At 41.2% G+C, this 121896-nt stretch overlaps 6 protein-coding genes across 14 annotated transcripts; 4 read left to right on the top strand and 2 right to left on the bottom strand.

The window, feature by feature from the left end:
* Positions 1–2881: 2881 nt before the first annotated feature.
* On the top strand, positions 2882–29671 carry prickle1b (prickle homolog 1b). 3 transcript variants are annotated; one of them, XM_026326597.1, is made up of 9 exons: positions 2882–3096; positions 21430–21528; positions 21613–21810; positions 22513–22626; positions 24148–24285; positions 25996–26199; positions 26323–26509; positions 26675–27667; positions 27764–29671. In XM_026326597.1, the coding sequence occupies exons 2-9, from the start codon at positions 21523–21525 to the stop codon at positions 28729–28731; spliced, it is 2808 nt and encodes a 935-aa protein (XP_026182382.1). In that variant the 5' UTR covers positions 2882–3096; positions 21430–21522; the 3' UTR covers positions 28732–29671. The 3 variants fall into 3 exon arrangements, with proteins under 3 accessions (XP_026182382.1, XP_026182383.1, XP_026182381.1); XM_026326598.1 differs by lacking the exon at positions 21430–21528; XM_026326596.1 differs by lacking the exons at positions 2882–3096; positions 21430–21528 and adding an exon at positions 17691–17817.
* A 190-nt stretch (positions 29672–29861) lies between these two features.
* Positions 29862–44676, bottom strand: pphln1 (periphilin 1). 5 transcript variants are annotated; one of them, XM_026326600.1, is made up of 12 exons: positions 44604–44675; positions 44022–44173; positions 42635–42699; positions 42167–42382; positions 41312–41373; positions 40577–40696; positions 39915–40087; positions 39709–39795; positions 39341–39376; positions 38545–38600; positions 35258–35395; positions 29862–30727 (listed from the first exon to the last, which is right to left on the bottom strand). In XM_026326600.1, coding segments are annotated over exons 2-12 (1251 nt in total). In that variant the 5' UTR covers positions 44023–44173; positions 44604–44675; the 3' UTR covers positions 29862–30430. The 5 variants fall into 5 exon arrangements, with proteins under 5 accessions (XP_026182385.1, XP_026182384.1, XP_026182386.1 ...); XM_026326599.1 differs by having other exon boundaries at positions 39909–40087; positions 44604–44674; XM_026326601.1 differs by having other exon boundaries at positions 29862–30703; positions 39909–40087; positions 44604–44673.
* Positions 44670–47282, top strand: zcrb1 (zinc finger CCHC-type and RNA binding motif 1). Its single transcript, XM_026326604.2, has 8 exons — positions 44670–44824; positions 44966–45066; positions 45180–45208; positions 45352–45463; positions 45577–45684; positions 46052–46161; positions 46618–46690; positions 46936–47282. The coding sequence occupies exons 2-8, from the start codon at positions 44983–44985 to the stop codon at positions 47080–47082; spliced, it is 663 nt and encodes a 220-aa protein (XP_026182389.1). The 5' UTR covers positions 44670–44824; positions 44966–44982; the 3' UTR covers positions 47083–47282.
* Positions 47283–47824: 542 nt separating this feature from the next.
* yaf2 (YY1 associated factor 2) lies at positions 47825–60847 on the top strand. Its single transcript, XM_026327429.1, has 4 exons — positions 47825–48043; positions 48477–48602; positions 57934–58089; positions 58346–60847. The coding sequence occupies exons 1-4, from the start codon at positions 48018–48020 to the stop codon at positions 58596–58598; spliced, it is 561 nt and encodes a 186-aa protein (XP_026183214.1). The 5' UTR covers positions 47825–48017; the 3' UTR covers positions 58599–60847.
* Positions 60848–61751: 904 nt separating this feature from the next.
* Positions 61752–68637, top strand: gxylt1b (glucoside xylosyltransferase 1b). The gene is made up of 7 exons (XM_026326291.1): positions 61752–62020; positions 62417–62627; positions 62773–62904; positions 63251–63502; positions 63702–63825; positions 64078–64250; positions 67432–68637. The coding sequence occupies exons 1-7, from the start codon at positions 61818–61820 to the stop codon at positions 67591–67593; spliced, it is 1257 nt and encodes a 418-aa protein (XP_026182076.1). The 5' UTR covers positions 61752–61817; the 3' UTR covers positions 67594–68637.
* Positions 68638–90039: 21402 nt separating this feature from the next.
* Positions 90040–118962, bottom strand: pdzrn4 (PDZ domain containing ring finger 4). 3 transcript variants are annotated; one of them, XM_026326868.1, is made up of 10 exons: positions 118836–118962; positions 118456–118690; positions 101699–101970; positions 100586–100688; positions 96885–96983; positions 95186–95248; positions 93056–93157; positions 92744–92860; positions 91440–92504; positions 90040–91342 (listed from the first exon to the last, which is right to left on the bottom strand). In XM_026326868.1, exons 2-10 carry the CDS (start codon positions 118522–118524, stop codon positions 90779–90781), a joined length of 2454 nt encoding a protein of 817 aa, XP_026182653.1. In that variant the 5' UTR covers positions 118525–118690; positions 118836–118962; the 3' UTR covers positions 90040–90778. The 3 variants fall into 3 exon arrangements, with proteins under 3 accessions (XP_026182653.1, XP_026182656.1, XP_026182654.1); XM_026326871.1 differs by having other exon boundaries at positions 118456–118683; positions 118836–118906; XM_026326869.1 differs by having other exon boundaries at positions 118456–118892.
* Between the last annotated feature and the right edge of the window lie 2934 nt (positions 118963–121896).

Genomic DNA, 121896 nt, shown 5'->3' with positions numbered 1-121896 from the left:
GTATAACGATGAGCAATAAAAAGGTAATATCTGATTTATGTTCTGAGGTTTTTATGTGACACATCTCATTTTTGTCTGTCTTTTTTTTTTTGGTTTTGATTTATTAAAAATGTTCTTTTGCTTTTATCCCGAGTTTAGTTTTTTAGCAAGGCAGAAAAATGAAGTTATGTGGAGTAGCCAATGCAGAGAATGGTTCGCACTGTATTTACTGTCTGTGAGGCGTTACTGGAGCATTATGAAGCACAGTGCAGATTCCCACAGCTTGATTGACAGTTTTCCTTTAGGCCAAATCTGGAAGCATTTACCTCATTCTTACAAAGGGGGTTGGAGGTTTGGGAGCTGGGTTATACAGGGTCAGAGAAAGAAGGGGCCCGTGAGTCATGACCAGTAGAGGAAACATTTTTGTGCATATTGCTTGATGATCCTAAACTACTTTACCAGCTAGTTAAAGTTTCAGTTCAATCTTGAAATCATACACCATATTTTTAGTTTGACTTTCACTGCTGTCAAATATAATACCGTTTTAATAAAATTTCAATTCATCACCAAGCACAAACAGAAGTCCAACCAATATGACGAATATTTGGGAAAACCGAGCAGGACACTCCACGACAGATGATCCCAGTGTGGTTCAGATAAGACGCCTTTCCAACAACGAGATACGCTGATAGGAAGATAACCTCTCCATGCTGCGGTTTGCCTTTCATTGCTCATGACATCCAAGCTGCCATCACAAAGTGCGCAGTCCCACATCAGTGTGGATTGTTTTCAAAGCAGTGTTCCATAAAGAAAAGAGAAGATGAGGAGAAAGGACAGAGATAAAAGACACGTTCGGAGATGTACAACGTGCCGTGCTCGGTTCTGACACTTTCATTAACTGTGCTGTGTTTCCACACACAACAAGATGACAGGGGCAGAATTTATTGACCCAGAGGCCTCTTGTGTGCTCTCCACATCGTACTGATCCTCGCTTCCTCTCTGGCTGCGTGTGCAGGCCTATAGGCTTACCCTTTACACCCCTCTCCCTCTATGTGCGCCTGCTGTAAATAGGCTTTATGTTACAGATGATGCGAGCACAAAGAGACGAGGCCAAGCACAGAGAGCAGCTCTATCCTGGGTCGAAGCGAGGGGAACAGGTGGAAAGAGAGCAACCAGGACACCTAAGATGATTGGATTTCCCCTTAAAAGGTTCGGTAGCTGTGTGTGTGTTGTAGGTGTGCAGCTGCATGTGTGAGTGTGCGATATGATGCAAAACGGGGGAACTCTTTACATCTGTAATCCTAACCTTCAACTTCAGTGGTGATCTATGTATGGAAGCCTATTGTACTGCCAACATACAACATAGGTCCCTTCTGGATAAGCCAGAAGACTACAGTGTGAAATGTAAATGTAGGTTGTAAATCAGGCTGTCAGCAGGGTGAACAAGGGCATCTATGGGTCCCTCGCTGTGTGGGCTGGCAGGCAGGGACAATAAGCCATACTGTTTGACCTGCTCTGCCTGTCCCACTGCCAGGTTCGCAGACACTCCCCTGACTCCCCTGCTGAAACTGAAAACTCAGTCCAAACACTCCGCTCCATAAATCTGGGATCTTGTACTTTTGAAACTATTTATTATTAGACACTTAAACATCCCTGTGTCCAAAAAGAGTTAGATTTTTTGACAACCATGAATTAAATCATCGAAGAGTTTAATTTATGTTCACAAGAATAACTTCCCTCCTTAAACTATCACATTGGCCTCATGATAGGTCATCAGCTGGCTTCTGATTGGTTCCTCCCATGATCACTGTCATTGTGTGGCCCCATTCTTTAAAATCTGATTTCTATTACTTTAACTAATGCTCTTACTAAATATGGTGGGTTTATTCTTAAATAAATCACTGGTTCTCACTCACTTCTGGTGATGCTGCCATGTGTCCCTGGAAATCAGCAACAAAACAAACCATTTACAACCAATTACAGTTTAACCAAGCTCAACATAGACATTATTTTTTCTTGAGCTCACTTTTGACCAATGTGCTTTCTGTCCAAATCTCTATTCTTCAAAAGAGCGAGACAAACCTATTTTAAAACCTTCATTTATCCAGAGAAGCATCTGGCACAGCCTACACAGTCCCACATGTATTTGCCATAGAAATGCTACAGTTGATCACTGCTGGGTTAACATCAGTAGCCGCTGATGACGACAGCAGCAGCAGAACCTCTGACATATGCTCACTTGTATATTGAATAATGCCCCATTGAGTCTGCAAGCAAAGGAAGCCACACTGGATTATTGAAATACTCGGACATACGTGGTTTCATATGCCTGGCGGTGCTTGGACTAACACACTGAACAGCCCATCACAACCCCACACATCATGGAGTGTCAGTGTTGAGTTTCAGAAGACACGTGTGCAGCACATGCATAGAGTCTATGACGGTCTATCTGACTCAATGTACTTTTACACAGTGATATTCTTATTAATTTGTGACACTCGGGTTCCTCTTGTGTATAATTCATAAAGAAGAGGTAGAACCCAGGAGATCTTTATGACATAATCCTTGCTGTAGATTCCTATGTGCATTTGATGGCTTTATGGTAGTCACTAATGAGTTTACAGTGACCTTATCAGACTTTATGGTATTTCCTAACACACACACTCCAATGAAAGTCTCATCTCATTTTTAGAAGATAAACTATTTATACTTGCGTCCAAAAGATATCCATAAAATGTATCGTAATGGCGTGAAGGTATACAGTAGGCCGCCGTCTGTAAGTGATAAGGAGAGGGAGGCCCGTGTTTGTGCAGGATGGAGAGAGGAGGAGGGAGCTTCGTGTTTAAGCCAATAGACGCAGAGAGAGCCAATGTCATTTGTCGACGCTTTAACTTGATGCCAGAGCTGCGCGGCGCTCAGCCCTGGTGAGCGTCCCTTCTTCGCCTGTCTCTCTTTTCACAACCATGCTCTGAAAGACTACATCCACTGAGCTGACACAGTCTGGACACAGTTGTGCTTGTCGGCCGCAATCAGCCCGGATGCCTCCACAGTCGTGATTGAATTTTGATAAAGGGAATATTCGACCCGGACACCGGACTAAGTTGTTGCCTCTTAGAGGTGAGTATCACGTTTTAAGTTGAGAACTATTAGTTCAGCTTTCCAAATGTTAAAAAGACGCTCGTTAATGCGTTAAAGTAGGGATTTGTGGTCATGAAAAAACTGAAGAGCCTAGAGGCTTGTTTGTTTTCTTTTTTTTATGAATCGTGTACCGGCAAAGATGGAAGTGATTTGTCTCTCCATTACTTCATAGTCCGACACACCAAACTAAGAAGAAAGATTCGCTGAAGCTCCTCAGGGACACAATTTCTCTGAAGAGGGAGAGTGGGTGGGGGGTGGGGGGGTGAATCTGTGGCTGAGTCAAGGGGCTTTTAGCTTGGAAAGTGTGTGCGCGTAAAGACGCACCTAATGGAGGGTCGCATTTTGGGTTCCAGATGTGTGGACTCAGCTGTTGCTTGTCACTCAGGTGGTCTCTGTCTCGCTCTCACTGTTTTCTGCGTTTTTCCTCTCCTTACAGCTCACTTAGTTTTCTCTCAAACTCTTCACAATCACATCAGCGTTGACAGACCACAGCCCACATCCACAGCAACATTACAAAGTGCGGCCACATCAGCCACACTGAACAATTAACCAAGAAAAGCGCTGTCTCGTATTAAATCACAAATAAGACTTGAAACTACCTATAAAACAGGTGTAAAGAAACGTAACTTCAGTCTCTTTCAGTGCGGTCAAACTGTTCTATGATTTTCTAGTTTGATTTTCTTTATGTAAGTCGCCTTGGCTGGAGATACAGACTACAGTTTCCACCAAAGTACTTGTACAAAAATGCATTAAAACGCATAAAGAAAACCTTTAAACCCTGAATATGAATCCTATAGTGACGTGTTAAGTTGGACCTTTTCTTGCAGTGTGATCTGTACTGAAGCCAGTGGTGGCACCTAGTGGTAGGAGACATTCGTGAAGGTGCTGCAGCAGCCTTTTTTTGGATCTGCTTGTTTATTTAAGTGAATACTCCACTGTGGCATTTCCAGGCTCAGATGAATGCCTATTTTCTTAAATCTGATCTGTAGCTTAAGTAAAAAAAAAAAAAAAACTTCTTTTCCTCTGGCAGTGCTCTCAGTGTAACAAGGTCTTCATACAGGGTTGGTCAGTGGATAGGAAATTACAAACTGACCTGTAGTTAACTGATCCAGGATCTGAGAAGCGAAGATCAGGTGACTGAGGTGTAGTCCGCCTCTGTGGGAGGCAAGTCAGCCAGACTATTCTATACTTTGCTGGGGGTATACTCAGTAATGCTAGGCCTTTGTTAATGAGTATGTATCTCTGTGTGTGTGTGTGTGTGTGTGTGTGTGTGCGCGCGCGCACGAGTCCTTGCTTGTGTGTGGTACTGGTTGCAAGTGCTCATAAACCTGGATGTCTATCTACTGTGTGTGTGTGTGTGTGTGTGTGAGATAGGTGTTTTGGCTCAGGAGTTAAGCTGCTGTTAATTAGTCACCCATTTGGACCACATGGAAGAGTCAAGTCAGGCACTAGCACAAATGATCAGTACGTTTGGCGTGACTACTGATTGCTGTAGATATAACGCTGATTCTGTGCTTTTAAAAGACGCTGAAATGAGTCTGACTAAATATTTCCACATTCTGGGCTTCTGCATGGCTGTAAACTAAATCTGTAGCTGCAGCCAGGAGCTGCTTAGCTGAGGGAAACTGTTGGCTCTGCTCAATATTTGCAAAGTTCACTAATTAACACATTATATTTTCATTTTATCTACACAAGTCTGGAGTCTTGCCATCACCATCACTCTCACAATTGCCAGGCCGCCAGCAGAGATTCTAGGGAGTCACTGCACTCCGCCAAGAAATAGTCTGACACGTAACCAACCATAAAACTAAGAACAATCGATTTTACAATTTGGTTTTTGTACAAATGAAACAAGATAGAACATGTTAGTAAGTGAGCTTTAGATGTGCTGGAAGGCAGATTTCGTTACCCATGGACAGAGCAAGGCTTGGGGTATCCATGTTTCCAGTCTTTAGCTATAGAAAGCTTGACCGTGCAGCTGGTGCATTATTTGTGTCCAGTGTTTCCCACTGCTAAGAAAATATTTCAGATTTAGTGTCCAACCATAACATCAGTCTCAGTCCTGTCATCTAACTCTCATCAACAAATCAAATAAGATATCCCAAACGTGAACACGGTTTAAGACATTTGCATGTCTAACGGTGAAGTCTGATAGAAGGGTCTTGTTAGCTGTATGAGAGCCAGGGTCCAAGGGTTGACTTTGTTTAAACAAGTCAAAGTGAGAAAAATGTTCTAGCTGGGGACGATGTCAATCAGAGGGGAGGATGTGAAGCAGATCTTGAGGAGCTGACCTTTCAGGACTGGACATGTAGCGTCATATGAGTTGATAACGTTTTGAATGTCCTGTCGACTTTTTGTTTATGCACGATTTCTAAATGGACAGACTCATATTTCAGAGTGGTATTTTTAGAAACATGAGGTCCCATCCTACGGATCCTAATTTTCTCACACGAATCCCAGATTCTCATTCTTTAGTGATGGTTTGACTGCCAGAGAGGAAATCCAGCCTGGAGATTGTTTTGATATTGTTGGACACTCTCCTGGAAAACCTTTTTGCTAAGCGACCAAGGGTGTTCTGGCTTTAGAGGCACTGGCTCCCTTAAACACCTCATCTGATCACGACAGCAAAACTGCTTTAAGGGCTCAAGATGTTCCATGTTTCACATGGTTTTATTCAAAACTAAAGAGAGAATAAAGGAGATTAACAGTAGCTAAAATAACATAAAGACAAAATCTGGATCTTTTAATGGATGGTAGTCTAAGTTGGGCTTTTTGACTGTCCTCAATAATGAACACAGTGTTTTAGAGCAGTTTCTGGCATTTACAGTGTGTACTATTATAAAGCCAAACTAATGGTGTATATCTTTAAGATGGTTTTATGCTGAACGACTCTAGTTCAGGGAGGTTGTGCAGCATTCACAGTTTTCTTATGTCCCAGTGTTTGAGTTGGAGCAGAGATTGGCATTAGATTAAATAAATGGAACCAATAAGAAACATAAACATGAATGTGAAGTGTGTGTGTGTGTGTGTGAGAGAGAGAGAGAGAGAGAGAGAGAGAGAGAGAGAGAGAGAGAGAGAGAGAGAGAGAGAGAGAGAGACCTCCACCTATTAGTAAGTCAACACTGTCTGTGCACCTCTGTCAGCCTAATAGCTTAGACCAGCATGTGTACACACAGGCAAGTTTGTGCTGTTATACTGGAATTAGTCGACTGTGGGGTTGTGTAAATCATTCCAAACCAGCACGCGCACACATGCACACACGCACACACACACACACACACACACACACACACACACACACACACACAGAGCAAGGTATGCACACACACATTCTTGCCAAGCAGCTATCCCTTGTAGTTGTATGTGAAGGGCAATCACTGAACAGAAGAAACACAAGAGTGAACAATGAAAACAAGACATTTCTTGGAAGAAGAGAAATAAAAAGAAGTCTCAAGGCAATGATCTGAATCTTATAAGGGAACCACCCATTAAGAGTAATTTGCAACATTACTACTTGTGTGGAGGGGAATTAGAAGAAAAAGTGCAGGAACTTACTTGTATTAATCATAAAGTCAAGTAAAAACTAACAAACATTCTCTGATTACAGCTTCTCAAGTGCCAAGGAGTTAATGCTTTTTCAGTGGGGTTTGGACTAGTTTGGGCAAAACAAGAGTGTCTAAATTAAACTCAATTAAAAGTGTCAGGGTTTGGAGCAAGTCTGATGGTGTTTTGCAGTAGCCATAAAGTGCTAAAGGGAGGGGTGATGCGGTGTATAACTGTATGTCTGGGGGGGGGGGGCTGCGATGACAGTCCCTGATCTATGAACACTAATCATGATCCTTGTGCTCAGTGAGTGGTTTCAGAGAAAACCCTGCAGGTCACATTGGCCCCACAAGCCTGGTATTATGGTCAGCTTGTGGAGAGGAAAAGTAATCCAGGGTTTAGACGAATATCAGAGCTGTTTAATGGACTCTGAGAGGGAGTTGCTCTCGTTTCTGTGTTAAAACTTGCAGCGGAGCCGAAGTGAAGTTGCCCACAGCACTTGCTAAGCGATGTAAAACTGAAGCGTTGTTGAGAGTTCCTGGCTTGTGCCTCCGAGTGAGAGTCGATTTGGCACCACCTTAATTACCTATACACACAGCTCTATTTGATGATGATTAAAGCCACTCACACACAGATACACACACCTGCCCAGACACTGCCAGTCGCCAGCCACAGTAGTTATAGAGACATTAAAGGTGATGATTATTAAATGATAATAATTAAAAGGCTTTAAAGCTCAAGTAAAGGTAAACAGTATAGATAGAAGCGCAGTCTTACATATAGGAACACAACATTTCTGCACAGCAACCACATAATTATTCCCAGTCAAATGACCACCCTGAGGCAGAACACAAATAATAGCTTTCAGTTTTGTTTTTCATTGGGAAAAACATGAAAGGTCTCCATAACAAATCCTGGTTTGTTTCCTAAGTCCAACTCTGGTGATCATGTTTCACACTGTGATGTTTGGTTATTTCATATAATAGCTTCAGTTGAAGGACTGTCCTTTCTAATTCTTTAAGATAGTGTAACAAATGCCTCACCACTACAGCAAACACATGTTAACATGTTGGTTTACCTGGACTAATGGATATGTTCAAAAAGGAGTCCTGTTCCATTAAAAAAACAAATTTGCAATTGTGTGCAAAGAATACATTTTGAAAAATGTCTTAAAATGTAATAATCTGCTTGAGAAGATGAGAAAACATGATTTAGCTTCTATTTTCCTCCTTAAATTAGTCTCTTGTGGTCTCAAGTGTTGGACACTGTGTTCCTGAGGTTGATGTCTAATCAGAGACAGTCTGCCTCCCTCCGACCCTCCCTGCTTTTTTTACCATTCCACCTCTCTTTCAATATGCATGAAGTCTCACATGGCACAAGATGTTCTAATGAATCAAAGTCTGTTTTTTCCATGAACTAATCATTGTCAGTCTCCTTTGAAAAAAACAAACGAAACAAAAGCAGATGAAGTAGAAATTTTTTTTTTTTAACCTATATTACAAAAATAAGTTGCACAATTTTAGAAACGAACCTGTATGATGGAATATATATTTAACATCTAGGTGAACCTTTGGTGTTGGGTGGTCGTCTGTCTCTGCAGAGGTCTGGGGGGGACATGCCCTATCTGTTACTGCATCTCAATGTGGCCTCACACTATCCCAGAGGAATACCAGTCTCTTAATTCATCCAGAAGGGAAATAGCTCAATGCAATCTGATGCCACCCGGAGTCAGGAAATCGCCTGTTGTGATAAATACTGTGTAAGTGAGGGTGGGGAAGATTACAGGATTTTCACCAAATTTGCCAAAAGCTGCACATTTGCTTTTGTATGAGCACCTACAGGAGTCTTGTTTTCAGTGTGAAATGGTAAAATTTTGAAATATCAAAATCTAAAAATCAAATGAAATGGGTCAATATCAGTGACGAACCTAGACAGTTGTCACCCGACTGTAGTTCCTCACACCTCTATGAAGTGCTTTAGCATCTTGTTAGCCCATTGTTTTGGTTTCACAGCTCACAACTTTACTTTCTGGTTTATTCTCACAGCTGTCATGGTACAATTTTCAACAAAAAGAGAATTAAACTCTCGTACCTGCCACCTGCCCAGTACCAAACAGCAGACGGACAACATTAGCACCTAACAAGCTAAATGTTTTTTAGCTTCCAACAAGCTCAATATTTTCTTACGAACTGGTGGAAACCAAAAACTGAGCTAAAAAGAGAGTTAATATTGGACTTACAATTGCCAAGTGGCCAAAACCATAAATTAATGCTAATGCAGTTCAGTAATGAATAGTGGTGTAAATAAGAAAATGTACCATCCTTCACATTTCTGAAATGGTGATAATATGTAAGTGTAGTTTTCAGTGTTTCTTCCTGCTGGCTGCAATCTCATTACAAGAGAAGAACATAAGGATGTAGCACCTGCTTGGGGCTTTCCCAGTGCAAAAGCAACACAAATAGTGATTTGACTGTTTTCTCGGTTTTGGTGCTGTGAAATCTTTTATTTTCCCGCCGGTAAAAGGGAGCTTAAATTTCCACTTGCATTAATGAGATAGTAAATAAATGTCTATTGTGTTTACACTAATGACCTCGAAAACCAGACAGTAAACTGGGGGCTAAAGCGTTCATTATCCCTAACCAGCCACCCGTGAAATCCAACATGTGCAGGATTGTTTGCACATGTACATACATACATATATATATATATATGTATATATATATATATATATATATGTATGTATATATTCATATGTTTTTATTTATCCAATACTTTGCGTGAGTCTCAGAGCGTTCCCTTCATAGAAGGCCCTTAGGAATATCCCTCAGGGCATTTTAGACATCTGGTTGGAGATGGACAGCTTATATATTCAATTAATATGTCCAGTTAAGCCCCTGGGAACCGCTGCTGTGCACATCATTACAACCTTCCTCTGGCTTCGCCTGTAACTGCTGAAACCCTATTGTTTGCTTCAGAGGGGTACAAATATGCTGTATATCCTTTTATACTACTTCCTCCCAGGTTCGTCTCCCATCTGTTACAGATTAGTCTTCAGTGTGTTTAGAGAGTGGAGGCTGTCGCCGAGCAGGACTGATAGTAAACCCAGAAGGTTTTAGTCAGAACTGTCAGGTAGGTCCATATTAACAGAGAGGCCAAATGAGGATATGGCTGGCTGAGAAAAAAAAAAAAAACGCTAGGAGAAATAGACAGTGAGGGGGTAAGACAGGCCCCAAAATTACACAAACAGTTTGTCTGTTTACCCGTGAACCTCAGGTCTGCTACTCAAGGGTCAGTGTGGAATGCCTGGCCACAGTCAACCACAGTCCCTGGGAGAGGAGGGAGACCAACTCCCCGCAAAACAGCCAGTCTTGCCACTTTACCTGTGATAGTGAGTTTATTTGAGCACAGGACTCAAAGCAACTTTCATATGACACATAACCTCGATATCTGTCGCCCTCATGGCATCCAAACCCGCCACCAAAATGTTACCGTTGCCGTGCTGAGCTAATATCACTCAGCTGTTTTGCTATCTGTCTTCAAAATCTCCCTCTGAATCACTGGCTTGGTAACCCATTTAAAGCTAAACAAAAAAGCACCTAGGGAATGTGCTGTGAAACTAAAGGCTATATGGTTTCACACACACACCCTTCTCCGACACTATACTGCCTTGAGAACTGTGCCAGCCCATGTAGGCCACACTGCAGCCTGAGTGTGACAAAGTGCCTGGGGCTGTGAACTTGGTCAGACTCGCCGTTCCCAGCTCTTGTTGCGTTTCCAGCGCTAAATTATGGGAAAGTGAGGGTGCTGGTTGTGTAATACACAGCCTATTTATATGTGTGTATGTGTATAAGTGTGTGTATGTCTGTTCCGCTTGACTGATGTGCCATCCCTCTAGGATCCTGTCATTAAGCCTCTGTGTACACAACCCCAATCCCTGGCCTACATCTATCTCTTATACAAAACTCATGGGGGATTCGTGCGCATACACACACAAACACACATAACCACAAACATCTTTGCCACATTAAATGTGATGCAATGCTTTTGCTTGTCTTGCATTATATGTCATCATATTTAGCTGTTTTTTGCATTCTCTTTTGTGCGTGTATATTTTTTATGGATTTGTTTTCCATAGGCAACGTTAAAATGTATTTAGATTGGCACAGCTCATTAAAATCCCAGACTTATCTGTTTCTTTTGGCCAAAACTTGCAACACACTATAAATCAGTCAGATAGATACCTAGACTGATAGAGGGACGTCATGTAACGGCAGTAAGAATGCCTCATCATGCTTCATTCACTCAAAGTTTCAGCCCAGTAGAAATAATTGAATACCATTCAAGTGATGCACAACTGCATTTATACTCTTGACTTTTTTTTTATTTTTATCATCGGTTGCCCACTCACCTCTGTTTCAGTTATAAATATCTGTCTGTTCTTTCTCTTCTTTGGAGGATCATCTTAAACTGCACTTTGTGGTGTATGAGGCAATTTGATCGCAGTAGCCTGGGGCTTTTTATTAAGATGCTTTAAACACACACACTCCTTTCACAATGGCCGTTACAGTGACCTCTGGCTTTTATTAAAGAAGGAATGCATCACTTAACAATATTAAATTAGTGCTGGATGGGATGCACAAGTCTCTCTTTTGTCTCCCTTCTCTCTCTCACACACATACACACACACAGCACTATAACAATATATTTTTTTTATGATTTCCTAGTAGGTATTATAGGTTTCTGAAGCTGTTCCTCACTTATATCCCAGATACTCATGAAAGCAGTAAGAATCTATCAAAGTTTTGTCCTGGTATTATTTAGGAATTCTAACATTGTGATGCACTGAGAGTGATTCAGTTAATGTAGCTGTTTATGTTATATTATGGACCAATACAGGCTTCAATCCTATCAACATCATTTGTTTTGTGGACACTGAGGCAGATGCTAATCATCTCTGCATTCAAGAATTACAAGTGCAGGAGTTTTTGTACAACTGCGACTATATCAGGCATAATTAAGAGCATTACTTGATATCTTGAGGTCTTTGTTAGCATTATTTTAAAATGGAGAGGAATACATTTCATCATCTACTATGAGTTGTTTTTCCACAGAGGATATATAACTACCTTCACAGTCTGATGAAACAGTTTATATCCAAGAGGATACTTTGGCTTGGCAAGACATTATAGCCTACAGGGACATCAAGGACTTGCATGCAGTCAGATTCAGGTAATGACATGTATAAAGTAATTTAAACGAGGTGAACTCTGCCAAATCACGAAAAACAATAGCAATAATGAAGCTTATTTGTTGACACGTCAGGAAGAAGCTTCTGTTCAGTTTTTGACAACCCCATTTAGCCCTGAAATAATAACAGACTGCAATTAGCCTGTGAGCTGTGAAGGGATTTAAAGAAAATCCACTTGAATGTCTGAATAACTGGCCACATATGCAGGAACATCAACAGAATAAAACAAGGATTGACAGGTACACATGTACAGTAGCTGCACTGAACCAGTATTTATTTCTATTCTGGAATAATGTATCCAAACTCATCTACTGTAGAAGACAATGAAGGGAACATTTAATAGCAGCTGTGGGCTATTTGGAGATGACTAAAGTCAGCACTAGTTTCCAAACCCAAAACAAACCCCGGTAACTTTATTATAATCACCAACACTAAGGACACGAGCATACAAAGGTCCATGTCTAGTCTTAAGATACATGTGTAAAAGAAAGATGCCATCTACAGCTAAACCCCACTAGGTCTGTCACATTGATTAAATTTGACTTCTGCCATACTACATCCTGTGAGCATGTGTAAGCACAGCAGTGCTTCGTGGTCAATGCTAACATCAGCAGGCTTACATGCTCATAATGAAAAATGTTAACATGATATTTAGGAGGTTTTTATACCCCTGTCTGGGGGGGACAGGACGGTTCTCAAACCAAAGTCTGGATTCCAAATTGTAGATGAAGTGAAATTACTTTTACTCCCAAAGTGTAAAATTATAAAAAATAAACTCAAGAAATGGAACTCAGGGTGAACACTGGCCAAACTAACAAATATAGTTCCTCAGAAAGTGCTGACTAATCTCTAGGGGGATACAAACAAAGAGACATTTACTCAACCTAACTCCCCAGAGTGAAGAAAACTGGGAGAAAACAGTACAAAAGAAATGGCAGTTTGCCCGACAGCTTCAGTACTATTAACAAAATTTACAAAAACATACTCTTGGCTACATGGACACCTGGACCAACAATCTTAAGACTAACACACAGAAATCTCTACAAAGCAGTTTGGAGGCCAAGAACAGAAAACATGTGATGGTGTCAGAAAGCTGCCTTTGGGAAACAGGCCCTAAAAGCCAGGATGTTGTCGTTGGCCAATCAGATGGGGACATTCCCCAGGAATCAAGTCAGTCAAAACAAGACACCTGTATTTTCATTCAAAGATCCTCACCTTAACAGACCATTCACTCTCAATCGAAAATAGTCACAACAAACAGAAAATCTAGAACATACAGCAACATAAGCAGAATTAGAATACATACTATCATTGACTAATTAGCACCTTGAGATGCTGTTATTTATTTTGCAAGCATTTGGGAAAAAACCAAAATATATAAGCTATTTTGATCTGATAGGGACGCTAGAAGAAAAGTCAGGAGAATCCCCAAAATCAGTCCACTATGTGAGAACAATGAATGTTGGTACAATTTTTCAGCAATCCATCCAGTATTTAAGATATTTCACAAGAAAAGTACAGATTTTGACCTGCTGGTGGTGCTAGATGTAAAGTCAGAAGAGTCAGCAGGATTCATCCTCTGGGCAACACAACTGTCTGTACAAAATTCTACTGCAATCCATTCAATAGACCAAATTGGTGGACTGACCAGCTAGCACTGCAATCCCTAAATAAATCAGCATCATGTAAATGGTATAAATAGGGCTCTGGACAAGAAGAATCTAAACTGAAGCTTTCCATCTTAATCCCTACCAAAGCTCCCATCCTATTTACTTGACATTTCCTGCATTTTATAGCACATTTATTGCAGCTCCTATTGTCCCAGAGGTGTGTAGGTGACACCTGTGGGTGAATGACAAATCTCAGCACAGGGTTTTATGACAAGAAACTTAAATCACCCTTGGCCTCGGAGTGTCAGGGAACATTAACACTCAACTGGCGACACCACTCCACAGCACTTTCAGGGACCTGAAATACAGCAGCAAGTCAAGCTGGTGGGTCTTGTTAGCGAGGGCTAAAGATCCATTTCCTGGTGTGAAAGGCTGCTGAGAGGCGTCTGTCAGCGTGAATGGGGCTGAATGGGGCTGAATGGGGTTGAATGCTGGAATCACAATGGATGTGAATTGAGATGTAGCTCTCAGGTCCTTTTGTGAAGCAGATTTGTGTGTTAACTGGTTTGTTGGCCAGTGTATGTGGGGCACTGCTGATTAAAATAAAAACCAGATACAGTAGTAGTGTGTGTGTGTTGGTTTGGGTATATTAGTAACAAATTCATTCATATGGCACTGGGCCTTAGAGATGACCAGAAAGATCACTCTTCATTATCATCAAATCAAGTTTACCTTTAAAAGTTCCAACTGCCCAAACAGTCAGGGCTTGCCAGTTTGCATTCAACAGTGATATTTGTTGTTTTAAGACCTTTTCCAGTGTTATTCTTGTAGCTGTTGGCTGAATGTCTTGCTCAAGGCAACAGTAGGCTTCAAATTAAATGTTCACCAGATCATCCAATAGCCTGATCCCCTCCACTCACACATTTTTGACATGAGAATCTGGGGGGATCTGCATCTGACAATTTTTGTGACTTTGGGAAACCAGCAACTAGCACAGCCACTTCTAACAGTGATGGGCCTGGTGTTTTTTCAATTGTTCATGCTAGATCTTGTGTTCACAAGTCAAGTGCAACACCATTATTTCCCATGAGAAAGACTGTCCGAACGTGTGCAGGCCATGAATTATATGAACATTGAGAGAAAGTAATAACTGTTCTGAAAAGATAATAACTTGCATTCAGTGCTACACAGGTATTAATCTTCTGTGGGAGAGCTGTTTGCACAATCGTATACTTCATCGTGTATTTGCACTTTATGCTACTTTAATATCAGGAATGGTCTACATGCACTGTTTGACTTGGGCTTTTATGACAAATTGTCCTGCAGCAAGCTGAGACAAGTCATTGTCCTTGATTTCTGTTTTCAACAACCAGAAGTGACGTGTGCCTTGATATTTGCATTTTAAGGGATCACTTTGCCTCCTGGGGATGAAACAAAGAGCTGGAACTAGAATCCAGGTGTGAATGGCTTATAAATTAAAATGAAGCACAACTTTCCCAGAAAAGAGCATGTCCGCTCAGCACAAAAGGTGAAGAAAAGGCCAAATTGCCAGTTGAGTTCTGTTTCAATAGATGGGTGAAATGTTCAGCCAAGAATGAGCAAGTGTGCCGAGTCAGTGTGTAATCCAGTCTCGGGCTTGGATTTCATGTGTAGTAAAGTCTATTAGATCTTGTCTGAATCCTAAAGTGTTTGCCAAGGAACGAAAACATAGAAGGTCCTTTCAGAGATTTGATGACACAGATTCTGTCTAAATGACTTGTTACTTTACTGAGTTTAAGGATAGTTTGGGCCATTAAGACCTTCTTATTTCATAGTGGATATCAGCCAAAGGTCCTTCCATGTTACGTTCTGTCAAAAAACTACTTGTCTCGACTGATATAAGCACTTGCCATTTTTCAACATTAACAATGTCAGCTTTCGAGCTATTGGTGAAACTGTGCATCAAAAGGGTCAAAGTTCACTGCATAAACCCACCATTAGTTAGTCTCTACTCATCAGCCTCAGACACGTGAATGAGGTCAGGGTATCATCCATTCAGAACATGACCAGTGGCTTTGCAGCATGCTGATACATGATGTCTTTGCCTTTTAAAGGCTAAGCTCCAAGAAAAAAATCCTCTTTAGAATCGCATCAGGTTCTTATGTTATGTAGAAGGCAACATGGTGCTTCTTTTTATTTTTGGAGCAGAAAGCTTTGGTTTTAGGTATTAGAACCCCTTAAAACCTTTTATCCATTATCTTGTTTGGCTTTCAGTTGTAGATGAACTGAGACCTACAACACTAACAATAAGACATTTTAGAAGTTTTTTGCTCTATCGCATTCTCTCCTCTCTTCTGAGCAGAGGAGACAGCAAGGTCAACTGTCCCCTTGTGTTTTCTAAAGAACCATGGTTTTCTGGCTGCAAGCCCAGGCCCAGTCTGAAAGGCTGATATCTGCCTATTGTCTGGAATCAAGCCACTCAACCTCGGACCTGTCCTGTATTAGCACCAATGCATTCCTCGCCCACTAAATGTCTGCCTTAGTTATCTGAATTAAGTACTTGTCTTTCACAAAAAAATACACATTTTCCACTCTACCCATCTACCTGAAATAAGCTTTCCGAAGCTGTCGAAATGTATATCCTGATAAATATCTCAGGAAACTCAATGCACATCTTTGAGGGTTAAACACAAAGTGGCTTTTGCAGACCAGTGCCAAGACCCCTGGAAAATTTGAGAGCTTTTCTGAAAGGTTTTACCCTCTGGACTGCCAAGCTTCTCTCTCTTTCAATTTCAAATATGCGCTGGTATGCCAGGAAAGAAAGCCGTGTTGGCAAAGCACATAGACAGCCCTATCTGTATGCTCACTGAGAATCTCTCGCTCTATCTCGCTCCTCTGAGCTGGCTAGATAACACAGTCATTTCTCATTTGTAACAGGTAATTTGGCATGTGACAAACAGCTCAGTTGCCCTCTATGCAAGTCACTCTGTGAGGTTGTCAGGGGAGAGGGAGTCTTTGTCTGCCAGACAATTGAGTAAACTCATTTGTCATTTTAGACGCTTTAAAATTAAGCCATTGCTGCTTTTCAGTCTTCCACAATGAGGGATGGTTCAGAGCTAGTCCAAATAAATCACATCAAACTTCAAAAAATGCACTTTTTTCACATGTTATAAGAACTAAAACAGGTGCCAGCTTTTTCTCATAGTGGATAACTTATATTGTAGTTCTGCTGGAGTGTCAGCAGTTTCTTCAAGCAAATGTTAGTGTGACCGGCTGAAGTCACAAACGGATTAAAGAATGAGCTTACAAAAGAAATGTTGAAACCCATTTTCTCATAGTCTGTCCATAGCTGAAGTGCAAGATGAGGAGAGGGGACCCCTCACTCAATCACTTGTATAGGAAGGGGGGCGGTGCAGGAGGGAGACGGAGCCACTGTGTGGGAATGAGGGTTCATTTTCATCAAGTAAGATGTAAATACTCCCATTTACAGCTCTAGTTTAAAAAACACTTTGTTGCGATTTAATCAGCAGCTGAGAACAAGTTAATTTGACATTATTAGAGCAAATGACATGAGATCTTATCAGACAGGATGCCTCTAGAAACAACGTGACAGTGAGTGTTTAGTCATGTGCATTTTAAATAAAAACTGAAATGCAATCGATCATAGTACGACAGAAATGTTGAGGGAGAGAGAGCGAAGGAGAGAATAAGACAGGCTAAAAGAGCTGTGAGAGTAGAGTGGACATGTCGTCCGGCTCTCAGGAATCCTGCTGCCAAGTTGGGGGGTGGGGTGGAGGGCTTGGTGTCACTGTGGTGGAGGAAGGGGTGAGATAGAGATAGAAGGGGGTTGTTGACTCTGAAGTGTGTGTGTGTGTGTGTGTGTATATGTGTGTAAGTGATAGAAATGCAGTGGCAGGCAATTTGCTCTGGAGGGGGGGGATGAGGGAGGGGCAGACAAGGCTTGGTCATCCCAAGAGTGCATTCTCACACACACACACACTCACAGGGATCAGAGGCTCTCCAGATAGAGACATCACCTCTCTGCTGTCCCTTTTTTTGGACCTCAAAAATGTGGGATTGCTAAACGAGTTGCTCCCTAGCAGCATAGTCTTTCAGACTGTGCTCACCGCAGCTAACTTGAAAAAGGTTGAAAGGTTGGGGGAATTCTTCCTGACGGAGTTGGATCTGGATCTGATTAGAGCGTGGATCCGCACAGCCTGATACTGCAGAAATGTAGCCCGAGCTGGAGCTCTGTGTGATCGGTGGGCTGGAGAAGAGCTTGTTTTGTTGGAGGAGGAAAACGAGATGCTTTACCTCGGGGTAAGAGAAAAACATACTAGTACACCTTAAACGAGTAAACCTACAAATGAAGGAGGATTCTGTAGAATGAAAGGCACCTTTGTAGCTCTGCTATGAAAAATGTTTACATCTAAATTCTGTCAGATCTCTTGATGACAAGGCGTGCAATGGATTGTGGGAGATTTTCTTGGCTGAAAGTGTTGAAAAAGAGCTGAAGAGAAGCTTAGCTTTTGATTAAATTGAGACGTGATCTCTTACGAGTGCACAACTCTATTCATGATTTATGGTTAGTTCTTACATGTTGCATTTGTGTGAAGTGATTGTGTGTGTGTGTGTGTGTGTGTGTGTGTCGGTGGGCTCACTCCAGCTGTGTTAAGTCTTACATGACACCCACTTGGCCTTAAAATAACACTCCTCACCAGTCACAAAGCAGTGACCTTGGCCTTTGGACTCAGCATTTAATGTTTTTTTCTAAAGTAAATCCCAGGACATTTCGGGTCCAGCATTAGACTGTATATCAAGATGGACGACTCTTCACCATGTCCTGCCACTGCCGCTATATGAAAACCAGCTGTCAATCATAATACATTTTTCATTATTTACATGATTAAATAATTAACTAAAATCACATTTATATAAATGACTGGCACACAAATCACTAATATCTACCTAAAATTGGGGAAAAAATTTAATTTGGACTTTGAATTTGTAGTTTGGCTAATGTCCCCATGTTGGCTAATGCTAACATGGAGGGGGCGTGGGCTTCTGACTTATACTGCAACCAGGGGATGATCTACTTGTAGTTTCTTCACTTCATGTGTCTTTAGGTCTACACTGTAATGTTTCAACAAATACTCAATATTTCCAAACCTGTCCTTCAAGTTAACTGCAGGTAACTAAAGCTGTAACTAATATGCCAATTTTAAATAAATGTAATACACTTTGGCACAATCTGTGACAGGCATACATCTCAGTAAATGAGGAAGTATCCCTTAAGCTCACCTGGGGTTGTGTTGCTTTGAAAATAACACTTGTTTGATTAGCTAATTCCTTGGTGAAGGAGAGTCTCTCTAAAGTGTCAGTTAGGCAGGGGAGGGTTAACCGTTAGTGGACTACATCTCGCCCGTGTTTACACAGACCCAATGTTGTGCCTCTTTAAATAAGTTTCCCTCCTTAGCCCCCTCCCTCTCAGCCTGTCATGGCTCCACTGCAGCTGAGATTTAGAGGAGGAATAGGTGGACATACTGTTTTTTATTTTGACAAAGACAGCCATTGTGTTATTGCCAAGAGGTGACATGGTGAAATGTGAGTTGCTGTGTATGTTGGCTCAGGAATCCGCAGTTACCTTTTCCCTGTAACTTGTGGGATGAGAGGCAGGAGGGCTGAAGGACAGAGGAGGAAAGACAGAAAGAGCTGATTGACAGCCATGCTCAACATTCATTGCTTTTAGCTTGTTTTAAGGGGGATATGTTGCTTTATATTCATATATGAGAGTAAACTGAATGTTTTGGGTTTTGGGACTGTTGGTTGAGATAAATATATATCACCATCAGCCCCCAGAGTTTTTTTGATAAATTGATTATCTGAAAATGCATTAAAAACATTAATTGCTGTTCACGCATTTAGACATTTGAAATAAGGTTTTAAAAAAATGACTTTTTTGCTAATACTGAACATTTATACAAACAAACCATCACCTGATTATATGAGATAGTTTGTAAATGCACTGCTGTTTATGATTTTGGTGATGCTGCAGTTTTTACCATCACATTTCGCATGTGTCCATTAATAGATGCCATGAATAAGTTATGCTGTGAACCATACCTGCAGCTAAAACAGAATTAATGATCCTTTATTCCTAAACTGTGATCTGCAGAAACTCATACAAACAACCATAGTGCCACTGATGTTGGGGCACAAAACAATCTTTGGGATTAAAAAAAAGACTTCATCTAATTGCTCTACTTACTAGTCTTAACTAGGTTAGATGAGATAAAGCAGAACAGGTAAGGAGAAGCTTGAGTGATAACATTATCTCTCCTACCATAAATCTGACAGATTAGTCACTAAAGAACAAAGCAACACTCAAAGACCCCTCTGTCTTGTAATAAAACCTTTGGTTTGACTTTTAACAACAGCACTTCTAATCTGTAAATTCTGTGTTTTTAAGCCCTGGGCTCTATTCAACTGTATGCAAATAGTCCCCTTTTCCTGCAACTGGGGTGTTTGACTACATGGTTAGGTGTGGGCAGCCTTATGGATGAGTGGAGAAAACAGAATCGACACTAATAGGATCGGGCTGATTTTCTTGCATTTTTCCAAAAGAAAGTTTTATATTTATATTACCTTTTTCTTGCTAATCAAATTTAAAAAGTGGTTGAAATTCAGGGTTCAGCTGAGCAATATAGGGGGAGGGTGTTACAGGGTAGGGTCCAAACCAAATATTAATAACCCTGTAGATGGTCTTGCTAATTTAAAAAGTCAAACACCACCTCAGTAACTTTTGTACAGATCCTAGCAACTGGCCATCACCTGACATAAGAATTGGTCTAAATGAATTTCACAGACTGCTCTACGGCCATAGTTAGTGGACATAGTGTTTGGTCAATAGAAGCCATCAAGGCCTTAATGTCCATGATAGTGCTGCTTTTGTGCAAAACATAAAATCTGCATACAGTTTCAAAGGTCCTGCATGAAGTTGCTGACTGTTTTTACCCAAACAAGGTCTATTGTGAGGCCAAATTTGCATGTCAAAAAGGCAGGGCTGAGTAGGAAGAATCACAAGCTTTTTCAACACCTTGATACCAAAGCGGTGTTATCAGGCTCGGGGGGGGCTCTGAATAACATGGCTGCTAGATAAGAGGGCTGCTGCTGAAAGCCTGAGACACACAACAACAAGACGGATGATTCCCTTTTCATGCAACAGTCCAACTGTTATCAGCTCGTAAAGCTGGAAAAAAAGCAGTTTGTAACGCTGCTGAAAGTAGATTCAGTTCTGAGTGGGCAAATGCAGTGTCTTTAGGGCTATCAGCTTTTTTGTCTTATTTTTTTTAATGCAATAATGATTTCCTGCACATAGCTATAAATCATGGTCTGAGGATGCGTTAGCCTGCTTGCACATTTCACAATCTTCAGCACTTTTTGTAACACAATGGATAAAAGCACCAGATGTCCGCTAAGTAACAGCTGCACTACAATTCTCCTTTAAAAGAAGTATCTATTAAATACACCCAGTATGAGATGAATGCAATAAGGCCTGCATGAGTCATGTGTGGTTTTTGAATAAGTGCACTGTAATAGGATATTCCATTATATATCACCCTAAGTTTGTTTTAAGTTCCCATTGAAGGCGGACAAGTTTTATTTTGGTCATTTTATCAAGCATGATTTTGGAATGGATAAACAAAGGAAGCATGACATGCTTTACTAATGGGTTGGAAAATAACAATTTTTCTTGTGTCTGACACTAAAAAGAGTCTGTTTAGAATTGGTAAAGATGATAGTGGTGGTCTTGTTTTTACAGAAACTCTATTCTCCTCCTTTGTTTTTTTTTCTAGCTGATTTGTTAAACTGGGAGCAAAAGAATTGTCTTGTTGAGAAACATCTGAAATTAAAACTAAGAATTATTTTCAGGGCTAAGTGGGAAAAAAGTTTCAGCTCAGCAGTAATCCTATCGGTGACAAGAACTGAAAAGGTGAAAGCCACAGGCTTTGGGCATAGATAAGTATGAAGGTAAACAGAAGAGGGGTATGGAAATAAATTGATGAAAGGTAGGCTCTGTAAATATGATTCCTAAATTCTCCCATGTTTTTCCAGCGGCCGTGTATGATGAATCTGGAGCGCGGTGAGAGAGGGGAGCGCCCTCCCCCTCGAGGCCCAGAGATGGAGGCTCGTACTGGTGGAAAGATGGGAAAGGTATCAGTGGGCTTCCAGAGGAGCTCCACCTCAGATGATGACTCTGGCTGCGCACTGGAGGAGTACGCCTGGGTGCCACCGGGACTCAGGCCTGAGCAGGTAGGGCAACAGCCTCTTACACTGTGCCTTAAACTTACTTTGACTATTTGAATACACTACAACTTATTGTTTTCTACTCGCTTTTATTTTCTAGCATGTACCCATAATTAAACTGCTGCCATCCTAGCGGATTAATAGTGCCACATGCCCAAGCCCAACATCTGGCTTTGGATTTCTTCTCCTCATTTATTAGTGTGTATTTAAGATTCACATGTTTATCTAATCACAGAAATGACTGTTTGGGGTCTAGCATATCTTCTAATATAGTTTCTTGGAAGTGAACATTGACAAACCAAATTTTGTCCGTGTTTCCCTTTCCCCTGTCAGACAGGATTAGTCTAGGTAAACATTAACATTTCCAGTCTGTTGCTGTCTCTTGTGTGTGGACAGATTTCACGCTTTGGACTGGATAGAGATGGACATATTTGCCCCAGAATGGCCCAAAATAAGTGCAGCAGTCATTCTCCACTAATATCTCCACTCCTGCTCTTTCCCCTCCCTTCCCTCCTCCTCTTGGCTGTAAGGTCTCAGTCGTTTATATAGTCTAAATGACCATACCATAAAACAACAATATAAAGTCTTTTTATCTTAGTTTGTAGTATTGTAGTATGGCACTCTGTTGTCTTTCCTCCTGTAATTAGCGCACAAAACAAACCTCTCAGTGGACGGACAAGATAACATTTAAGATTCATTCATCCGCAGGTCCAGATGTATTTCTCCTGTCTACCAGAGGACAAGGTGCCATATGTCAACAGCCCCGGGGAGAAGCACAGGATCCGACAACTCCTCTACCAGCTGCCACCTCATGACAACGAGGTAGAGCTCATGACAGACAGTGACAGAGTGTGTGACAACAGGGAAGGGGTCAGTTTATGGCAAAAAGTGCAGCAAGAGTTGCTGCTTCTTTTCCAGATGTGAAAAAAAGTCAATTCTGTGTAACTCTCATGCTGATCAATAGAATAAGCCTCCAGACACCAACTGCAAATAGTGTAGAGAAAAATACAGCTAGAGCTAATCAAAGAGACTCAAAACCTGATTAAAACTTATATTTAATATCAATCATCGATGTACTGCTGAGTGGGCCCGCTGGACACAGGCCTGGGGGCCCATGAGGTTAGGAGACACACAGACACGAAAAACAACAATAAATACAGTAGATGCAGAGTGATTAAAACAGACCCAAATGACCAAAGACTCAAAACAACCACAAAGAGGCCCAACAATACTACAAAGAGATGCTAAATGGCCGCGCATTAGTGCAGAATGATGAGAAACAGAACTGAAACAGGAAACTAGCCTCGATGGCAACAAATGACAATAATTATAAATCTTTATGCAACAGTGGCACATAAAACTAATAAACCGACTACTGTCAACACCTAGTCAGCTGTGTTAGGTAACATTAGTTACAGGTACACAAAACAAAGTTGAAAGAAGAGTAGTTTTGAAATCTCTCAGATCATATTAGCAATAAGAAACGACACTGATTGAACTAAAGTTAAAACCAGCAGCTGAGTAAAGCCTCGACAAGCTTCCCAGTTAAACTACAACAATGGCCACATTCCCCCAACCCTCCTGTGACAGTAAAGCACATGCCAGCATCTTCTGTATAATAGCTTTATGGTGCGTAAACCAGCACTCCTTTCACATCTGTGTTAATAGAGTTTACATTAGGATATATGGTGGAGGGGTTATCACCAAAGTGGAGAGGCAGGGGGGCTATTGTCTGACAGAAGTTGTCTCTGTATACACACATGGAAGTTACACAATAAATCCACCCAACATACACATACACGCAGTGTTTGACTGAGAGGTTTTATGGTGTTTGTCAGCAGACCTGGTGGTTGAGGAAGCAAACTGCCAGAGGATTCCTTGCGTAACTGTGGTTAGGAGGGAGAAATGCTGTGTGTGTGTGTGAGAGAGAGAAAGGGAGACAGTGAATGTGTGCATGTGTGTGTTTGAGCTCACACGGCAGCATCATTTACTGTTGTTTAGAGACCAACTGAGCTGGTTGTTAGGTTAGTCTTGGTCTTTTATCTGGAGCCTTTATCACCATCTCTAAACACAGAGGAAGAGTTTGTATTATCGCTCACGCCATCTTTTCAACGCAGCCTTGAGGGGGATTAGCTTTAATTCAACCCTTTTACTGCCATATATGGGCTGTGTGCGATTCATTTCCTCAAAGTTGCATGCAAAAGATGAAAGCTGAACCATCAGCAGTAATGGCTGGATGTTCTTAAATGCTATTTTGCTTTCTGCTCTGCACTGGCTTCCCCATGTAGCCATAAATTGACTTCTTCGTTCTTTTGTTTTGTCAACTCCATTTTTTTTTTCCAGGTGCGTTATTGCCACACACTCACAGAGGAGGAAAAGAGGGAGCTGCACATGTTCAGCGCCCAGAGGAAGAGGGAGGCACTGGGGAGAGGAACACCCAAGATCCTGCCCCGAGCTTTGCAACACACCCGCTGTGAAAATGTAAGTTCCACACACAGATACACACATACCTATACACACACACTTGATTAACTTATTGAGCATATAGCCATAACCGGGAAACTAACTGGTGGCTCTTTGATATATCACAAGCCGCTAACACCACTGTTCCACTGCAACGCATGACAGCCCAAGGCACAATCCTGATTGGCTAATGTGACAATTTTAATCACAGACATCAATTTCCTCAAAAGGGAAAGAGCAGAAGACGGGAAACTGGGAGGCAAATGCTCAAACGAGTGGAGAGGCCAGTTCCTCGTGCGGAGCTCTGCCAATTTCCTACCACCAATCTATCTCAACATGACAGACTGAAAAAAGCCCAGGTTAACAAGCGACTCTTGCCTAGAGTTTTAAAATGATCTTTTTTCCAAATAAAACACAGTATGTGGCAGAAGGTTCTACATCTGCTGGTACAATTACATTAAGCACAGTCTAGTACATGCAGCTGGTTTCAGGGCTTTCTATGGAAATGGGCAGCCAGGTTTCTGTTTTTTGAATTGTATATTATATTTATGGACTTTTGAGATGCCTATGACAACATTGAATTCATAATATCTGACCTGTGTTTGTTACTGATGTAGTTATGGTGTTTTAAACAAAGCAGACAGTGGATTTCAAATTGTCCTTGATCACATTTCAGAAAGACTTCCTTCCAGTGCAATAAGTATAAATATTAGTGTTAATGCGGCTTCTGGTGAATTCAGCCCTAACTACTGTGTAAAAAACATCATGTGCTTGGCATCCAGGAAGAGCAGGCCAGCAACCCCCCCGACAGGCAGATGAAGTCTGTCACCACTCAAACACAGATGCTAACACAGGGATGCAAGGTCACACTGCGCTTTTAATCTAAAACCACTCATATACAACACCTACACATGTGCACGTACATTATCTCATGCAAACATTCTGCACATGCTCAAGTATTAAATATATCATGGAGAAGTGGGCAATCACTCACACATATGTACAATTTAATGTTCACACACACTTTGTCAGGCTCTAGTTTCCCAGGGACTTCCAGAGACACAAAATCTATGTGTCCAAGGCCCCAGTCTGTCCACCCCAGTGATAATGGCTAACAGCTGGGCACGCTACCCCATAGTTGCCTATGGGTGTCTCATTGCTCTGCTAGATTTTAAAAAAAGACTCGCAATTACATGTTCAGACATGGTTTGACGATCTCTGTGGAGCCATACAATATTTCGACATAGGACCAAAGCCAGTGTGCATTCTGTTAAAGCTTACTTGACAGAAACGCTGCCCAATTCCTCAGCAACGCCCAGTGAATAATTAACTTATACTGTATACCAACAAGAGAGAACATGTTAAGTATTGTGTATTTGTAATGTAGTTTTGCTAAAAGGGTTAGATTATGCATTAATATATGTATGAATGTATTTCTGATGTGTTTTGAATGGATCGGATTCCACTTACAGTATGATCACCTGTTGTTTGGCCTTTGTCTTAGTATGAATGCAGATAAAACATTGGCAGATATTTTTTGAACAGCTCTGTCCATAATCTCCTTTGTTTATGTTGCATTCCTCATCTGTCAGTGGCAAGGTTACTGCTGCATGATGAATGTACTGTACCCATTTGAACCCCGCTCTTCATTGTACTCCATAATAAAAAACGACATCACTAAGATGCCTGAAATAGAAATCTCATGTATCACCTGTTTGTGTTTGTCAGTGTGGTGGAGGCATCAACGGAGGGGAGATGGCAATTTTTGCCTCCAGAGCAGGTCCTAACCCCTGCTGGCACCCAGCATGTTTCATGTGTGCTACATGTCAAGAACTGCTAGTGGATCTGATATATTTCTACCAAAATGGCAAGATCCTCTGTGGAAGGCACCATGCTGAGCTTCTCAAACCACGATGCGCTTCTTGTGATGAGGTAAGTGGCAGTAGTAGTAGCATTTCCCGCTGCAGTGTGTGTTTTATAATGAATCATGAGAATGTCAGTACTAAGTCCATAGACTTCCACAAAAATAACCGCTGTATGCATGTATTCCTCCAGATCATCTTTGCAGATGAGTGCACTGAAGCAGAGGGTCGCCACTGGCACATGAAGCACTTTGTTTGTTTCGAGTGTGAAACAATGCTAGGTGGGCAGCGCTACATTATGAAAGATGGCCGGCCCTATTGCTGCGGCTGTTTCGAGTCACTATATGCAGAGTATTGCGAGGCCTGCGGTGAAAACATTGGTAAGTTTGATGCTTGATTCAGATTTGTTACTAATTATTTATTTTTGGGATTAGAATAAAGAACAATTTTCCCTAAGGCCAAACACAAGATTCAGTTAGTGTAATTCAATACCAATCCTATATCTAATATAACACTGCTTCTCTCCTCGTCCCATCCTATCCCAGGTGTTGACCATGCCCAGATGACATATGAGGGTGTACACTGGCATGCCACAGACCAGTGTTTCTGTTGCGCCCAGTGCAAAACATCCTTGCTGGGCTGTCCCTTCCTGCCAAAGCAGGGTCGCATCTATTGTTCAAAGGCCTGCAGTCAGGGAGAGGACATTCATGCCTCTGACTCGTCTGATTCTGCCTTCCAGTCTGCCCGCTCACGTGAATCCCGCCGCAGTGTTCGCATGGGGAAGAGCAGCAGACCTACTGAACAGTGGAGACAGTCACAGCTGTTTAATCCACCTGCCACAGTCCCCTCATTTGAGTACAAGTTGGGAAATGGACAGGATGATGGAGACGCAGATGGCGACATTGATATTGTAGGGCGTAAACTGGCCCGTCTTGGCCTGGAGGAGGAGAGGTTCTGGAGGGAGCGGGAGGAGCAGGATGCCGGGGGAGAGGAGGATCCAGAGGAGTGGGCCCAGCACGAGGACTATATGACTCAGCTTCTGCTCAAATTTGGTGACCGTGGAATGTTACACCAACTTCAGCAGCCACCCCTAAAAGCTCCCAGCACTAGCACTGATATAAACAGAGTAATAAGTGTCTCTGACCCCTGGCTAAAACCTGATACTACATCCACAGGGGTTACTGCCTCCTCTCCTACACCTGCCAGTCCCACCCAGAGCCAGATTTCTAGTCAATCACGAGCCAATAGCCCTGGACTGATGAGCAAGCAGCACATGCCTGAAATGTACTGGGCCCAGTCCCAGGATGGGTTGGGAGACTCAGCCTATGGGAGTCATCCAGGTCCTGCCAGTGCCCGAAAAATCCAAGAGCTGGAATTTGAGCAAGATCATGACCAACCTGGAAAAACAAGGCAGGCATTCTGGCCAGACACCAAACGGTGGTATGAAGATTCTCTGGAGTGTATTGCTGATGAGGTGAGGAAAGTGGAGCAAGGCGTTGGAGACTCCATGGATTCTCTTGCACTCTCGAACATCACTGGTAAGGAAAATAGCGTTTACATAGATTTAATTGATGTGCTTTCTTTTTATATCGAACACATGTTTAAAATGTCTCTCTCCTGCTTACTCTTTTTAGGTGCATCAGTGGATGGCGATAGCAGGGACAGACCTATAGTCTATACTCTCACCATGCAGGATCCCACAGTGGCAGATGACTGTGAGAAAATGAGCAACATGGGAACCTTTAACTCATCTCATCATCACCACAGTACCAACTCTCTAAACCTTAACATGGAGAAGGAAGATGAGGAGAGAGAGGAGGTAGCTTTGGCAACAAGAGGTGGGACATCAAGAGAACTACTCTCTTTGTCCCCACATGTCCCCCAAGGCCTCCCACCTTCTTTTGTCCATGCCCCAGCTTTAAGGAGAAGCAAGTCCCAATCCAGGCCTCCTCAGATGGTCACGTTTTCAGAAGACACTGTGGACAATGGATATAGTGATGGGTTTGAGGTCAGTATTATAAAGCATCCCATGAGCGAGAAGCCACAGCGCAGGGTGTACCGCCCAGATGATATGCGCAGAGAAAGAAGCCGCCCGACAAGTCACCTTGGGCGCAGTAGGCAGTACCACCACCACCACCGTCAAGGCCGGCACCACAGGAGCCGCAAAACCCGCTCAGACAATGCCCTTCACATGGTGCCTTTGGACAAAGCACAGAGACCATACGAGCCACAACAGCAAGGTCTCATCAACCCTCCATGTGGTGCCATGCTTGTACAGCATCCCTCACACAGACTGCCAATGGCCTACTCCCAAACCCGATCTGACTACATGCTTCGGGATGCCATGCAAAACCCACAAGTTGAGCATCTTATGGGTCTTTACAAAGATGAGGATGATTGGTGCTCTACTTGTTCTTCCTCATCATCAGACTCTGAGGAGGAGGGCTATTTCTTGGGCCAGCCAATCCCTCAGCCTCGAGTTGCTGGACGCTACTATGCGGAGGACTACCCAACAAGGGTCACTGCCCTCTCTTCCCAGAGTCATGTCTCACAGACGGGTCGCAGAAAGAGCCACCGCTCTAAAAACTGTATCATCTCTTAACAGAGTGAATTTACATTATAATCTGCACTACGCTAAGCAGTACAGTCAGATTTTCTGATCAAATGATGGTTTACACGGATCAAATCTGCCATTAGGAAGCAGTTTAAAACAAAGCATGTGCACAAACTGCGTCTTATGCCCTAATAGATGGCATCTGCCCACATGTCAAAATGCATATCATATTTCAGCTCAGAAATCTATTCATAGGTAAATATTAAGAAAAGGAAAGATGTGATCTCTGTAACTTATAGTGAGAAAATTATTTTTTTGTGCATTAGCAAATTTGGCCTAGATCCTGGATTTATTTAGAATTCAGTACTAAGGTGTGGACCGGTAACTTTGGAAGCATTTCTTTAGACAGTACAGAGAAAATTACAGTTTGGAAAAGTGGGGACATTAGACTTTTTTTCCTCACTTCAGCATTTTCCATTACATTTTTTTTTAAATGCTAAAACATTTCACAGCAATTTTTGTGTACAGTAAAATGCCTAAACTATTGTACACAGCTGTTGATTATTAAAGTAGAAAATAGAAACTAACCAAATACTTATTTAATGCATAATAGTACAAAAAAAGGAAAATGTATATACTAAGTTAAGATTTTAATACTGGTATTTTTATATCCATTGTTTCAAGATTTGCTTTTTAAGTGTGTGATATAAAAATAGTAGTTGTAATGTTAAACAAGCAGACCTCGTTGATATAAGATAGGAAATGACAAAGAAGGTGCCATTTCATAAACTATGTTCTTCACAGTAAAATGCTACGTTACCTCTGTAACAATGCCTATTATAACATATATTCCATAATGTTCACAACTGGTGTACAAATGGCAGGAACACTCGCATTTTCTATATTCAGCCCAACTGTTCACTATCCTTGCTCTGACATAACCAGCTTTGTGATGTAAAGATGCGTGTAATAAATATTTTTCTCCCAAGTTTTAAGATCTATTGTTTACTAGCAATGCATGTCGCACTGAGACAAACATTTATTTTGGTATTTTAGTATAGTATCCCTCAGTAGCATGATCAAAGTAATACTCAGGTTCTTAAAAGAAGTGGTACCACAAAATCCGACAAAGTCTTGGATTTCTCTGTAAAACCGATTACAGATTACAATAAACATGCTTTGAAAACAGAAACAATGTTTAATACAACCTTCAGAGACACTGAAAAAGAACCGAACTTTCATTTCTAAACAGTACAAACGTATACAATAATGCTGAACTGTTCAAATTTAGCAGCACCAAGTCAATATCTGACTGCTACAAAATAAAAAAAATTACACTGCTGAAAATAAACAAAAACATCTTATCTGGATTCTTATATGGAAAATGTGGTCATTCTGAAGGTCTAATCTCAACAACATAAAAAGTTAAACAATAAACCCATAATAACCATTTTCAATGTGATGCTAGACTAGTAGCTTTTAAATAGAGAAAACAATTTTTTTTTTGCCAACATTTGACTGAAAAACAACTTTTAAGAATATTTCAGATTTAACAACTTTCAACAGAAAACCTGAAGGGAAAATGATCCGTTCACAACTAACACTGTTTACCCCCACATGCAGTGCACCACTGCATCCTTGCTGAGTTACTCTTTAGGTTGCTGTGCTGTGTAACAGCTTCAGTCCAGCAGTGCCCAAGATATCCAATCATGCTCAGTCTCACATTAATGGAGCAGAGGTTGGCGTGTCAGTACGATGAGCTGTGATTGACTCCTGTTTTCGAAAGTTTGTGACTTGCCAGAGATGCAGAGGGTGTGGTTGAGTCACAGAGAGAAGGTTCTGGCTGCCGAACTACCTCGTCCAGCTCGTTGATAAAGTGTTTCAGGTCCTCAAGGCAACGCTCACGGATCTCCCCGAGGTTCTCCCTGAGAGGGACCTGCAGCTGCTTCTCAAGGTTGGGGTCTTTGGCCACTAGCATCTTCACCACCATGCCAAACGTCTCGCAGTCCTGACGGTACACCTGGACATGGGACAGGAATAAAAGCTAAAAATAATTCTTGACGTGCACAAAAAGGTCTTAAGTGAGGACATAAGCTGTTTCCTTCCTGCTCAACCTGTCACCTAGGTGTTAATACTCTAGCGTCATGGAGGCTTAACACTCTGGTGTTAATAGACATCATGTTGCATCAAAAGAAAACCACTTCTCCTCTCAAAAAGAGGTACTTTATATAGGACGGGGTTGTCCAAGAAGCAATAAACCCCACTTTGGTGGTGGTTCTAAGGATTATAACAGGTGTTAAAAGGAGAATGAGTAAGAGGTGTTGAAATCTTGTTAGGGAGCTGCCATTTCACACCGAGCCTCGAATGTCTCATAAAACAATGAAGCGGGCCTGCTGCTTCAACAGAAAATGGTTCGGTTTGCTAAATACCAAAGCAGATCTGTCTGAAACTCACAAGCCTTCGCCTGAGCCGTCATTTCAAATGGAAATAAATACTAGTCAATTCATGTGATAATAATGTTTGCGTGTGTTATTTTACATATTTTGACAAGTACAACTCTAAAAACATTTTGTAGAAACCAAAATAAATCCATGTATTTAAATCCCTGCTGAATACTTTTTCCCTTAATAGCCTTCAAAATGAAGTAGCAGCAATAATAAAGAAACAAACAATAAAACACTTCACAGGAGTAATGGTGCATTCACACACAAGGATCCAAAATAGCTGGTAGTATCTTCTGTGAATGTGAACTTACAAGCTTTTCCCTGAGTGGAAAGTAGGTTTCTGACATATCTGCCATATGTATGTACTGCTAGGTATGTCGGCGTTTTGTTCACACATCATCCTTCATTATGTCCCAGTAACTGGTTAAAAAAAAAAAAAGAATCTTGTAGAGGACTGAGAAGCAGGTGTCTGCGATGATAAACCTTTCCTCCATTTTTGTTTAAAATTCCTTCAGGTAGTGGAGTGGAGCAGCGAACACTTCTGTGCTTCGGTTTACGTTGGAATCGAGATCATCATAACTGGTTCTCACCCGGCTGCTGTTGCACCGCATCTGAGAATATCTGAGTGAGAATTACAGTTTTCCCCTGAATCATAGCTGCGTGTTTTTTGAATCTGACAAGCTCCACGGGGCACACGCATTTTCTCATTCGCAATGAAGCTGTCACATCCCCAGCCCTTTGAATCCCTATGTGCGAACGTACTCTAAGGGGGATTATCAGGAATAAAAACTCCCTCTGAGGGATGACAACGAGTCAACTGATGGACTGCTGCTTTTTATGTTGAGCATCATGTTTAGCTGCCGCAGGCGGACACAAGGGCACTTCCAATGACAAAAGTTGAGCACATGCGCTTGTGTGTGTAAAATTAGGCCAGGCAAGGGCGAGTTTCAGTCATTCATTGGATACCAACAACGGCTTCTGTGCTGCGGGGCATTCTGAGTCGCAGACTTATTTATAGCTTTTCACAATGTTCTAAGAACAGAAAGCATAGTTGGAACAGGGGATAGAGCACAAATGCAGATTGGCTGTCAAACAGAGTCAATGTACTTGAGAGATGGCAGCATTCCAAAATCTGCATTAAAACAAATAAATTTCCACTGTTGTATAAAAAGCTACACAGTTTATCTGCAATAGCGCGCTGCTCAGAAACTTAGGATAGTCCTTTGTTACGTCAAACTAACCAATGGAAAACAAAAGGCAATTTACAGGACACAAACTGTTTCAGGAAAGAGTGCTGATGCAAAACTGGGTGTTTCTTTACATTGCTTAGGTACAATAATTAAGTAGATGTTAGACAACAGCCAAGCTGACAAATCTGTACAACAACAGCAAACCTGTGACAGTCAATGCATTGTCCTTTTAATCTTTCTAATGTCCCGTGGCCTCATTCAACAGCTGATTGAAACTACTATAAAAGAATTTATTTATCAACTTTTCTCAGGAAGTTCCTGAGAAAAGTTGATAGACATAATCAAGAACTTCTATCAATACAAGCAAATGAGTTCTTAGACAACAGTGTGCTGAAAATATACATCCTGTATTCAAACGCACTTCCTGAAATACCTCCCTTGTTATCCAATCAGGAAGGGAAGGACCAGCTCTTGACTTTGGGTGGGGTTGGTCTAGAACTATCGGATTCTAAAAACAGATTCTCCTTTAGACTTTTATAAGCTTTGTTTCTATTTTTGTTTTTTAAACTGCATGCTGATAGTGGCTGAAAGCTATTACATTATGGTGGAAGATTAATTGTGTGAACTTGCCTGGAATCAGAAATGAGAGAAAAAGAATGAAAGACCCAGTTCTGGGATCTCTGTATCTAAAAAAAACTCAGTGAGGCTGGAACTGTCTTGTAGCCAAATACATTGAAGTTCCTCAACAAATGAAATAAAATATCCTTAGTATCACAACCTGGGCTACAAGGGGAAAACATAATACACATTATTCTATCTCATGTCATGTCACTCATTATAATGAGTTAGTTTGTACTACAGCCAAAGTCAACGCTGACAATGAGAACGGGTTCAGGTTGAATTCCATCGGCCTGATTTCAATTAGCTACACAAACACACACAGAGGCACTGGTACAAGGAGGCCCAGCACGATGTCTGGTTGATGATGGAAAGTGCATCTTGGGATCTGTGACAATTTTAGACACAGTTAGTGGGATTTCGGGGAGCTACTGCACTTTTTGTGTCCATGTGTACAGAAGAGATGGCTAGACCTGATTGGGTGTAGAAACCCAAACATCTGGCCAACATGAATGCCTATTGCAAGAGAGACATGTGAAAGTGACTATTCTGTCACAGAGTGAAAAAGAACATCTAACTTAACAGTGTTTAGTTGTGTGTTCTGGGCACTATCTGGAATTAATAGCAGCCACTAGACAAGTGCTTACAAGGATCTCTATTGTGAGCCACTTTGGCAGGTAACCAACTGTCATGTGAAGGCAATTCTCTTGATGTTCACAGATGTCTAAAAGATTTAAATGTTTACCTAAAAGACATTTTCCCCTAGATCTATCCTCAGAAAAATTAAAACAAAAACATTTTTTTTTATCTGGCTATGGCTGACTTCACACACTCTTATAACTAAACCATAGAGCTTGTCGAGCAAGAGAGATTGTTGACTGCTAAGGCATAAAAAAACCTTTATGCAAGTGACCTGGGTATTGCAAAAGCCAAACAGAAAAGGAGTAAGACACTGAAATTGTCAGTAGATTTGTATGGGTATTTAAAAATTGGAAATCCTGGGTAAAAAAAAGTGAAACCTTAAGCTTTGAAACTCAAGGCCTTAATTAAAGACTAGAAAATATGTATGCAATGACAATACTGAAACCTTTCATAACACTTGAAAATATATATGGAGTTCACACAGCTTAAACATTATATAATTTTATATAAAATAAAATATATATATAAAAATAAAATATAATATAATTTTATCTTATGACTAAGCGAAGACAAGGATGAGGAGAAATTAGACTATAAAGCAGGCCAGAAGCTGCAGCGTCAGCAGCAGCCTATAGGCTCTGGCGTGCAGCTCAATGTAAGAGCGCAGTGTGTGCTCCAGGGCAGAGCTGGCTTGAGTTTAATGATCCCAGTAAAGCAGCAGTAGTGCTTACTGGTGCAGGAATGGCCTTTGTTAGATACCTGAGGAGCACTGGAACCTCAAGCCTAGGGTGGTTTAGTTCTGTTAAGCGGTCGACCTCTCAATTTATTGTACAGACAAACCTATACCATGTCTAAGCTGTAGTTTCTGCTTACATTTATATGCTCCTATACCCTAGTGTTTCTGTACCCCTGTGTGTGGGTCTTTATACTGCGTCTCTGCATGTGTGCATTTGGAAAGGTGACTCAATCATAATGAGGGTTTCTATCGGGGAAAAAGAAGTGGAGATTAACAAGAACTAGGAGGAAAATGTTGGTAAATTTTGAAACCAGCTACTTTTCCAGATAATTAACCATCACTTAAACACTGTGTTAAAACTGATATCTAGCTGTTAACAGTGAAAATGGCTGGGAAGTTTAAGGGTTTCCCCACCACTGACTGGTGGATATAAAAGTTAATTTCCTGCCTTGTTACCAACATAATAGGTGGCTGTTCCAGTAATGTTGACCCTCTTAAAAAAAAAAAGGCATGATTCAAAGATATTGAGACCAAGTAGACATTTATAGAAAAGTTGACAAATTAACAATTTCTAATGAAAGGACCATCAATGCAACAATTCTCTGGAATTTTCCAAAAGAGAAAACAGAGAACCACAGAAATGTTGGCTTATATACCTTCTTTTATGCTGCATGAATAACAATATTGAATCCTAGATACTGTATTTGTAAAAAAAAAAAAAAAAAAGTTAGTGCAAGATTTATATGTGAAAAATATGCATCTTAAATAAATTACTGTTAAGATGGAGTGGGGCCAGGGAGTTAATGGGCTGTAAAATGACAAGAAAACGTATGGGTTTCAATAGCTAATCTTATTTTAACACTAAACTATCACTCACTAACTTTTAGCTTTCTCCAGAGGGTCTGTTAAATGTAAATTTAAGATGTCAAGCATTGGGAAAGTACCTTCTCTATCTCTTGGGCTTTGGCTGCGATGGCCAGGGCTCGTCGCTCTTGAAGGTTTTCTGTAGACTTTTGGTTCTCCTCCACAACGGGTGCTACTAGTGGTTCTTCTTTCTCTCCTTCCTGAGGATGGTTCTCCTCCTAAAAACAGAGGAGAAGAAAAACTCAGATTATATTTTAACTCTAAAACTCTGCTTATATTTTGAGGATCCCTAAAAAAATCTGTTTTCATGACAAATGTATAAAAATGTTTTCAGTAAAACCAAAAGGCACTGGCTCCATTAGGGTCCATTTCTGATTAAAGCCAAAACTGAACCTTTTTCTGGACAAAAATCAATACACCAAGATCAGCAACTTATAATCTCTGTCCTGACTGTTTAGGAAATATGTGGCTGATGAGGTATATCAAAGGATAAAGCTCAAATATACTGAGGCACCAGATGAAGCTGAAAAGCCAAAGCCCACTGCAAGTCTAGCCAGATAATTCATGATGAGCCCTCTAACGTGTAGACTGTGAAAGCCAAAAGAAGGAGCAAAGTGGAGAAATGAGGGCAACTTGGTGCACCACTCGGTTTCTTCTGCTCATTTCCTGACACTTTTAGAGTTTGAAGGCCAGGCAGCAGAAATGCCTAGCCATGACTAAAGTCCACCCCTACATTAAAGGAAACAGGCCAAGGAATGAGTCATTAAGTTGCTAAGAAGACTGAGGAAAGAAATTACAGGAGATGATACATCACAAAGCCGAGAGTGGCCAAAAATAAAAAGCACAACTCATAAACATCATCCAATTATTCCTGATTTTATTTCCCTCCCTGAAGAAGTGCTTGGGAGAAGTCCAGTGTGTACACTTGTATGAAAGATTGCATTTGTCAGTTTTCAGCCTTCTTAGCCTCAATGGAAAAATATCTTATATCCTGTGTCTTTCACTTCAACTCACTGGGCACAGCCTCGATGTCATGTTTTACTTCAAATACAAAGCTTGGCAGACATACAGACAGATATATATCAATATGGAGCTATGGAAAATCAATAGAAAGGTTTGGGTAATCTCTGTTCAACATTAAACTAATTTACACATTATATCTCACTTGTCTTAAAAGACTGTTGCTGTCCGTAGAACCATGAACTTAGTTTCATGCTAAAACACACCCTTACTATAAAACAAGACATTTTTGTTGGCGGTGGTGTAGTTTGTCTTATTCCCAGTGATAACTCACTGCTTAGGTTGGAGAAAGGTTTATGGTCATTCCCTCACAATCAAATCATAAAAGGTTTACCATTATATACTGACCAAGCTAAAGGAAAAGTCAGGGATCATCAAAATCTTGAGGATTTACGAACTTGGAAGACATGAATGCCTGTAAACAAAAAAAAAAAAAAAAAAAAATCTCATCCCAACCCATGGAGTAGATGTTGAGACATTTCACAGGACAGGTATTCCCCGTTTACCTCAGTTGATCTTATTTTGGTTGGCTAAAAGTTGCACTGTAACTGACAGGAATTCGTTGCTTTGTATCAGGCTAAAACCTGATGACCTTTTTGCTTTCAGGACATGTTCTCCACCCACTAGGCCACCCTGGCTCGCAGCCAGAGGTAGAGCTGTTCTCTAGGTCTCCCTCTTTAGTCTCTTCTGTCTGGGGAGGCTCCAGAAAGCCTGCATGTGTGTTTGTTGAATCTGCACAGCAGGCAGTGGCTGGGGCCATTAGTGCAAGCTTTACTGGGGGCACAACACAGGCCTTTCATCTTGGCCAAGGTTATAGGTTTGTGCCCCCAGAACAGAGAACAACAATGCACCACAGACTAGATCAAACACAGCAGTAGACACAGCAATGTATGTCTATGTGTGTGCGTGTGTGTGTGGAGGGGTGGGGCACGTAGTTAAACTTTCATCACAGCAGTTGATTGGGTGGTGGTGGGTGGTTCTTACAAAAATGCATATTAGAAGGAAAGAAAAGGACTACACTTGTATTTTGCATCTTGTAATTTGTGATGTACAAAGCATGTGCATGTGTTTAGAGAAATATCAAAGTGCCCACTATGTGAATTAAAAGCATGAATTATTGAAAACATAAACAATGGCAACATGCACATGACCTGGCATATTCTTTAAAAAGACCTAAGGACCGCTAATGATTATATTATAATACTTTATGGGCATTAAGCAGCATTTATAGGCTTTTTTGATGTTATTATTAAAAATGTTATTTATGGCAATTTTGGCTGCTTCGCCTGTGTCAATGACAGTCATTTTAAGCTCTTAGGGAAGTAATTCCAAATGCATTTTAGTTTTTAGATAACTGGCTGGCTGTCTGTAAGTATAAAAATGCCAAAAAGTCAGATTTAGATCTTGGGCTATTTTTTGGTTGAGATATAAGATGCTTTCTGTTGTTAATGTTCAGTGCTTTTTTTGTGTGAGCCCTATGTCACACATCAATTCCTCATAAGCACAAGAGCTGCTACATACACCAGAGCAGTCACATCTACCAAACAGTCATTCATACTCTAAACCAGAAAAAGGAAATGACTGTTCATTGTAAATGGTGTAAACACATCCCACTATGTTCCACAGGGACCTCTCCTGGCTTTGCAGTCAAGATCACATGATAAAGATGTGACTTGAGCTACTAAGTCAGTCTCTTCACTTCTGGGTGGCCATAGCCAGACGCACTACGCCTAATCACATCTGATTCTACGCCTTTCTGCATAAGTGGACCTGGAAGATACCAGCAAAACACGCTATTAGTTGCAAAACATGCAACTTTCATACTCCCTCACAACAGTAAAAGTATTGTGTTAAAAATAAGAGCACTTCAAGGAAGAGCGACTCATACTTTTATCGACACTTGAGCCCCTACACTGCTACAAATCCTTGTGATTGAGGATCTGCTTACCGCACAGGTAAACAAAGCACATGCCTGATTGCTTTTATGCTCCGCGTGAGTGCCACTTTAAAACCCATTAACATACTTCAGTGGAACTAAACACTTATTAGAAGGACAGAATTTAAGAAGTTCCAGATGCATCCTGCTGTATGGTGACAAAGGCGGAGTACATGTTATACCATAAACAGGACAACACCTTACTGAACATTTAGGATTGAATTGGTATATTATTTTGAATCCTAAAACTTTTAGTTGTGACAACTGGCAAAATTGTTGTCACATTTTTGTTCATTCGAGTAAAGTTTTTTTGTTCATTCAAGTACATTTTAAGCACAAAAACATCGATAAGTACCCAGCTCTTGTGAATTAAGTGATAATTAGTTACTCTTCTCATCTGCTTGAGCTCACCTTGTTTGAGGTCGCACTGTGTGGAGAGCCTTCTCTTGACAGGCCAGGAATTTTGTCTAAAGAAACAACAGAGACGAGTTCAACACTTCAAGACAGACTAAGATGTAGATAAAAAGATAGAAGGAGGAATATAACAGAAAAAACACAGCTGTTATGTTTAGGGAAAATAGGTACGTTTTTAATGCTCAATAAAGATGCTGACACTAGATCCCAGAAACAGACGGTCGACCATCAGGCTCCAAACTCCAGCTGATGAATTCATTGTAACACAATAATTTTTTTGACACCACCTGTTCTACAGTTACTCAATTTCACTTTGCTCTTCTGCAAACAGAAACCACTCTAGGCTTTGTAACCAAGTCCTTACAACAAATATGAACTTTGAGCACCTCGTAATGAAACAAAAATACCCCGGAGTGGAAGCTTTGGCTTCAGGAATATCCATCAGACATCCTACACCCTTTCCTTCTTCTTATAGCACACGACCTGGTGGCACCTTTATGAGGCCTGACAAAGTGGCAGACAGAGCAGCGAGGAAGACTGGCTGCAGGACACATTAGAAATGCTCTCTGTCTCTCTCGGGTTACTCAAACTGGGAATCTTTTAAGTTTAACAACCTCTGTATTTTCTCAATCAAATCATCTGCATTGCGATGTCATCTTATATTCAATCATTCCTACCTTAAAACATCTGATGAAAAACCTGGTTGGACCTGACCAAGATTAAAAGTAGAAAACCACTGCCAGATTGCAGTCAGTTTAATGTTTCTAGAGCAACTATACTGAATTGCGCTTACCAGTCATCTTGCTCTGAGAATACGTCTCTTCATATCCTGTAGGAAGACAATGCCATAAGGTCACTGGTTGTGTAGATAACTAGATTTTCTTAACTTGAAGATTTAATATCAGCCTGTAAGACCCAAACAGTGTATGTCCAGTGTCAGTGTAAAATAAATTGAAATAAATAAATAACATGTTTTAGAATTGCTATTTAGCAATTAAAAATACAGTCTGTCTTCTGTCGTACTATTCTTCAACATTCAGTGTGACAGGGGACAAGTGTAGGAAACCAACATGATAAGGATGCAAAGAGACATGTGAGGAACACCAGATCAGTTTATCGTCACCCAGGTCCAAGCTTATTCACATGGTGCCATGTACAGACCTAAAGTGTCATGTCCACTCTGTTGAGGAAAGAGTGCCCCCCAGAGGTGCTCAGAAACACCTGCATGACCCTCTGGACCATCAGTACCTGAAAGGTGAGTCGGGGAGACAGTGAACTAACAAAAGATGTGGTTGTGCTGAGAGGGTTTTAAAAGTGCTTAACACTACACCGGGGGAGGGGAAACTAACAGCTCTACATACTCTTGCCTTGCTGCGGAGGAAATGGCAGGCCCTTGGCTCTGTCTGGTGAGTAACCTCTGCTGCTGACGCTGGAGCCAGAGCGACTGTGGGGCGAGCGGGCCACCTCACGGCGAACAGGAGAACGCTCTCTGAGGGGGGGAAACGGGGGTCCTTTTCTCCTGTAGTGATCTCTATCCTCCCTGGACAAACAGACAGAACATGTGAATTGTCATCATTTCAACAGATGAAAAATCCAAAGTGTTGTGGACAATTAGAAAATTAGCTTCTCTTTTATGTTTAACAAATAGCTACCGTAGCTGCTGGCATTGTTCTACTTCAAACAATGGTAACATATTCCCTGTCCTTTTTCTGCACTGACAGCACAATGCTGCCCTCTAGTATTCTGAAGGCCACTGCACAAAACACACAACTGTGAGTTCCTAGGTTACTGAAGAGACCCACAGTGAGTTACAGCCACAGTCAAATTCAACCATCATAATAATTCACAATGGGTGTGAAATGGGGAAAAAAAAAAAAAAAGAAGAAGAAAAAAAAAAAGAATGAATGACACAAAAAGGCTTCCTCTCTGACTGCACAACTGTGTGGCTGGAAGGAATTAGCAGCATATACTTGGGTGAGAATGGCGCATGAATGCCCTGAGCTGTGATTAAATTTGTATTCATGCATACCCTCTGTCCAGGTTGAGGATGGCCTGCACTAATGTGTCTTCCCCACTCTCTGGGAGAGACCTGGGTGCTGGGTAAATGCCCTGGTTTCGTACGCCATGAGGAGGAGGAGGTGCACGGGCGCTAAGGGGATAAAAACACATGTGGTTCAGCTACAAATTAAGGCACGTTTTGTAACATAATTCCTATTGGCCCACCACAAATTTACCCTGTCAAGGGGGATTTAAAAGGAATACACCTGACATCCTTCAACCTTTCACATTGTTAACACTGAACTTCAACAAATACTACAGAGAATTCAGTTGTGTCACTCTGTTTTATACAGCTAAATACAAGTGAAATCTCATCCAGAGGCCAAGTAACACAAACTCTATTTCTTTTAGCTCTGAGCAGCACATGTGCAACCTGAAAACCTGTTTAACGTCATCAATAACAAAGTAGGTTTCCCACCATGCAAATGCACCAGATTGAGCATTTTACAATATGCCAGCAGACAGAAAATCTCTGAATTAAAATGTTGGGAGTGCCAGAAACATGAACAACTTGAGCAGTCCAAAATGGCTCAGGTGATCATGATTTGTGATCGCTGCTATGCAAACAAACATTTTCAACAGGAATACTTGAAGGGCCTACTCCCGTAGACACACATCCTGAGCTGAACCTGAGCAATTTAACAGAGGAGCAGCAGACATATCCAATTTTCAGTGTAACCGTAGCCTTTGAGAAGAAGCTGTTTACCCAAATTCCAAAGGCCGCCCTGCGTGTGGGTCCTCCCTGGGTACTCGGTAAGGATAATCCTCCTGTGACGTGAAAGTGAAAGTGAAAGTGAAAGTGACTTAACTGGCCAAGTATGGTGACCCATACATATAATTAAGAGTATGTAAATAAAAAAAAGAATTTAAAAAAAAAAAAAAAAAAAAAAAAAAAAAAATCAGTGAAAGTGACTTTGAATTCCCTAAAACACAGATGTACCAGAACATTTGATTTAAAAATGTATCTTTAACTGAACCTAAACCTGCTCCCCTTCAACTTAAATAATGATATCACAGGTTTGATACTGTCAAACAGACTGAAAAGTAAAGACATGTTTGCATGAATTTCAGAAGTTACACAGTGCTGAGAAAATGTCAGAACTAGCCCATCGGCTATATACATAGTCATAAATTCTAAACAAGGAAATGAAAACAGTAAAAGCAAATAAAAAAAAAAAATAGCAACAAAGGCCACCATAATAGAATTTCATATTTGAATAAGTAAATGCATTCAATAGTTTAATAGAAAGGTCTTGATTTTTTTTTTTTTTTTATTTGAACTTTCAACTATAGTGCCTTCAGTTATGTGTGTGTTTACATAAAATATTAGATAACATGGAAAACCAATATGTCGCCAAGGGCACAACTACACACTGATAGTTATATCAATTACTTTCATAGCTTATTTACTATGTAAAAATGTTTAGGAGCCTTGGTGTAAAGTGGTACATTCACTCTGTCAGTAGAATATATTTGAATTTGACTCTTTCTCCAGAGTTAAGAAAGTCTTTGGAGGTTTTGTTTGTATGCACACAAACTACTTAGCACCATGGGTTTTTACCCTCCTAGAAGGCGGAACAGCTCTGCGTTCAGCTGGGAAATGAAGGCTGTCCCCATGGTAGCCTCTCTGTTCTTCATGATAACTGCGTGGGCCACCTCCATTCGGGAAAAAACGGGGACCTCCTTCATATTCGTACCCGCCACGACCATAGTCGTCCTCTGGCCTGCCAAATGGGCCCCTCCTCTCCACAGCTCCTCCTGCTCTAGGGTAGGGACCCTAGAAGAACAGGTGCATTTTATAAACTGACATTTACAACTAAACTTTGTTGTTTTTTTGTTGGGTAACTTTTATTTTCATTTTCATAGCTTTTAGCAACCGTCAGATAAGTCTTTAGCTGATGTAGAAATATCTCAGTAGATTTTTCTCAATTAAGCAAGAGATTATTATGGCAACTGTAATTTGCTATCAAAATTATTTTTGCTCCTGGCAATACAAATAAAAGACTGAAACTTCTTGGCCGACACTCACCGATCTCTCTGTTAAAAAACGTTCATCATATACCTCTCGTATACTCCTGTCTCTCCTGTATGTCACTGTAAAATGCAAATAATGAAAGACACTGTTAGGGATGCAGCAATTAACCGATTTCAAAATTAATTGCACTTTAACACATCACGGTTAATTAATCGTAAAGGCTCCACTACACTGAGTGTTTCTGTTGCATGGAACGGAATTGTTGCAACTTGCACAAAACAAAAAAAAGTCCACCAGTGGTGCACCAGCTTAAAGTGCTATGATTATCAGAGACACAGTCTCCTACACACACTAGATTAACTATGGCAGAGTTACCAAACAGTGAACCTTTATTTCCATCAAAGAAGTGCCTGAAGTTGGCAGTATAGGAGCATTATGGGTACACCGAGTATAACCAGGGCGTCATTGAAAATGACGGATCACCTATTTGCAAAACTTGACGTAAAAAAAAAAAAAAAAAAAAAATTTGCTGCTAAAGGAACCAATACATCAAATTTGCTGCAGCACCTACGTGCCAACTTACTTAATGAAACACTGAGGTTGTACAGAGTTAAATATAAACATGTCACAATCAATGCCATAGGGGTGAGAGTTGGGCTTTCAAACAAAGTGGCATATAACGCTAGTCTATGGAAGACAGAATGTAGTTCTTTCAAGACCTGCAGTGAGCATTTAACATTATATATTGTTGCTTCCACCTGTCTGTGTTGAGTGAATGGCTTTGTAAATTAATATGCCAGGAGTAAAACACTAACATAACAGAAACCTGGTAAACTTCCAGGCAGTAGCAGCTCTACCTGTGTCCAGAAGAAATGTAGAAAGAAAACAGAAACTGAAAACACTAAATAATGTTGTGTTCTATTGCCACTTGTTATTTTCAAAAGGGAAATACTGACAGATGTTTACAAAGCAAATTCACCTTTCTTTAATTCCAGAGGGAGAGGTGGACTTTTTGTTTATCTACAATATTTATGCTGTATTATTTGGTGTTGTTTCTGTTTCCAAAGGCAGCAATAAATAACACTTTAAAACCTAATGAGTGCTCACGTAATTTTATACATTTGCAGTGTTGTGAAATCAATGAATGCATAATAATCGTGAAACCGTCACTGTTCCTCAGAGTATAATCAAAATCTACAATTGTTTGCATCCCTATGTATTGTGCATGTCATTGGACAAGGGTATCTCAACAAAACAATGCCAATTTCTGTATTCACTGGTGGCATCTTTGTTAAAGTGAACACTGATTAATAAATATTCAGTATGATGATAACCTTAGGACTGGTGGTTGTCATCCTCCTATAGCATATACATATTTTCTTATTTATTAAAAACAGTGCTAATCTGATGCAGTGTGAATAAGATATGATTAAACACTTACTTTTAGACTCAAAGGCGTCTATGAACAGTGTGCTATAGAGAAAATATGATCTTCAACACAATCTGTGGGAAGGCGGCGTTGGAAACACCATATAATTGAAATAACCATTTAGAAACCTGTTGTCTTCTTCATCATCATCTTCAGAATTAAGCCTATAAAAGAAACAAAGCATGTTGGAAACCGCACCGGGTTGCCAAGAGGTCAACAAAACAAATGCACGAAAACAGGGCACTGGTAATCATGGGACAGCGTCTGTTTGAACAACAACACTTTAGTCAACATCGTACAGCCATAACAGCACGCAAGCGACCAGTTGTAAGGGATCATTACAACATTTTCTACTACTAACTACTGCAAGTGCATGCAAAACGAACAGCTAGCATTGCTAATTAGCTAGCCTCCATACAGGTTGCAAATATCCGCACGGTTTATTTAGTCTGAGGGCAAGTTAGCTTATCCTTACTGTAACACAAAAATTACATAGAAATATTCACAATGAAACTAAGACTTTATGAACAAACACAGGCTGAATAACGTGTCCTACAGGCAATTTATTCCACACAAAAGTCAAAACAATCTCACCTTCGTCCATGGGTTCGTTAGCCTAGCCTTTCCCGGTAGATGCTACAGGGACAACGGGCTTTTTAATTGGAGGAGGGAAGTGATGACGTCGTCAAACAGCGACGCACAAACATAGCATTTGTGTCGAGTTATTCTTGCTAAAGAGCAGCTACATGTAAATATAATCCAATAGTGGTGTTTTAAAGACATTTGGATACAATTTAACGGTGGGAGCACTGTTGGTAAGTCTTTTGGTTAACGTACTCAGCTGCTGGAAGTAACGCTGAAATACTTAATACTATCTACATTAAAGATGGACTTATCAAACTGGCTAAGTCCCTGGTTATGTATTACACAGATGTAATGATTTGGTTTTCTTACAGTGTCTTGTGCGTCCAATATGAGCGGGGGTTTGGCACCAAGCAAAAGCACCGTGTATGTGTCTAATCTGCCTTTCTCTCTGACCAACAATGACCTACACAAGGTAATCCAGGGTTTATTGGTGATATTATATGCTGTTAGGCATCCTTTTGTTTAACAAAAAAACAAATAAGAGTTAACTTCCCTAGTAAAACAGACCACTTTGTCTCATTTCAGCTGTTCACCAAATATGGAAAAGTTGTAAAGTAAGTAATGACTCTGTCATAATTGATTGAACACATATCCCACAACAATCTACTATAATAATAATAGTAATGAAAGCTTTTTCTGTTATAATATTTATTTCAAGTTTTACAAAGGTATTAATAACTGTCTATGCTTATTTCAGGGTTACAATTGTTAAAGATAAAGTCACTCGCCAGAGTAAAGGGGTGGCATTTGTTCTCTTCCTGGACAGAGAATCAGCCCATAACTGTGCAAGAGCGATAAACAACAAACAGGTGAGCCATTTTCCAATGCAAACTATTAACTATTAACTAATATAACTATTTCACAATGTGTGTCACTGAACATATGGATATTCACTGGTCAGAGTTATGTGTTTGTCCCCCAGTTGTTCGGCAGAACAGTGAAAGCAAGCATTGCCATCGATAATGGCCGAGCAGCTGAGTTTATAAGAAGACGGAACTACACAGATAAGACTAAATGTTACGAATGTGGGGTCAGTAAATTTCTTATTTTTTGTCTTGTTAGACAGTAAAATATTATTTAAATAAGCTGTGGCTTAGAAGGTAGAGCAGGTCAACCATGAACCACAGAGTTGGTGGTTTGATCCTTGGCTTCACTAGTCCACATGTTGCAGTGTCCTTGGACAAGACACTGAACCCCAAGTTGCCCCCTGTGGCTGTTCCATCAGTGTATGAGTGCATGAGCAATTGTGTGAGCAGTGAGTGAACGGACAAAGTGTAAACGCACCTCGAATGCACTTGAGTGTAGAGAAGTGCTATACAAGTATTAGACCATTTACCATTTTCTCTCTGTTCTGAATGAAATACAATCTGTGAATAAATTGTGTTTTAACTGTTAAGGATACAGGTCATCTGAGCTATGCATGCCCGAAAAACGTGCTGGGAGAGAGGGAACCTCCGAAGAAGAAAGAAAAGAAAAAAAAGAAAAAGGCTCAACAACCTGAGCATGTGTAAGCATTCTATAGTTAAATCTGTGAGATATTGCCTAATGTAGGCTCTGCCATTTTTCCATCCATCCATCTATCTTCTGACCCTGGCTTTTTCCTGAAAGCCAGGGTCACGGGGATCTGCTGGAGCCTATCCCAGCTCTCTCTCGGGTGAAAGGCAGAGGTACACCCTGGACAGGTCTCCAGTCCATCACAGGGCCACATAGAGACACACAAAGACAGACAACCTCACACACTCACACTCACACTCACTCCTACGGGCAATTTAGATTCACCAATCAACCTGACATGTATGTTTTTGGACTGTGGGAGGAAACCGGAGTACCCAGAGTAAACCCACGCAAGCACGGGGAGAACGTGCAAACTCCACACAGAAAGGCCGGGTTGCGAACCCACGACCTTCTTGCTGTGAGGCAACAGTGCTAACTACTCACCAATCACTAATTTTTTTCCATATAGCGAAGAAGAAGAAAGTGAAGAAGAAGGAGAGGATCCAGCCTTAGATAGTCTGAGCCAAGCAATAGCTTTTCAGGTGAGTGTACAAATATACTGTGTAAAACAAATTTAAAAAGCATTCACATTTCATTTAAGGTTTTGAATAATATTCACTGATTTAAATTTTGTGAATTTTTGAGTGAAACTTTGTATTATTTTTCTGTTCTTGTAACACAATGTAATATAGAATATAATAACTAGGGGGCATGGAAAACTTTCTGCCCAAATATCAATTTCATTTTCTTTTAGCATTGTCCTGCGTTCTGTTTTTGTACCCTCTAGCAAGCCCGTATCGAGGAAGAGGAGAAACAGAGAAAACGGGCGCCGTCTCAAGAGGATGGTGCACATGCTTCAACATCATTGGGTATTAGAAAACCAAGGATCAAAAAGAATGCATACTTCAGTGATGAGGAGGAGCTCAGTGACTAATAAGAATATATATTTAGGACTTTGACAAATTGTTTGATTAATATGGATTTAGTTTTGTAAGGTGTTTTGTGTTAAAAATGTGCTTCCTTTTACACTGATACAGTTGGATATTTCTTTTATGTACATAGAGCTGAGTTAAAGGATGTGATGTATGTGGCATTTTTTATGTCAGTCAATAAAACAATGTTTCTTAATGAAAAGATAATTGTTAGGTCATTCCAGTATTCACTGATACATCAGGGTAAAGACTACTTGAGAAAAATAAAGTTAACAGCAAAAAACAGTGGTGCAATTTTCGTATGGTAAAAAATCCCAATGGTAGAAGACGAGGATTGCAATTAAAACAGTATGGGCACATGGTCTACTGAACCTTTTTTTGTATTTAAGTGCTGTCAGGAATTCATCCAGCTTTTATGACTAGAAGTGCAAAAACAAAACATTTCTTTCACACTAATAGTAAGATTACTAATTCATTTTGTTACGTAATTTTCTCGATAGACTGTTTTGTGTGCTGCACGTTAGTGTCTATTTGACAATGTTATTCTTTCCTCATCTGAAATCAGCTGAAGTGTTTGATTAAACTGAAAACCCGCGTACATACCGATGTGTGTTATATTTAGGTGATGAACAGCGCGTTCCTGAAACACGTTTGTGGTAATTACCAAATCATATGCATACGTATGACCGCTAATACACAGAAATAGAAGCTACAGCGGGTACGTGAAGGCGTCATAGGTTCATCAAGCGGAATGTCAGCCTCGTAAAGTAACCCAGCCTCTGATTGGCTACCGCGAGTCACGTGACTATTTCCCAAGCGGAGTTTCCACGACAGCTGGAAGCCGAGCGGCACAGGCGCATCGCTTCTTTGCTGAAATCATTGGAAAATAACAAGACTTCTGCTCGTCTCAGCACCTCCACATAGACCTTGGTCTGGCATGGGCGACAAGAGGAGTCCCACAAGGTAACGACCGAGTTAGTGCGTCCTACATATTCCGCCTAGAAGAGGGGAGCGGACATCGGCGAGCGCACGGAAAAAAATGGGTTTTCTCCGCGGTCTGTCTCTCTATCTCTCCCTCCCTCTCCCTCTCTCGCTCTGTCTCTCTCTCTCTCTCTCGCTCTCTCTCTCTCTGCATGTGTATGTGTGTGTGCGCGCGCGCGAGGAATGCGCACGGGTGTTAAAACCTCATCGCCAATTACAGTGTCGGATCACAGCGCGCTTGCAGATGATTTCCTAAATCCTATAGGCTTACCCAGATGTTTGCTATCGATAGCCTTCGTGGATGCGAGCTGAACTCACTCTCCTCCTCTCTCCCCTCGCCACCTTTTCTCTCCTCTCCTACCACCCTATGTTTTTGTTAAATCTTCTTTTTGTTTGTACAATTATTGTTTTAAAGGCCGAAGCGTCAACCGAAGCCCTCCTCCGACGAGGGGTTTTGGGACTGCAGCGTGTGCACGTACAAGAACACGGCAGAGGCTTTTAAGTGCATGATGTGTGATGTCAGGAAGGGGACATCAACAAGGTAAGGCGATGGATATACATTACCTTTGGTGTCTTTGGCATTAGTGAGGGCTCAATGCGGGCGGGGGAGCGGGAGGGTCCCTGGGGACTGGAGGGGCTGGCCCCCACAGCAAACTGAGGAACAGTTTAATCTCGCTCCTACCCCTCCCTCTAAGCAGTTTTTGCATTTATACCATGTGGAACGGATTAATGTAACCCTATATTCTAACCTGATGTGTAATCCTTCCCACTGTGATCATTCTGTATACAGTTCAGACAGTAAATGTAAACAAACATGGTGGATCTTTTCCTGTAGTTGCATTCATTCTCTCTGAAAAGCTTCCCTCAAAGTCAACATGTTGATTTATTAATTGTTCGTCTGAGCAGTGCGTCGGCCTCCACATCCTTGACACCGAGATGCTGACACTGATCACTCGCTCTTTAAGCACAGACATTCATCTTGTTGGCCTGGAGATATTTGTAACAGACGAGCATACAGATACACAGCGTGGAGGTGCACGCGTACGCTCACACCGGGTGTCCTCTGTGCCTGTGGCTGAAATTTCGCCTGACATCAGTGATTGGAAGCAGGAAATGACTTAGGCTGGATTCACACCAACATTTACCCTGTGCTAAGACAACACCAGGGGCTGCATTGCTGGGGGAGTGTTTCATGTAGAGTGAGATAATGAAATACAATCTGGGAAGTCCAGTTGGAGAAACAGATTTAAACCAAAAACACAGCACAGTGGTTTGTACAAGGCACAGACTATATTTTACAAGTCCAGAAAGCTATTATGGTAGAAACAATTTTATCTTGTTGTGAGGATCTCCAGATTAAAAAGCAAAAATACAGGAGTGTGCACTTGCATGTACGTGATTGGTCAGTGCAGCGCCTTGCCGCATGACATCACGTTGCGTTGCAGAAAAAGTTGAGCCAGATCCAGGTTTTTTCCAGCACACCTCTGCATCACTTTGGCTGAGTCTCGCACGGTGCCAGTCACCGCTACGTATACACGTTTCAAGTAAGTGAGAAGGCCTGGGGTTTTTTTCTTTTCCCCTGGGTGGCAGGGGAAAACACAACAAAGGGTGAAAGAGAGGAAGCGTGGCTGTTGTGACATGATCATCCTTTTTAATGCATCACTAATTATCCTCTTCTGCATTAGCTCAACTTTCCCACCAATTTAACTTCAACAGTAACAACAACACATCACTTCAGTTTCGTTACCTTTTCATGATTCTATGCGATGGTGCATACACCTACTGTATATGGCTGTGTGTGTTTTTGTGTGGGAGGGCTAGTTGTGAGAAGAGGTTGTCAGAGCAGCTGCCAGACAGACAGCCGTAGCTCATTACTATGCAACAGCTTAATCAGCCTGCTGTCATCAGGGACACACACACACGCACGTACAGATGCACTCAACATGCAGATTTTACGCACGACTGCATACATATTCGTACACAGACACGTGCACGTGTCCTCAAAGTGCACGGCCGTAAACACACAGTTGCCGCTCACGCAAACAAAGAGCTTGAGCGGCAGACGTGCTGTTGCGATAGGGTCCAGCTTATTGCAATTGAATGCTGATTGTTAAGAGGACACTTCAGTGACTCTGCTGTGCTTCTGTAAAAACAAGCAGCCTCCAGCTTTGCCAAGAAGCTGTCTGAAAATTCACCAAAAGCTTCAACATCCTTTATCTTCCCCATCTGGGCGATTTTTAGGGAAGTTGGCAACGATGCAAGGACCCAGAATTCCTTGCAACACCCCTGACACTCAGCAACAAATTTAGAAAACCGTCTGTGAGAAGGTCTTATTTAATGTTAATAACCACCCCTGTCTTCCCGACGGACAGTGCCGTGGAGCTCTTATGGGAGAAGTGTTATCAAAATATTGCACAAGGCCACACACCCCAACTTTATACAACTATACAAACACAGGCTAATACTGCAGCAAAATGGCCACACAGGTGGTCACAGCTGTTAATGACTGAACACAACAGACAAGTGGGTTTTCTGAGTGAGCAAGCTGAAAGTGCTAAAGGGCAAACGACATCCAGAATATTAATGGAGGGCAAAGCAAGTCCCTCGCTGGTTACTAAACAAGCATGACTTAGCTATTACTGTATAACAAATTAGTGCCTGACACAAGCATGGACGGTCCAGTGGTAAAAGGAAGTGTCCCATATTCTGAAGGTCACAGGTTTGACAGCCAGTGTGGGTTCTGTGGAAGAGGCATAAATCAACTTATCACTAACTTGATCCAAAAAAAAATGTAATTTTTCCTGACAGGGTCTATGTCTTTTCATCAAGTGCCAGGTAATGGATGCTGTAAATGAGAACATTTTAGGATGGAGAAATATTTTAGGAAGAAGTGAGTTTGCATGTAGATAGCCGTCAGCAGATGAAGATAAATGTTTTATGAAGGGAAGGCTTAGCGGATCTGACTGCCTATATCCTGCTGATGTAGAGAGATGATCTACTGCAGGGGCCTGAAGCCGGCGGGCTGATTGAGAGCACGTTGTTGAGCCTGGGAGTTTGACTGGAGACGGGGATACATCAGCAGGATTGGACTCACTCCTCAAAGGAGGTGTAGTGAAGTGGAGGAGAGGGAGACAAACTGACAAAGTGGGCCGACTTTCTACTCGTTTTATCAGCAGCTAGGAAGTCAAATATGAAGACACACAGACACGGAGAGCTGTCTTAGAGGGGCTCTAGGATTGCAACATATCATGCATCCTCATTACCTTAAGAGTTTGCTAAAGAAACGTGTCCATTTTATCTTCCTGCAGCTCTTCGGGCTCAGTCCCAACCTTTAAAAAACCAGCGTGATAGATGAAAGTCACGGTACACTGGTGTGGGCCTTAAAGAGAGGCTGCTTGATAAGTGCAAGGTCACAGATTTTCTTCCTACATCAGCTGAAATATCCAGGCAGTGTCCTTGAGCAAGACACTTTAAGCCTCCCACTGCACCCATTATGATTTGTCCTGGATTAATGTTTTACAATATGACGAAAGATGGGACGTGGTTCAGAGTTAATCCTTAAGATGAAAATGTCATGTGAAGTGGTGCTGACAGACAGCTGTTAAACCCAAAATTAAACATTATCATTAGCAAAATACTACTGGGTGTAATAGAGCAGGGCGTGTGTGTGTGACCTTCTCTGGTGTCCAGGCTCCACCACCTGCATCTGTTCACTGAGCTGAGCTCTGACAAGTCGAGCCCACCAGGGAAACAACATGCGCATGCACTCGGCGTTCAGCAGCTTGTTTGCCAGCATTATGTTTCCACGGGTCGGGAGCAGTGAGCTTGATCATGTTCCTGATAGTTCCCTCTCTCGTTTGCATTTGCCCTCTCCTCACTTTTATCTCTTCTTTGTCTCAGCGATCATGTTTGTTTGCTTTCTGTCTCTCTCTCTCTTTCTCTCTGGGAGTTGAACTTAACCTGGGGCGTCTCTTGGTGACAGATTGACTGATCTGCAGGTTTTGTCAGCTCCACCTAAACAAGCACAAGCCTCTCTGGCTGGGCTGGGAACCTGTCAGCATTTGGCTGTTTAGATGTTGTTTTATCATCCTCCCCACAAGATCGCCCTCACAGTTCACGTGTAGTGCACACCCTCAAAGCTGAGCTGAAGTTGTGCAATCGGTTTAATTGCAGTTGCATGACCCACTGTAAACAAATGCAGCTGTCGAAATTACTCAGCTTAGAATATGAGGTGCAGGAATCCAACATTTTCACTCAAAAAGCCATTTCTATTAAACATTTAGTCCAAATATGTCAGAGAAGTATACACCAATTTGGGCATTTTTGTTTGGAACATGTTTGAACAAATGTAATAATTATTATAAGACTTGATTACTATTTCTATTAGTTAATAATTTCAGTGCTACCTGAACATATTACCAGAAAAAGAAAGTGAGAAATCACATGTAAACAAGATATATGAAATAAAATGCTGTCAGTACAGTGAAGAAGAATAATACTGATGTAGATACTGGCTATCAGATTGTTGCTATTTTTGCATAAACTTTATGAATCCAGCCAGTGATTGGTTTCAGCAGATATCTATTATAAATATGAGATAATGATCAGCCTGCTGGAGCTGACTGATGATGTGACAAGGAGATTGTTAGCTGTGACATAGACGTCTGTCTTTAGAGCCGGGGGTGGATTATAAAATTCGAGGTTAGAATAACTTCTCATGCAAAAAAGGAAAAATTAATTATCTCCTTTTTTTTCCATTCTCTAAGAACACCTGCATCGGTAGAAACTACCATGGAATAGTTAATATACAATACAATGCTGCCTGGGGAAAATGCCTTAATTTGAAATTCATAGTGTAAAGTGTGAATTAGCTGTATTTCCATATTATTCCACTGCCTGTGTATACATTTACACTGACAAGACTACTTGAATAAAGAATTTCCTTTTGGCAGTAGAATCAGTTACCGTAGCCATGCATCTCTGTTAGACATATTATTAGCTTCTTGGTAAGGCTTGTCCTCCCCCACACATTCAAAAGCCCTTTGAAGATTCCATAATCAGAAAAATAACCTGGTTCTGTAGCTGCCAAGCTGTGTAGGCAAAAGCTAATTTAGCAGACGACCACCCCCCCCCAAAATAAAATTTGGCTGCTGTGTTAATGCTATTGTTAATTTCCCAAACTGATTACACAAAATGTGCTACTAACTGGGAGCAACACATGTGACTCTCACCTTAGAGTCATGTGTTTTCACCCACTTAAAGTGCTAACAATGAAAATGCTAGGTTTGTTTTTATTGTTGAGCAACATGAACCTTTCCCCACGGGATACTGTGTGCATTCCTTAGTTTTTAATTTTTTTTTTTTGATTGTACTTGGGGCGTTAGTGATTATGTCAAATGAGATCACTGGAGCAGGCAACAACAGATATATTGACACAAACTGTAGGAACCGGATCTGCATAAGAGAAGAACTGACATTATCACTGCCACAACATTTTAAATCTGTACCTAAGATGACTGACACTAATTGAGTTTATAAACCAGCAGCACGCATGTAAAAATTATTGTATATCACAAATCAGTGTTTTACAATCCTATTTAAATGATTAGATTCTCTAATAAGTCACACAGTGGGCAGTGGTGTGGGTTGCCGGTGTTAGTGCTCATACAGCATACAAACACTGAGCGTACACCGACGGACAATAAAGCTGGCTGTTATCATGTCACTGTGGCTCAAGATTATGGCTGCGTGATAAGCCTGTAATTACTACAGTGACACTGATGCATGACATGCTGCTCTGTGTGTGTGTGTGTGTGTGTGTGTGTGAATGTGCGGGCATTTATGTGAGAAAAGAAAATGTGGTATAGTGTGGCTAACGGGCTGCAGAAGGTGTCATAAACCACAGGACAGGGAGAGCCATCTGTCTCTATCATACACACACACACACTCACACACACACACACACACACACACACACACACACACACATGGTGGTAGCATGTACAGGCAAGGAGAGACATTAATCATCGGGCTGGAGGAGCTCCCAGGAGCAGCCTACAACCTGCTGATAGAAACCCTGACACACATACACCTACACCTGGACTCGGGTTGTTCAACAGGGCATAAAATAAGCTGTTTCACAACGATCTTACAATCATCACAGAACAGTGAGCTGAGATTTGTTTACAGCAGCGCGCTTGAGTGCTTATTTGCAGTCCTTCCACTGTCCTGTGGGATGTTTGCTCATCACACAATGTACTCGACAAATGTTAGCAAGCGGTCCAGACATCTGCAGAGTTCTATGCAGCTGTCTTTTAGAAGTAACACAGGACTCTCAGTTCAATAATTTAAAGAGCTAATGCCTGGGAAAATGGCCAGAGCTGCGCTGTCATGAATTAAACAGCTTTCCAAGCTTTGATAATATTTCAAAATAAAGGACATAATCCAAATGTGTGAAGGCTCCCCCTAAAGACTGAACCTACTGTTCAGAAACGTAACTGCCTCATAATCTGGCCACCTAATGATTCTGTTACATACAAGCATTTACTTTCCAGTTGTGACCCACTCAGAAGCAGTGGTGTCATTTTCTGCTAGCTCTGCCTCATCGTGTGCTTTTATTTTTTTGGGTTCTTGAGCGCAGGCCAGAGGTGGAAGTGTGTGAGGTCAGCGGGTGCATTAGGAGGAGGGAGGAGTGCGAAAGGGCAGAAGAATGAGATAGTGATAACATGATGTGTGTGTGTTCCTAACCTATTTGGGAAAGGGTCAGCCAGAGTTCCCCTTCAAGTGCAGTGTGAGTATGTGTGAGCGATCAGTGGCAGCAGTTGCACTTTCCAGCTTGCAGGACGAGACAAGTTTGCCTTTAGCTTGCAGTTTAATGCAAAAGTCGAATAAAGATTGTGAGCTGGAGAGGGCGAGAGTGACAGTTATGCTTATTTAATGCTCTGCACCTTACTTTGGAAGTGTAGGAATGTTCTTATAAAGCTGATGAGACATGAACAGAGGTGAACAGGAAGAAAAAAGGTTGAAGGAGCAGCTGATGTATAGTCACTCAGTTATCCATTTGAATACATTACACATTTTCCTTCTCACATTCTGTGAATTCAATCCAATAATGAAGAGATTATTATTAATATCCATTGTTTTCTTTACTCTGGCCGACATCCTAATTTCCCTATGTGGGACTCCATTAGCTGCTGTAGAATAGACGGCAGCAGTGGAGCAAATATCGATTAGAACAGCGGCTCCAATACGTAGTATGAATGTCAGAAAGAATAGGCTGTTACATTAGGCACAGAAATTCCTGTTGGAATCAATAGGCACACACGAAACGCAACACACACTGAGACTCCAGATGGAGGCCAACAGCGAAGGCCTAAGTGCTAAGATAATAACCATTTGATTGGGTTAACAAAGGCAGCTCTGTTGAGGCCTGCTGCTTTGCCTCACTGTAATATTAGGTTGTCTGTCTCCTCTTTCACCTCCAGGTTATTGAACTGGCTCTATTAGCGAGATTCTACTTCATTGTAATACATGAGGAGGATAGGATGTACAAAATATGTTTATAGTTGGCTCTCATTGCTCTCAGGCACAGACAGTCTTTTAGTTTTAAATAGAGGATACATACAGTTCTCAGCATTGAGGAGACAGTTCATGTGTTCATTATGTACCGTAAATCAGACAGAAATCGCCACATCCTCAGCTGAACTCATCAAACACAAGCCAAAGGACGCTACGAACAAGGGAGCCAGTCCCCTTGTTTTTTATTTTTTTGTTTTTTTTTTTTTTTTGGGAGCTGCCAACATTTGGCCTCCAGGCAGGACGGTCGGCTGCTTTGTGTGAGCTGCAGTCAGTTCACCACAGCAGACACAGCTTTGTTTCAAAAGGAGGAATGCTGGGGTAAATGACTAGAGCTGGGAACAGAGGACTTTTGAGAGGCCTCTGGCTTTATTCAAAAAGGTGTCAGCAGTTCTGCGCCATCGTGCTGACAAGACAGACACATTAGAGGATCTCTGCATCTCCTCCCTATCAGTTATGTAGGCCAAGAGACCCATTTGCATTTCACTCTAGCCTCGCAAGCAACACTGCATGTTCTGAGAAGGCAGTGATAACTCAGAAAAAAATGACTCTGGGAAAGACTCTTTGAAGATGGGCTCCAATTTAGGTCATCCCAGAATTGTTAAACAAAAGCTTTGCCCTTAGAACAAGAAAGCAGACCATCAGCCCAGGCTTATAGCCACAATATTTCCTCTTAGATAATGACTAAAAGACTCTAAATTAAGCTAAATAGGTCACCAAGGCACAAATGTGGCCCATACTGTGACTCTGCAACACCTGGCCAGGTGGATTACGTTTAGACCAGTACGTTTGTAAAGCAGGGCTTTTTAACTTATATGAATTCCTATAGCACATACTTTATATTTTCTGAGCAGTAGGCTAAATCTCACCTGTCACAAGGTGAGGTGATTCAGGTTAACAGTTAACAGAGATCCCATGTTACAAAGCTGCTAAAACTAGAAAACTGGCTCGTGAAATATGAAAATGGCTTTAAAAGCTCTAATTACAAATATGACAGCTCAACAGGGCTCAGAAAACTAACACCAGGCTCTTCTGCCGTTCTCATCATGCCCTCATACTTCATCTGCTCACTGCTGTGCGTGACTGTGTGTTTGCGCGCATGCATGTTGGCAGTTATGTGCCTGGATACGCCTCGGTGTATGCGTCTTCTGTCGATCGCATGCGTTTTCGTGTGGACCCTGTTCGGACTTGTACGTATGCGTTTGGCTTTTGGTGCAGTGTCTGGATGCCGTGGTTGCCTACTGTAGACGCATTCATACCTACACATAAACATGTCTGTGCGTTTGTGTGTATGCGCGCAAAATCGGGCACTAGATGTGTAGACTCTTTCAACAGATGGCCTTTTCAACACTCTTGCCTCTCGGCTGTGGCTCTTGACAGCCCCAAAACACACACACACACACACACACACACAAATGCACACAGTTGCACAGAAATTTGATCGCAACAGTCATGCAGGCAAACCGTTGCCAGACCAATTACAAAATGCATCATTTTTTAAACAGCAGACACTCCTCGAGGATGAAACTGTGACTGTGAGGAGGAGCATTTAGTTTACCTCGTTCCACTGTGTTATATTTGTGGAACCCATGCATGAAGGTGCATCATTTATTAGACAGTTATTGCCATCAGTGAACACTTTGTCATTACCTGTCAGCACAGGAGACACAGTTTATGGCTGAGTGCACCTTGATGTGGACTTCAAACAGACAGGCACTGCTGAACAGGAGGATTTGATGTTCCGCATTTGGAAAGAATACCAGAGAAACATCTTGGGTATGACCTTTAGTAGATGTGTGACATACTGTACTTTAGGTCACGGCTGACTTCATTTTTCTCCTTTGCAGACAGCATCCTACCATTCTTGTTTTTCTGGCTTACAGGTATCCTTATGTTGTGGAAAAGCAAATATATACTTATATGCTCTGAATTCAGTTCGCTTTGTACACTGTCACATCCTAGTTTTCATCTCATCTATCCCTGTGAGCAGTAAAACAAGCCTGTGCAGGTACACTACGTATCTCACAGCAGACTAAATCCAGACTTTTATTCTGAATGCACTGTGTGTTTTGCCACTTGCTGCCAGTGTTAAGAACACTTCAGCAGCACCATCCTAACCAGCACTGGCAGTGATTATTGGCTCTTGATTATGGTGGTGCACTAGCATGAGGCCATGTGTTCACTGCAATTTTCCCTCTCATTAATCTGCCACACTCTGTCTCTCCCCTTCCTTTCTCCCTCTTTATGTCTTTCTCTTCACCCTCCGATCCTCCTTTCCATTCCTCCCCCCTCGTCAGGAAGCCTCGGCCCGTCTCCCAGCTCGTCTCGCAGCAGCAGGTAACGCAGCAGTTTGTGTTGCCCTCACAGCCCAAAAAGGAGAAGAAAGAGAGGGTGGAGAGGGAGAAGGGCGACAGAGAGCCGGCGCTCAAGAAGAACAGTCAGAAGAAGATGAGGTAAACGAGCTGACACAGGGTTTGGGGATCAACAGGAAGTCAGGGATGCATGAATAAACACCATAGATGCTGGTTATGTTCAAGCTATGTTGATGTTTTGGCATATTTTATAAAATACTTAAAAAGATAGAGGTGAAGAGGGGAGGAAACAAGAAATACATTTCAAAGTAGTGTCAGGAATATGCTCAAAGATTTTAAGCAAATAATCTTAAATAGCTTCTTTTGGCTTCCTATGGCTTTCCCAATTCTCCATCAGGCCGAGATTAAAAAACATCGACAGGAGCAGCGCCCAGCACCTGGAGGTGACAGTTGGAGACCTGACAGTGATCATAACAGACTTTAAGGAGAAGGCCAAGCCCTCGTCCACCTCGGCCACATCTTCCAGTGCCGCGTCGTCGGCCGACCACCACAGCCAGAATGGCTCCAGCTCAGAAAACACAGAGAAGGGGCTTTCCCGCTCCTCTTCACCCCGAGGTGAGGGCAGCTCAGTTAATGGGGAGTCCCACTGAGTCTGCCCCTCAAAACCTCTCTGGCCCTCCACCTACATCTTATCTGCAAGTGCATATGTCACTGGAGGAGCGCCCTGCCTCTATGTTAGAGCTGCACAAAACAGTTTTCGCTTACTTTCTCCCAGATATTTCATTTTAATAGGAACTGTAACCTATTGGTCAGAGAAAGACGTGTCAGCCCATCAGATCTTGTAAATTTGATGATTTGACACAACCACAGCACTGGAATTCTTCATTTTGAAAGCAATACAAAACACCCTTTGTTCCGTCTCGAAGGTTATCATGATCTACATTACAAATAAAATTTTGGACAGTGTGCTCTCAGTTTTTTTTAATCCTCTATGATTTCCTCCAGATGCATCTGTACAACAGTTTTCCTTTTTCTTTATTTTTGTCAAATGAAATGTGCAGCCCCCCCACCCATGAGCTCATCTTCAGCAGCAGCAGGTAGCGTGACCTGTTCTTCCTCTGTAAGGAATTCTCAGCCTCCGTCTGGAATTTTTGCCTACCTGCTATAAACCTGAACCATGTTGTAAACAGTTCCTCAGTGTCCCCTCGCCGAACCTTCAACCTCACAGTCCTCCGCTCCTGATCTTGGTACTCCAAGCATTTAATTTGGGACTGCCTCCGCTGAAGAGTGACTTTTATGATGCAGCATAGCGGATGTACTCCTGTGCTGTTTTTCAATAATGTTTGGAGCAGGGTGTTTAGTTCAGGTGATGCTTGCTACACACAAGCACCTGGCAGATTTTGTGAAAAGCCCACTTTTAAAAGGTGCAGGAATGTATGATGTATATTTTAAAAGGATAATACTGGTGTTGCTTTCAGTTTGTGCCAAAATCCTACAGCAAACTTATTTTACATTATTTCCTGTCAGCACAGCCAAGTTGGAGACACAGTGTCTTGGCTACCATTCATTTTGAACAATATATTAACAACAACCTCCAACATAAACCAGCATTAAATATTTCCATTCTAATCAAATTACTTACTATTAATGTGAAAAGCTGAGCATGTGTGCTTTTAGCTCATTGTTTTGATGAGTATCTGACCTCCACTCAGTCCAACTGTACTATTCACATTCAGCAACTACAAAGAAGCTGTTTGCTTGACTTTAACTGACATGCATGAAGCAGCATAAGTTTCATGTTAGCTAGTAGAGAAAGTCTTTTACCAGCTGAAAGCAACACGGAAATCATTCCCCTTACAAATGTACATCAGTGTTTCAGCTTTGATTTGACATTGTTTTACTTTCTCAAACAAAAGTTCAAGTCGGACTGTTCAGAGCAGAAGATGGTAATGATGTATCTTACACTGGTATTGCCCTTTTTTGCTGTATAAACAGGACTGCACCTGTTTAGTGTCCCAGAGGGAAACCAGAGGGTGCTGATGCTGCTCCGCACCTACAGTGGACCCAGTTTGGATTCAGCACGGCGTTTGTACAACAGACAAAGAGTTTTGATGTTTATGAGCAGTGTAGGTGATATCCTGCGGTGTGATGGACTTGAGAAACTTTCAATTCCTTCATTTTGGCGTAGCAAAGTGGAGGAGCTTTGGACAATACTAAACTCCCAGCAGAACTACTACCGATCAACCTAACTACACAATAACTTATAAAACCTGTAGACTAACTACACAGATAAAATGGATATTTCTAAAATATTGTACTACAATGTTTTGATGTGGTTGTATTATCCATTATAACAGTGTTATTGTCGAGATCTTTATTTTAGCATTTTAGCACACATCCTGAGAACTATCATGGCATGATAATATTATGGTCTGTATATTGTGGGACAGGCTATGTCTCTTAGTTTGTTAGTATGGTTTAATGTATCAGAGACGTATTCTCATAGGTTCACTACACTAGCTGGGACTAGGTGTGTGGGCTTGTGACAACTGCACAGACATTTGTTATTTGGTTGTGGCAAAAATGGGAGACACTTAAATGTGTTAGTGTCACTTGTTATTTGTTCTGTTGGCCATGCTGAGTTGTTTAAAGCTGCGTGAACTTGTTTATTATATGTCTGAATAAGAAAATAACAAAATTCAAACAAAAAAAAAAGTCTTTTTTATGCACTAAATGTTGCTTTGTTAAAACATTTTCTTACACACAGATGTATGCATACACACAGTGAGTTTTTTTTGTTTAGCCTTTTACAGAACAAACTAAATGCTGCTTATCTTCGACAGTGCATTTAGGGAGACTACTGTTTAGTTAAGCAATAAACAAAATGTATTAATAGTTGCATCATACATCTTTGTGGCATAATTATATATGTATACTGTAGTTTTCATCATACGATTTGGTTTGCACACATATTAATTCACTTCCAACTCTTTATGAAAATGCAATTGGAGCTCAGGTCTGTTTGTCTAATGCAGACACAACAAAGGCGGCTGGTCATTTAAAGCCATGAATGGGGCTTTTCATGGGTTTGAAGGTTGCAGCAGACAGCGCCTGAGGAGGAGGGAGAGGGAGGAATCAACTTTACTTATCGCTCCCACCCTTCCCCCATTTAAGGGTCCTGACCTTCTGCTTGTTTTGCATAAACTGACTCAAGATAAAACCAAGATACGACCCGGAAGTGTGCCGATGCCTTCAAAATAAAAGCAAAACAAAAACAAGTAAATACAACAAATTTCTCTTTGACCTTTATAGTAAGACCAATGTAGGTCAGAGGGCCTAAGGGCAATGTATTAACAAACATAACAATATAACATATCATAACAATAAATAGCAGGCTATCATTTAATGAGGAAAATTGTGATCATCTTCTGTGCTCAGCATGAAGAAAATGGAATAAGTTGAGGAAGATTGTGTAAAAAAAAACTTTAAGCTACAGAAGAACTACTAAATCGACCTTAAGGTAAGATATGACATATTTTCCCTCTTGCGTTATTAAATTATAATGGTATTAGTAAGGCAACTTGGCAATATAGCGTGTTTATGAAGAAGCATGTTTAAATAAAAAGAAAAACGACCACAGCATTTTCTCCAAAAATAAATCTTTGTAGTAAAAGTCTTGCAAACGCCTTCAAACGAGCTTTAAAACGCCTGCCATAGGAACAAGTGTGTGGCCCTATTCCTTTTTTAAGCTTTTATTTTATAAACAGCTCCCGGAAGTGTATCGCCATTACGTGTGGCTTCACTGTTATTATTACATGCTAGTTTTTGTGTCATGACTTTAGCTCCGAGTTGTGTTTTCAAACTCCATAATGCGGCGTTACATCCGTGCACTGACGCTGTGCACGGTGTTTGCCGTGTTTTCGGGCCTGTATGTTTACAGTAAGCTCTTGTACTCTGACGGCTCGGGCGGTGGAACCGGGACGAAGAAGGGTTTCATCCCACCGAGAGCGGCCGGAGTCTGGCGGGGGGACGTCGCCAAAACCGGGCCCCAAAACACACACTGGTACAATAGGTAGGACCGGACATTCAGGTCTGCTGCATGAATAATTACATCTCATACGATGACCATGGGTATGGATGTAGTTAGGGATCTACTCCATAAGACACTATGATGTGTAGGAATGTGACGCTGGTCCCCTGCTGGTTTATTGTATGAGACCCCCACTATTCTTGTTTTCAAGGTATTTTACTATGACCCAAGATAATAAAAACAGAGAATTATGGTATTTGCTTATAGATGGACCAGTACAGACATGGTGATAGTCAATGAATTCATGAGAAAAAGGCTTAACTGATGTGAAACCACAGTGTGACCAGTTCTATATTTAACCCATCTATATTTATATAGTTAATAATGTCCTTTTTTCTTATTGTTAACATGTCTGTCTGATTCTGTCTCCTGTCTCAGGTACATCATGCGTCAGTGGGGTCAGGTGGAGGCTGCTGGTGGCGGCGTTCAGAGCAGAGGCGAACCTCCTATGCACTTGGCCGTCGTGGCCTGTGGGGAGAGGCTGGAGGAGACTCTCACCATGATCAAGTCTGCTGTTCTTTTCAGCATCAAACGCCTCAGCCTGCACATCTTCGCTGAAGATCAGCTGCACACAAGTTTCATGGAAGCCGTGAGTAGAAAAAGTTGGTCTGAAAACCCGACCTGGAAATTGCTCACTGCTTTTCATAAATAACCCCCAAGCAAGTGGACTTGGGGCGAACATATCCTATACTTTATGGCCATGTGAGCTTTTTAATGTGTTGTTTTTGTTCCAGTTGGAGTCGTGGCCTGGTTTTATTCGAGCCAGATTCAACTACACAGTTTACTCCATCAGCTTCCCCAGTGAGAATGCAGCCGAGTGGAAGAAACTTTTCAAACCCTGTGCTTCTCAGAGGCTGTTTTTACCTGTAAGCTTCACTCCATCATACAGATCACTGTACAAACACATATGTGCCATTGTGATATTCTCAGTCATTTGTTTTTAGGAAGTCAAGGTCTGGACAAATGTTTGTCAAAAGTGGGGCTGGTAGCTATACGTGTAATTTGCCAGTTTTACAGATAATCAGTTTCACTTTTGGTGTTTTTAATGTCTACATATTAAAATTCATAGACAAATAATTATGTTTTGTCTTTATACATTTATGAGTTTTACAGTGAAACTAGCCTGACCAAAGTTCACTTTGTAAAAACCACTGCAGAACATATCGATGTTATTAATATTCCAAGTGATTTAGTCTTTTTTAATATATGCAGCTGATCCTAAAGGACGTCGACTCAATCGTGTACGTCGACTCAGACATCCTCTTCCTGCAGCCTGTAGACCACTTGTGGGCGTTCCTGTCCCAGTTTAATTCATCTCAGTTGGCCGCCATGGCCCCTGAGCACGAGGAGCCCCGTATTGCCTGGTACAGCCGCTTCGCACGCCACCCCTTCTACGGCAGGACAGGCATCAACTCAGGGGTCATGCTCATGAATATGACGAGGATGAGGAACACTTTCTTTAAGGTAGGGATGAGCGCTGAAGTTTAATAGATCATGTTGGTTGGTTTTGTTGTAGTAGTGTGTTACCTCTATTTGGCCACAAGATGTCCTCCTCATGCCACAGTTGTGCACAAAGGACTCAATTAGATCCTACTGCAATATGAAGCTCCCAACCACTAAAATACATAATAATATTTGACTGCATACTGGTCTGTGTTGACAGAATGACATGACATCAGTGGGGCTGCGTTGGGAGGAGCTGCTGATGCCTCTACTCCAGAAATACAAACTCAACATAACCTGGGGGGACCAGGATCTACTTAATATCATTTTTCACCACAACCCTGGTGAGGAGCACAAGCACTCATATTTACACATAGCAATGAACACACAGTATCTCTGTGTCAATCTATGTGCAACAGATACTCATCTTAAAATAATAATTTTAGCCCCACATTGACAAAGTACAGGAGTATTACTTACTGCTGATGGTCCAACTGTACAAACATCAGCATATCATATTTGTAAGAGTCTGCAAGACGCCGCCCTTGTTGCATTGATTTGTTAATTTGAGTGTTTCTGTGCATTAACACTTCCAGAGTCATTGCTGGAGTTACCTTGCCAGTGGAATTATCGTCCAGATCACTGTATCTATGGCAGTAATTGTGTATCAGCTGAAGAGGACGGGATCTACATATTGCACGGAAACAGGGGGGTTTACCACGATCACAAGCAGCCTGCCTTCAGAGCCGTTTACGAGGCCATAAGAAAGGTGGGCATGGTTTGTCTGTGTTAGTGAAGCTTGGGTACGCCATAAAATGAACTTCCATCAGTTACTTTTCATAATTCATTTCAGCCACCCCAATCACACCCTTTTTATATTCATGGTGGTTGAGACTAAGGACAAAGCAAAGATATGTGTAGTGTTTGTAATAAAATTTTTATAAAATAATCAGAAACATTATACAAAACAAAACAAAACAAAAAAAAAATCAGGTCTTAGTGTCCCACCATTTGAATTTAAGGCTTCAGAAGCTTTATGGCTTAATAATCCACAGCAATTAAAATGCAAAGATATTCACGCTGGAAGCAGAGCAAAAGAAACTTATTATGGCAGTCCATCATGAGCATTTTTGACATCACTTTATTGCATCATCATTTTCTTTTCCTTAGAAGTAGGTGTGTTTCCTTTATGTTTTCCCTTTAAACTGCTCTCTTACCAAAATAGTGACTGAAAGGGGCAATCACACCAGGTTAAATCTCTCTTGGGTGCATGCATTAAATAAGGCTCTCTCAAAGTGTTGTAGTTTGTAGCCTGGTCTAATTTAGTGCATTGTCTGATTGGAGTCGCCCTTTTATAACCTCCGGTGACACACGTGCTCTTCTCCGCTACTAAGTTTCTTTACCCTCCCAGATGAGGTTTTGGATTGGTGGAGACCCTAAAGGCCGCAGACACAAATCTCCACCACTGGCAGAAGGTTTGCGTGAAAGTAATTTCCCCCATGAGGATGTTTATGTGTTGTTTACCAGCAGTGTAATGATATTGACGACAGGAGTGGCATTTACTTAATGAAGCCATCAACGTTCACTGTGTCATTGCTTTCCTATTAACAAAGCATTGAATGTAGATCAGGGCGATGGCTGATCCATAACTTATCCATGGCCTGCAGTTAAGACTATGGCTTTATAAAACAGGATCAATTGTAACAGCAGACATACATGCAGCTATACTGTTTGTGCTGGGACAAGGGAGTATTACCCCCCCCCCACCCCATACAGGGGCTCAGGGCGTGGAGATTTCCCAATAGCCTATGTAGGTATTGATACCTGGTTTGCCAGGAGGACAAAGGCATATAAATTGATTCTGTGTGTGTTTAATCTCTATAGACAGATCATTTCATCTGTATCAGCTTGTTCATCTGCAGCAGAACCTCAGGCTGCTACAGAGTGGATAAATAACAGGACGCTACTGCATTGGCTGCTCTAGAGAAGTGTAAGATTTCAAGTAAACTGGCACAGGAAAGAGGGCATGAAATGCAGACTGACAGTGTGGAAGCCAAAGAGCAAAAACAGCCTATTTTGCACTCAAGTTTTAACTCTCCTCTTTATCTACTATGCACGTTTGCAGTATCGCAACACAAACTCCCACAGAAGGCAGAAAAAACAAGGCTACCACACTAAAGCTCTGAAAGGGTCACACAGGCAGGTATGTTAAAAAGCTTCAGAAAGGCTTAAATAACACAGACAGTCTGGCAAAAGGGAGAATGTTACTCGGAGGTCACATTTATACAGGAGTGATTGCTGATGTGGAGCAGGTGTGCAGTCAGGTGACCAGTCAGGTGAGAGGTCGGAGGCTTGAAACACTGAGGACAGCTAGAGGACTGGTGAGTCACGACAGGATGTGGAACAGGCCCCTTTTTCACAGCAGACATTTTGACTTGTCAGGTTGTCAGTTAATTATTAAGCAAAAATGGCCAAAATAATTAATACATTTTCAGAATTTGTAACGTTCTGTTGATGGGATAATCAATTTACCAGCAGTTTTTGTGCTGCACATCCATGTTAAATTATATATATGGGTTTTTACAGCAGACAATAGTTCTAATGAACTGGCGGTTAATGTAAATGAGTGATTGTTTTCCGAATTGTTGCACAAAGAAATGGGAAGAGAAACAGCAGTGCTCCTCCCTGTCTGTCCGCCCGTCTGCGTCTCAAACAGACCACAGCGGCCTGTCCATCGTAAAGCATCTCCTCCCTCCCGCCGCTGCAGAAGGCCGAGCCCAGGAAGCAGCAGTTAAATTTTACAGCCGACTGTACGTTTAGAGTTGGAGGCAGCACACCAACGGTGCCCCATCAGCCACACAAAATCAATACACCAACTGTAAATGCAACTTTATGACCAGTGGGTATGAGTATGTGTGTGTGTGTGTGTGTGTATGTGAGTGAGTATGTGCTCATAAAAACGCCATTCTCTTTGTGACCCAATATCAGGGACCCCAACCACAAGCAAATGAGCTGGCATAAAAAATGGTAATTCCCCTTTGATTTCCTCTGAGCATTGTAAAGGCTCCTTCATTATTGGGAACTCATGACGTTTCTTCTGTAATCCATGGTTATCACTGGGCGTTAAGCCTGTAGCATAAAACTGATTCCAAAAACTGCTTTTATGTTTTGCCAGGCTTACCAATCAGATTAGATTTGGAGTCCCATCTGAGTTCAGTATGCCTTGCGGATTTAGTTTTTAATTTATCCAGGGAAAGATATCTTCCAAGCCCAAACGCTGCCCAAAGCACTACTTTGCTTACTTACTAAGGGAATCTGGTGATCAGTTCCACTGGAATGGTGTGGAGCTGAGAGCTGTCCTCAGGGGAGTCTTGACAGCAGTTTGGGATTTCACTCTCTCACTTCAAGATTCTACGGCTACTCCGACTGCCTTTTCTGTCTCATATGTAAGATCAGTACATTTAAATTCATCATAAATTCTTCTTCTTTTTTTTTTTAACCACAATGAATATACAGAGATTTGAAACGAACCATCTGTGCCATTTTGAAAACAATACATCACTTTTGGTGTAAAATAAACCGCCACAAGTAAAAGTCCTGCATTCAAAATCCAGCTTAAGCTTAAAAAGGAGGACACGGCTGTAAAACCACGGGGCATTGCAAAACAAGCCATCAACCAGAGTGAAGACTGAGCCTCCATAGATGCTGTCGGATGATGTGTGTGCATGACAATAAGTACATCCATACTTGATGTCTGCTGTTTAATACCATAGCGCCAGGAGAAGAGCTGTCCATTGAGTACCAACCAGATTTTAGATACATGTTAAGTTTGCAACACATGTACCATTCCTTCATTAAAAAAGAAGAACTTTATTAAATGTTGGTGTGCTTTCACCTTTTAGATGCAACCATCTGAGCAATGCAACTAATGAATTGTTTTGTTGTTCCAGTACTCATTTGGCGCAGACCCGGTGGCTTTCTTGCTGGATCCTCTACAAGAGGAATTGTTGAAGACCACACATACATACTGCGGTAAATCCCACATGCTCTTCACAAGGAGACTGGCACACAGCCTGGACAGTTTCAACAGGAAGGCTGCACGTGGTTGGTGACAAAAACGAAGGACGAGATTAGACATATGTTAAGAATTGCTTCTTCTTTTTGTGGCTAACCGTTCATGCTTCCCATTCTTGAGCAAGAAATTGAATCCTGAACTTCTGATCTTACAGGCTGACTGAAGCTGTTTATGACATTGAGCCAAGAATGCAAAAACTAAAGCTTTGTAAGTGAGTTGTGGAGTTTAATACTTTTGTGAAGATTTGCTTAATTCTCACTCAGGTTTCATGTGCAAACTGAAAATACACCTGAAACCAGGTGGATGGAAACCCACCTAAGGAGCTGGAACTGTCTGACTGAGACTAATAACTGCTCCTTTTCTATAAGACGCTCCCAAAAAGAGTACGATGAAAATGCTTGAAATCTTACTTTTTTTTTCTCTCCAGATGGTTTTATTAACATTTTACTGACTACTGGGTTTGTTTTTGAACCAGCAGGCATCTTCCAAGTAATAATATTCTGCTTTCAGTGCATTTGGTTACTGAATGCTCTAGACTTTCCATATTGGAGAATTTGTTGAACCTTGTGAAAAACTCTTATTAAGAGACAAAACCCTCATCAGGACTGGATAAATAAAGGCCTTTTTGCAGGCCCTATATTTTAGGCATGTACGCACTGGACCACTTTTTCAACTGTCAGAACCCACTCGATAAGATGGAAAGACAGTCGTTTGAGAGAATGTGTGAAACTCTTGTGAATTTTCAGACAGAAGTGATTATGTAAATGAATTCTCTGTTGGGTCTACGTGTATCTTCACAGTGGCAGGAGTTGAGCATATAAAACCTCCGCCAGAGTACTGTTTGCTTCGATACATGTTTGCTCCCTACTGTTTTTTTTTTTTAAAAAGATGTGTTTTGCTCAGCCAAGACCCAGATATGCTGATATGCAAACAAAATGCAGAAAAATGCTGTTGAATAGGTGAATAAGCTACAGATTCTTTCCTGAAGCCAAAGGATTTTTTTTATTACTATAATTATGGGTTTTGCACCACTGAATGTATTTTTTTTATCACTAATAGTTAAAATCAGAAGTTTAACTGTCTGCCTATAGTGTGTTGGTATGGCTGTGATGTAAACATAGCTCTTGTGACTCTGTTTACTTGTTTATGTCATTGTGTTAAAATCTTTTCTTTTACATTAAACATTTCAGTTTTGTAGCATGTGTACAGCAGTGTGTTATATTTAGCCACCAGAGGGTAGCATTTTTTCATATGTCCACTCATGCTAAGATTCATTTATTTATTTATTTATTTTGGTTTTGAGGAAAGTATAATTTATCATACCAAAAAAAACTTAAAAAGAGTAAAGCAATTACAAAAAAACCACACTCTTAACAATTTGTGAGTATGGAATTAAAATTATTCCTATCATTTTCCAGTTATTTCCTTTGAGACTTTGTAAATTACGACTTACATGGTCTTGGATCAGGGAAATACCAACATCTTATACTGGATTTATTGGTTTTTACCAATATAAAGCATCTTTGTTAGTTTAAGAGGATCTAACTTGAAGAGGATTGATGCTATGTTTCTATTGCCCCTTTGGGCAGATCAATGGACTTGCCAATAATCTTTGACTAGGCCACCTGAGGTGCTGGACCATCTCTGCCTCAGTTCTGAGGTGCTCATAAAATTTAAGGGATGGACCAGTAACAGGCCTGTAGGTGCTCGTCTGTGACAATGACTGATTATGGAGAATAAGTTTGGACTATTCCATTTAGATGAGGACACAAGCATCCTTTTATGACTCTGGAGCTAGTTTTATTAATTGCACCAGAAATATTCTTCATTCATCACTATATATCCATATGAGAGCTTATCAATTACCTTTATTGACCTGTGTGTTTAAATGCTACAAGTAAGAGGCCAGGTCTCCAGGGACAGAGAGAGACAATGGCATAAACTGAGCAGCTTGTTGAAAAATTCAATATCCTCTATCCTCCAAGGTTTCATTTTCCTGAAACTACATGTTTTATGTTGTTATAAATAACTGATTTTATTTCTTTTGTGCCATCACGGCTGGAAGAGAAACTTAAAATAAATATGTGACCTCCAGCGTTTAGAGTGGGTCGGGGTGCACAATGCAGGGAAATGGTCACATTGCAGAATCACTGAATGTACTGTCTGTTAGACAGAGAGAGAGAGACAGACAGAGAGAGAGAAAAAAAACTTCAGATAAGGTTCGTCCATTTTTACCTATTGTTGCGGGATAAAATTTTGAATAGGAGAGATGAGTGCACAGTGGGAGGACAGAGACAAGGCTAATGGAGAGTGTTTCTGATGAAAGAAAAGCACAAGGCTGTCATAGCAAATACAGCAACTAGGGCACTTTGTTGCTACAGAACTCTATCTTTTCGATATTACCTTGATGAAAACAGAATTGGACCTGAAAACAGTGTCAGCAAAAGCAAACAAAAACCGATTTCTGGAGAACCAAACACATTGCTGTTACTGTGTGCGCAACAACAACTGATATTAAGAAAACATCTGAAATAGAGAAGTGCAACAAAACCTCCAAAAGTGTGTGTGACTTCAAGGTTACATCCTTCCAGACAATTTTCATTATTGATATACAATCATGTGATTATTACTATTTAACAATAGTCAACTGATTTAAGCACTGCATTTCTAAAAACACAGTCAAATTCATGGTCAGTCTTTAGGAAAGTACACAAACTGGTGCAGCAGAACCTTAAGGCTACGGGTCATAAAGCCTAAACAATGAAAGTGCAATGACTGCAGAGCTGCGTGATCATTCTCCGGTGGTTCATCACAGTGAGCAACACCCTTCATATCAGACATGGTCATTTGAGCTATTACTCATAAAACAATATTGATTAGTGCAGCTTTTTAAAATGCTCTGCAGTTCTGCAAGTTGTAAACTGTCCATTGAAACCAAACCCACAGGCCGAATGTGGTTGTTATTAATGGCTTATTTCAGGTCTATGGTGCATAAATACATGATTGATTAACCATTAATAAAGCATTAGATAAAACCCATTTATAAGTATGCCATATTAGAAAGTGGTAACAATTCTCGACTGGCTGTGCTTGTGTATGAATGGGAATACACTTTGATCCTAAGTATAAATTCCCCTTATTCATTAGGTTTTCCATGTAGAAAGACAAGACCATATCTCATTTGGACAGCTTGAATTCTCTACACATACAGTATATGGATGTACAATGTTAAAACACATACATCTGCAGCTAGCAGAGGTACTGGATGCAGAGGCTCCACACACACACACACACACACACACACACACATACATGCACACACCATACACAACATCTTGCATGGCACATTTGAGCATAGGTGACATATCGTACTCTTAGATTGCACAGCAGGGTGTCATTTACATGTTGTAACAGGGTCTACATATCACTGCTGTAGGAGATGAGAGAGAGAAGCACACAGGCCTGAATGTTCCCCACAGACACAATGTCATGTTCCACACTTCTTATTTACATGTGTGTGACTCCAGGGTATGTTTGATGGCCAGTGAGATGGAATATGACATCTTTGCTCACACTGACACTGAATTTGCTTCAGTGATTCATTCAGTCCGTCACAGACAGAGAGAGAGAGAGAGAGAGAGAGACTCGGCAGATTGGTTTATTTACCTAGCAGCTTATTTTCTGGGTGTTTATCAGATTCAACACAGTGAATGCCATGAAGCCAAGCAAAAGGAAGTCTGCCCAGCTTTCTGTGAAACCTCTCTGCTTTCAAAAGGAGCCAGCACTCAGGGAATCTCCCTGCATTGTCAGACTGGCAGCCAAATGTGGTCCTCGTCCTTGTTTTTGTCCTTAATGCATTATATGTGTGTTTTCTTTTGCTTTATGATTATATTTTCTACAAGAACACACTTTTGAAATCCATACTGCAAATACAAAGATAAAAATATGCTCACACACACACACACACACACATATATATGTATAAATAGAAATGGCAATGGATTGTGTCAGTGTAGATTTTCAAATTTCCAAACATTTCCTGAACACCAGTGTGAGGCTGCGCATTCTTAGCAATGTTCCCCTTGGGGATTTCTGCTCTTTTGCTTTGTTCCAGACCACATACACATATAAGAGCCAAAACAAGACTTCTAAAGTAAGACAAACACATCCAAGGACAATAACAAGTACATCAGGTTGTCGAGTTGCAGCTCGCAACAAAATGGGGTGTTCACTTTCCTTTTGAAGTTGTTTGAGAACCTGAATTTACCAAATATAAAAGTGATGTCAAAAACATGCAACTCCATGATTCTCCACAGAGTCACTTCTGTTTCAAAGGAGGAAATGTTTTGACATTTTGGGAAATGTGCTTCTTTCTTGCTGGGAGTTAGCTCTAGAAATACCACTGTCATCTGCATAGCAAATATGAAGCTACCATTAGCTGGCTGCTAACTTTTCCTCCCACACCTTTACACGTTTACTTTATCCGCTTTGGCTTTTGGTCAAATAAACATTCAAATAAATATATTTAATCATTGGAGAGATAGTTAATGAAATTTAAATAATTAATTTTAATTAGTATTACATTTTATAACCATTTGGCAAAGGCATGCTAGCTGTTTCCTTGTTTCTAAAATTGTGACTATTCCTTTAACATGTTTTCTTTGATGTGTTTGATTCTTCGCACATGATAAAGCTGTAGTAATCACAATGACAGAGGTTTATTTGTAATAAACATATTACAAATACATTTTCTGTTGGCTGGATTGGAACACCAAGCTGCACATTTCTAAGCACACACATTCACAATACATGAGGAAATGAATACATGGACGTCATACTCAGGCACAAGCCCCATCTGCTCTCCACTGTCTATGGAGCCCACATAAAATGTAAAGCCAAAGGAGAGGGGGCACTGAGACAGAGACGCTGAGATCAGAAATGAGTGTGACCCTGCTGCTTTTATAGCCCAACATACCCTGACCCTCTTCTTTTCCCTGCCGCATCCTCATCCCACAACAATAGATTTCCCATTACTGCTCCCTCCTTCACCCCATCCCTCAATCACAGCTCAATAATATTTAGTGCCAGAGTGATCTGATTCTGAAAATACCTCAGCGTGTGCCTGTGTGTGCGTAGTCGTGTGAACGTTTGTGCATGGTTAGAAAAATGAAGTTATGGGAGCTTATACTGTATATGTGTGTACAGGCGTGCGTGTGTGTATGTGTGTGTGTAGTGTTCAGCTTTATTGTATTCCAAAGGCCCAGCACTTATCTTTTCCTTTCTCTTCTTTTTAAACCATTCTCCGCACTCTCACTCACATTCACTCGCTCTCTTCCCCTGTGAGCTTTTCAATTAGGTAATTACAGCGGCAGTGAATAGAGCCTGTCTGGACACTGGCGCTCCATTGTAGAAGCACCTGTCCCTCCACAGACAGCAATTACCTGCCAGGCTGGATGGGAGTTGCAGGCTATTGTTTGTGTGCGTGTGAATCAGTTACTGTGTCTGTATGTGTGTATATGTACTGTATGTGCATCTATGCTGGTGTGTTTTGCACACAGATTCATTATTGCCAGTAAGGAGTCCATTGAATGTGTGTGTGAGGGTGTGTGTGTGTGTGTGTGTGTGTGTGTGTGAGAGGTTGCACTTAATCACATTCAGTGCCAGCGATGGAGAGAGTTTTGCAGTGTATTTTTATATAGGCTCATATATTAACCACTCCAATACCAACCAATTTTTCATTGTGAATATGAAGATTGTATATACAATGAATGCCACAGAGACATGGTATGTAAGTGGGACGCAGTAGGAGATAGTTTTGCCTGGAGGCCGTAGCAGCTCTGATATCGCTACCGCCTACAAGCAGCATGTCTCCCACATTGTTAAACACTTGGTTAGCATTTTAAGCGCTGCTGTGGAGTAAACCAGAGTGAGTTTTGCTTTTGTCATAAAACATTTGCAATATTAAAAATATCTCAAAACCTGCATTGTTCCCTGGCTTTTGCCGGCGCTTCCACTACCTCAAAATAACAGGAAACTGACTTTTATTGCCGTGTTAGGCACATAGCGGCTCCATTTATAATAACGTGCAGTGCCACTGGTGATCAAAAACTCAGTAGCGTTGTAATAAAAATGTAATTTGCTTATCCTCCCTGGATTACTTTTGTTGTTTATTTGTTCATTGCAAATGATCAGATTACATTTAGAATGGGCACACACTGTTAACTTAATGTAAAGCTGAACATTTATATCTGCAACAAAGATAGTAGAGTTGTTAAATGTAGTGTGAAATCCTGTTTGGATTTTTTCTTTCCTTTGCATTAATTGCAAGACACGAAAGCTTGTGAAATATAACACTACTGGTTTTATGTTGGTGATGTCACTGCATCAAAATATAAATCGGGTGTGAAATATGTCATTTTTACTCTTGTTGTCTTTGTTTTAAACACACTTTGAGCTTTCATGAACAGGCAAAGAATAGATTTCATACATTTTATCTAGAGCAATTTATAACAAGTGATTGTAAAATGTGCATGATTACACATTAGATCAGCATAATTACATTTAATCAGTACCGTGAAATGCAAGGATCAGCACTGCAGCGCCCTGGAAAATATGCTACGTATTAAACATTTGGACAGCCTATGAATAACTGTGTTTTTATGTCCAAAGCAGAGCTATGTGGTGTTTGCATGTCACATTAAAAAGGCTCACTTTCTATCTCACATATATGAAAATTGTATGCTAAATTGCACCTCCAACCACTTGTTTAATAGACAGCAGAGGTGTATTTGTTTAAATTAGACCCTGATGGATCTTGTGCTGGTGTCTTGTTCTGGCAGCTCCCTGGTGTGTTAATTTACGCCTGGGTCCATTTTATAGTGAGCTCCTATTGATTTGCCTGGACACACATGTAAGGCTCTAAAGCTCTGTTAGGGCAAGTCAAAATGTCTGCTACAAATGAATGGGAGCATAACGTGTGTGTGTGTGTGTGTGTGTGTGTGTGTGTGTGTGTGTGTGTGTGTGTGTTTACTTGTGTGTCCATATAATTCTCAAAGCTCTCAAGTTGGCAAAACACGCCAGCAACACCCTATCACTTCTGTTCCCATGACGATAAGGATCTACCCTGCTAATTGAAGCTCTTTTATGTGCCCGTTACGTTATGTGATGGACAGGTTAACGTGTGAATGTTGCCAGCGGGGCCTAAACAAGCACCCACAAAAATACCATTATTTAGTAATGTACCTTACAGAGTGGAGGAATGCTTCGTTGTCTGGCAATTTGTTTACAACTCCATTATTTCCACAAATAAAAGCAGTGATGCATGAAAATGATTCGCCGTCATATACGTTCTGTCTATTCCTAAATGATGTCAGTGGATAAAATTTCCTGGAAACTAATTGTTCAGCTTGTTGGCCGAGTTCCGACCCTCTGTAATCAAAAGCATTTAGAGTTTTAGCAGTGATGTTTATCAGGCTTTGCCCTCTTGATGTTCCAGGCAGAGGATGCGAGGCAGGATATGAGGCTGACGGGTGTGATCAATCAGTGATAGCATCACACGAGGCTAACGAGGTCTGCCAATGAAGGAACACAGTGCAAAGACATAACTGGGAGATCTCGTGATTATCTGCCTCAAAGATGGATTCATAGTGTTTCCAGACACTTGTGAGGTTGAGAGATGTGTAGAGAGAAGTGAAATAAAAATGCCCGACCCAAACAGTGAAGTAGCCCAGAATGGACAAATCTAACACTGGCTCTGGACAGGGAATCACATTTTGTATTAAAGGTTATGACCCTCGTACCCTCCCTCACACCTAGAAACGTGAGTGGGTTGGGTCATGACGGGTGCTCAGAAGGTTGCATTCTGCAATCTCACCACTAGAAACTTCACATAGTGCACCTTTAATACGGTGGCAAGAATCAGAACTTCTAAAGTATATTTTTCTTTTCACAGAAGAGCAGGATTTCCCTATTTACTAAATAAAAAAGTTGTGTAAACCCAGTGTTTTTTTATGTTTTCTTATCTGTCCCTCTTGAGACATTCCGAGGCACGAAACAGTACCTGTGAGGCAAACAGAACCAGCCTGTGGATCCTCCTGCTGAGGCGAACACATTAAGGGCACTTCAGCTGCTCAGACAGGCCTCACTTTGATCTGGGAATACACAGAGTCCTCTGCGCTGACAGCTTATGTAAGCAGCGCAGCCCAGCCTGTCACTCAGATCACTGCCACTTTAGAGAAAAGCAACGGCTCGTGCTTTCGAGAGTACAGACAGTGGAGGCACACTGGGAGAAAGACGGGGTGTAACAAAGCAAAACAAAAAGACACTGACACATGCAGGCTTTGAAACCGAAACGTCTCAATTGAAGAGGAATGGCGGAGAGGTCTCGGGCATTTTAAACATAACACAACAGTCAAGGTCAGGCACGGCGTGATTACTTCCCAAGTTTTCCGTGCTGCTGCTGTGATGGTGAAATAGAAGTGAAATAACGGCTCTGAAAACTCAGTGGAAGGACTCCACTTTTTAAGGACTCATTCATTAAGAGGTTAATGACTCGAAATGTGAAATTAATTTAACATCCAAAGGAACACTCCTCGTAAGTGTGTGTTAGCTGAGCCATCGGCCTAATGTAAGTCAAGATGAATAGACCCTCCCCTCCCGCTCCTTCACTGAAACCCATTTCTTCTATACCGATCATAGATATGGGCTGTTGCTTTTTTCATGGCCGGATCCAATTTATGGTTTAATTAACATTTTGGTGCCAAAAAGACACCGTCATGTTTTCAGTAGCACATCTGGCCTGAGATGTATTCAGGGACATAGTAAATTAAAAATAAAAAGGCACAGACAGTCTGACTGAGCCACATATATAAACTCCACTACCCACCACCCAACAGCTGGTGGAAGACTTACTTACTGTCACTGTATTGTTAACTAAAAAAAAAAAACCCTTCATTTCTTTGTTCACAGGGGAGTAATAAAAACAGATGGCAACTAAAATGATCCATGTATGCAGCACAATGACAATTCCTAATCATAATTTACCCGCAGCTCATCACAGTAATGTTGTGTTTGCAAGTGTTTGATTCAGTGCCATCATAAAAAGACACACTCTTTGTGGAAGTGAACAGTATTTCAGTTGTCAGGCCGGCAACAGGCTTACTGTCAAGCGTTATATTGGCCAGTGGTGATTAAAGCTTTAAATTCTGATTACTGATGATTCAGGCTCTCATTATTGGTGATACAGTGATTAAGCTGTCACTGTGGGGCAAGGTCATTTCTGCTTCCTGGTAATAATACACTTTTCATTGGCTGATGTGTTTTCAATATGTAATGGCAATTACAGTGGCAAACTTGAACCAATTGGTAAGGGCATTTTTGAGTCATCTTCATATTGGCAGAATAACCTCCCTACAAGGTCCATTTTGTGCTGAGCCTGTTGTTTGTTTGTTACCAATAAGTTAATGGATTTGCAAATGTTCAAATTTGCATTTAGAGCAACTAAGACTCAGTTATGTCTGTTGTGCCTGCAGCTGTAATGTAATTGGTTGTATCTGTGCACTGGAAAGCTTTTGGTATATCAGTTCTTTAACATTTTTTCCTTTCAAGGATTTCTCACTTTGATTCCCCTTTTGTAAAGTCTTTGTTCACTTTTCACAGCTGTGGATATTGTCACCATTGTTATTTGACCCCTGCACTGCGTAAAAACTGTCAAACACCAAGTGGAAATTGAGCAATTTGCCTTGAGTATACATGCCCGGCATGTTTCTCATTGTGCTCTGCATGCTCGAAACACATACTTCAAGCTTACTGAAGACACAGGACAGATATAGATTGTTTAGATTTACAGCACTGCAGAGGAATAATTACATCTTCTAAGTGCACCATGCCACAGCTCTCAAGGGAGCAACACTGCTCCAAAACAAAAGAAAGATTAATAATGATATAATAAGACATGGACTATCAGAGGATGATGCGCTGGGAGGGGAAGCCATGATTTAAAGATCTGGACAAGCTAAGACTTAATCACTTTATCTGATTGGTATTTGAAGCCATGAATCTCAATTAGCAAGCATTAGGCTCTTTTTGGCAGTTATGCGGAGTCCATTTCCATGATTGGATGCTGCCTGCACGTCAGCCAGAGTTAATTTACTGCAACGATGGAAATATTTTAAAAAGAAAATATGAGCAATAAGTTGTTGATGTTATCTGAAATGTCTCATATGTTTCTGCATTTAAATTCGACTTCCCAGGGATTTCTAACAGTGAGATTTGCAAAAACCTGCAGACTGGATCTATACTGGCTGGCCCTCTTTGCGCACCTTCAATGTCGACTATGTGAAGAAGTGTTTTTTTTCTTAGCTGGAGCTGTTGTTGTTTCCTTTTTGTCTCGAAATTAATGATTTCCTCTCTTTGTTGCATTGTGTATATCCCATTGTGTGTCCATGCCAGCCACTGTGTACAGTGTCCTCCTCTTTGTCTACTTTAATTGTGACACAATAGGAGACAATGGACCTTTTAATTGATAGTCCTTTCTCTCAGCTTCCAGGTTCTCTATCATTCTCCACCACACATTCTCAAAATGGTTGCTTTTGTAGCTGCTTCCTCCATACCTCAATTATTAACAAACCATAAGGTTGTCCTGGTTACCTGCTGATAAGCAGCTAGGATAATTCAGTTAGCTTGTTATCTCATCAGTCGGAAGGTAAAATGAAAGATGTGGGATGCTGGGATAATTGGCCACTTTGATGTATTGTCCCTGTGCAAGTATACGATCAGCAAAAAGATTTGCTTGCTTACTTTGTTGCTGAAATCCAGGATTAACAATATGCTTTTGATTCCTTTTTCTTTTTTTTTTTTTGAATTATTCACATTCTGATCTCCCATTTTTGCTCTCTAGGTGCACAAAAATTCATGCGCCCCCTTTCCTCAGAGCCTCTTGTGTATCACCTGGGGTGATTCTGAGGGAATGCTAATCAAGGAGTCAGTGTGTTGATGTATATGAAATATTCACACTCCTCTCCCTCTTTTTAAGCGTTGATTTTTCTTTTTTTGCATCCTACAGTAAGCTGTGAGCTGTCTCTTTGTGGGAGCACGTCTGATACCAGCAGATGTGTGTGTGTGTGTGTGTGTGTGTGTGTGTGTGTGTTGTGGATGACATGGGGGGAACCATTCAGACGAGTATCTCAGTTGACAGTTGCTTGCTGCCATCCGATGCCTCTCACCTGAGGCTCAGGCACCGTCGTCCTTCAAAACCATCTGCCTGTCTTCCACTGCTAATTGATTTGTCCTTGGATGGAGGTGTCTGAGAAAGCTTCGGGGAGGATATGTATTTTGACAGATCCTCCTGCACGAGTGTACGTAGTGTTCACTAAAAAAAAAAAAAAAAAAGGGCGGGGCCTTGACTGGGAGGACATGTTTGGCGCCTTGAGGCGTATCGCTGTAGTTGTCTTTGTGATGCGTTGAGTTGTTTAAACAAAGCAACGGGGATCTTAACGCCAAGGCATCTCAGCAGTTTTACAGCAGCAATCTGGTTTGTTTTCCTTGTGCTTCAAAGTACATTAAACTCGCCACAGTTCGTCTGTCTTGCCCTCTGGTAGCTCCTTAACTAAGCCAGCACTTTTCACAGCCTTAAGGGATTCGTGGCAAAATGCAAGAAAACACTATCACAGGAAAGGGGGGGGGGGGCTTCTTGATAGGACCTGATACAGCTTCAAAAAACAGTCTCCCATCTGAAATTGTCAAATGCCCGAAGCACTGAAATCAATGTTATTTATTTATTTTTTTTCTATTAGAGCGTTGTAATGTTTTTCAGCAAAACCATGAAGGCAGTAATTAATGCAGTAAGAGGAGAACTACCCAAAAGGAAAAGGCTGCAAACCACAAGTCGGATGCAGTAGCCTTTAGCTTTTAGTTTAGTGCTCAGTAGGGAATGCCAAAGAAGTGATTTTTTTTTTCTGAGCAATTGCCCCTGGTCTAAAAACACAAAAAAAGAAACAAATGATTTTAATGATGTGCACTTAAGAAAAAACTGTCCAGGCTAAATCAGACACCACAGATGTAGATGCTTGTGGTATTCTTTAAAGGGATTTCAATGAGAGGAAGCAGAATTATTTAGTTCTTTATGGCATCATGGGCTGGAGTAAACCAAAGGACGATCCATCATTGTCAAAACACATCTATAATGTTTGGAATATAAAATATTTATAAATACTGGATTCATCAGGCTACACTTTAATTCAATCGAAAATACTTTTAACAAGCGTCAAGGAATTTTTACATCCAGTATCAGATCCATCTTGATATAACAGTCTCCTGGACTTAATCTCCACAGTCTCTACTCTTCCCAGAATGTGAGACTTAAACTACCAACCAATTACTGCTCTGGCTCTGAGGGTCTATTCCCTGGTGCTTACACTGAACATGAGCAGCTAATGCACTGGTGTCAGAAAAGGTTAAATGCCTTCACCCTTACATTAAATGTAATTAGGCTTCTCTCCTATTTCATATTATATAAAATACACTTACATTTTTAATATTCTATTCTAATAATTTAATAGTTGTGGAGACAAAACAAACCATACAAAATAAACTGTCCTTAGACACCAGAATATATGGACCTTTCAAAGTAATGCTGCTTGTGGAACAATATCCCTTGTTCTAGTTAACATTTAAACACAAATGTCGTTTGGCCACTGGAGACAAGGGGCAGTGACAGAGGGTTTTATATGCAGTTTTAATTATTTGATCAAAGCTATGATTACTTCCTTACTAACCTAATAACACCATGGATGTCTGTTGTGCTGGTACGTCGATCCCTGGGAGGCACTGGGCCACAGAGCAGCCTATTAACTATTTGCATTTAGATTGTGTGTTGACACACAATGCAGACTTATGTTCCCACGATTCAGACACATGGAGTGAGAAGCAGAGGCAGACACGAAGCAACCAGGAGATAGAAGTTGTCTAGCTGTGTGTTTGTGCGTGTGCATATAGGTGTTTGTATGAGGCATTCCAGGATTAATAGCCATGTCCATTTCTCTCTACCCCACAGCTTTTTCTGATCAGTATCGAAGAATTGGCAGATTTAAAGTATTAGCTTCAATGTAGTTTATTGCTTATTTATTAGGCTTCGACAGCCCAAGGAGAACATGGAGGTAAATGTAAGGGGAAATGAAGGGGGTTCCATCCAGTGAATGGCTGGATTACCTGATTATGAAGAGCCCTGCGGGGAACCTTTAATGTTAGCAGCAGCAGCCAGCTGGGGAAGAGAAAAAACATGGGAACACAGTAAGCAGAGGACACTTTGAATGTACAGTACTATAGACATAGCAGTTATCAGTTAACAGGTAATCAGGTGTAGATGAGGAATGAGACTGAGCCATTTAAACCACATTGTAAATGTCCATTAGAGCTGATTTCTGCCTCAGCTTGGCCGACAGAGTTACAGGCATTTCTGCATCTCGTGCAGTTGTCGAAACAGAAACTTTCCCCACTCATCCTCACTTTGGTCAAAGGGCCGTTACTTTTAAGACTATTAATCCATCAGACCACTAAAGGGCTTACTATAACCAAAATGTGTAGATGCAGCTGAGTGGTGATGGCTTACGAGGCAAATCCTATCATAATAGCGACCCGATCGATCAGTGCGTGAAGCAAATGTAGGTTGGTTTTTTTTTTTGGTCAACTGGGGAGAAGATGTAGAAAGTACAGTGTTTGTCTTTATTGACCAGTTGTTCAGTTGATATTTACAGAGCTGCTGTGTGAAACAGTTAATTAGCACAATCGATCCCAAAGCATACACTTCTCTGTCATGCTGTCAAATAAGTTGCTTCGCTCTAAAGCCATTTTTATTGATATCCCTCGACATTTCATGTGTTATCTTTCTGTTTTTTCTTTCCTCGGTCAGAAGACTCTCATTGACCCAATCCTTCAAAACACTGGTCTTCCCTTTGAGGCAGTAGTTCTACAGGTGTACTAGGATCCTGGCTTCAACTTTCATGAGTAAGTCATGTACACTCAGAAGACAAGTAATCAGATCAACAAGTAGCAGCCTTGGCAGTCCATCTGGTTTGGAGGATCTACAGTACATATCCTATAAGTCTTACATGTAGGTTTCAAAATGCCTGAGATGGAAAACATAGGAAGGAACTATAGAAAATGAAATTATCATTGTTAATAAATGAACTTAAATTCACTCTCTCGGTGTGACTTTAAGAAGTATCAGTTTGCTCACCGGTCACTAAACCCACCATAGGGGTTGTCTAGTCGCTTGGTATCCTAACGAACTAGATCAAGCTGTCAGGAACTGGATTTCTCCACAGTGATACTCGTCATTTAAAGAGTTTGGACAGTGTTATACTTGTAGTCTTTTCAAAACCCCCTACCCTAATCCCTCACCCCCTAACCAAATCCCTAACCCCTTAGTCATAACCCTATCCCTTATCCCATACCCCTAACCCAACAGTATTACTGTCAGAATGGAAAGCTACGTGACTATGAGAACATACTAGATGTTTCTGGGTAAAAACGTACTTTTATCACAAACATGTGGCTTGAAGCAGCCTCTCATGTTGATTAGCCCTCTGGACCTCCTGCGACGTAACTACAGCATCACCGTGCAGCTCATCAAAAAGCCAGATCAATTACTTCAAGTGGGACCTGTTTTTTTTTTTCTCCTTCGTTAATTCGTCACAGCTTCACAGGGACCGTCGAAACAGGGAGCACCATCTGCGCACCTTTGCCCAAACAGCAAAACGAAAACACTTTCTCGCTGTGTTTAACATAATCTCATGGAGGCACTTGTTCTTTTGGAAATCCTCTTGCCACAGAAATCAATTTGCTTTCATCAGGCCTAATGACACTTGTTTAGGACTCCCATTTCCTAGTAGCCCATTCAGGAAGCTATTTATGGAGGATGAAGTAACTTGGTGAAAACGCTTCAGCATCTAATGATCCATATGGTCAACAGACTTTGCAAAAAGGATCAAAGCTAGTGCACACCCTAATTGTATCTGTGCTGGTGTAAAATATGAAAATGATTTAACTTTTTCTTAAGTGGCACATGTACTTATTTATTTGTACATGGACCTTTTTGCTTCAAAAACCAAATTTGTTTAGTCTCAACATATATTTAATTGACACATTAGCTGTTATCATTTAATTTAAACTGTTTAGAGATCTTTCCAACTGATTTGATATAGTGTTTGTAAAAAAGGTAATAAAACGTCTGTTATTAGCGATGCACAACTGTAACGGTTTGAGGTCTGGATGTGCAATTCCCATGCACCTCAGGTGGAGCAGGGCTGTGGCCAACTGGTGCATAATTGGACGCAGCTCATTGATTCAAAAGCCCTGGGTATTTCTCTCCTTCTTGTAAGCATACAGGCTTTGATCCACTAGTTCAAAGTTAAGGCAGATTTTTATCTTTGTTAAAGAAATTTTCAGACCCAAAGCCACCCTCGCTGAGGAAAGCCTTCACCAGTTGGCGCTGTCCACATTGTTCCCCTCTGAATATCTGTAGGTCGTCTGTATGGACAGCAGATTTGTTGCTTTCGACTTTTAATGAGCATGACGGCTCATAAGAAAAAAAAAATGCCAGTCTCTTCTGTGCGTGTGTTCAGTAGAAGATTTGACAAAACTAGTTTCTGGAAAAAGCTGCTTTTTTTCCCTCCAACACCCCAATTCTGCTTGAGGGACCTTTAGATCCCTTCTGAGTGGAGCAGAGATGGTATTCCCAACACAACACTAAAGTACTGAGCCCACCCGGACACCTACAGTAAACCAGTAATAACTGAGCATCACAAGGAGCAGTCAGTCAGATCAATAGCTGAGCACATCACTGGCTAATCAAAGCCTTCACCCCACAGGAGAGACTGAAACAGAATACGTTTATCTCTAAGGATAAACCAGGTGTCGCAAAGGCTGGATTATGAAACCAGCTGCAACCAGCCACTACAGTCACTGCCAGGTGTTTCAAAGCATTATGCTCATAGTACATATCATACATATAAAATGCACAAAACAAATTCTTTGACAGGAGGTATATTATTTTTCTTGCATTTTGGAACAAATTTCTTTTTTAAATAATTTTTTCCATTACGCTTAGCGAAATCCTGAATATCTGTCAGCACACCTAATTCCTATAACATCATCTTCTCCAGCTACAGCTTTTTTTTTGTCTTTTTTGTCATTACCCCGTCTCTTCTGTATGTACCCTGTTCCAATTATCGCAAGTATTACAGCTGCACTGTGGTTGGGCACCTGCATATTTTATATTGCTCATTAAGTGTAAGTTGAGCCACCTCAACTACAGTTGTGCAGAAGTTTTCTTCCTAAAATATTTTAAAATCTATATCGTTGTGCTGTGCAATCTGTAAATGCATACATTTAACAGACACTTTAAAGAGAGCTGGGAAAGTTTGACTCTTAACTACAGATCCGCTCTCTAGGAAATCTAACTTTTATTAATACGGAGCCTTTCCAACAGCGTAACAACAAAAAAGTTACAACAGGCTGATAAGTACTGGATATTCAGACAATACAGGCTTTGATCCACTAGTTCAAAGTTAAGGCAGATTTTTATCTTTGTTAAAGAAATTTTCAGACCCAAAGCCACCCTCGCTGAGGAAAGCCTTCACCAGTTGGCACTGTCCACATTGTTCCCCTCTGAATATCTGTAGGTCGTCTGTATGGACAGCAGATTTGTTGCTTTCGACTTTTAATGAGCATGATGGCTCATAAGAAAAAAAAATGCCAGTCTCTTCTGTGCGTGTGTTCAGTAGAAGATTTGACAAAACTAGTTTCTGGAAAAAGCTGCTTTTTTTCCCTCCAACACCCCAATTCTGCTTGAGGGACCTTTAGATCCCTTCTGAGTGGAGCAGAGATGGTATTCCCAACACAACACTAAAGTACTGAGCCCACCCGGACACCTACAGTAAACCAGTAATAACTGAGCATCACAAGGAGCAGTCAGTCAGATCAATAGCTGAGCACATCACTGGCTAATCAAAGCCTTCACCCCACAGGAGAGACTGAAACAGAATACGTTTATCTCTAAGGATAAACCAGGTGTCGCAAAGGCTGGATTATGAAACCAGCTGCAACCAGCCACTACAGTCACTGCCAGGTGTTTCAAAGCATTATGCTCATAGTACATATCATACATATAAAATGCACAAAACAAATTCTTTGACAGGAGGTATATTATTTTTCTTGCATTTTGGAACAAATTTCTTTTTTAAATAATTTTTTCCATTACGCTTAGCGAAATCCTGAATATCTGTCAGCACACCTAATTCCTATAACATCATCTTCTCCAGCTACAGCTTTTTTTTTGTCTTTTTTGTCATTACCCCGTCTCTTCTGTATGTACCCTGTTCCAATTATCGCAAGTATTACAGCTGCACTGTGGTTGGGCACCTGCATATTTTATATTGCTCATTAAGTGTAAGTTGAGCCACCTCAACTACAGTTGTGCAGAAGTTTTCTTCCTAAAATATTTTAAAATCTATATCGTTGTGCTGTGCAATCTGTAAATGCATACATTTAACAGACACTTTAAAGAGAGCTGGGAAAGTTTGACTCTTAACTACAGATCCGCTCTCTAGGAAATCTAACTTTTATTAATACGGAGCCTTTCCAACAGCGTAACAACAAAAAAGTTACAACAGGCTGATAAGTACTGGATATTCAGACAATACAGGCTTTGATCCACTAGTTCAAAGTTAAGGCAGATTTTTATCTTTGTTAAAGAAATTTTCAGACCCAAAGCCACCCTCGCTGAGGAAAGCCTTCACCAGTTGGCACTGTCCACATTGTTCCCCTCTGAATATCTGTAGGTCGTCTGTATGGACAGCAGATTTGTTGCTTTCGACTTTTAATGAGCATGACGGCTCATAAGAAAAAAAAATGCCAGTCTCTTCTGTGCGTGTGTTCAGTAGAAGATTTGACAAAACTAGTTTCTGGAAAAAGCTGCTTTTTTTTCCCTCCAACACCCCAATTCTGCTTGAGGGACCTTTAGATCCCTTCTGAGTGGAGCAGAGATGGTATTCCCAACACAACACTAAAGTACTGAGCCCACCCGGACACCTACAGTAAACCAGTAATAACTGAGCATCACAAGGAGCAGTCAGTCAGATCAATAGCTGAGCACATCACTGGCTAATCAAAGCCTTCACCCCACAGGAGAGACTGAAACAGAATACGTTTATCTCTAAGGATAAACCAGGTGTCGCAAAGGCTGGATTATGAAACCAGCTGCAACCAGCCACTACAGTCACTGCCAGGTGTTTCAAAGCATTATGCTCATAGTACATATCATACATATAAAATGCACAAAACAAATTCTTTGACAGGAGGTATATTATTTTTCTTGCATTTTGGAACAAATTTCTTTTTTAAATAATTTTTTCCATTACGCTTAGCGAAATCCTGAATATCTGTCAGCACACCTAATTCCTATAACATCATCTTCTCCAGCTACAGCTTTTTTTTTGTCTTTTTTGTCATTACCCCGTCTCTTCTGTATGTACCCTGTTCCAATTATCGCAAGTATTACAGCTGCACTGTGGTTGGGCACCTGCATATTTTATATTGCTCATTAAGTGTAAGTTGAGCCACCTCAACTACAGTTGTGCAGAAGTTTTCTTCCTAAAATATTTTAAAATCTATATCGTTGTGCTGTGCAATCTGTAAATGCATACATTTAACAGACACTTTAAAGAGAGCTGGGAAAGTTTGACTCTTAACTACAGATCCGCTCTCTAGGAAATCTAACTTTTATTAATACGGAGCCTTTCCAACAGCGTAACAACAAAAAAGTTACAACAGGCTGATAAGTACTGGATATTCAGACAATACAGGCTTTGTCCACCTAGTCTTAAGAGAAAGATGATAAAAATGAACACAGATTAATTCAGTTGTACCATCGTAGAAGAAAAGAAAAATAGCGTAGCGATATTGGTGGGATCGTTGTGTTCAACAGGAACACAGTTAGTTGTCCTTCATGGAGAAAAATATCCATTTTATTAATTAGAAGTCTGAATGAACCATTAGCACATAATTGAGGCCATGAATAGAGGTTTAATGGATGGAAAATTATCAGTCATTACCCCACCCTAATCAGTCATTTATTCTGTAATAAGACGCAAGTCTTGATTGTGCTGCATATTATAATATATGACAGACTTGGCTGTGGTTGACATAAAAATCGGCTCTGGTTGTCCATTCTAGAAAGCGCAAAACTCAACGGAGCTTGACAGGAAAAGATGTGTGTCACCTGTAGTTTTCTCCTAATTTTGCTGAGCATGCATGCCTTTTTTCTACATTGCCCCACTTCACATTAATAAAGTGAAGCACATTTGTACCTGGGAGCGACCCAGTATAACCACGCAATTGTTTACCATTTACTAACTTCATTGGAGCAACTGGGGGTTAATTGCGATGCTTAAGGGTGTTTGGATGGTAGCTGCTGAGGTATTACTCGGTCAGCACTGACTTTTTTCCACAAGGCGTACACATTCAAATTGGCAGATTTTCCACACAGAAGCTTGCTTAACAACCTTTAGGCTACATCCACTGCAATTAGTTGAAACAGGATGTATAAATGAAACACATGCAAATCCCACTCATATCCTTATCTTTATGTCACTTGAAGCAAGATTAGAACATTATGTAGACTGAAAAAGTTCTGTTTCAACCATTGGACATCTCTTTTATTTCTAGTCTATGTGAAATCCCTGACACATTGTTTCAGAAATTGCAACATAAACACTATTTGGGCCTTAAATGCAAAACAAGGGCGTCATGTAGGCGGTATGATACAAGTACTGCTTTAAGGACAGCACAACACAAACAGCAGGGGCAGGGGAAATAGTGCAAAATGGGTGGTAATGACAGCAGAAGGGTGATATGATATGCCTTCTGTTCTCATCAAGTAGGCCACAATTAATTTTAATAGGGCAAGAGGTGCATTCTGAACTAAGCAGCAGCTAAACTCAGGTGAGCAAACAAGTTCCTGCAATGGGTGACAGTAGCAGGCAAGATCAGGGTCTGATTTAGAGACCAGGGGCAGAGTAAACCAAAAAATGGAAACAAAGGACAGACAGGCAAAAGGCTGTATGTGGAACGTCTGCCTGCTGATATACTGACTGACTGATTGCACAGATGGAAAGCAGCTGAGGGTGGTTGGCATGGGAGGGGCAAGGGAAAAAAAATGGGCGGGGCTTGGTCTGCAGTGATAAACACATTATGTGGGGGTAGAACATAAACAAGCAAGTGAATATACCAAACAAATGGATGACAACATAATGTTTTGTCATTTTTTTCTAAGTTTTTCATCAAGTTTTTGTTATTGATTAAAATAAAGTGCTAATGCTGGTTTCATATTCAACTGATTTGTGGTGTCAAGAAGAGTGGTGTCAATCTACTCACCTAATTCTTGGCAAGTCAGCAAATTTAAGGCAAATAAGAGCAGTGCCTCCATTCATCCACCATATATTGGAGTAGCATGTAATTTATAATAACATGCCTCTGCAACTAAAATACTTTTCTTTTTTCCTTTTTGGAAGAGGAATGAGTTTTCTGTTTACCCTTCCCCTGCTCCACACACCCTCACCTGTTTTCCATCTGCACAATCAGTTAGGAAACACCACTGTCATGCCAGCCTCTAGCTTATGTGCATCTTAAGCCTCATCACCTTTGCCTTAAGCTGTGTATTTTGGTCATGCCAGTGTTCATCATACATGTGCTGTATGGAAATCCAAGCTGATTCCACTGTAGCCTATCGCATGATATCACTGATGTGTAACAGATCAACATTCAAATATGTTCAATTATCTTTGGCATGTAGGGGATTAATCATTTGTAATACTAGGTTGACTGCAACGAATTATTCCTCAGATCCTGTGCCACCCCTGTCATACAGATAGAAGTGGTCGGATATTAAAAAGGGTGATGCGTAGCTGTGAGAAATGTGGGCGCTGTTCTTACCTAATTTAATATTATGCATAAAGGCCCTGGCGATGCGGATGCCAGTCTGATGTCTCATTAATTCTTCAGTTCAGTGGGCTGTGGACAGACACGGCAGATTGACAGGGGATGAGGAGACTTCTCCAGCATCTCCTTAATTCTTTGAAATAGAAGTAAGAGTTTCGCTTTGATGCCTCCTATCACTAAATGGGCATACTTCCCCTTCCACACACATGCCCTGTACCTGCCGCCCACACACACTGTCAGTCAGTCATCCTAAGTGTGAATACATGAATACTCTGAACTGTAGCGACATGGTAAATTACTTTGTGTGCTATGGAGCCACGAAATATCAAACCGCTTTATGACTTCCTGTGAGAGGGAAAATGGAGATCTAGATGCTTGGTTTGGTGCAGCTCAGAGGCTGGTGTGGGAGTCTTCCAGGTGCAGCAATTCTCCCGTGTGTTCAATTAGCAATCATCTCCTTTATAACCACTATGTTTTTACAGACTAGCTGATTGCACAGTATTGATCTATTCATGTATACCTGAACTGACACTGCATATGAAAGTGAGTGGGATGAAATTCAGCCTTGTAGTGGCTGTAGATTAAAACCAATTGATATATCCTGACCACCATTTCTACTTTGATGATATTATATACTGTTATATATTTAAAGTCTTTGCAATTTTACATCGAGGAACATTTTTCTGAAATTGTAGGACAATTTGTAGATGCAGCTTTTCACAGATCGGTGAACCTCTGCCCATGTTTATTTCTGAGAGGCTCTGACTCTAAGATATTCTTTTAATACCCAATCATGTCACTGACCTGTTGCCAATTAACCTAATTAGTTGCAAGATGCTCTTCCAGCTTTTCCTTGTTAGTACCACTTACCTTTCCAGCCTTTTGTTGCCTGTGACCCATCCCAATTTGAAAATAAAATGAAAATTCTTTTCTTAAAATGGGAAATTATTTCAGTGTAAACATTTGTTTTATTGTGAATAAAACTTGGGTTCATGAGGGGGGCAAAAGGGGCTATAAATCTTCAGTGTAAAGATTAATATATGACCGTGAACAAACAAATTGCAATCACTAACAATAAAAGACATATTGCAGCAATGCTCAAAGAGAAATCTCTTTTATTACAAACATCACCATCAACAAATACTGAATCCAAGGCCTCTTCAATGAACCTTACAGTGAAAAGCAGCAGGTTTGAGTTGAAAAGCTGCAAATATTATACACTTTTTTTTTTTTTTTTTAAACTGGTTGGCTTTTTAAAGGTGAGCCACTTAATGTGGTCCATAAAAATTAATTTACAATAAATAAAAATAAACAATATAAATATGGATCTATTTAACATTTAAACATAATTCAGACACACAGAAAGGGCTGAAGGCTGACTGAAGCGCTCCTTCAGTGAGTCAACACAAACGCTTGGTAGATCCATTCTGACTGGTAATTGAGGTAAAACTGTTTCCCAGCTTATGACTGATATAAGCCTTTGAGTTCACATATTGATATTTTCAGTGCTTTACATTGAGTGCTTTATATGTTTCAGAAAACTCTGATTCAAGTGACATCAGCACATTGAAAGGAATGTTTTGTGATAAATTGTCCATCAGGGACTTGTTGATTCTCTGTGTTGGTCTGGCATACAATCGGGTCTAAAGTACAGTCCAAAAGTTTCAAAGTCTGATCTTGATGGTTTGGTGATACAAACATAAATAAGAAATCATGATGTTTTGTACAGTGACATTCAGCGTAAAAAAAATCCCTTATAAAAGTAACCGAGTTTACAAAGTGTGAAAAATACTGTATCTCCCCCCTTTATAAAAAAACGCCACCTTGAACGAGGCAAGTGAAGTCGCTTCATATGCAGTGAGAAACAGAACGGATAGTATGGAGACACAATACATAGTATACATGTCAGTGTTTTGTTTGTGTCAATCATTTTGAACCAACATGCTACCAAACTCATCTGCTCTCAGAAGCTAGTGCATCAGCAAAAAGCCAGTGGACAAAACGTTCTTGACAAAGTCATATGTTGTGGGCGGCTGAGGTCTAGTGATGCTAAAGGTGGAGGACATTCTTAAAGTGATACGAAGCTGCCTCGGAAATGCTACAGAGGTCCATTTTCATTTCATTTTACAAACTGACACTTTTTTAAACAAAGCAGTAGTTCCTAAAATGCAGGCTACCTGATATCAAAGTGTACAGTACTTCAAAGTATGCAGTACTGCATGGGTCCGTTAAACAGTTGTGACAGAGAGGAAGGCGTTATGTACTTTGGAGCCTTCAGGGACTCTGGCCCCATGGCTCATTAACTCCTGGATGGTCAGCCAGTTGTCCAGGATCTTTTTGTTCCGTTTCTTCATCATTTTTTTGTGACTGAGCTCCAAGATGTTGATCTCCTTCCTGCCCTCAGCCCCGCTCGCTGGCCCCTCCTTTAAACACTCGAGGCGGCTCTTCTGCATGAACTCCCTCCTCTTCCTCTGCTCCCTGGCCCGCGCTAAGTGCTGCTTCCGCTCCTCTTTGCTCCAGTAGCGACCCATCTTCATCTCACTCATTGCATCATCATCAGTTGTCATGCCTCCGCTCCTTTCCTCTCGGATCCTTAGGGCCCGCTCCCTCAGGATGCGGTCACGAGCAGGTCTCCGGGCTACATAGCGAGTACCGTCAGAGCGCACTTTGACCTTCCACTCTAGACGGGGTTCCCCAGGGCGTCCACTCCGGTGCATGGGAACACTGAGCAGACTCAACTGACTCTGGGAATACTCCAGGGATGAATGCTGTTGTAGCAGCTGCATATAGCTCTGTAAAACAGGGAACATTGTTAGTACTGAACTGTTGGTGAGTTTCACAAAGGCATATCGGGATTATACTAACATCCCTCTTGTTGATAATTAATACCTGGAATTGCCTGGATCCCCCCTGGCCTTGACAGGGGGTCGTCTGATATGAAGAACCATAGGGAAGGGCTCTTCTGGAATCTCTGGTCCTGCCTTTCTTCTCACACCTCTCATCATCTGCAGGCAGGGCAGGGTCTGACTCAGAGCGGGATTGGTTGCTCTGGTCTGGGCTGCTGGAGATTACAGGACCTGGGTCTGCTGGTCTGCTATGACTGAGCGTACCCTGGGGCTTGGGAATAGGGATAGGGTTGGAGGGTGTGGAAGAGACCAGTCTGAGGTTTTTCTGGTTGGTGATGCTGATGTGTCTCTGCAGGGAATGGTCCGGAGATCTCTCCATACCTAGCGGTGTCGACCGTGAGCTCTCTGCTGTGTTGTAGGCACTGGAGCTATCCTTCTCTCGGATCCTGTCACTGTCCGGCCTCTCTGGGTGTTCATGGATGTCAGCCAGCCTCCCGTGCCGTTTGTGTCCGTCTTTGGGGCTGCGACCTGGTGAGCAAGGCCCGGGCGGTGATGGGTCCTGCTGGTGGGTCTGGCGGAGCTGATGTGCCTGCATGATACTCTGGCACTCGAGCTCAATGCTGCGCAGTTCCTCGTTTAGCATTCTCAGTTCCTGCTCCACTCCTCCTGCTCCTGCTACATCATCTACGCCATCGCCATCCCCTCCTCCTTGCTCAGTGAGGCTACACTCTATACTGTGTCGAATAGAGTACACCCCACATTCACCCCCATTCCGGATCTGACACTTGAGCTCGAGAAGTTGCTGGAAGCAATTCTCTAAACCTAGGATCCCTGCTCCACCACTGCGAATACTCACTACCCCTTCATGGCCTTGGCCGTTGGACAATGTCCTTTGACCCTGGGTGTCCTGTGGCCCTGCAGCACCTCGTCTTGTGTGCGGATGCTCTGCCCTCCATCGATCCCTCAAGCAGCGGGCTGGGCTCCTCCTGTGGAGTCTGGCCAGGAGCGGTTGGTGCTCAGGACTGTCTGTGCTGCGTCCAAATCCACTGTCTTGATTGTTGGACGAGCATGTAGCTGTGTCTGTTGTCATCTCATCCTCAGCTTTTTGCTGGTGGATGAAGAAAGACAGTTTCAGTCACCTCCAAGAGCTTGTTGCTGTTCAAAATTTGGTTGTGCACTGCATTGTGAAAGGGAGAATGAGCAGTCAAGTATCTCTAGTAACGGCTAACCCTTCCTTTTCTGACAACTTCTATACTTTACTCTCTGCTCCTGCTTTCCCTGATGCCCTGTCACCTCTTTTGAACACTTTTTGTCTCCTAATTGATTTCTCTCAGCTTACGCTCTCACCTCATCTCTCCTGTCAAACTTATGCTCCTTCTGTTTCCTCCTCTCCTCCAGGATTTCCATCTTCAGCTCCTCCACCAGCTCCTGTTGCTCCTCATCCAGCCATACCTCCTCCTCTAGCTGAAAACATAACATCCTGTCAGAAACCTTTCTCTCTCAGCATATGAATGTTCAGGCATGTGTGTGTGGAACAGAGGAGATAATCGCAGTGACAGTTGGAAGGGAAGGAAAAGGCTCTTAGCAGGCTGCAGTTGTTATCTGACGTGACATCAGTTGTCAAGAGAGGGCAGGGAACCTGTGTCGCAGTGTGTTTACCTGAACCTCTGGTCTTGTCACCAGTAGTATGATGCTCCTTGTTTCTTCACTTGACAACAAGGCAACAGCCTTCCCTCTGTCTTGCACCTCACAGCCATTTATCTGCACATCAAAGACAATTACAGACTTGAGAACAACTAACCATTGTCCAGATTTCTACAAGACACACCTTCAGTAATTACACACTGACACACTTTCCCTATTTGTCTTTGTCTTTTTCATATTTTTCTTCTCAGATTCCTGCACCTATCTTCTCCATCATCGCTTCCTCCAACTCTATGCATGGGTAGGTCGCATGCTCAGTAGGGCGAGTCAATTCTGAGAGCATAGTGTGACCTCACAAGAGTCTGCGCTCGCCACACATCCAGACATACAATTAACTGTTCTCTGACAGGTAGCGTTCATCTTTTCCTCTGCAGAGTAATGGGGCTGTCAGAGGAAGATAATAGGGCCAGGCCCTGCTCTCCACAATCATTCACACTAGTGGGAAACAGAAACACTACATTTAGCAAATCGAGGCACATATGGGGGAATACAGTAAATATGGAAGGGAGGTGATGTTGGTACATTCCTGTTTACACTGGAAACAAGATGAGTTGTTGCTTTATGCTGAGGATACATCAAACCATAATTTAGCATTGTGTTTGTGTTTAGAGTGTCAGAAATAAAAATGTAAAAAATAAAATAATATTTATTTAAATCAAGACATTGCACAGAATTACACTAAGCTCCAATAGGCAGTGCTCATTAGTGTTTATTTTGGACAAGTATTAGCTTTTATTTCTCTGAATGATCAACATTTTCCTGATGAAATTCCATTAGTTTGAGTTGTTTTCATTTTGTATCACATTCATTCTGTTTAACTTCTCTTTTAACTCTCTAATTAAACCTCGGGAGGAATGATACATATTCTGAATTGGATCCACCAATTAAACAATATAGTGATATTGTGAATAGCAATTAGAAAGATATAAAGAGTATTTTTCCACACTGATGATCTCGTTCCTACAATTTCATATTAAAGAACAAGTTTCTTTCATGCTTCAAATCAGTGTGCTGACATGCTGCCACTAAATATTTCCCCCTCACAAACAAGATCACATGGTTCTGTATTACTATGACAGCATCATCAACAAAAAAAACAAAACAAAACAAAACACTAACAAAGACCTAAAGGGCTCTGCAAACAGGCCTGGGAGGTAATAGGAGAACTTACAGACAGAGGAGCTCTAGAGGCTTAAACAGGCTTTGAGGGTAACACCCCCAGCTGCAAACAACCAATCAGGAGAAAGGCAGCAAGAGCCGCAAGGTGATTCCAATGAACTTGTTAACTGAGAGAGATCAGGCTATCAGGGTATCTGAATAAATATATAGATAAAAGATTGTGTACATACACAGATATTTACACATATGTGAGTACTTTTCTCCAGTAGACACACAAATATTTAAAGAAATCTCTGAAATAGGCTGAACATTTGGCTCTGTGCAGAAGATAGAAAAAGTAACAGAGAACTCCTCATTAAGCCTGAACAAGGGACTGTTCACCCTGGTTACACACACCTGGTGTCAATTACTGGTAAGCCTGGAGTCAAATGTGCCAACTTTCCCACTTTGTTCAACCTGTGATCCACTGAAAAAACAATCTGCACTGATGCTCTGTTTCACAGTATCCATATAATCTAATGCAAAAATATACAGTATGGTCCAGAAAGTACATGTAAATATGATAGCAATAGTGGTGAGTATAAGTTCCACCACACAGCAGCTATATCTATGCACAGCCAGTTTTCTGATCACTACACTCTAAGCAGTTTTACAGCTCTACTTAGTTAGGGAGGAGAGCTATCCTCAATCTCTGACCCCATAGGTGTTTTCATAATGAGACACAGTAAGACTGAGACAGAGAGCAGTGCTAGGATTGATGTAGTGCCTGGTGTACTGCGACTAGGGACTTTAATTTCTCCAGTAAAACGAGGTGATTAAATATACATAAAAGCCTGGCAGTCACATGAAGACCCCTGAGAGGTACAACAATACAAATGGAAAGAAGACACAGAAAGTTAATATAAAAGACATATGGTGTATGTATATATATATATATATATATATATAAATTAATGTATTGCACACCTGTAGAATACGATCACCTTCCTTGATGCGCCCATCTCTTGCTGCTATGCTGTTTGGTTCCACCTGCACAAAAGAACATGGAAATCAATGCTGAAGACCAGTAACTCTGTGTGTGGTCCCACCACTATTTTCTCATGTCTGCTGTCTGGAAAAGTTTGTGTCTGGAAAAACAGATGATGCTTATTTTCTCACCACAATCTCATTCTTTTCATATGATGTATGTTGCTTATCTTGGTGCCAACAGAAATGACTTTTATCCTGAATTTAAGTACCTGGTGACTGCCACTGACTGGGCGCTTGACATTGCATGGAAAAAAAAAAAAAACAACCAAAACATGAAAAATCTCATGTGTTTATGGCGAAGACATGATTTGGTTCTAGTTGAATGACTCAACACTTCATATTTTTGAAAATACGTCCCAGTGGATATGCATATGAGCTACAACAGCACCACAAGATCTCAGCCATCATTTGGTAAACTTTTGTTCTTGCATTGTAGATCAAAACAGATAGCTACGTGTGGAAAAATAAATCTTTGTGCAAATGGAGAGAAAGAAAAAATAAATAAATCACACACTTTCCAAAGTCCCACCAATACCATCCATGCATACATTTTAATGAGGGAAATTTGCATTTTCAGCCTTTTATCAAACATATAAAAATAGATGTGTTCTATCAGTGGGAGACTGCTTTTACTGTCTGAAGCCGAGCAGGTGCTGTTTGTGTTTGTGGTTTTGTAAGAACAGGTGAGAAACCAGAGGAACAGCAGGCGGAGTTCACAGATTTATTTAAAGCTGAAATGAGCTAAATATACTGCCAGTCTTTATTAATCTGTCATTTCTAACTTTATGGCTGCATTCTAATCCTCATTATTAGCACTTGCTTTGCACTCGCTCGCCTTTGTGTTCATAATGGGATTGCAACTGCACCTGCAGTCAGACTCAACATCTTTCTAATTCGGCTCGTAGTGTCTAAAGTCCTAATAATTCTGTCATTCATTCAGGTTTGACTCAAAGTGCAATCATTTGTTTTCATTTTTGCCTTATCAAGAGGAAGTATTTTTTCATAAGCCACAAATTGTTTGAATGAGTCTCTGTAATATGCTCCTTATCTGTTCTGTGTGTTTGGTATTCAGAAGGGGTACAGCAAAAGGGTGAATGTGTTATTTAACGTACTGTGGCGGGGAAAGAAGGTTGTCGCTCAGAGCTAATTAAAACCTTCAATTAAAACGCATTAAAAGAGGAGGAATGAGAATGGCAGGACGGGAATCACATTTCAAACCTGACTTCCTCTTTGGCCATGCGTGGTTCATTCTCAGCTGAAATTTGACTGGCAAACATTTTTCCTCTCCTTCCTCCCTAATTCAGCTCGACTTGCTCAGTGCTTCAGTATGTAAAGATGGGAATTCAAATGGGATTTCATCTCTTAATAGCTTCCTGCTTCAGAGGAAACTGATGGTGAGTTCCAGAGTTTAATTTAACGAACATGTGGCCTCGCCTCTATCAGGCTTGATCAATCAGGAAGCGCTTTTCTATACTCCAGTGCTTCTCCGGGGCATAGCACTTTGTTACAGTATGGTAAGTGCCTGTTTTGCAGTCAGTAATTGCACCAAAAGAAGAAGAAAATCATTTCAAGTCTGTTAAAAGCGAACAGTTAAATGTGGTAACAAGATTTAAGAGTATTTTTTCTCTGCTCCCACCTGGCTGACGTAGATGGCCGTGTCCTCCTCATCATCGGTCCTGTAGCACAGCGTCAGGCCGAGCTTCTCCTGGCTGTTCTGTCGGCACAGTTCCACCTCCTGTTTCATACAAACAATAATGGCTTAAACCACTAATGTTAAAACTGTGTGCCAGTTTCTCCTCAGTGGAGTGGATGGTTTCCAAAAGCATTTAAAACATGGAATATTTCTGTTTTGCAGCTGAAATGATGCCACCCATGGGAGATGAGGTCCAACTTTGAGATTTTTATGCTCTACATTACCATTGCTAATCACTCTGAGAGTGTTTTGTTGTTCCATAATCAAAAGTAGTCAAATAGCCTTAGGCAATATGCGGTAATCTACTGATGCACAATATGCAGGCAAATGGAAATGCCTACTGCTCACTTGTTCACTCACTCACACACGTTTGTAATTATATACTGTTGCATAAAGCATTCCCAAGCCCCATACCTTGACACAGTAACCGTGTGCCGAACCACCAAACGTAACTACAAGAGTGTTAATCAAGCTCTACCCACCCCGATTGTCTGTATCACACTGTAGCCAGCATGTGGCAACATACAGAGCAGGTCTTTGTTGGATGGCTGATCTCCTCCCATGGGAAATTTCTTTAAATTTAGCACAACTCACTACTGGCTCCTTTTGATCTCTGCTGTGTAGAAAGGTAATCACATAAAGTTAACTCTCAGGGTAATCTTTATTAACCCCATGCTGCCAAATTCATTTCAGTGCTGTGAAGTTGTGAAAGGAGGGGTGTGGGGTACAGTATGGGGTAAAAACGAGATGAGCATAGGGGGCGGGAATTAAACCCCAGCCCCCTTTTCTTTTTCTGTTGTGGCAAAGCATGATAGCAGAGATTGACAGGGGAAGTAATTAATTTTTGTGGCATTTAACCCCCTGTGCAGACAACCCTGACCTTCAAAGGTTGGGGAGTGTTAGGAGATTATAATATTGCTCCTCACACACTCCTCACTAGTTTTGTACAGTAGCTGATTTCTACAAGTCCTGCCAATAATGGAACAGCAGCACACAGTGAGATCAGACAGCACTAACACCTTAATGTCAGCGATCGCTAACATCAGTTATTGCAGTGTGAAGCTTGCTGGTGAATGGTCTCCAGATGTGTGGAGCCGTGGGTGGTGAAACTGCAGAGAGGCTCCATTAGTGATGACTGGATCACAATCTGTGGTCCAGCGGTGACATCTGAATAATTTTTATGCGGCCTATAATGCACCGAGACAGTTGATGGAATTGTTCCTTTACAATATGCGGTAAATAGTCTGAAACTCAAATGATCACATTTACCACATGTGACTAATGTATGACAAATAAAGACATACTGACAATGGGGGGCATCCCGTCTTTTAGAGCTACATTAAACATCTGTCTGTAACATTGGAGTCTGATATGCATTTAACAGTTACTTCATGTTTAATCCTGAAAGAAATCCCTGCCATGCCTAATGTCTACTGGCTCATTGTTTGCAGATGATGACATTCTTTCAGCTGTCACGGTTTCACAGCTATAGTCTTTCAGGCATGTTCATGATAATTCAATCAGTCGGAAAAAGCTTGCAAATGATTTTTAATAACATGGTTACTGAGCTTTTTTTTTTAAAAATCTGCATTAGTGCTACTTTAGTGCCACCCTCAGACTGTTCAAACTTCCAATTTTCAACAGAAAAACCTGTCATAAACTGTGGATTTTAAAAGATTTAGGCATTTACGATTATAGTATACCATGCAAATCTTAATAGAACATCTTAGTTTTTATGCTTGCACAGACAAAGCTCAATAAGAGTCTTTGTTCTTCTAACATCTTTTGCATACCAATATTTTATTTTTGGGGGATTAAAAAATCCAGCATTTGCATTTTATTTATTTTAACTAATTGGGCAAACAGCCGACTGGCTGCTGCCTCTTCATTAACTGTACTGTGTAACCTTCTGACCAAACAGAGCTTTTATTAAAATCTGACATCATTCAACACTGCTCTGCATGGGAAGCAGATTTAAATATTAAAAATGGATTGAAACTGTTGAGAACAGTATTAACTTAAATTTCCATATCAGTATTTTTATTAACTCTGGGAACTCAAAGTAATTGGAATGGCTTGCTATTCTTGTGCTGTGAACTTTATTTTTTCACCTAATGATCAAGGATCCGCATATAAATCTGTACTGATGTTCTTGCATGTAATGTCTACTACTTGGCAATATTGTAGTGTGGGAGACTTGGCAGAAGTGGCAGGAGTACACATAATGGCAGCAAGAGTACCCATGTGGACAATCAGTCTGAAGTGAAGCTAAGCCTGTCAGTCAGAAGCAACATTCTGGGGAATGGCAGCCCTATTATGTTTCATCCAAGAGGAAAGTCATTCATGTTTCAGTTAGATACACATGGATGGACTGAGGTAAGTGGGGACAGCTGATTTGGTGTGTCTGTCTGGTAGGTGGGGGTGGGAGTTTGACTGTGTGTGTGTGTGTGTGTGTAAGTGTTGTAAAGCCAAGCTTGTTCTGTTACTTTAGCTATTACAAAGCCCTTCACCTGCACCCCCAGCCCACACAGGACACTCTTTGATCCAGTCGATGCTGTGAGGTAAGGCCACAGCTGGCAGCAGAGCAGTCTTAATGACCCAACACTGTAGTTTGCTGGACCAGGGAGGACCCCTGACAGTATCAAACTGTCACCTTGCGTGACCTCGAGGTCCACTGTCTGGCTTGCATGATGTGAATGTTACAATGGAGATACTTGTGGGTGCCCGAATATGGCCCACACAGACACACAGACATACAGACACACAACATAGAAGCCACTCTCCTGGTACAGATTTTGGAAGCGCACATTACAAATCATAAATGGAGCTGCTCACTGAATTGGGAATACGTAGCTACTGCAATAAAGTTGAAATAAACAGTGGGCAGATCTGACAAAATCCTATTAGCTTTGAGTTGTATTTTATATGAACATAACAGCATTTCACAAAGTTCTCGTCTAATTTAAAATAACTACATTTAGATTCCCACCAAAGCTATACTCATGTCATCATCACTACCTGCTGTTTAATTTAAGAAGGTTTTCTACTGAAATAGTTAGTGCTTGTTCACAATTCCCATTCAGCTTGAAGTCAAAGGAAGACAAATATTTCAGTAGGACAGGACATGATGAAAGACAAACTAACCATCACACAGAGTTGCCTTTGAGACATAATGTTCTTTTGTTGTGATTACAGGAAGAATGACCTTTTGTTTTGAACACAGGGACCACACAGAACAATCTAAATAAAGTATCCTGCATTCACAAAGGTCAGCTAGGTTTCTTATGTTGGGTTTTGTTTCCATATTGTTGTGTATTGTTTATATATTTATAGCATCACTGTTAAAATTAAAGCCTATTGACTAGGTTGTAAATCTGAAGCCACTGAGCATTTACAGTCCTTATAGTTATTAGCTTGACACAGGCTTGATGATTGGAAAACTGCATGGGTGCCACCACATCACTGTCAGCCCTCATTAAGAGTAATTTATTGTAAGAGAATTGGATCCATGCTTTTGGAGAATATCCATAACAAATTTCATGCCAATTTGACCAGTACATGAGAAAAATATACAGGACTGTCTGAATATGAGCACAGTTCAGTAAACTTACGAAGCAGAAAATTTGACAGATGCACAACTTTACCTCATATTCATACTCTTCAGTCCTCTCTGCCTCTGCTGGGGTGTTAGACAGGTATTCTGGGCATTCATAAAACTCATGTTCCATGGTATGGATGGAATGACAGCTGCAGAAAAAGAAAAAAAAACAAACAAACAGGAAAAGTCAGTTATGCATGTTCTCATATGCTCAGGGGGTCTAAATCAGTGCGCAGTTAAATCGACCAAACATCCAAATGAGTGAATGACCCCATACAACTCAGCAGAATTGTTTAATCTTCTGACACATATTCAGATTTAACAGTAATTGTGTTTTTCCACACCTCAGTTAAAATACAGCATTTGGGGCACAGCAGCCGACTAACACATTTTCAGGCCAGTTTGTATTTTTTTGGTTTAGTGATATCAGGGGCAATTAGACAGAAATGCCACATGGTCCTTCGCCGCTTTTGATGCTTTTCCTACGAGAGAATAAAGTTGCGGAAAATCAATCTAAAGTGTCATTTTTGTGAATGTGCACTGTGACATGTTTCTTAATGGTTACCTCATGCAACAAAAGTCTAAACAAGCAATGCAGTCATCTACCATTCCCCCTATAAAAGTCATGACCTCTGTGAAATGTCACCATGATAACGGCCTCTCCATAATCACTGACCAAGACTGGCAGATTTGTAGGTTTATAGGACAAATTGATTCATTTGCTGCCCAGTAAAGCCCTATAAATAGCCAGAGAATGGACGCAGCGCCAGAATGCCTGCTCTCTCAGCCCATTGGCTTTTAATCGTCCAGCAAAAGCTCCCATTAAAGAAAATGGATGTAGCACACAGAAGCAATTATTGCTTGTGGGTTTGGCGCTGCATAATGATATCACTGGGACAAGTACTTAGTTATGCTGGGGGTTTCCACGCTATGATACTACTGCTTAATAACTACCATAGAATGAAATAGAACAACGGAGCAGCCACTTCGAAGCTTTAGGTTTGTTTGGCAGAGAAGAAGCGATTGGTTAACAAAAATGGCTAACACAAATTTAGAGTGATCTCCCACCTGCCCATGTCACCACAGCGTTTACCAGTAACACTCTTGCACCTTCCAGTGGATAGCAAGAAGGCTAAAACTATGCAGTGTTCGTCCTCACCTGTCAGACAAAAGGAAGGGGCAGATGTCAGGGACGGGTGGGGTAGCAGGCCGAAGCTTGGCCAGGGCCATGATGTGCTCGAAGGTGATGTCCGTTTGCGTGCAAACATCTACCACACACACATCCTGTGGCGTGGCACTGTGGTTATGTGCAACAGCCGCTGCAGCTGTGGTGGGCGTTCGACGAAGAACCTGCACAACAATGGGGTCTCGCCTGATGGCCTCCACCACTGCTTCTTCATGGTTGACCTTGGCAAAGTCGCGTCCGTTCACCTGGGGTGAAAGGAGAGCAGAGTCAGAGATTTTGGGGCTTAAATCTGAATACTCACTTTGATGTTAGTTACGATGAAAAGGTAAATCACATAATACAATATAATACATACAATAATACGTATAATATACAGTATCTGGAGTCTGAAAAATAGGGACAACTCACTGGAAAGTAAAAGGAGAACTTTCACACCGTGATGTTTTAACTTTCATTTATCCAGGCACGATTTGGCAGACATGCATGCTCTTTTCAGCAACAACCTGTTTCACATGCACACCTGGGATCCTCACAGTACCTTTACACATCTCCACATTTAGGCACTGAACGTCTTCCAGTAAAGCAACTCAGAGTTAAGTGCTTTTATGAAGGGCACTTTGCCAGTAACTCCTGATGGAAGGTGCACATTATATATTCTTCCACCATTTTTTTTACCTACAGGAGTACACTTTCCCAGCAGGTTCAGACGTTTTAAGTGCTGATCAGCTCTTCACAAATATGCTTCTCTAACCTTTAGGCTACCACCAAATTCATGGAGACTGTATAATGTACTGCATTTGCTTTAACGGGCTCATTAAATCTCATTTAGTTTTTCTCCCATATTCTTCTTCAAATCAATTTAACTCGGATGCATTATTTACATTGAACTGCAACTATCCAGCCCATTAGACATAACATAATAACACTGATTTAGGCAAATGAGCAGCAGAGTGGGGAGGAGACTTAGCTCCACTGGGAACATTTTTTTGCATGCAGCACCTATGTAACATGCAAATTCAGAAAAAGCTGTGCCACAAGGGGATATAGGTGTGAATGGTGTCACTGATTTCAGATGCCGAAGACTGAAGATGTTACGAAGTAGAAGAACATGTTTAATGTCAGTGTCATTTCTGGCAGAAAAATTAAGAAATATGGAAACCTAAATTCTGAAACGCTTCTCAAACATTTTAGCCTGACAAATGTGCTTAGTGGCAGCAACCGGGGCATGAAAACAACAGCGAGGTTTTGGTAATGCTAGTATTGGCCTGCTGGACAGGACCATCATTTTGGCTTCACGTGTGATAAATTTGACATTTTTAATCGATGACAGAAATTGAGAGTGTGTTGCAAAACTTTGGCTGCCCATCTGTACACACCCGACACCGCCATTCACCGCTATCATGTCAATTAATGGATGGCTGCGTCGAACCTGTGTCCTTTCCTTGTTATGACACGCTTCTGCCAGGGTTAACAGTTCTCCTCTGCACACAATAACTCAATTTTAACGATCTCATTTGGGCATCTCTGTAAAAGAGTAGCCAAAGTTTCACAACATTTTTAAGTTCTAATGAGGTCCAGATGGACACATTAATATCCAATCAGAGGGAATGCTCTGTAAGGCAGGAAGTGATGGTGCGGGTAAACCTGCCAGTATGTTTACCTGCTGTTGTTCCTCTATTCAATCTGCCTGTTGATGAGCTAACTGTGGGCTGATTGATAGCCAGCAGATGTGATAAAGACTGGGGATAGTAGCTCGGGTTTTATGTGTTCGTTTAAGTGTTTGTGCGCATCACATATTTCGTACATCATGTATACTGGATTTACATAGCATTAAGGGTAATTAAAGCACCAATTAAGGGATAAAGAGAAGCAGACAAGTTAGAGAGGGGTTTTAAAGCTTTGACACAATCATTGGCCAAAAAGGTTCCAAATCATAATCATTTGTGTATTTCTTTTCTTTTTAGTTATATTAGTCATTCTAGCAGCTATTTTTATTACACAAGGTCTGGATCAAATCTGCAGTGACATAATGAGCCATAATCCAACATTTTCGATACATGTTATTGAAATTTTCTTTTTCTGTCCTGTGTAATCTTTTTTTTTTTTACAGGTTCTTATTGCTGTTTGTTTTGTTTACTCTTCCAGACCATATTCCCAAAGAGATTCTAGTTTAATTTAGTCATAGCATGGGATCTTCCTTTCTAGCTCCATATGTGTGAGAGTGGGCAAGGATGCATAAGACCTATATACGCACATATATGTGTGGACTGCCATCAATATTGAACCGTAATTCCATTTTGATTACCAGTTCCCTTTCTCAGCACTCAACTATGCTCCCGTAACAAATAGACAGAGACGATATCCAGTCGTTACATCAGCTGATATACCCCATGAAATCTTGAGAAGAACACTAGGAATGGTCTGAGTTCACAGCAGTCCACAGGGACAGTTGTAATGAACCAACAACATAGCGTGGCCTTCATATACCTCTCAAGTTAAAGGTTACTATTGCCAATAAAAATGGTTCCCAGAAGCCCCAAACCAAAGCTTCTTGTCTGTTCAAACACTCCTTCCTAAAGGTCAAGGTTCAAAGTGGTGTGTTATACTTTGGGAAGACTGAATATACTAGAGCTTATGTGTGCATGTGTTCAGTCAGTGCGGTGTGTGCATGTCACCGATCTACAGCCTTCAATGAAAATGTCATTTATTATCAGCAAACTTTATATATATTTGTTGCTGCTTCTTGAAAGAATTCCATGTTTTCTTGTCTTTTTCTATCCACACTGGCATATAGAGCAGAAAGTAATGACTAGAAACAGTAAGGCTGAGATAAAGGCTTAGATTACTAATGCTGATTGGCTAGGTACGCCTTAACTTGCTTTAACTATTTGGTATTTGGAGTGCAATAACTCCGTTTTGCTTGGTTAGTAGCTAGTTATAGTTTTTTCTGGAAAATATAGTAGCCATAATAATTATGTATGAGAAAGCAAATGTCAAATAGGCAGATCCTGGAGTTAACTCAGATTTCACCAAATACTGCAGTTTGGTTTTGTAGCAGATAACCTACGGTAATTGTATCATACTCAACAAGCTGTCACCTCTCCCTTCTTGTACGTCTTTGTGCTCTGAAAATTTTGAGACTCTAATTTGATATTTTACCTCTTGACATGACTCTACAAGACTTTTCAGGTCATGGAGATTGGAAATGTTCGGTTTAAGCTACCAGCTATTAATGCATCATTTTGCTCCCTGAGACGCAGCAATTACACACACCATTGACTATGGAGGGTTACTAGAGGACCACACTGTGGAAACTGCTGTTACACGTGTCGAGACGGGGATGAAAGTAGCACGGTGACAGCCAATCAGTGCCCCGGCCGAGGCTTTCAATATGCTCAATGGAAGGCTTATGTCAACCTTTAAATGTGTCATGGGGTTTTATCAGTTGGCCTCTAAGATCACTAAATGTTGTTTCCACTTTTGAATACTAACAGGAGCGATAACGAAAGCCTATAGATAAGAGTAAGTGTTTGTGTGTGTGTATGTGTGTGTGTGTGTGTGTGGCTATAGATGTGAATGGGTGTGTTTGCTGCACAGAGATAAGAGCGTGATGGAAACCACTCAACCTCACAGCTAAATCCGACAGATATGGTGTCACTGTAAGCAAATGGAAGCACACAGAACATCTACACACACATGCACACACAGTCTGTGCATCACATCACCTCCCAACAGACTTAAAAGAGCTCTACAATGCCTTTATTTTTTGCATTAACCATGTTTAACTGAATAGTATCAGTATCTCACACTGAATAGGCGTACAATAGACCACGAAACAATAAGCTGCTGAGGAGAGACCCCCTGCCTATTCAACACCGACCTCGTCTGCCCCTGAGGAGACTCAGCAGCACAACACAACCAGCAAGCTTTTTTTTTTTTTTGTTGTTCTTTTTTAAACCACAGTCCCACAGATCAGGATTTTTGTGAACTTCATCTCAATACAAGTAAGACTGTTTTTCCATTCATGGAAATTGGCATATTGTGATGAGCGAGGAAGCGCAGGTGGCACGCACCGGTAATCTGCCAAATCTCATTTCTCTTTCTCCTTTTGCTGTACTCAGATGATTCAGGAAATCATTCTCATGTGGCGAAGGCTCACTGTTATAAATGTCTCATTTCAATAATAAAAGTCTCTGACACGCAATATCACCCTAGAGCAGCAGAGGCAAAGGAGATGATGGTTTCATAAATTTGAGTGGCAGGCTGTCCAACTGGTGGGCCATGCTTGGTCAGCTGAATCAGATTGACCCTTGCCTTGTGCAGGATGAGAATACCATGGTGCTCATGATGCATGTATGCTGAAGAAAGCTAGTGAAATTGCATGGGCAGAGTTAAAATGAAATGAAACCTCTATGTTTTCAAAACATTTTACTATACTACCAGCTGAGGTTCAACATCATTTAACTGCTGTTATCTGATTAGCAAAGGTTCAGTTAAGGGTTTTGAGGCAAATTAATAAGGCAGATACTTTAGATATCAAGTTGCCCCATAAACAGTTCCCAATGCAGTCAGCTATAGGTGACTTTTTCTGTGTTTACTTTCGGTTGGACTTAGAGACAGCCTCATTTGGAAAATTTTATTTCTATGATTACATGCTATTATCTTGTTTTGCAAAAAATATCATAGTAAAAATAAGTTTCTTTTCAGTAAAGTAATCAAAAACAACCTTTACTTCCTCTACAATTACAGCACCTGTCATTTCAAAGGAGTTACAGAATCCTATAACTTTATGTATGATTTGGTCGAGAGTGGCTTAAATACATAATTCACTACAATTATAGCCCATTTCAAACTCAGTACGATGCCGCTCTGGAGTAAATGACTGGTGTGATGTGATTCATTTACACTTATATTTAGTCTGAGAACATGTGAGTCCTGTCTTTGTGTTTCTGCACTGCTGTAGCTGACCACAGCAGCCAGGTCACAGTATTGGCCGGTGATCAGCAGCTATGAATGAGATTAAGGGCACCTTTGCATACTTATAGATTCCAACCAGAAATTATTCTTGTCTCTCAGCAATTCTTGACACATTTCTGGCACAGTTCATGAATAACAACATGACAGCAAGGGCCCTGACAAAACAAATTACTTGTCATTTTAAAGCACGCTGGTCTATTATATGAAAGGAAGCCAGTCCATGTTAACATATTTATTTTCCTACATTAACTGGAAATGGATTTCAGGAGAGTAGACATCATCCCATACTTCTGAATTTTGAATTTGAATTTCAGATACCTGCAGATTTTTCTCTGAACTCTGCAATTTTCTGCAAAATTTAAAAGATTAAACTTCACTTTCACCATTGTTTTCCATTTTTTTTTCCCCCACCAGGCTTGTTTGTCTTTTCCAATCAGCAACTGCTCACTACGCATTGTAATGCTCTGCTGTTTTACATTTCTGCATCGCACCAATTAATCAAAGTGACAAGGTATTTAATGAGAGGCAATTAGAGTGTTAACCAAAATGCAAATCAGATGGATGGACTCAGAGAGAGAGAGAGCGAGAGATGTGTGTTTGTATTGGTAGTAGTAGCGATGGCTTGGGGTGTGTGCGTACTGTATGTGTGTGTTCATGTGTCTGTATGTGTGGTAAGCTATGGCATAAGGTTCAAGGAGATCCCACTCAGTGCTCCTATTATGACCCTTATTCACCAAATTGAGTTCAGCTCTTCCCGCCTGTGTTTATGTGCTCGTCTGTGCCCGTGACTGCATCTATGTCCACGCCTGCAATTGCGCGTACAAGTTGTAATGAGTGCCCTTCACAGTTTTTCATAGACATGGGCTTCTGCACAACAGGAGAAAACAACTAATTAGTTCCGCGTGAGGAAGGCCGCATGACAACATGAAACATGGATTAAATAGCTGCTGTCGGGATGGATGTTAAGTGGCCCGCTCAGGTCAGTCCCTTCTACATCACACAGTGTCTGGGTGCAGTAGATTAGGCTGTGTTTCCGCTAGGAATCGCTCTTCACAGTGCTGGCTTGTTTCAGCTGTTAGATCTTGGCTTCAGAGGGAGTGTTAAAATTTAAAAATGTATGAACTTTTAGCTAAAGAGTAGAACGCTTCAATCTCACAGCAACAGCAGAGGCCAGTGCTTCTCGCATGTCCCTGTTCAATAATACTTGCTGAAAGTAACAGGCTGGTGTACTGTCCTTCAGCTGGTTATTCTGGATTCAAGCCCCTCATGAAGCATCTGCACTGCTGAAGTGTCCTTCAACAAGATCGACTCTGCTGTTCTGCTTCTTGTGGACGGCTAAAACAAAAGACATTTCCCAGGACTGCTTCAAACAAGCTTTACCATATGCAACCGCTCGGGTACATTACATTTACTTTTAAATTACTCAGATTATTGATCCAATCATAACGTTTTTTTTTTTTCTGCCTAGTTATGTTTTTCCTTTTTGCCTTTCACCATTTTATGTCAGCCCACTGCACTCTGATTCAATGAGTAAAAAAATACTCTTTCTAATGCACTATCTTCTCCACCTGTTTTTTTTTTCTTTGCATCTCACAAGGGTTTCCCCCTGTACTGCTCTTCACATGCCTACCTTTACACCCTGGCAAAAGAACACTAGTGGCAGAAACATGCGTGCAGACATCAGAGGCTGTTGACTTGTGACTTGGACTGTCATTCCAAGCAGCCATTTCTGATGTAAGTGGGGAGAAATCAAAGGTTATCTGTCAGCGCACACACGAAGAACCATCTAATTTCCTGCACTTTGTACCACTGCTATATGCAAGACAGGCCTCCTTTCAATTAGGCTTCATGAATACAGATACTTCCCAGTGGTAAAGCCTTGGAATCAAACATGATTTATATTCTGCTTCTTGGAAATAGAGTTAGAGTTTTTTATTCTATTTATTCAAAGAACTACAACAGCATATGTGCTAGTAGTAACGGAAAAACAATCCTCCTACTGAATCATCAATGGGGACACTCCTATTAGACATTACTTCTTCATTTGTACCTCAGTATGTTTTTAGATTAAAAGGCTGAAAACCCCATGGGCAAAGTCAAGAGGTTTTCTTCACACTACCTAGTTTAATCCACTATCTTATTCAACGTTGACCTTAGCCTGGCAGTTCTTCATATACTCTCGGAAAATGAATAATGCCTTATGTATGGTGGGCTCATGCATCATGGCAGGGCCAATGTGTCTGTGTTTAACTAATAGGCTCTGTGTCCTCAAGCAGCCATGGATGGCATGGGTTATGACAAACTGCATCAACAAGACATTCATTACCCTCAACATCCTAGCAACCAAATCACAATTACCTCGATCTGCGATTGAGCATCCAGCCCTGCTGCCATGTGCTTATTCCTCACACACCATGTTGCCAATGCATAAATTAGCCTTCTTTTGTCACACTGGGGGGTTGACGGGTTGAGAATTAGCGCCATTTGTTTTGCTCGTGATGAGACAGGGTGCTCCGATGCTGGATGACTGGGAAACTTCTTAACTGACAAATCAATAGAAGTCACTTTCATTTTCACTCTGTGTGTTTGTGCCCATATCAATGTGTGTCTGAAGATTAAAAGAATGTTTTTGTCTTTACATTTTGTGCATGTATGCTTGTGTGTGTCTCTGTGTGTATCTATGCAGAGAGTTGTCTTGACTGACTGATGTACGTGGCCTACGCAAAAACTATGAGACTCTATTGTGGCACCCTGTCCTCCCCACAGTCATTACATGGCCATTAATAGCTCATCTGCCATTAAAACAACAGCCAGTGAGCTGGGCTGAACAATAGAGTGGCCCTTCCTCCAGCCCCTCGACACATAGTAGCAATGAGTTTAAATTAGGCTCTGGGGGGTCACCGATTACACTCACATAATTCATCAGACGGCGGAGTTCACAAAGAGGTTATATTTTACCGTACGGGAAAGCTGAGCACACATTCTCCATCCAAGCATGTTATGAATAATAAATTTATTAAAAAGAAGCTTATTTCTGGGAAAGGATACAAAGTTTTCTTTAGCACAGCGTTTTGGTCAGAATAGCTAATTCAAAAGCACATCATGTTTTTTTTTATCTTGACACAAAGACGGGAATATAGAGGAATAATTAGTGCACACTAGACCCAACTTAGAGTAGTTGTGTTTATCTTAAATCTAAAAATGTATTTTCAGAAAGGAGGCAGTCTTCCCTATGTATCCGTATTATTCATATGAGCACAGATCTGGTTGAAGGCAAAACGAGTTGGCTCCGGATGCAAGGGCATAATTAGCAGAACATGCTAAAGCTTGGAAAGTGAAAACATTTTACTGGGGAGAAGGAAAATATAAAAGATTTATGTGCTGCTTTCTGCATAAAATTAATGCCTTAAAAAAAAAAAGAGAGAGAAACTTAGACTTTAACTTAGGTTTTTCCCTCCTCCCACCCAAACCTTTGCCTTTTTCATTTTAAAATGATGCATGTTTATGCTCGCTGGAAGCACCTAACCCATTAGCATTATTCATAACTTGAAGCTTCCTTAGTCCGCCCTTTGGTGGAGAAGAAAAACGACTTCACACTCCACTAACAGAGCAGACATGCAGAGCTCTTCCTCTGATGACAAATACCTCCATCCCAAAGCATGGATGGTTAAGTAAGAGAGAGACTCTCTGGAGCAATTTACCCCTCATTCGATGCGCCTCAATCAAGAATTCAACTGTATTCACAGTTTGAGGCAGCCGAGTGAACGTCGCAATATGAGCGAGTGAATGGCTAATCACATCTGCCACCAACGTATTATCAGTCAGATGATGATTAGCGGCTGTGTTCAGGTAATTTTCACTGTATCACAGACTGACTCGTCTAATCAGAACATTGTTTCCTAAAATGGGTCACGGGCCTAATTTGCTTGAGTTTCCATGCAACAAGAACATGAAGCATGTTGAAAAAAATGGCGACATACATGCAGGAAGATAACTTTAACTTGGTGTGGCCTAAATCTGACAGTTTGATGAAAATCTTTTATTTGCTCTGGTTCGTTCAGACAACCTATAATTTCCATAAGGATTTTATTCGGCCTTGCAATGTATAATTTTTGGGTTTTCTGACAGCTGCTTTGGATGTTATCAAAAATTCAATAGACTGTTATAATTTCTTAATGAAACATAGTTATGACTCAACAGGTCCTGATTCACCTACTGAACGGTTCATTAGGTCGTTATTCCACAGTAATGAACATGGAACATTCCTGTTTTACACAAGTCATCTGGTTTAGGTCCAAAAACTCCTGGGCTAGGTTTAAGAATTAAAACTACTTGGTGAAGTATAGACATATGATGAGATAACTGCAGCTGACAATTAAAATTTACACATTAAAGAAGCACTAATTAGCATTAATTTAACAGTTTGGGGCAAGTCTTTGTTTTATCTGTTTTCACAACCTGCCTGCACTCGCTGAGATTTTTTCATTTCTAAAGATCATTCATACATCTGACAGCCTTGATTTAATTAGACTGCACAACAGAAGACCTCAAACTAACAACAAAGACCCATCCACGCTGCTTTGGCCACTTTCCATCCTGAGGACATTTCCCATATCAACACAAGGCTTATGGTTACACCCCACACTAAATGCATCACCCCCAGCCCCCACTATGCAGATGGTTTAGTGTTATTCTATCTGTAACTAGACTCGACGCCAGGCTCTGAGTGGGCCTAATGACTTTTCAACCCAAGCTGGTTAAGCTGGAATTCAACACCAGTGCTCTGCTGTAATCTAATCTCCCTTTAGACCACCTAGACCCAGCATCCACACTGTTGGTTCAAAACATACTTGGCAATGGCACAGAAAACCCCCATTTGCATTTTAAACATTTAGCTAACAGCCTTATCAAGATGGATATGCAGAAATGCACTGAGATTACCAGCAACCAGCTGCAAATGTTTAGACCTAAAAACAACTTGTAACAAACTCAACTACCACAACAAAACTGTGCATTATGGAGATACTCTTAAAGAGAAAAAAAGAGGAGGGCAAAAAGAGTTTCTTTTTATAGTGCTACTGACATTTGGTCTAGGATGCGGATTGCACCTTTACTGCCAAAGAAATCAGCCAAAGATCTGACTGAGAAAAATTTTATGCTCATGTGAAACAGAGAAGTTTTTTTATTTTTATCTTTGAAGTTTTAGTGTTTTCCCCCTGCATCGGCCAAATATCTAGGGGAATCTTTTGTGCATATTTAGTGTGTTTGTGTGCGTTTTTGTAGCGCCATGTACCAGCAAATGCCTGCAACGTATCCCTAACAGCTCCAGATGGTTTGCCGTAACATCTGTCTAACCTGACAAAACATAGCCTGCAGCATGTGGCCATAAGGTGTATTATTGGGTTATTCTAGCACAAGGTTGGCTACAAACTGTAACAGTCACTGGCTGACAACGCACACACAAAATTAGTGTCTCACCCTGCCACACATGAATGACAGGGTGTCTCTGTGTCTCTCCATCACTACACTATGTTTCTTTCCAGTGTCTTTCCAACATGTAGTGAAAATCTGTGGCACCTCAGAGGGTGGGGTTATGCCAAAGTGTATTAATGAGCGGGATAGACAGACAGTGACAAACAGGCAGAAAAATAGACAGGGGTACTGGAACGGAACGGACCTGAAACAGTGTCTGGCACCTGATAAGTGACGAGGGGGAGGAGGAGGGTTAGACTTTGGGATGTGGAGAGGGCGAGGTTTAAAAAGAAAAAAAAAATCTATATAACGGGCGGATTAAAAAGACTTATTGATGACACATGACCTGTTTTTTCTACTGTACTATCTCATTATCTCACCTCATTCCTCCCTTTACCATTTCATTTCCCCCTCATTCTTCTCTTCACAATCCTTCTCTTTTTCCTTTTCCTCTCACTCCTACCTCCTATCATCTTGGCCAGGCCACTTGGCTGATCATTGAGTATGGTAATCAGCTAGAGGCTGATAACAACTGATAAGTCCTCTTGCTGGCTGCTAAGAGCTTGAATGACATTTTTACACAGTTGTAAAAAAAGAAAACAGTGTGATTTTTTCCCCCCAGTGTGGTACCTGAATGTACTCAGAGCGCGCAAATAGGCATATCTGTCACTTAACATTGCTGTGTAGTTGTGTAAATGCATCATGGGTGCATCCTTTGCCTTGTCTGGAGGGGGAGACAGGGGTAGGGTGGGAGAGGAGTGTCACTCTGCCCACAGAAAGGCTTTCATCCTGGGCTTATCAGAGCTAACGCAGGGGGAGATCGTTGGCTGGTCGAGTGAAACAGTGATGGTTGCTGCCCCCCCCCCCTATAGCAGACCTGTCTTCCCCTGACTTTGTGAACCCCCTCCCACACACACACACACACACACACACACACACACACACACATTCTGCCAGAAAAAGAGTTTTTTTTCTAACAACCAAGCAGGCAGATACACAAAGACAGACTTTCAGGCTTTCAGTCATCCTGTAACCACCAGTCATCCTGTCACCACCTACACAGGGACACACACATACAAAAGTGTTTTTACTATCACTATTAACACTACACACTATTTCACTAGTTTCTCACCCAACACCAGGGTGCTGTTTCCTGTATTGAGCTGGCCTTAACTTGATGCTGAAGAATCACCAATTTCAAGTTTCCGTTTTTGGCTGGCGACCACAAGATGTGGCATCGGTGACGAGACCATATGCATCTCTAAATCATGTGGCATTATCGCCATGCTGTGCTCCAACGAGCAACTATAACCATGATGGAAGACACCAGATGATGTGTGTTCAACAGCAAAGTTCATTTCCATAATGATAGATTAACATTTTTAGTGGGAAAATCCAATGCTTTTCACTGTTTATTTTTTAGTATGTCTAAGCTCTGAGCTGAAAGTGTGGTTGTCTTTGTCATACACTGTACAAACCGTTACGTTTTTTTTTTTTTTTGTAGTATTTAAGTTGTAGCTTTCATATTTCGAAATGAAAAAATGCAAAAAAACATCTGTTCTAAAACTTAAAATAAATCTGAGATCAGGGAAGTCTCGATGCCACAATCCTGGTATTGTAGCTTGATTAAAAAAAGGATAATTCTCTTCTGATAAGGAATCCAAAATTACCTTTCAAAACCACACACAGCAACTATGCATGTGTGTGTGTGTGTGTTGAAACAAGAGACTTGTCAAGTGGAATTACACTCAGAGATGAAAAGGTCACACTCAGTGACCCACACAGACAGGCGAACAACTTGTTGGGGTGAAAAATGCAGGAAAAAATGAAAAGGTCACTTATTCAATAGTTTCTGCTGAGCTCAAAATCCCATCAGAGGGACACAGAAAAGAAAACAGAGTTCTGGAGTGTTGTGCTTCTCTGATAAGTAGGCAGCTGATAAATCAGGTGATACCACCTCCCTTCATCCTCTGCAGGTCATCTGTAGCAGTTTTTATGGCCCAACACATCATTCAGAAGAGATGTCTGGGAGCAAAAGATTACATTCATCTTAATTTCCTGACTTGCACACTTCTCAGTGATGCATGTTCTAGGATCACAGGAATATTTTTCTGTAATTGCATGATCATCCACTAAGATGATTTTTGCATTACCAGGTCATTTTCCGCTTTAGATATTTCTCCAATGGTTGAGAAAAGGCCCTGACCTCTCAGGCCAATGCAACCGACACCACTGACATATTTCACATCCTTATCTGGATGATGTCCTGGTCCAGGTCTGAGGTGGCCATATGGAGGTGACGGTTGTGTGGCTCTGACCACAGCTACCACTGCTCTGGACACCATAGGTGGTGGCGGGATGAAGGGGTATCTATCTAGCCCCCTCCATGCTGTCTGACAGTCTGGACATGTGGCACAGCATCTGCCTCTTGAGGACAGGCCTGCACCAAGGATTGGCCTGGTTTCTAACCCAACACACCCACATATGTACAATAAGGGGAATGAAAAGGTACAAGTCAAACGTATAGGTATTAAAGGTAAAAACAAGGTAGTAACTGGTACGGATGTGTCATATCAAACACATTATAGAGAGGCAGTTACAGAGAGCATATATAGTACACTACACTACTGTAAAATGTCAGCCATAAACAGTCATAAAAACAGGACTGATGTAATGAAAATCCTAAGGACTATAACTGAAGACTATTAGACAATACCTGACTAAAATGCACTCAACAAGTGTATTTTGATTAACAGTGGATTCGTCTATAGAGAACACACATGGTAGTAAGTGGCTGTTATATAGATACAGGATGTTGTCCTAAAATAGTGCTGAATCTGGTACAAAAAAAAAGGACAAAACACATTAGTCCTATGAGGCTCTGAAGGCCAGAGGCTCTGGGACAATTTAACAGAGCCCCAAGCAAAATATGGAATGGCTCTTGTTACATCCTGGATGGAGCCCCATGGTCACATGCATAAGTAAGTGTGCAGAGGTACACACACACACACACACACACACACACACACACAAAATCACAAATGAAAAGTGGAATGTAAATGGTCTGACGAGTATCATAAATCTCTCATTGGCTGCGAGGCAGTTGGGGTCGGGCAGCCGGTACTCCTGTCAAAATAGTGCAGCTGTGTGAACAGAGATAGCCGCTGTGTTGTATGAGACACCAAAGCAGGGCTGCAGGCTCAAAGATGGAACTGGCCTCTGAAATGTTACTTTTGCAAAATAAAAGGTGCTGAACAGGTCTGTTCCAAACATATGTCCGTTTTGGGGGAACAAATCATTACAACAGAACAAAACAGCTGAAATCCAGAGGTCATAGTTTCACCCACAAAAGACAGCTAAAAAAAAACATTTGTGACATGTGTTAGCCCTGTGATAGACTGGCAACCTGTGCAGGGTTTAACTTGCCTCTTTGCCAGAGTCAGGTGGGATTGACTCCAGCCCCCCTACCTCAACCAGCCACAGGATCAGCGGTATATCTAATGGGTGGATGGATTTCAGACACCAAAGGTCATACACACAAACACAGACAGCTGTCTCTCTTAGGTGGAAGTCAAAACATCAATCTCGAGTTGATGATGCCACAAAGCTGGACAAGCTGTTCATTTTTTATCACAAGGGAAATAAATTCAAACTGAACACCCTTTACACATCCAACAACATCAAACTGTTGTTCTCGAATGTGTCATTGCTCTGACAGGAAACCACAATGGCCAGGAATCACTGACCACAACAAGAATACAGCACCAGGGTGTGCAAGGACAACTGAAGAACTTCAGTTAGTCTAAAGCTCCACCTGTTCCAGCCCTGCATCCTTTGGTTTTTCATTGGTATATGAAGCAGGTGGTCTCCTATTGTGCAGCACTGCTGGAAGTACAACAGGACAAAAACACATTTAGAGTCTGTAGTGCTGTGAGAGTGCCAAAGTAAAATGAGAGAGGGGAGAAACAGATTGCTGAGAGCGAGAAAGACAGGGAGAGTAGGACTAATGAAGGTTACAGAGAAGGAGAAAGTATGAAAAAGGAAGGAGCAGAAATGAGTCTGGGATGGCAAAAAGGAGAAAAAAAGGAAAGAGACAGAGGGATTGTTGACTGGTCTCTCTGGATTTGCAGAATCCCCCTCCTCAGGCTCCTCAGGCTTGAGTTTTGGGACAAAGTCACACTGACACACTTCCTGCCTGGTGAGCTCTCTCTCTCTTTCTTTCGCACTGGTAATGAGAACTGTACGTGTCTGCCGACTGTCACATAAACACCACAGAGCATTTAACAGTAAGTGGGTGTGCTTGCTCACGCACAGTGTCTCTTTCTCTCTCTCTCTCACACTCACACACACACACACACACACACACACACACACACACTCCTTGGATATCTGCCATAGTGCCAGGACACCTACAGCGTGATGCGGAAATAGCAAGAAACCATAAGGGTCATTTTTTTTGTTAGTTCCAGCCAAGCTCTTAGCAAACACCATGCCTTATGAGAGATTACATCTGCCGCTTTGTTCTGCCAAATAAAAACTGCCTGAGCAATATCTGTTCTGTAGACTCACATCTTTTTTGGTGCATATGTAAAGTCTAGAAGCAGCTCAATGATATCAACCATCTGATCTATCTTTTAAATGCCTACCTATTCCTGTAAACAATATTCAGCATCATTATAATTTAGTCAGACACATCTCTTTTATATGTCTTTGAATATTTAATTGATGATAAATTGCACACCAGGATATCATACTGGACTCCTGCCTTTGTTTTGGTCATAATAATCTATTAATGCCACATTACAAAAAGAGCCATGCCCTCCTAGAGTTTCCTTTAATTGACACTGCTAGATTTCTTGCACTCACCCAGTCGACAACACAAGCATCTACCATCTCATTAAAACACGGCGACATTTACTTTAGAGAGTATAATGAGCTTGAAACTGCAGCATCTAACATTTCATACGTTTCAGGGAGCACCAAACATTACAACATGAGGTCCGCGTCACGATCAACATCCTGGCGACAGCCTCAATGTCCCATCAGTGCTAATGAATGTAGACAGTTTTCATACAACTAGACATTGCGTGATATATGATAACAGTATAAACTAAGCTGCAGAGTTCAACAGTCCTGCTCATTCTGCCATATCCAGTTTCCTTGCAGTCTGTAACTGTGGAAGATACTAAATGATGAATGAATCCTCGCTGCTGCTGGCCTGACGTTCGTGTAGCCCACAGAGAAAATCCAGAGCACGTGTTTCCCTATGATCAGCTCCACACATAGCCGTGTCGCTGCCGTGAACACGATGTAAACTGCACGTCTTTATATGTTTGCTTCTCCTTAATTGAATTTAAAGTCAGCTAACATCTGAAACCTGTAGTAAACCATGGTAGTTTTTGAAAAGTGGTCCGAGAGGACAAACATCATTTTTCAAGCCAAGCCATGTAAAAGACGACAAGTTATACATGCACAGTGTTTTACAGCTAACAATGACAATACGATTGTTGGCGGAGGTAATAATAGGAGTCAATGGCTTTGTATGAATATGTACCTAAAATTACTGAAACACTTCTTCGGTTTCATCTCTACCTATATGTTATGAACAAAAGGGTCAAAGGTCAATTATAGACACATAATGTAAATGTAACTTCAATAAAACAGCATCCCAATCACAGAAGTTGAATTGGATCTTTACATGACAGCAGTGAAATGAAAATCCATCACATCAGGTCACATGTAGATAAAAAAAGGTCCACTTGTGACAGACAACAGTGGTGAAAACAGCACAACATATTTGCTGCTTGTTCTTTGAACTGCATTGCTTCTAGACAGTCACAGGCAGAGGAGATGTAATGAATTCCCCTGGAGCCAGCACGGGAAAAAGATGAAAACTTCTCCTCACATCTACTGCTACTAAGGAGAAATAACTAGCTCCACTCACTTTGATGGAGAGAACAATACGCACACATGCATACACACAGGCTCTCCGCCAGCCTGGAAGTAACTCGTTTTTGTATATTCCTCTCATCTATCTCTCCCATTTTCCTCTACAGTTTCCCTCTCAACCTGTCTTCTTTCTTACTCACTTGCATTTACTGACTTTTCTCAGTTCCTCCTTATTATGTCTCACTTTTATCTTTCTTGCATATAGGAAGGAAATCCAACTCCAGCAACCACAATCACAAAATCCTCTGCTGCTGTTCAACTTTATCAGAGTGAAGAGGCTCATCATTAAACAAACCAAACCTCTCCCCTCGCATCCGTCTTGTCTCACTTACCTGTGCAATCTCATACAGCAGTTTGTAGTGTTCCTCCCGTTTCTGCAAGGTGCACAAATTGCAGCCCATTGTAGTTGTCAGGGAAACAGAACTGAGTGCCCGCTGGAGTGTGCGTGCTGTCTGCGGTGTGTGTGAGCTCCCCCTGGGGCGAAACACACTCGGGCTCCTCTTCCTTGGCTCCTCCACACCTCTTTCTCATCCGTGTATCCTCAGAGATCCCCTCTGTTTCTGCGAGCTCAACACAAATACACACATACACATGTGTTTCAGTTCACTGTTGAGGTTATTGAAGCAGTTCCTTCAATGTGTGTGTGTGTGGGTGTGTGTTTGTGAAGAATGTATTAATAGTAAGATGAGTAAAAGCAGCTTGCTTCTCTTACCCTGTTGCCTGTGTCTCCTTCATTTGATTCTCACTTGCATGCCTACATACACTCTTTCTCCACCACCTCCTCTCTCAGTGTGAGCACACGCTGGTTGTACACACACTTTTGCCTCATGGAGACACACCTCCTCCTGTGGCAGGCTGCCTACACATGCCTGTTCCTACTCTGGCTCATTAACAGACAGCATTCTCATTGGTTGTTAAAGGGAAGGGGCTGGAAGAAGAGGGAGGGGACTTTACCTTATCTTGGACAGACTCAGTATCGGAACATCAGTGTTATTGTGTGCAGGCAAAGTGGAGGACATGCTGTTTGTGTGATTGTTTGACAAATGGCACCAGTGGTGGCATTTGTTTTTGTTTGCTCCAAAGTATATACTTGTTTGTTTCCCATCTGTACACCAACATGCAAACAAAAAAAGCAAAATTCAACACAAAAAATTTTAACACACACACAAAAAAAATGGGAATCAAAATGACATCCCCACAGTTACTCAAGAATTGAGAGGGCTATTTGTTAGTGCATACATTTGACTGCTGGATTTGGCATAGAGATCAATCTCATTTGGTTTCAATCAGATAGCTTTTTTCACAGTCCAGTGGGTGGGGGAGTGGTGTTTAGTGGACACCATAGATTTACAGTCAGAGAGCGATAGTCACCTAACAGATGCTTCCTTCGTTCTATCGGCAGAGAAACAAGGCCACAGAACTGGGCTGACACACAGGAAGAAACACAGACTAGTATTGATTGGCTTCAAATTAGCTTCCAGCCCAACTGGCCCCTCTCTATGGGGGTGAGGGACATAGGGGGAGTGAAGGAAAGAGATGGTGATGGAAAGAGGAGGAGAAAAGAGGATGGAAGACAGAGATACAGCTGAGATAAATTGAAACAGCAGTGAAGATATTACAACCCTGTCACAGCAGAAACTATGCTAATTTGTCACGGCAAATATGTTTTGACAGAAACATAATGGAGTGCAAATTACATTTTTTTATCAACATAACGTGGGAAACTGAACATGTTTATGGTCATGTTTTGGCACTCACAGCACTTGGTTAAGGTAAACGAAGGACTATGACTTGAAGAATATAAAATGTTTATAAACTGAAATTTGAGTTTTTAACTTTTTTGTCTGAAATTTAAAATTATACTCATATTTTCAGTTCGTAACACCAATATATTACAATTGAGTAACAAAAGTATTGTAATGTAACTAATTACTTTCAAATGACAGGATCTAGTGCTATTTAATGTATTACATTTTGGAAGTAACTTGTCCAACACTGGTGCTGTGTGATTTGTTGCCTAATTTCTGGGAGACACTTTGAATATTAACACACAATAGCCTCTGACATATAAACATAAAGGGAAGTTTAGTGTATTGTACTACATACTTTCTAAACTCGGGCGTTAGTGCTTTCAGTTTCAGTGTGTCAATACAATTCATACTGTAGAATACACAGGCATGAATCAAGTGCATTGGCTAACAGTACAGATTTATGGTGAACTGAGAACTTCCAGTCAGGAGGTGGGCAGACTCCGCCTGCATGACGAATAGCCATCACTACTAGGACCATGAGCAGAGAGGCAGATGTGTCATCTTCCTTATCACCAGTCACAGAGGTACAAGGACCATAGTGGTTCAGTCAAGGGCATCGGAGCAGATCCAGATACAGCCCCCCAGATAACACTTAACCCTGCCTCTCTGACCCCCGCCTGTCCCCTTCTGATGAGGTCACTGCTGTTTCCACTGCCCTCCAAACGTGAGTTCTTGGGGTAACATCACCAACTCATGAAATTTAGGGTTGTTTTCCTGCTTTCATTATTTTCTTGTTTCTTTATCTCTTCTTTTAGTGTCTCCAGCTCTTTCCCAGAGCTGATGTTTGCAGTCTGAGTACGGGATTAGTGATATCACCAGACTTTGGTTAAACTGGCACTGTGATCATCCCTAAGCTTAGATTTGCTGACGGAGAGCTAAATGTGCACCCTGAACACACACAAACACACACATGCACACACACACACACACACAGTACAATTGATTCCTGAAAACGTAAAATTTTCCATTGTATTTCTCCACTTTTCAGTGAAAGGAAAGTAAATCAGAGACGCAAGCCATTCCTGCAAAAAGTGACATCATTGTGGTCATTTATGGCCGTCCGTTTTATTGTTCATATCATCCACTTTCCATCATCTTACCAATTTCTCTTCTCTCTTCTTTTATCATCCTGTATTATTGCTCCTGCGTACATGAGACACTGGACAGATGTCTCGTTCATGTTCTCATATAAAATTGAAGAGACTCATATAAATTTAAGGTACATGGGATTTGAAACCTGTAGATGAAAAATTATACAGAGAACCTTGAAGATCTGCACAAACAAAATATGCCTCTCTGGTGTTTGAGAACAGGATGAGCAGTTGGGCAGCTGAGTGGCGCCATGTCTATAAGGTTGTGTGGTCAGTAAATTCTTAGAGCGAGGAGGGTTGAGGTGGGTTCAAACTGCTGTAATGGTCATATTACATAAATTCTGGTTGAGATCTTCCATTCAATCAAAGGTTAACCAAAAATAGCTTGCTACAGAGTGGGGGTGTTAAAACACCACATTTGCATAATGTCCTATATGGATGTGATTGAAAGAAAATGGGAAACTTGACACATTTGCCTCTCAAAATAGAAATAATAAATTATAAGAAACTTGGAAAAAGATTTCTTTAGTACTCAGGTGTCACTGGTAATTATAGCTGCGTGAATGTTTCGAAGACCATAGTATCCTTGATGACAGATATAGTGGTGCATTGTAGGTAGAGAGCCGATCTAATCAGGAACAATGATCACGCACTCAGTCTGTGCTCAAAGATCTACTCTGCCGAATATGAACAAACTGCTGTTAAATAAGTTACTAGTGTAAACTTTCCTCTCTTTGCCTTGAAGCACATCAAGATACACACATCCCCGACTCAACGGAGAGGCGCATCTTTAATGTTAGTGCTGGCAGACTGAAAACACCTCCAGGACTCATAAATCTTGGTTTTATGATGATCTCAGAGCGTCCTTCAT

Source organism: Mastacembelus armatus, chromosome 23 (assembly GCF_900324485.2).
Source record: "Mastacembelus armatus chromosome 23, fMasArm1.2, whole genome shotgun sequence".
NCBI lineage: Eukaryota > Metazoa > Chordata > Actinopteri > Synbranchiformes > Mastacembelidae > Mastacembelus > Mastacembelus armatus.
This window is presented reverse-complemented; position numbering and strand designations above follow the sequence as displayed.

Coding starts and splice junctions, on each gene's coding strand:
- yaf2 (XM_026327429.1), top strand. CDS start 48,018: ATGGGCGACAAGAGGAGTCCCACAAG. Junction 48,044..48,476: donor GACAAGAGGAGTCCCACAAG/GTAACGACCGAG, acceptor ATTGTTTTAAAG/GCCGAAGCGTCAACCGAAGC. Junction 48,603..57,933: donor AGGAAGGGGACATCAACAAG/GTAAGGCGATGG, acceptor CCCCCTCGTCAG/GAAGCCTCGGCCCGTCTCCC.
- zcrb1 (XM_026326604.2), top strand. CDS start 44,983: ATGAGCGGGGGTTTGGCACCAAGCAAAAGCACCGTGTATGTGTCTAAT. Junction 45,209..45,351: donor AAATATGGAAAAGTTGTAAA/GTAAGTAATGAC, acceptor TGCTTATTTCAG/GGTTACAATTGTTAAAGATA. Junction 46,691..46,935: donor GCCAAGCAATAGCTTTTCAG/GTGAGTGTACAA, acceptor TGTACCCTCTAG/CAAGCCCGTATCGAGGAAGA.
- prickle1b (XM_026326596.1), top strand. Junction 24,286..25,995: donor AACACACCCGCTGTGAAAAT/GTAAGTTCCACA, acceptor TGTGTTTGTCAG/TGTGGTGGAGGCATCAACGG. Junction 27,668..27,763: donor TGCACTCTCGAACATCACTG/GTAAGGAAAATA, acceptor TACTCTTTTTAG/GTGCATCAGTGGATGGCGAT.
- gxylt1b (XM_026326291.1), top strand. CDS start 61,818: ATGCGGCGTTACATCCGTGCACTGACGCTGTGCACGGTGTTTGCCGTG. Junction 62,905..63,250: donor CTCAGAGGCTGTTTTTACCT/GTAAGCTTCACT, acceptor TAATATATGCAG/CTGATCCTAAAGGACGTCGA. Junction 63,826..64,077: donor CATTTTTCACCACAACCCTG/GTGAGGAGCACA, acceptor TAACACTTCCAG/AGTCATTGCTGGAGTTACCT.
- pphln1 (XM_026326599.1), bottom strand. Junction 40,697..41,311: donor GGGCGGCCTTTGGAATTTGG/GTAAACAGCTTC, acceptor TTATCCCCTTAG/CGCCCGTGCACCTCCTCCTC. Junction 38,601..39,340: donor TTCTCAGAGCAAGATGACTG/GTAAGCGCAATT, acceptor TTGTTTCTTTAG/ACAAAATTCCTGGCCTGTCA.
- pdzrn4 (XM_026326868.1), bottom strand. CDS start 118,524: ATGGGCTGCAATTTGTGCACCTTGCAGAAACGGGAGGAACACTACAAA. Junction 93,158..95,185: donor AAGGTGATCGTATTCTACAG/GTGTGCAATACA, acceptor TTTGATGTGCAG/ATAAATGGCTGTGAGGTGCA. Junction 92,505..92,743: donor AGTTTGACAGGAGAGATGAG/GTGAGAGCGTAA, acceptor TTCATCCACCAG/CAAAAAGCTGAGGATGAGAT.